The sequence below is a fragment of the Ictidomys tridecemlineatus genome, chromosome 3, assembly GCF_052094955.1.
Source record: "Ictidomys tridecemlineatus isolate mIctTri1 chromosome 3, mIctTri1.hap1, whole genome shotgun sequence".
Lineage (NCBI taxonomy): Eukaryota > Metazoa > Chordata > Mammalia > Rodentia > Sciuridae > Ictidomys > Ictidomys tridecemlineatus.
In genome coordinates this window covers 205,681,831-205,826,009 of record NC_135479.1, presented here as the reverse complement: position 1 = coordinate 205,826,009, position 144,179 = coordinate 205,681,831, and positions in this window count along the sequence as shown.

Genomic DNA, 144,179 nt, shown 5'->3' with positions numbered 1-144,179 from the left:
TGAGGTAATGAGTCTAAAAGCCAAGAACACCAAAGATTGATAGCAACAACCAGGAAGGAGTTTCCCCAAGGGCCTTCAGCGGGAGCCAGGCTCTAACAATACCTTGATTTCTGGTCCTAGAACCATGAAATTCAATTTCTTTTTGAAGCTACCCAGTTGGCCATTTGTTATGGCAGCCTTAGAAAAAATACAATGTGAGCAATATATCACACTCGTATATAATGGAAATTGTATTATGGGATAGTAAGATACAGTTGAGGGCACTGAATTAATCAAGGAGAAACTTTTTGAAAGATCTGAGGCCAAATCAAGGAACCAAGCCTGTACAGCAGAGAGGTTATAGGCTGTTTATCACGGTAAGCAGTTTAAATAAAATTTAGAAGCAACAGAGGAAAGTGCTGTGCTTAGAAAATGTCATAGGTTTAGCTACCTGGAACAGACTTAGAATGCACTTCTGGACATATTGAGTCATCAGAAACTGCTAAATATTTTAAATCTGAAAGTCTTTTTTAAGCTAATAGTCTTACAATGATTTGATGTATATACAAGCTTCACTTGCAGCATCAAAACTCTACACACTGAATGTATGGTTCTGATTTTATTCACAGAACTTTGTAAAAAAATAGTATAAATCATAAAGGAACTCTTCACTACAAACATGCAGAAAAAATGCTTTGAATATGTATGTCATCACATTTGCCTAAAATAAAAATCAAATAGTATAAAGGGTGTTTGATTAAAAGTTAGATTCCCAGGTACAACTGACATTCTTCCCCCACGTCTCCAGAGGCAACCACAGTTTTTTGTGTGTTCTGGAAATATGCTTTGCATGTATATTGTTTAAACATTTCTTTTTCTTTTCTTTTGCACATAAGTGGCAACATCCTCTATTCACTGTTCTGTACCTTACTTTTTTCACTCTTTCTGTACCTGCCTACACACACACACACACACACACACACACACACACACACACACCAGTATATCAGATATATTTATAGTATATCTATTTCTCATACATTCCCACCAGAGTGACCAGAAGTCCAGGAAAATCTGCTACCCAATCTAAATGAGAACATGTGCTCCTCCCACCCCTTACAAGAGCCACTTGGTTCTTTTTTTTTTTTTAAATATTTATTTTTAGGTATAGATGGACACAACACAATGTCTTTATGTGGTGCTGAGGATCGAACCCGGCTCCCGCCTGAGCTCTACCGCTGAGCCACCATCCCAGCCCATCACTTGGTTCTTGATGATACTTTTTCCTGCTTCCATTGGTCATAGGCCAATGGAAAAGGGGCACTCAGAGCCCCAGACATGGGAGATCAAGGAGCACTGAACAAGTTTCTCCATGGCATCCCCAGCACTTTCTGCTGCTGCCTGAAATTTGCAGATGAGTCATTGTTTTATTTTGTAATTGCAAAAAATGTTATTTCTTCTTTCCTAGTTGTAGGGCAGTCAGTCAGAGAGATTTAGACTTTAAAGAATGGATAGAAGATCACTAGATGAACTGAGCATGGCAGGTGTGGGGGCACATGTTTGTAATTTGAAAGGCTGGGGCAGGAGGATCTCAAGTTCCAGGTGAGCCTGGGCAACTTAGTGAGACCCTCTATCAAAATAAAAAGGGCTAATGTTGTAGCTCAGTGGTAAAGTGCCCCTGGGTTCAATCTGCAGTACAAAATAAACAAACAATGCACTAGATGAGGCCGACAGTTATTTTTATTTTATTTCTGCTTATTTTTGAATAGGTCCTATGTTCACATAGTTCAAAATTCAAAAGCACCTAATGAAAAGTTTGCTTCTCCCTCCTTCTCCCCGAACCAGAGTTCCTTTGACAAATACCATCTCTTATCTTCTCTTCCAGAGATATTCTATTCAAACACAAGCACACATATATAGATACACTCTGCTTTCTTTTTTTTATATGAACATTATAAATACTATTCTCATCATGCTTTTTTTTTTTCCCCAGTTAGTGTCTTAGCAATAGCTGCTTAGCAATCTTCCTTAAAGAAAATTCCATCCTTTGGTCACAATTTCTATAGCTAGTGCCCTGTCAAAAGACATCATTTAGATTTTTTCCTGCTTCTTACTATCACAAACAATGCTTCAGTGAAATACCTTGTAAATTATCATTTGCACATGTGTTGTCTATCATAATGATAAATCCCCAGGGCTGGTGTTACTGGGTTACATGATGATAAATCCCCAGGGCTAGTATTACTGGGTTACATTCTGCGCATTTGTAATTTTGGTAGATGTTTCCAAGTTGTCACTTTTGAGTTGTTGTCCCAATTTATGTTGCAATGTGTAAGACAGACTGCCTGACTGACAGCTAATCTAAAAGCTCGACTTTTATTTTCTTATTGGACGTTGGATCAGGTGATGGGACTGACCACCACGGTGTGACAGGATAGAATAATACAATGTCATTTCCCCCTTCAAACACTAGGCTACAGATTACAATAGATTCAACATCTGGTACTATTTCCAGTCTTTTCAAAGATTTACTAATGATTTTTCTGAGTAGTTAGAACATTCCAAGTGTGCGGAGTGTACTATATCTGCTGAGGACTATTTATGTTTTAAGCAAATATTTCAGCAGATACTTACTGAACTCTTTCCTGTGCTATGAACTGCCCCGGGTCCCAGGGTCCCATCCAGAATGACAGACAGCATCTCTGCTCTCAAATATTGTTACAAGTAATTACTGTCATAATTATTATGTTCTCTCAACAGCCCTGTAAGGTAGTTAGGGCAGGGTGTATGTGAGGAAGCTGCTGTCCCCCCATGTCATATAGCAGTGCAGCAAACATTGCTGACTGTTCCTCCAAATCTGCTCTGCTTTCTAGGTGGGAATGAAACTTGGTTAGGCACATGGCTTCTCAGACTAAGGACTACATTTCCCAGCATCCTTTGTGAGCAAATTCTGGCCAGTAGGATGTAGGTAGAAGTGGTTACGGGCAAGCAACCTGCAGAGGGAGCATGTCCTTTTCCTTGCATTCTCATCCTGTGCTGGCTGGAATCCCAACGTGGTGGTCAAGGAGAAGCTATCATGGGTGATAAGTGGGGCCACGTGTGAAAGAAAGTGAAGAGAAAAAGAGCCCGAGTTTCTGACACTACAGGATGCTCCACCTGCTAGAGACTGATTCTCTGGTCTCTTAGTTGAGAGAAAAAAGACCCTGCTGCTTTGTTAAAGCCACGGTTATGTTGGGTTTTCTAATGCAGCTAAATGAAATTTTCACCCAAGGGAAGGATCTTCTGAATGCTGAATCTAGCCGTTTGGGAGGTCTGGAGGCACATCTCGCTGCAGTGGTCTTTGTTATATCAACTAAGTCTGAATCCAGCCTCCTACAAGGGAAGAATCGTAACCAGACTTGAAAGTCACATGATAGGCGCTCAAGGAAATAGTGGAGAATGAATCCTAGGGGGAGCCATCACAATAGTGATGACCATTGTGCCGGGAATCATTATCTGAAATGCTAAGAACTGAAATTAGTCTACTGCCATTGATGCTTGACTCATTTAAAAGTAATACCTTTAGCTGCTGTGACCAATTCCAGAGCCTCTATGAATGCCTTGAAACACTGGCAGAAAGTTTCTGAGAAAGACCTGGGAGGTCATCTGCATCTCCTGTGCATAGGTGTATGAGAGGGTCTTGGGCACAGGGGTATTGGCAGCTGAGGCCAATACATTTCAGGGGGAGGATGGTGCTGGCAAAGCTTTGGGCAGAAATCTGACACAAAGTGGACAGCTTGGGTTTCCCCAGAACCAGCTCCCCTAACAAAGAAAAGGAGAGTACTCAGGGCACCTGAAGGATGCTGGAGGCCAGCCCCTGCAACTCAGGCTGGGAAGAGCTGTGACGCGTGCCTACAGTGAGCTCTGCCCAGGCAGCCGTGGTTAAGAAGGTACTGTGCCCAATAGGCCAAGGTAGTCCATAAAGCCACCCTTTGCCCCTTATTCCACTGGTCAGGCAGGACCTGCCACCTAAGCCCCCCTGGAGGTAATATGGTCTAGGGTATGGATTGAAGCAGGAACCAGGAGGTTCCCTGGTGGTGTAGGGCTTCATTCCAGAACTATTTCCCAAGAATTAAGAGGGCTATTCCTTGTCGTAGGTTGAGAATACTCAAAATAATACGTACAAACCCCAAATATGTGTACAGATTCTTGGAACTCATACAATTGCCCTCATTTAGGAAAAGGGTCTTTGAAGATGTATTCAGTTAAGGACCATCCTGGATTACCCAGGCCACCCTACAACCCATGACAGGTGTCTCCCTAAGGAAAAAGTCAGAGGGAGACTGGAGACGGACAGAAGAGGAGGAGATGCAGACGGGGGAGGCAAGGCCATGTGAGGACGGAAGCAGAGACTGTGGTGATGTAGCAACCAGCCAAGGAATGTCAGAGGCTCTCGGGGCCTGGAAGAAGCTAGGAGGGAACTCCCCTTGAGCTTCTGGAGGGAGTACAGCTCAGATGACACCTTGCTTTTGGACTCCTGGTCTCTAGAATTGTGAGAATAAATCTATTGTTTTAATCTACCAAGCTCACAGCAGTTTGTTACTGAAGGCCCAGATGTGCCTCTGAAGTAAAGACACAGCCACAGTTGCAGGCTCGGAGCTGGAGATCTCACTGTCTCTGGACTATCACTGGACTATCACGTTTCCTGGCCACAGGCTCTTTCCTGCTGTCTGCTCCCGGCTCCCTCCAGCTGGGCTCAGTCAAATCCCTGTGACTACCCTGGGGCTACCTACATCCTCGATAAGAGGTCACTGTCTCTTATTAGGCGGCCTGCTTTGCACGACTCTCTTTCCTTGGGGTTCTAGTAAGTTCTTTGGCCTTTTGATCCAAAGGGTAGGGACAGCTCTAGTGGCTTCTAGCTCCTGTCACCTGCTCTGCATTTTGTGGTTCCCCTATCCCTGGCCCCACTTTGGTAACGAGTCCCTCTGTAAGCTAACTCTCCACTGAGGAGCCTTGCTTAGGTATGCTGCTCCCTGTTAGGATCCTGACTGGGAACCCAGCAGGGACCTCTTCTCCCTGGTTTGGATGACAGTGGATGTCTTGGTTCATTTTCTGCTGCTACAAAAAAAAAAAATACCAAAGACCGTGGGAGTTATGAATGCTACAAGTTTATTTGGCTCCAGTTCTAGAGGCTGAGAAGTCCCACCACTGAGGTGTCACATCTGGGGAGGACCTCGCTGCTACAGCACCACATGGGGGAACAGTGAGTGGGGAGAGAAGGGAGGAGGGGGCCCCATTTATAACAGACACTCCCGCAATGACTTACCCACCCCCTGATGATGATTAATCAACTGAGGGCAGAGCACTCGTGGCCCAACGCACCTGTGAAAGGCCCCACCTGTCCCCATGGTTGGAGTAGCCATTAAATTTCAGCCTCAGTTTTGGACGTTCAAAGCACAGCAGTGGGAGTCAGTGTGGAGGTGTGGACCTTCAGAAGAGGGAGATTGACTTCCCTGAGGGCTTCAGGGGTGGACCTCTGCAAGGTCTTCTGAGCTGCATTCCACATCTGGAGGCTCTCTCTCCCCCACTCTCTGGAGGGCCATGATGCTGCCCCCGTGGGAGCCTGGAATGGTGCTTTCACCTCCCTTGATGCTCAGAGGCTCACCCCAGTGAAGTACCGTCTTCCAGGCAAAGCCTGGGGCGGGGGGCAAATGTGGATGGACCCCGAGAGGCTCTCATGCCCCCCTTACTCCCTTGGGATGGGAGGGTGGACAAAAATTGTTTATGATAAAAGTGCATGAAATCTGCTACATGCGTTGAAAAACAGAGGTTGATTTTTTTTCCATTTCAAAATGGATGCTATTGTTCCCTAACTCTACAAGCCGGGCCTCACAGTTCTCTGGTATCCCTGTTGTCTGTTCACCATGGAAGGTGAATCCCAGAGGGCGGGTCCAACCCAAGATCCAGCTGACTGTCCATCTAATTTTTAGCTCCGCCATATGTGCAGGTGACCGTATAGCTGGCGGTCAGACAATGGCTGCGTGGCTTTTAGCAAGACACGCTCTGAATTGTACCCCTCTGGCCTCCTTTCTTAAAAAAAAAATAAATAAACATAAAAGGAGAATCTTTGTCTGAATCCTTGCCCTGGAAATAGAGACATATGGGGCTATGATTTGGGTGTAACCTGAGGGTCCTCCAAATGTCCACATGCGAAGGCTTGTTCCCAGGTGGTGGAACTGGAAAGTCCTGTGAACCTTTAGGTTGAGTCCAGGGGAAGGCCCTTTAGGTCTTTGGGGGCATGCCCTTGGAGAGGATTGTCTCTCTGCTCCAGTTGGAGATGTGGCCACTAGCTCTGACATACACTTATTTTGACATCCGCTCTCGACATGTGCTTCCGTCGTTGCCAACAACCATCCTCACCAGAGACCAAAGCAATGAGACCTCTGGTCTTGGACTTGAACCTCCCAAATTGTGAGCTAGGTAGTTGTTTTCTCTTCATAAAGTTACTTGCCTCAGGTAATTTCATTGTAGTAACACAAAGTTGACAACATGCAATAGATAAGACGTTGACAGCAGAACAGAGTGTCCAAGGAGACTTCCCTGAGTCATCACATGGTAGTTATATTCAAAATAATATAGTAATTCTTTTTCCCCCCTAATATTAGCAATAATACATGGTCCTTGATAGGAGATTTGAAAAGTACTGGGTCTTAATGTTGTAGAAATCCTGAAAAATGCAGTGTGTCATGACAGTCAATGTGAGAGACGATAGGGACCCTATTATTGGCTGAATTGTATCCCTACCCCTCTATTTGTATGTTGAAGTCCTAATTAGCACCTCCAAATATGATTACATGTGAACATGGAGTCTTTATAGATGTAATTAAGTTGAAATGAGATTTTTAGGGTGGATCCTTGATCTGACTGTTGTCCTTATAAGAGGAAGAGATTAGGACACAGGCACACACACACAGGGATGATCATGTGAAGACCCTTGGAGAACGTGGCCATCTACAAGCCACGGAGAGAGGCCTCAGGAGACACTGACCCTGCCCACACCTTAACCTTTGACTTCCTGCCTCCAGAGTAGTGAGACCCTAAATGCCTGGTGTTGAAGCCACTAGCCCTGTGGTACTTTGTTATGATGGCTCTAGAAGGCGAATACAGACCCCAGCCTTGGACAGTGGCTGACATATGGAGAAAAGGGGACAGGTGGTAAACGTTTTTAGGAGCTGAAACCAGCACGGCTTGGTGATTGACTTCATGGGGACAAGCAGGGTTGGAGAGTAGCCTAGGATTCTGTTAGTTTTCTAAGCTCGCGGGGGCTTGGTGGACAGGGAGTTGCCACATCTCATGGGGTGAGGTGGAGAGCGCACGAGGAAGCACTGGTGCTTTGGATGTGTCAAGTTGGAGATGGGTGAGGGACCCCCGGTGGGACGTCCACTCTCCAATTGGTGTTCTCCATGCATTTGAGCTAGAGAAGGGAGGGCACACCAGCTCAAGAGGAAATCACTCCACCCGTAGATGAGGTTGCCCAGGTGCACGGGGCCAGCAGAGGACAGGAACCCCAGGGAGTCCGACATTTAGGCTCATCTGTGAGGAAGGGCCCATCAGTGATGGTGCTGATGGTGCGGAAGATCTGCATCACAGCTGTTCACACTTATTAGGTTGATTCCAAAATATTGCTGCCTTCCCTAATTTCTCTTTCAACCCATTGTTTAAAAATTCCCAAGATAGGAGCGGACGGACTACTCCCCAAATGCTAAATTGGTCACATTAGAAGGAAGGCTGTCTCTTTAACCTACCCCTGTGATTATTTGGTACATATGGCGCTTGGCATGCTGGCTGCTGGGTTCCGCCATATGTGCAGGTGACCGTAGAGCTGGCGGTCAGACAATGGCTGTGTGGCTTTTAGCAAGACACGCTCCGAATTGTATCCCTCTGGCCTCCTTTCTTAAAAAAAAAAAAAAAAATCTTTTAATTTAAAAAATGCATGTGGAGGTATGTTATAATTGAATGGAATGAAAATGATAGCCTCTTCTAAGAATAATGTTATTGTTGCTATTATTATTAGTGTTGTATTAATGGTCGTAGCTGGCATATATTTCTGGACTTCTGTGTATCAAGCATTAGACTATATTGTCTCCCTTAGGACATATAATTTTCCCTTGAGACATATGACTCTTAAACTCAGGAGAATGCAAAAAGTTTAGTTTTCTGTTTAAAAGTTTAGGATCTGGATTCAGGTTGCCTGGGTTAGAATTCTAATTTCTTCTTTTACTTAAACTAGTGCCATTCGGGGTAAGTAACTTGACCTCTCTGGGTTCCGTTTTCCTCATCTGTAACAGAACCTTGCTCACAGATTCATTGCAAAGGTCAAGTGTCATGATATGTGAAAAGTACTTAGAACATAGCAAAAGCTCAATGAAGTACACTACATATTCTCCTATATATGAATATTTCAGGATTTTTTTTATGTACCTCAAGTGTATTGTTGGGAATAAAAGCAAAAATATATTTATAAATAGGAGCCAATATGGTTACCTGTAGGCCTCAGTTGTAATAACCCCAAAACTTTAGTCTTTTCTCGGATACTCTTTGAGACAGTGGCACTGGTGAGCTACCCAATCTCTTTCCATGTTTGCTTTCTTAGACCATCACTCTGCACTCAGTCTAGACCAGCTACCTACCTGCCTGTTACTGTTTTGACAAATTATTTCTTTCTTTAAAACAAGAGCATGCCCATGCTGCTGTCTCTTTAGTACCTGTCTGGGATTCCAGCAAGTTTCTTTAAGTTATCCAAATAGAGCTGTCACCATTTCCTACTTTTATACTAAAAGCATTCAGTTTCTCTTTAAGAAAGTTCTTCAAATCTCTTACTCAGTGGAAGATGCTGGTCCTGGCATTTTATTAAGAATTAAAAATAATGAAGCCAGCAGAGATAGGAAGGGAGACTGATTTAGAAACCTGGCATGATTGCTTTTAATTTGTTGACAATGCGGTGCTGTGGGGGAGGGGGAGGGAGAAGCAGGGCACAGCATGGCCATACTCGCCGGGGCCTTGCATTAATGGAGTAACAGCTGAACTAAGTGTTCAGAGTGAACACATCAAAGACTGTCGTCTTTGAGATACCATTTCTTCTATTCCACGATGTCAAAGGTGGCTGCAAATATATCCAGAGCTTTCTGGGTGGCATTGTTTAGGATGCTGGCCCCAGCAGATGGCCCCCAAATGCACCTCAGCCTGATAGAGCGGGGACCACATGTGATGGCATAGTCTTCTCATTAGCAAACAGAAAAAGAAGAAGGAGGGGAAAAAAAGAGGCAAGGATGAGAAAGGAAAGAGATGAAAAGAATACACAAAGACATTTACATATTTACATTGTCTCCCTCGCATTTCAAATTCTCCCTTAGCTCAAGTGTCAGTGGGCTTGCTTTTCTCCTTCTGTTTGTATGTTTACTTGTGCTAAATAGATTATGGTAATCAGGCACATAAATGCATGCAACTGTTATTATGGCATTTTAATCACAGAGTTTTTCCCTGGAAGCCTTCATTAGAATTCTCATAATCTTACTTGTTAGTGTAACAAACAGTAATAAATGCCAAAGAGCTTGGATTAAGGCAGAGGCCTTCAGACTTTAAAAGAGGAATATGGAAATGTTGTCAAATCTCTGCATTACTTATTGAAATGTCACATAAACAGTTCGGGACTCTAAATATCTTACTCATTACAAGGATGGGAACCAGGCAACCCAAACATAGTAATTATGTCTTTCTACCGAGCACTGCAAACATATGCCTTCCATACATACCAACTAGGTCTTCCGAAATAACTGGATGGGCCAATGCACAGTCTTGCACTTAATCTATTGTTGTGATAAATTGGAGAAATGTATCATTATATCATTTCATTTATTTTATGCTTAATGCTAAATATGTGTGAGCACGAACGTGTATTAAAACTTCCAAATTCTCATTAGCTTTCAATTTTGCAAATTGCTAAGGAAAAACTGCTGTTATTTTCTTTTTTTTTTAATTGTAGTGAACAATATCATAACCATGTACTTGTGTGAATAAATCATTCTTTCTGAAAATAGTGTGGTCTTGCAAATAGGCAAATATACCTAAAGATGACCATCCTGATTTTGCCCTAGTCCAGAATTTAAAGATAATGAGATAAGTCCTGGGGGAAGAGCTCTACTTCAGTTATCTGTATGACAAACTATCCCAATGGCTTGAAACAATAATTATATTATTTAATTTATAAGTATATATATATATATTTATAAGTATATTATATCTCATGATTCTTCCCAAGCAGCCAGGTGGGGATGCCTCAACAGAGAATCTGAGGCTGAGCCAAAGAACCTGTTAAGCACCCATTCTGCACCCTGCAGCCATGGGGGCCTCTCAGGCAGCACTGATTAAACTGAGGAACTGCCTGGGAAGCCCACAGGTTAATTGCTCTTCTGGGGATTTGAGCTGTTCTTCATTTGGTATCTCTTGAAGGAATCCCTGCTTCACCCTTCAGCAGGGAACCTACCACTCCCTTCTGAAAGATTCTGCAGATCCTTAGGGGCTGGAGGAGGCTGGTCCCGACCTGGAGAGCTGATTGAGGCCATCTCTTCCTAACTTCACACTCTGTAGCACCATTTTGGAAATTCACAGTTGGCCTGGATGGGACCTTCTATGCCATGGAACTAAGCAAGACTTTATTCCCTTAGAGAGCCTATTGTTGAACACTTGTCAGCACACCACTGCCCTGACCCCTGAAACCTGCCTGGACAACCTCATGTCACCTTCATACAGAAACTTTCACACAGTGGTCCTCAGTCTATGATGCACTGGAACCTATCCAAGGAGCTTGCACACTTGGCACATGCTCACCCCCTCCCTCTCATCTTTTTTTTTTTTTTAGAATTTATTTTATTTTTATTTTTTTTTTTAGTTCTCGGCAGACATAACATCTTTGTTGGTATGTGGTGCTGAGGATCGAACCCGGGCCGCACGCATGCCAGGCGAGTGCGCTACCGCTTGAGCCACATCCCCAGCCCTCCCTCTCATCTTTTAATCATGATATCTGCAGTAGAGCAGGAACCTAAGTGAACCTTAAGTGAATGAGCAAATATGACTGTGAGTGGCTGTGAGGTGGGTAGTAGTGTCATCTCCATTTTACAGATGAGGTAACTGAGGGCAGGATTGTTAAGAAACTTGCCTCAAGTGGTACAGTCCATGGATAATGGAGCCAGGATCCAATGGCCGGTCTGTCTGATTCAGACTTGCAGACTCATCTGTGCATAATGGACTGAAGGATTGGGGGTTACTGACCCCATAGAGTTCCAGGGCCAGGCCCCCACCTCCTCAAGGCTGATTGTCATCACCAGTCACTTTGGCCCAGCTGCAATGATGACCTGGAGAGAGCTCCCTCCCTTTGGCCCAGGGCAGTGGACTCACACTGTGACCTTACACAACTGTGCTTTAACTCTGGCACATGAAACAAGGAGGCAGCATTGCTAAAGATTTTGGAGCATGTCTTTAGGGTCCAAATACCAAATACTTTGGGTTCAAGTACCACTGTGGGCATGTTGGCACCTCCAAGGGAAGAAAGTTCTGCCCATTGCTCATGCAAAAGACTGTCCTGTGGGGCAGCTCCTTTGATGACTTTGGGCATACTTGTGCAGCCAGCACTTACTCAGTGCCGTGTACTGAGCTAGCTGCCAAAAGCATCACTGTGAAACAGTCTCCATGGTTCCTGTCCTTGCGGAGTGGAAGGGATTCTGAAGAATACAAGATAATGCATGTAGAGCTCAGCCCTGGAAAGGCCTGCATTAACAGGGACTCCTTCTTTCATAAGCAACAGATGCTGGATGGAATCAGCTGAAGCAAAATGAGGAGTCTCTGAGCTGACACAGTAGCTCGTACTTCCTGGACCTGGAGGCCACTGGCTACCGTGGGATCTGACTCTGACTTCTTGCCTCTGCTTTCCTTGATGCTGACCTCCTCCAGCAGCTCCAGACTCCTGCTCCACCAGCCTGGCCACTGGAGCAGAATTTTCACTTCCCAAATTCTCAGAGTTGACTCCTCTTGGCTTCAACCAGGACGTGTGCTGGTTCTAGGACCTGCTTGGCCAGCCCAGGTCAAACTGGGACCCCTGAGATGGGTGAAATTTCAGTACCCCTAGACCCAGATGGATTGAGGGTGAGGAAGGAATGATTACCCTCGCCAGCAAGGAACTAGTACTGGATGAAGAGGAAAGGAGGGTGGGTGTAGTCATTATTAACATTGCATCCTGTTGTATGAACAGGTGCTTCTCTGCTGGGGATTCAGAGAATGACAGCACGTCCTCATGCTGGAGAGGTCTGCAGCAGCACGCTGGGGTGGCGTGTGCGGAAAGCAGAGGCCTGAGCTCCACCACCTCCACAGATGACCCCAGTTGTGGAATTACTACTAAGAGGACACGCACTGGTGGAGGGGTGAGGAGGATCTTGCCCTTCTACCACTGTTCCTGTCCTGGTAAATCCTAGTGGAGTCAATGTCATATGGAGATTTGGGCACTAGGTTACCCCTCTCTTTCAAGGAGAGGCAGCTCTGAGCCTGTGGAGACAGTTGACACCACACCGATGTCTCCTTCTCCTCCCAAGCATGGGGTTAGAGCCTGGCATTTAATTATGTAGGTGCAGAAACGAGAAAGCACAGCCACCTACTCCTGTGTGACCTGGGCATGGTTGGTCACCATCTATAAGCGGAAAACCAGAGGGCCTGTTTCCTGGAGTTGCGAGGATTGCAAGAGTCCAGAGATGTGGCCACCATGGACACTCAGCATGTCCTTGATAGGGAAGATGACAGTGAGAAGCATAGAGCTTACTCATCAAAGACCTTTAGCTCACAAGCCTGGTCCTGCTATAAAGGTGGCTTATCCAGCATGTACCACTAGTATCCAGGCCCTTTCAGGGACTCACCCAATTCCAAGTGACTCTCTTCATCTACCTAGTGATTCTTCCCAAAAAGCATTATAATTGGGATAATCTTGACATTTTGAAGTGCAGCTAACCTGCCCTTACCTGGTGGCAGCTTGGGCCACTCACCTGTATCCCTGTTTTGCCTGTGTGATGAAGCTGACCTCCAGCCTGGCACCTTTGCTCCCTGCTTGGCTCTCCTAAGCTGAGACCAGGTGACTGCACATTAGCAGCTTCACCAAAGGGCAGAAAGAAGGACAAAGCTCTGATGATCAACCCTGCCAAGTTGTCATCATCCCTAGGAAACTGATTAGCATCCTAGGAAGCAGTCAACATAGGAATAAGTGAAAGAGTTAGATGAAATAAGTCTTGGGAATAACCATGGGGGTTGGGTCCTTCCCCTGTGTCTGTCGGTAGATGAAACAGAAAATCACTTCACTAAGCTCCGGGGCAACTTTCCTATAAGAGCCACCTTAGGAGGGGCCAGTGACACACAGCTTTAGGTTTCTCCTCTAAGAACACAACCCTGATGTATTTTGCAGAATACCAACCTCACACGCTCAGGCTGCCAGAACAAAATAACCATAACCTGGGTAGCTTATAAACAACAAATATGTATTTCTGATGGTTCTGGTGGTTGACAAGTCCAAAGTCAAAATTCTGGCAGATTCAGTAATTGATGAGGGCCTATTACTCAAAAACAGCTCTTTCTTCTAAATTTTCACTTGGTGAAAGGGAAAAACAAGCTCTCTGGGGCTGCTTTCATGAAGGCAATAATCCCATTCATAAGGACTCTGCCCTGAGAATCGGATCATCTTCCAAACGCCCTGTCACCTTGATGGTTAGGATTTCAACATATGAATTTTGGGTGAGGGGGGACTCAGACATTTGGACCATGACAGTTCTTGTGAGATGCTATTGGTTGGTTATCCAAAATTTATTTCCTCTGTCTTCCCTGTTAATTGAGAGTTAGCTTTGTTTAGGTATCTATTCTTTAGGGAAGGTGACCTGACATTGTTCTCAGAGTTAAATTCTGAATCCAAGTTAGTCATTTTAAAAATTTCTCTCAGCAATGTTTTGTAGTTTTTGGTATACAGATCTTATACATCTTTTTCCAGATTTATTCATAGACACTAATTTTATGATATTAAAAAGTATTTTATTTCAATTTTCAATTATTTGTGGCTAGTATGTAGAACTACGTTAGTTTTTGTATATTGACCTTGTGTTCTGCAACTTTGCTAAATGCCCTTGTCAGTCCTTATGATCTTTTTGTAAATTTCTTAGGAATTTCTACATAGATGATCATGTCATCTTTAAGGAATAAGCCAGTTACAAAAGGACGGCTTTCTTTCTGCCTTTCCAACATGAATGCATGTCTTTGTTTCTTTTTCTTGCCTTATTGCTGTGGCTGGAATGACCAGTGCAATGTTAGCAGTGGTGAGAACAGACATTCCTGCTTGATTCCTGATCTTAAGGGAAAAGTAAACATTTCAGCATGAACCTTTAATAGATTATCTTTTTTTAAAGGGTAACCATTTTATCATACCTAATAGCATTAATTCTTTCATATTATTAAAGAGTGTCATGTTCCTAATGTCCTGATTGTCCTTTCTCCCCCGCCCCCCATTCTTTGAATCAGAATCCAAATAAGGTCCTTACTTTACAATTGGTTGAAATGACTTCTAAGTCTTTTTTATCTGTAGTTTTCCTTTCTCTCTCTTTTTGTTCTCCTAAAGGATTCTTGATGTTGAAGGAGCTGGGCCCATTGACCTGCAGATTTTCCCAGGGACCCACTAGCATTGCATCCCATGGTGTCATTTAACATGTTCCTCTGTCCCTTGACTTTCTACCAACTCATATGTCAATGTCTCTCCAGTATTTTTTCTTTCATTTTTAGTTATTTTCTAAATTCCGTCACCCCTTGTTTTTCAATTTTTTTCTCTAATCTCTCTTTTTTTAGTTTTCCCCCTAATTCTGAGGCATATTGTCTTTTATAGTTCCTATCTTTTCTTAATTTTATTTACTTATTTGAAATGTTTTGTGGACAATCCTTCCTGGCATGTTTTTGTTGTTTATAGAAACTTTATCCTACTCCTTTTAAAAAGTTTCCTCTTAAAATAGCTTTTTATGATTTGCTGCCCCACTTGTTTTCAGTTTTTTTTTTTTCTCAGTGAAATGAACTTGCCTGTATGTTTGGGAGCCAAGGGCATGATGGGACAGCCTTTACAGGCTCTAGAGCTCCCCTCCTGTTGTTTTCACAAAGAAATAAAGCAAAAGTCAGCAAATGGTGCCTTGTCTTCCCCCTCCCCCTTGTCTGCTCCCCCTCCCTCCCCTGGCTCCCACTCCACGTCTTTTGTTGCCTCTGTTGTTTTACCCAGACGCCCCTCCGGACAAGGCTTTGTGTTAGAAGGGACTTTGCTCACTTTGAGAACATGTGGGACCCAGATCACTCCACCACCACCAGGTTGTTGCATTCCTGTCCCCTTGGACTGACCCAGGCACTGGGCTTGCAGATCCCTCTCCTGGTTCTGGCTCTGATTGTCTTGCTGTGCCCTCCAGCAAACACCTACTGGGGATTTTGTGATTCCCTCACCTTCAGCGTCTTCAGAACCACAGTCTCCTTCCCTTCTTCTCCTTCAGCACTGACCCTGGGCCCATGCTGATCTCAGACTGTAGATGCCTTGTCCAGCCCTGTTAGTATTTGGTGTTCGTCGGGATTAAGGCGTCCCCAGTTCTGTGGCAAACGTTGTCCATAGCTCTGTGACTTTGCTATTCTAGTTCATGGGGAGTTGGGGAAAGATTCTAAAACTACCTGTCCACTTCTTATTCCCTTTTTACTTCCTCTTGGTACTCAGACTTGTGGAATGTTGGTGTCCCCTCCAAAATTTCTGCTGAAACTTAATCCATAATGCAAAAGTATGAGGATGTGGGCTCTTTAGGAAGCCATAAGAAGTGTCTGTCCACATGCTGGGATCAGTGCTCTTGTCAAAGGGTTCGAGGGAGTCCATGTGAACATGCAGCAGTCAGGCCCATCTCTGAAACAGGGAGGGAGCCTCCACTAGACACCAGCACCTTCATCTTGGACTTCCTAGCCTCCAGAAATAAACTTCTATTACTTGTAAATTACAGTATAAAATACTTTGTTATGATGGCCTGAACAGACTAAGACGTCCAGTGTGACATTCCAGGGGAGAAGATGAGTCACCAGTTTGGATTGGTTAGAAGTTTAACTCAACAGGATATTCCAACTCGAGGACAGGTTTTCCCAGAGGTCCTTGGAGTCATGACTTTTGCTTCATTTGGTGCTTTTAAAAAAAATAAGTCGGGCAAGAAAATGTAGACCAGGAATGCCAAGGGGCAGCCAGTGGGCATAGTTTTTATAACTTGCCTTCAGGCCAAAGTATGGAGCTTTGCCTCTGCCACCTCCCCTCCCATACTCTGTCAGGTTCTCAAGGGGAGAAAAAAAAATCAGCCAGGGAGTGCTATGTTTTGGGTATTATTTAATTGTTTGATTTGCGTGTCCCTCATAGTCTATTAATATTTAAGATGGGGTCTGCAGTGTGTTGCTATTTTGGAAGGGATAAAAACTGTATGGTGGTGGGGGGGAGCTTGTGGGAGTGATGGGAGCTTACTCTTGAAGAGGGCTGTGGGACCCCAGCTCATCCTCTCTCCCTGAGCTCTGATTCAAGGTGTGATCACTTGCTCCCAACACGGACTCCACGCATTGCCACCTCCACCATGAGGTGATGCAGTCAAAGGCAGCCCTTGCCAAACCTGTAACAGACCATTTAGACTTTGAACCTCCAAAGTTTATGACACAAATAAACCTCTTCTCATTATCAGTCAGTTGCCTCAGGTATTTCCTTGTAGAGAGGCAAGCCTGACCAATACCAGAAGTGAAAGGAAAACAGGACTGAAAAACAGAAATTCTAGCAAACTGCCCAGGAATTCCCCAGTATAAAACATTCCCAGATTTGCATCTGACTCCAGCTTTGTATTCTGGAGGGAGAACCACACAGCCTCTCTCCCGGCCCTCTCCCTCCACCAGCCACCCTCTGCTCTGCCTGCAGTCCATTTTCTTCTGCTTCCTGGGTGGTGCAGGGTTGTGATGTCTTGAACACCAAGGGCGAGGCTGAACATATGTGAGCCTTTCCTAATCCCACTAATCTTTCTTCAAAAACTTTTCTCACAGTGTAGGCAACATCCTGATTGTAAAAAGAGAGTGTGGGCAAGCCTGAGCATTTGAATGATAACTAATCCATGCCTGGGGGGAAGGGGACAGCTACCTCCACCAGGGACAGAGCTGATGTGCTACAGTCGGGAGGAATAACTGGGGCAGATGAGGTCTGCATGCAGGAAGAAATCCACTTTGCTTTTTAACTGGAGCCGGTGCATTCACGGTGGCTATTAGGTGGTAATTAGTTGTGACACGGAATTACTAGCCACACAATGGCAACAGGAGCCTTACAGGGTCTTTGAAGCTGATTAGAGAAACCAAACAATATTACTTGTGACCTACAAAATCTCTCTGGATGTAAACATGAATTGAGAGTTCTCTGTGTCCATTTCTTCTCTCCCTACAATAGTGGAGCCTCCAGAGAGTGGCTCTCTGCAGTTGGGAAGATGATTCCCTGGCGTTAGCAGGCCTCCAGGTGGGTCAGACCACCAGTTGTTTCTTGGAGTTTGCCAAACCCACAGAGGAAGCGGGGAGAAACTTCGTAGATTTGTTGGCAGAGAAATGATTTACCAGATAACAAACAACAACAATAAAAAAGTATTTGGAGACCCTCAGGGTTATACAAAATTACATACAAGAGGAAGTGAGGGGAAAGGGAAAAATAATACAAGGGAGAGAAATGAATTACAGTAGAGGGGGTAGAGAGAGAAGAGGGGAGGGGAGGGAAGGGGAGGGGGGATAGTAGAGGATAGGACAGACAGCAGAATACATCAGACACTAGTATGGCAATATGTAAATCAATGGAAGTGTAACTGATGTGATTCTGCAAGCTGTATACGGGGTAAAAATGGGAGTTCATAACCCACTTGAATCAAAGTGTGAAATATGATATGTCAAGAACTATGTAATGTTTTGAACAACCAACAATAAAAAAAAAGTATTTGGGGAGTTGTCGAGGGTGGGGGGACGGGGTTGAGGGCCAATTAAGGCAACCCATCACACATGGCTATGAGACTGAAAATCAGAGTCATGAAACATAGAACTCACCCTTCTCAAGAAGCAGGCATCCCGGCCTGAGTCATAGCACTAGTCCTGGGAGACGGGTCTGCCAGGTTCACAGCCTCTTTTAAAAATTTTTGTTCTTTTTAGATACACATGACAGTAGAGTGTATTTTGACATATTATACATACATGGAGTATAGCTTACTCTAATCAGAATCCCGTTCTTGTGGCTGTACATGATGTGGAGTTTCATTGGTGGTATATTCATAGATGAACATAGGAGAGTTATGTTAGACTCATTCTTCTGTCTTTTCTATTCCCATCTTCCCTTTTTTTCCCTTCATTCCCTTTGTCTAATCCACTGAACTTCAACCCCTACCCCCATTATGAGTTAGGATCTGCATATCAGAGAGAACTTTGTCCTTGGTTTTTTGGGATTGGCTTATTTCGCTTAACATGACAGTCTCCAGATCCATCCATTTACCTGCAAATGCCATGATTTTATTCTCTTTCAATGCTGAGTAATATTCCATTGTGTGTATATATGTCATACTTTTTTATTCATTCATCTGTTGAAGGACACATACGCTGGTTCCATAGCTTAGCTATTGTGAATTGAGTTGCTATCTAGCCTTTCTTGATTTAGTCTCCTCTGATCTCCAAATCCTGGGTCAGGGTGTCCCCAGAGGCCCAAGGTGTAGTTTCTGCTGTGTGGCCCACTGAGCATTCTCTAGTGAGAGCTGACAGCAAAGCACCTTCCCCTTTGGAGATCGGAAGGTTGAGGTGCTACAAGAGCTTCTCAAAAAATCTCACAACACACGGTTCATGTCTGTCTTACATCAGGATTGCCAGGAAATTACTAGGGATTTTGAGCTTACCACCTGTGTGCCTTTGTTAGAGAACCAGACAGGCAAACAAACTCAACAGTTAGCTTTGTAAGTTGTTCCATTTCTCCTAAAATAGAAAAGGCTGCTATTTTGAACAGCTGTGGATTTACTTCAGGTTTTGTGTATCTATGTCCATAGCTGCATTTGCCATACTTTTCTAGAATATATATATATATATAATATATATTATATAATATATATTATATAATATATAAATATTATATATAATATATATAATATAATATATAATATATAAATGTTATATATATAATATATATAATATATATTATATATATAATATTATATATATTATATAATATATAATATATATATAATATATATATATGTAGAGAGAGAGAGAAAGAGAGAGAGAGAGAGCAAGAGAGAGAGAGCACGTGAGAGAGAGACAAATAGATACAGAGATAGACAGAGATAGATATATAGTTGTCAGGCACAGTGGCCCTCACTTCCAGCTAATTGGAAGCTGAAATAGGAAGATCACAAGTTTGAGGCCAGCTTTGGTAAATTAGGGAGATCCTGTCTCAAATTTTAAAAAATGAAAAGGGCTGGGGATAGAGCTCAGTGGTAGAGTGTCCCTGCATTCAATTCTCAATACAAAAAAAAAAAAAAAGGAGAGTTTGAATGTACAGTTACAGGATATTGCCTTAACTAATTTAACATGTATCTATAAAATTGAAGCCCCTCCCCTGTTGTTTAAGCAAAGTGGTTCCCATTGACCTGTAATGGACTTCTTTTCACCCCATGTTTTCTCTTTTTTCACTTTTTTTTCTCCGCCATCTTCATTTTGCCACTGACTTGCCATGTAACCTTAGAAAGGGTCTCACATCTGGGAACTGCTTCCTTTTCTGAAAAGCAGACATGATTAACCCCTCCACCTGAATGCAAAAAGATACGTTAGCGCCTTAGAAATCCTGTTCACTGATAAGAGAAGCCAGTAAGTAGATTCTTGCATCTCTTTGAAGGTCCATAGCCTCACATTTTTCCAGGAGAAAAGAATTTAGTTTTGGTTTCTGCTTGAAATTGCATTTCTTCTGCCTTTTCTTGGCTTTAGGCCATTTCTGTGGCTTCTAATTTACTCCAAATTGAGATAGCAGCCAGAAGAGTGGCTGTCTCACTAAATTTCTTGGGTGATTCCAAGTTCAGCCCCACGTTACAATGTCCACTGTGAAGTCTATACATAATGAAAAAAAAAAATCCAGATTCCAGAGATTGGAGCCTGGCTTCCAAATCAGGGCTGAGAGGACATCAATGAAGGAGTGGAGCTTCATAGTGATGGGGAGGAAACTATTATCTCAGAAAGCAAGAAACCCCGAGTTCTAGTTCTGGCTGTTCTTTTCATTAACTCTGGGCCCTTGGCATTATTTATTCATGGCTGGGGGCCTCAATGGTCTCACCAGTAAAATGGAGATTATTTGGACCTTTATGAGAATCATATGAAATAATACATGTAATAATAATATTGAATAAGTTCCAAAGAAAAGCACAATCATGTAAGTTCAGGCACCGGGAGAGCTCATACACAGACTGTGATCATTTTGTACTAGAAGTGATTTCAAGCTGGTAAGTACGCTATGTGTGTATTAATGTGGACTTCCAGGTGGATTTGTAATTTCAGAAGATGAGGTATAAACATCTGAAGGGAAAGATATTGATCTTTTAATTTTTTGTTGTTCTAGAACCTAATGCAGCAATTGGATTTTTACTATGTTGCAGATGACATTTAATAATAGATATTTATAGAAAGGAAGAAAAAGGGACAGAGGAAGAGGGAAATGGAATGATTTTCATGCCCTTTCTCTTTAACCTTTAAATAAAGCAGTTCTTCTGGTTTTAATGAATGTAAAAAATTCCATAGGGGGAAAAAAAACCCTAAATGAGTATTGCACTGAATAATGTCATGGAAGATTTAATTTTTCACCAATGAACACTGTCTATTGACTGATTCTTGTTAGTTTCAGAGGTCTCAGCCCATTGGGTGGCTCTCTCCATTGCTCTGGGCTCTCTACAAGTCAACGAGAGAGGCCTGGTGTTCCCCTTAGGAGGAACCAATCCTGCTTGCTCCTTGATTTCAGGCTTTTGGCCTCCAGAACTGTGAGACAATAAATATAAGTTATTTTAAGCCCAACACGTGGGGTGCTGCTGAGAGCCATAGCCAAGTAGGAATGACGCATCGAAATTTCCTTGTCAGCCTACCCCATGTTGCTTAGAGGAAGGACTCTCCATTGTGGAAATGGGCTTGCCTTTGGACCCAGGTCATTTGCAGTGACATTGCATGTATGCTTGAGTAAGGTGACCTTGCTCAAGGACCAGGGCGGATCTGGGTTTAGGGCGGATCAGGTTTTAGGGAATATCCTGCTCCTTGGGTTTAGGGCGGTTCCAGGTTTAAGGTGTACCCTGCTGGGAATAGGGCGTATCCTGCTGCCTCAGGCACACCGGCTCCTTGACTTCCCCTTGAGTTCTCTTGGGATTCAGAGAGTATTTGGGATTCAGAACGTGGATTTCCCCAGAACATGTATAGAGTGCCGGTGTGAGTTCGGGAATAAAGAATTGCTGTTTGAATCTACAAGGTGTGTGGTGGCTCGTGATTTTATGCCCAGCCAGACTGCGGCAGGGTGCTTTGCTGTGATAGTTCTAGAAAAGTAATACAGCCATGCCAAGGTGTTTGTTTTACTTAAGGGCAATGAAGCAACCATTGGAAGAGGTTTGAGTAGGTAGTGACATAATTAATGTCACACAAGGAAGATCACTGTTAAGGTTTGGATGTGAGGTGTCCCCCAAAAGCTCCTGTCTGAGACAGTTCAAGAAGATTCAGAGGAGAAATGATTGGGGTCATGAAAACTTAACCCAATCACTGAATTAATCCCCTGATAGGAGTAAACTGAGTGGTAACTGACGGAGGGCAGGGTGTGGCTGGAAGGGGTAGGTCACTGGGGAGTGCCTTTGGGGTTTATATGTGGTGAGCTGAGCTTCATCTCTCTTTGCTGTCTGATCATCATATGAGTTGCTTCCCTCTGCCACACTCTTCCACCACGATGTTCAGCCTCACCTTGAACCCCAAGGAAAGGAGCCTGCTGTCTATGGATGGAGACCTCTGAAACTGTGAACCACCCAATCAACTTTTCGTCCTCTAAAATTGTTCTGGTCAGGTCTTTTAGTCACAGCAGCAAAAAAGCTGACTAAGACAGTCATACTAGCTACTGGGTGGAGAATAGAGTAGTGAAGGTCAGGGGAACCCCCCCCCACCATCACCACCCTGTGGGAGAGAAAAAAATGTAATACCTTTTCTCACCTATTGAAAAGGTCATGGCTGACATCCCCACCACAAAAGACAGATTAACCAGAGGAAACACACCAAAGTTACTCAGAGTTTTACGTGCTCCAGGTCTTCAGAAATGGACACCCAAAGACCTAGGGGAGAATTGTGTATTTTAATGCTTAGGTTTGATAAAGAATGCAGTTGTATAGAAGTATGATTGGACACAAAGGATACGATCTGATGGGTCTACACTGGGGGGAATGAGGAAGTGCCTGTTTGCTCAGATTGATCTTGGTCTTTCTGGGTGGCATTCCTGTTCTCCAGGTATAAGACATAACATGAGTCACATGAGGGACTTATAGCTGTGGGGGGAGCCCAAGAAAGAAGGTTTAAAGGAGAAATTATTGAGTTATGAGAGCTTTAACCCAGTCGGTGACTTAATCCCCTGATAGGCATGTGAGTGGTAACTGAAGGTGGGTAGGGTGTGGCTGGGGGCGTGGTCACTTTGGGGTACATAGTTCCTACCTGTTCAGCACAAGTTGGAGAACTACCCAATTTCATCTCACCGTAACTATGATGATTGGCAAATGGTGATTATTTCTTTCTGCAATTTCTTCTACAATTAAACAGCTTCATTGAGACATAATTCACATATACAATTTATTCACTTAAATGTACAATTCAATGACTTTTTAAATATTTACAGAGTTGTGTATCCATCACCACAATCAATTTTAGAACACCATACCTCTTCGGTGTTACCCCTAGTATTCCCAACCTCTTTTGTGCCCTGGGCACAAATCTATTTTCTGTCTATACAGATTTGTCTATTCTGGATATTTCATAAACAGAATTATACAATATGTGATCCTTTGTGACTGGCTTAGCATAACTTTTTTTTAATATTTATTTTTTAGTTTTTCGGTGGACACAACATCTTTATTTTACTTTTATGTGGTGCTGAGGATCGAACCCAGCACCCGGTGCATGCCAGGCGAGCTTGCTACCGCTTGAGCCACATCCCCAGCTCCGTTTTTTAAGGTTCAATATGACCTTGTGATAGCCTTAACAATCTTATTTTCAAATATAGTCACATTAGAAGTTCGACATATCTATTTCAATTGGGGATCAGGCACAATTGAACCTGCCATGGCTTGCATATGGGTAATGTTCCCCAGAAGTCCATGTATCAAGGCCTGGACCCCAGGGTGATGCTATGGGGAGATGCTGTGGTCCTTTGGAAGGCAAGGCCTTGTGGCAGGTCCTTAGGACATTGGGATTGCAGGACCACACCATCTTCCCTTCTCTCTCTCTGGTACCAGATGTGATTACTCGATTGCTCCTACATTCCTCTCACCACTATGTGCTGTTGTCTCCAGAATCCAAGCACATGAGGCTGTCCCATCCTGGACTTGAAGCTTCCAAACTGTGAGTTAAATAAACTTTTTTTAAAAAAAATAACATCAGCCACCTCAGGTATTTCACCATAGTAATGCAAATCTGACTAATACACAACTGAAACCAATGTATAACCAGATCCTTTGCTTTGTGTGTGTGGTGGGTACTGGAGATTGAACCCAGAGTCTCATGCATGCTAGGCAAGCACTCTACCAGTGAGCTATTACTTCAGCCATTTTTCTTTTAATTTGGAGACAGAGTCTTGCTAAATTGTTCAAGCTAATCTTGAGTTTGTGATCCTCTTGATTCAGTATCCCAAGTAGCCTGGTTTACAAGTATGTGTCAATGCATCTGGCTATCTTTCCTTATTTTTTAATTGGGTAATTTGTATTTTTTTTATTGACTTGCAGTAGTTTTTATATTCTAGCTCTAAGTTCTTATCAGATATATGGTTTATTCCTTCTATATTTGTTTAATAGGGATTCTACCATTATGGAAAATGTTTTCTTCCTCTCCATTTACTTATTCATTAAATTATATCATATGGATTTTTGGACTCCTGTTTTATTCAATGGATATAATCTGATATTCTCATTATTCATTTTGTTTCTCAAATTGCCTTGCTTTGACCAGTGGGAGCTTGTTCAAACTGGCTTCTGCATCTTTTTGAATGTATCCATCATCTTTGAACCTGGAACTTTGTGTTCCAGGTGCACTTTATACTTTTTCTGTCCCTGCCCCAAATCACTGATTTCTCTACAAAGCTTTTACTCTTTTTGGTGCAGGGGTATTTGGAAACAAGATCTGAGTGCTCAGTTGGTTTGCTATTAGGGAGGTATCACTGTCTCAGGGGACAGAGCTAGAAAACACATGTTCATATAAGTGTCTACGTACAGATACAGATGTCATGTGATTTCTATATCAACCTGTATGTATGTACAGGTGACATGCATACATATTATTATATATGCATATTACATATATATAAGTAAACTACACAGACATGTTTTTTTTTAATTACTTTTTTTTGGGGGGGGGCGGGCGGGTACCAGGGATTGAACTCAGTGTCACTCAACCACTGAGTCACATCCCCAGAACTATTTTATATTTTATTTAGAGACAAGGCTTACTGAGCTGTTTAGCGCCTTGCTTTTGCTGAGGCTAGCTTTGAACTCACAATCCTACTGCTTCAGCCTCCAGAGCTGCTGGGATTACAAGCGTGCACCACTGCACCTGGCTTAAAATTACTTTTTAATGGTAGTTCCGATTCCATTCTATTACCTCTTGCTTTCTTCTAGTCTTCTCCCTTAACATCGTTGTGAATCCATTCTCTGACAGGGAGGAACCAGGCTCCCTCTACCCTTAGTATGTTTCCTTATTTGTGTGATCATATAACTTATTTGTTTAATAACAGATTATTACCATACCCTCCTCTTGATGCCCCATGTCCTGAATACTGGACATGCCCCTGGGGTTGCCTCCATGCTGGAATAGAAAGGAAGAGAAGAGGATGGGAATGAAAGGGGACCCCTATTCTGCTTTTATAAGAACTCAGGTGATGAATTTCAGCTGCTTTAAAGGCCAGAAAGAAGCTGATAGTGTCAGTTTATTTTTTTAGGCTCTCGGGACCCAACCTGCCTTCCTGTTTGCTTCCCTCCACTCATGCTCTGTCCAGTGGACTTTCAATCATGCATCAGGACTCGATTTACCAATCTCTGCAGAAATGATGCTTTCTGCACGTTTCTCCCTTCACTCTGGCTTTTGTGTGGCACCAAGAACCAGAAACAAGGTTAATAGGTGAACTACAAACTTGCAAAAAATACTTACAGCACCTGGGGCAGACAAAGTGATAATCATTTTTAACAATTCCCTCAAAAGACTAATGGGCAGAGGATATGAACAAAACGTGAAAGGTGCCCCACCCCAATTTTAATCAGCTGAATGCATATCAGAATGGTACCTCAATTTGTTTATTTTTAGATTATTGAAGATGACAAAGAATGATGATTAATGTATCAGTGAGGATTTGGTGGGGATAGCCTTCCATCTAACCTTTCTGGAGTACAATGTAGTGGTATTATCTTTGATCCAGTGACTCTATTTCTTGGTTATTTGTTAAAAGGAAACAATAAGAAAGGTATTAAAATATGTGTGCATCAAGATGTTCATTGAATCATTGTTTATAATGTCAAAAGTTTAGAAAACATAAATGTTTGTCATTAGAAAATTCATTTGATAAATAATGATAGGGTGGACTCTAAAGGAGTCTTTGAGAAAACAAAGGTAGGTCCTTGTGTATTGATAAGCAAAGCTATTATGTGTTGATATACAAACTATATTTTGTTTATTCTTGACCCCAAGCCCCACTTACACTGATGTTCTTCATGTGTTGGATGCTGTTGTAAAGATATCATGGATCGTATTCACTCCTGAGCACACACCCCTGAGCTGGAGCACAGTATGATTCTCAGTCCATCTTTTAAACACTGCCCCTGCTGGTAATGGAGAAGCAAACAGAAAAAACAAATATGTTCAGGTATATAATCCTGTTCACAATGTGTATGTTTGTTTATTCTCATAAAAATGTACAAAACAAAATGCATGTCTCTCTCTGGAAGTAGTTTATATCAATCATGTTCTATGATTTGAATGTGTCTCCCAAAAATTCATGTGTTGGAAACTTAATCTCCAAATTCATATGTTGATGGTATTTGGATTGAGACCTTTGGGGGGGGTGGTGATTAGGATTAGCTGAGGTCATCATGGTGGACCCCTGTTTTAGTCTGCTTTTTTGCTGCTGTGACTAAAGGACCTGACCAGAACAATTGTAGAGGAGGAAAGGTTTATTTGAGGGCTCAGAATTTCAGAGATCTTAGTCCATAGAAGGCCGGCTCCATTCCTTGGGGCTCCAGGTGAGGCTGAACATCATGGAGGAAGATTGTGGCAGAGGGAAGCAGCTCATATGATGATCAGGAGGGGGAAGGGGAAGGAGAGAGGGGAGGGGAGAGAAATATATACCCCAAAGCCACTCCCCTAATTCCCACCTCCTCCAGCCACATTCCACCTGCCTCCAGTTACCACTCAGTTAATCCCTATCAGGGGATTAATTCACTGATTGGGTAAAGACACAACCCAATCACTTCTCCTCTGAACCTTCTTGCTTTGTCTCACATGTGAGCTTTTTCGGGACATCTCACAGCCAAACCATAACATTCCACCCCTGGCCCCCAAAGCTCACACTCATCTGACAATGCAAAATACCCTTAGTCCATTCCCCAAAGTCCCCATGGTCAACAGTTCTGAGATTGCTTGAAATTCAAGTCCAAAGTCTTCTCTGAGGTCCAAAGCAATCTCACATGTGAGCTCCTCCTGTAAAATTAAAAGCAATTTAGAAGTATCTAATATATAATGGCACAGAGTAAATATTTCCATTCACAAAATCAGGGGCTTTAGAAAGAAGGGATAGGACCAAAGCAAGATGGAAATCCAGCTGGGCAAACGGATCCTGTGGCTCCACATCTGGCATCTGGGGCTCATGGTATCATGATGTTCTCTCCAGAGGGCTTGTGGAACTCTGCCCTGGGGCCTTGTTTGCTGCAGCCCAAGTGGCCTTTCTGTTGGCTTGTCTCTGCTTGAGTTTGGTTGTGAGTTGTCCCCCAAAAGCTCCCTGGCAGGGATTAACTGAGTGGTAACTGGAGGCAGGTGGGTGTGGCTGGAGGTGGTGGGAATTAGGGGAGTGTCTTTGGGGTGTATATTTGTATCTGGCAAGTGGACACCTCTCTCTCTCTCTCTTAGCTTTCCTACGATGATGTCCCATGTTACTGGCATTTCTTAGTCTTGGGGGCATCTCCAAGACAGCTTTGGCTTCCACCTCACATCTCCACCCTTTGACTTCTCAGGAAGCACCCTTAGGGACTCAGACCCTGCTGCACTTTGCCAGGCCTCCCAGGTCTTCCTTTGCAATCTTGGTGGAAGCCTCCATGACCCGCTAACTCCAGCAGCCTGCCTTCTTGTAGAACCAGCACCACATGGTTGACAGAAGCAGTAAGTAGCCCAGCCTCCAGAGACACTTGCTGCAGCAAAGGTGAGTGTCTGGGTGGCCGCGTGTCGTAAAAACTTCCTAGACCCCCTGTGCAAGGAGGGTACCCCACTGGTCTCTTTTTAAGATAATTTTCACTTTTACTCCCAGGAGCCAGAGATGGATGTGGTCTGCCGCTCCTGAGATGCCCTCAGGCTATCTTTCTTATTGTCTCTAGGAGTAGTGGCCATAAGGTCTTTAACATCTGCAACTTCCTTAGCCCTAGTTTTACTCTGGCCTTTCAAACCCACATTTTTCAAATCTTTCTGCTCTGCTTTCTGCTCCTGATTATCACCATTAACCTAGCTCAAAGCCACCAGCAATACCCATGCCACTTCCTGAATGCTACGCCGCCTAGACATTTCTTCTGCCTGATGAAGAAGTCCATTGCTTTTAAAAATCAGCCTCACAGAAGGTCTCGGGACTTGGGCATCACGTAGACAATTTTTCAGCCAGAACATAACAAGAATGGCCCCATCTCCAAATTCCAATAGGGTCCTCCTCTGACCCTTCTTGAGCCTTTCTTCACTGTGTGTGGTACATTGAGGAAAGTGATTGCTATTTTGAACATGGGTTCAAAGAGTGTCAAAAACCCTACTGCACAGAAAATTAAGTGGATAGTAATGTGGCAAGTTACAAAGTGCCCGACGCTCATAAGGCAGGGTCACTCACGCCTGGTTGATGGTCAGAGCCATTTAGTACCACTGTGTGGTGGATAAAGCTCACTTCTGCAGACTTCAAATCAAGGACTAGAGACTCATTTTTAGTAAAATCACCCTTGCTCCTTCCTCATTCCTGACTGTGAATGAAGATGGTTTATTTTCTGCCTTCCTTTCTTTTCTCCCTCCCTCCCATCCTCTTTCTTTTCTCCCTCCCTCCTTCTTTTTCCCTCCCTTCTTTCCCCTCCTTCCCCCCTTCTTCATCCCTGCCTACCTTCCTCTTGACTTTCTTTCTTTCCCTTCCTCCTTCCTTTCCTCCCCCCCCCCCCCCCCCCGCCGTCCCCTCCCCTCCCCTCTCCTTTCTCTTCCCCTCCCTTCCTCTCCCCTCCCCTCTCCTCTCCTCTCTGGTCTTCTCTTTCTGGTAGTGTTGAAGACTAGAGGCTGGCAGATAAATGGCAGGAAGGGGTGCAAAGGACCCGTGGGCCATCAAGGTGTCCCTCCAGGTCCCCCCTTATCAAAAGCAAAGAGAGGCACCTCTCGGATGCCCAGGCAGTCCATGTGGCCGGCCAGCCCATCCTGACTCCCCAGCTGCCCCGTTCCCAGAGCCAGACGCCTCTTGGTGGGCGGCGGGCCTTGGGGGAGGAACTCCCCAGCACCCCGTCCGTCTCTCCTGGGCTCTCCTCCACCAGGCAGCCATGATTTATTGGTCGGGGTCCCAGGGCAGAGGAGGCACTGCCTGTTTTTGTTTTAATGATAATTGACAATGCGGGCTGCCCTCGTGGTCACCTTCCCCTCTGCTCAAGTAGGTGAACACAATGTCCCCATGTTGGTTGCCACAGAGAGGGTGCTGTCTCCGAGGGCGCCGTGAATGGGCCCTGACAGCCGGGGAGGGGGTGTGTGTGATCATCTGGGGCAGACGAGAGCCATTAACAAAATGGAGTGTGGCATCTTCACAGCACAAATATTTTCCCTGACCATAATACCCTCTTAAGGAGACCTCAAGTGGCCCAGCCTGTCCTCAGCACTCCCAGGCACACCACCGGTCGTTTTTCACGGCTGCTGGCATTTGCAGGGAGGAGAGGGCAAGAGAAAGGCAGGACCCGAGAGCATCCCGAGAGATCTTGGCCATTGTGGCCCTATTGTACTTTATCTCCAGGACAAAGAAACCCCCCGGCCTTTCTGCAGTGAGTTGCTTAAGCTTCATCAATAAATCAGAGTCCAGAGAAAGCCATTCAGAGGCAGCCCGGGACTCCGAAGCCTCTCTGCACAGACTCCCTGGCTGGGACGTGTAGGATAGGAGAGATTTTTGAGCTGGACACATTTTGTCTTCCTTCTCCCCGCCCCACGCTCTTTGTCCCTTTCGTCCTTTCTGTCCAGCTCTGTGCGGAATAGAAGATGCGTTTGTAGGCCTGAATCAGGGGGATTGTCTCCATCGTGGGCCCATTCACGCTCGCCCCTCCCCTGTTGTAAAACACAAGCCCGGCCAGGAACAGCGGCCCCATTGTGCGGTGCCCATACCACCCAGATTTCACCTCTGTCTTCGCAGAGCCCCCTTTTTTTGTTTCCAGTCAAAAGAAAGCATTTGCTCAGGGGAGGGGAGGGGTGTTCCTATTGCTTCCACTAACAGGGAGGTTAAAGAAAAGATTGATGGGAGAGGGTTTACCTAGAAAACCAGGATGCGTTTCTTGCCGGCCAAGGCCAGTTGTTTCATTGTCCCAGGGCCATGTTTTTTGTTAATTATCTCTCACTCTCTCCTTTTATCGAGGAGAAAAGTAGCAAAGCGGGGAGAAAGGAACAGGATACAGGGGTCAGGGGTCCCCTTGGGCCACCTAGGTATTCCATTGGACATGCTGGGGCAGGCAAGGCCGAGGGTGAGCCTTGCACACTTGGGTTGGAGAAGAAGGGTGACCATCAAAACCATAATGAATCTGATTCCATTATCTGTGGCGAAACTTCCCACCCTTTACCCCAGGCTCCGGCCCCTGCGCCCTTCCTCCGGCTCCCAGAGTCTTTATCTTTTTTTCCAGCTCCAATCCCTTGTCCATTACCTCCAACACACACACACACACACACACACACACTCACACACACACACACACACACACACACACACACACTTTTTTCCTTTTTTAATTTTAAGCCCCACAAAACTGTAAGAGTGATTTGGGGGGAAGGGTGGGGGTAGTGGGGGTGCCACAGGAGAAAGACTAAGAAAGTTGGTCTAAACAAGGACATGTTGTCAGGGAAATAAACCTTGGGGAGGGTAGGCATGAAACCACAGCTGCTGAATTTGGCCAGCCTCAGATGCTGGTGGTAATGACAATGATCCTTAATGGCAGTGCCCCAGCTCCCAACATAAATAGGGCTCAGCTTGAAAGGGGAGGAAATGGAACAAAACATTTCCTTGGGTACCACTGGCAGAGAAATAACATCAATTTCAGGGTGGGAGGGGGGAGCCAAAGAATCTCCCTGTTTCCCCACATTAGCAAAGGCAAATTCATAACTGGCCAACAAAGTACCTTTGAAATGCAGCTGCACTCCACGAACACACTGCCTTTTTCCATCCAGAGAGACAACCTTGTCTTGACCAGAAAGAAGGGGGAAAAGAAAAAAGGCACACACTATTGAAAACCCACAAGAGAGGGTAAAAGAAGGGGGAGGGAAGTTGCTGGGGGCCAAGGGGCAGGGAGGGAGGGGAAATGCATGGGTCTTGGCAGATGCAAATGATAAGCTTTACCTAGAATAATGCAACCTTCTTTGCCTTTCCAAGAGGAGGCCTGCGATGAATGGCCACACAGATTCTGGGGAGAGGGACTGCACACAGGCAGCTGTTGGCCAGTGGCAGCCATGTGGCCAGGAAGGAAGGCCCCTGGGCAGGCTCTGGCCTCCAGGTAGCCCTGGTGCCCTCACCACCCGCCCCCCACCCGGCTCCTCCGAGGATGGGGCAGCTGCTCTCCCCTGGGAAGAGCGACTCTGGAAATTTCTCCCACCAAGAGGCCAAAGCCAGCGTTCCAGCTGCCAGCGGTGTGTCTCCACGATGGCACTTTGGCGTATGTGATGACCATAAACTGGAGAATCCCAGCTTGTGCAGTTAAGAAGATCGTAAAAGTAGGAACACAAGGTTCCATGTGAACGCGAAGTCACTGCCAAGCATACCAACAAGCCCCACTAAGCTAACTCCTCCCAAATTCACATGCCCATCAACCACCTCCCCCAAATGCTCTCAGCCACTCCACCATCCCCAGACACAAGGGAAGTGGGAGAGGGGGTCAGAATACAAGGCTATGAGATCATAATCTTAATGGATTACCGTTGAAACTTCTAACAGATGCAAATTTTGCAAACAAATGAGCATGTGAACAAGTTGGTAGGGCCCTCCCAAGCCTCAGAAGGGACTGCAAACGAAGGTTCTTTCAACCTAAGGTTTGGCGGCTTCGCTGGGAAGCTGCCTGTTCCCGTGGGGCTTACCTGGTCACTGTCAACATCCGAGGCACTGGATCCTGATCACCTGGATAGGGCACCTCCTCCATGGAGCCTTCCCTGATAATCTCCAGGAGAGAGTCCCTAGGCCTTCTTAAAACTCTTTTAACCTTCTGCACTGCCCGGCTCCATAGGTTGCAAACTGCCACAGGACATGGACTGGCTGCCATTCGCACATGAGCACAGTCAGAGTCAACAGTACAACTGGGTCTCAATTTATATGTGCAGCAGAAATGAGAGGACAAGAGTGACCCCAGCTCACTGGCGTGCGGAGTTTGACACCCCTACAACCTGCTTCAAGGTGAGGCATGAAAGCGATTCCCTCTGAAGGGTTGGTTTTGGGGACAAATGGCCTGCTGCCACCAAAATGGTTTCAGTGATGCCTTCTGAGGTCCAGAAAAGAAATTCCTCACCCCTTAACCCCACGCTTACCCACATGCTCGATAACCATGGAGCACGGGGAGTTTTATTTAATAAGAACATATATTAGGTGTTGTGCTCAGGGCTAGAAATTGCCCAGTGGATAAACTTGGGTCCATCATTGTTCCAAAGCTTGTCACCCAGCTGGGAAGAGAAACAGAGAAACAAATTTACATGGGGAGGGGATGAGCATCCAACCAGGTATACTCAAGGTGCTCTTTAGACGAAGAAGCAGATGATGCCGCTGGAGAGGGAGATGGGAAAAGCTTGCACATGGGGTGGAGGCCAGGGGAAAGGGAATTTCCCTCCTTCGGTGGTTTACCCCTTTCCTATGGCCAGAGCTTTGGGGCTAGATGACCCCACTGTGCATGTCAGTGCAAAGAGAGATGACCACTGAGAAAGCCAGCCCTGTGCAGGCCCCTCCCGGGCAGACTTACTTCCTCTAAATGAAGGGTCCTCTCTGGCAGATCACATGCCTTCCTCCAGTTCACCTTCTGTTACTCCATCTTCCCACCGTCCCACTAACCCTGCCCTGAAGTGCCTAGGGATCAGCAGCCCGGAGCAGGGCTGAAGGTTGTCTTGTTATCCCAGCCTCTCCCCAGCTGGAGGTCACCGTCGATGGCATGGTCCAGGGGCCAGCAGGGCTGTGGCTGCCTACAGCCGCCAGGCAGTCAGCAGCACCCCGGCCCCATCCAGGGAGCTCCTGGTCATCCCTCTCCCATTGAATGCCTCTCCCACCCTTTTCTGGTGACACTAAGCTGTTCCTCAGTACTTTCTCGCCCTCTTTGTGATAGGTGATGGGGGTAGGGATGGATCTGAGCTCACATTTGCACATGGTGGTTTTTGCTTTTCCATTGCGAGCATGGGGCTTTAAAATATGCATTGACATGCTCTTGTTTCTCAGGCACTGGGAGTTACAAACACCAGGGGACACTCCCAGCTGATGCCAGGGGCTCAGGGGAGAAGGATGCCAGTTCGAAGGAAGTGGATTTGCTTCCTGAATAACTCGAATCCCTACACGTCCTTTAGACCTTTACTGTGTGCCCTAAGGCAGGTCCCATCAACTTGCCACATTCCACTCAATCTTCATTCCAAGGACTTTAATAGAACATCTACACTATGACAGGAATCCCAAGATACACTAAGAAGGCATTTAAGAAGCAACAAGGGCTGGGGATGTGGCTCAAGCGGTAGCGCGCTCGCCTGGCATGCGTGCGGCCCGAGTTCGATCCTCAGCACCACATACCAACAAAGATGTTGTGTCCGCCAAGAACTAAAAAATAAATATTAAAAATTCTCTCTCTCTCTCACTCTCTCTTAAAAAAAAAAAAGAAGCAACAATATTTGAACTGGGCTGGTCTTGAAGAATTCAGGGTTTTTGTTTGTTTGTTTTCAGTTAATCATGCTCTTTGTAAAACCCACTGACACACAACTTACCCATTTCTCTGTTTGCACAGTATTTCTAGAAAATAGGACCAGGTCAAAGGCAAAATTCATAGAAAGAAAGAGAGAGACTCTTGCCCTTCGTTATTTAACTTTCACTCTTTTATCTTCTCTCTCTCTATTCAAGATAGCTGGAGACATGGAGGAAAGACAGAAAAACAACTGTGAAATAATTGGATGTCTTTGCAGGAGGTCATCCAGAGTAAACTTTTTGCTGCTCAACATCATTAATTTAAGCATTGATAACATAAGTGAGCCTCCGTTATGAGTGAGCTTCCCTTAGCCATTATAAGTGAGCTTCCCCTAACCTTCATCTTTTAGCAAAGTTTAGAGCTTTGTGTGTGAATGTGTGCCTAAAATGAAAACTCAGTTATCTGACCCTGGTGTGCTGAAGTTTTTCTGGTCGTTTCAGAACCAATTTTGTTGTCCTCAGGATTGAAACCTCACTGTGCGTCTCAGACACTCAGTTTGCAAAGGCTTTGAGCACGGTTGGGAAAGTATTGATTCAGCTTGTTTTGTGTTGTTGTTTTGTTTTTCTTCCTGTTATGTCCTAAAGCACTCTTAAGTACTCAGGGGGTTATATAGCTACTTGTCATAATACTCCTGAAGGCATATTATTTAATCTCAAACAAATGAGATTGAAGAAATGAAAATACAGAGGGTCTCCTATAAATAACTCAGTGCTGATGGGACTATGGGGAAAGCAGGTATATCATTCTTTGAAAACTGGCACAATGCCTTTTGAGGGCATTTGGCAATCAATGTAGGTCAAAGGTCATTAAAATGTCTGTACTCTTTGACCCCGCAATCTCATTCTTTGGAATTTATTTCAAGGAAGTAATTTAAAAGAAGAAATGGTGTATGCACTGATATATTTATAGCAGTGTTATTTATGATAGTGGAAAGCTAAAAGTAACCTAAATGCTTTGCAACAAACAATGGATAAATAAATTATGGAACATTGACGTAATATAATGTTACCTATTTACAAAAAATGATAAAGATGATAAGTGATTAGGACCTGGAAAAAATACAACATCGTATCTACAGAATTGTCCAAACGATGTTAAAACATATGTCAATAAAAATCTGAAGAGCTGATTGCTCATGATGAAATGAAAACACGTGTTATATAGTGTTTATACGGTAGGAATATGGTCAAAACTTGTTCAAAGTGGAAGTGACCATATGCTATGTTTTACCTTTTGTATAAAGTCATTAAATCCCTTCATTCCTGTATCTCTCTTCTTGACCTTTTCTTAATCTTTATACCTTGTCACATCACCTGGGTGACTTGTTTTAAATAATTATTTTAACAAAGATTCTAGTTGGAATAAAATGGGATGGGAGTGGCCTACATGTACAAATGGCTCACTTTGGTCTGCAAGGGCTACAAACCCAGGGGGAGTGGATGGAAACTCCCCCACTATTCCTGTCTCTTCTACTCATAGCACTTCCCATGAGCCTGCCCTCCGACTCCTGGGACTGCCCTCTTCTTCCAGGAAAGTGGCTGTGGGTCCTGGCTTTTAATATTTCCAAACTTTCTTAGAGAGAAAGACCACCCAATTTTTTAAAAAATCAGCCTGGGATCCTTGATTCCTTCCTCTGCACATAGAATGGGCCTCTGTTCAGTGTCTGTGAGGGAACGACACCCACTGCTCTCAAATTTAATATGGAGTCGTTCACAGAAGACAGGAGCGGCCCTTGTACGCGGACTGGACAGCATTATGTCACAGACAATACCAGGGCTGTGCAGAGAAAGAAAAGGCGTGTCATGTTGGTGGGACCCTGCTTCTTGCCCCCAAACGGATTGCCCACCCTCATCCTTTTGGCTCTGTGCAAGGAACCATTTGGCTCGGGGCTGTTCTCCAAGGTTCCCCATCAATCGCGCATTCTGCTTGCTCCACGCTGGCTGCTGGGGTCCAGCCCACCAGCTGCTGTGGAGATGTGTGTGTGGAGCTCTCAGAGCCGGGGCACAGACAGGCGCAGGGCAGAGGGGGTCAAGATGCTGCGGGAAGCTTCCAAGAGCGTGCTCCCCAGCCAGGCCATCTGCAGATACAACTTAGAGAAAGTTTGCTTTAATAAGGGCAGCCCCTCCCACTCGGTCAGGGCGACTATTGGCACTGACTTTTCAGGAAACCACCAAATGATACCTTGCTCTCTGGCACAAGAAAGGAAAAGAGGTTCTGTGTTAAACGGATTTCTAAATCATATTTATTTCCTAGGGGACCAAAATTTGTTTTGAGACTAATACTTTTAGGTAAAAATTACTTTTTAAAGTTTGCACATGTCCCAGGCTTCTTCAACAGAGTTTCGTAAACACAGATTCAACTTCTCCTCATGACTTTTCATTTGAATTTTATTATTATCATTATGGTTACTATTGTTATTTTGTTTGTTTCTTTTTCCTTGGAATTTTAAGGCTATTTTTTTCCTAGGGGAATAGCCCCTGCTTTTGTCTTATGGAATACCTTCTCTTTTTCTTTCTTTTTTTTTAAATTCATATCTCCCTTCTTTCATTATCAAGCATCTCTTCGGTGGTGCTTGACCTATTTATATATTTTTTTTCAGAAGAAATAATATGCCTTTATTTATTCAAACTCATGTCATTTATTGAACCCATTCGACAAGGACTTATGTGAACTATGAGATAAGAACATGAGCAGAACACACAGAAGTTGAAGGCAAGTCATCCCTGGGGATTGGTTTGGAGACACCCACCCTCACTCCCTGAAAATATCCAAATTGGTGGATGCTCAAGCTTCTTAAATAAGATGACATCAAATTTGTATATAACCTACCCTCTCCTATGTACCTTACTCCTATGTACTTAAATCATCTCTAGGTTGCTTATAATGCTTAATACAATGAAAACATTATGTAAATAGTTGTCATGTTATATTGCTTAAGAAGTAATGGCCAAAAAGAATCTTTACATGTTCAGTACAGATGCAACTTTTTTTTCCAAATATTTTTAGTTTTAAAAATATTTGGAAAAAAAGGTTTCTTTTTTTTAAAAAAAAAATTAGTGGCTCTTTTTTATAGTTATACATGACAGTAGAATTCATTTTGATATAGTTACACAAGCATGGAATATATCTTATTGTAGTTAAGAACACTTCTTGTGGATGTACATGGTGGTGGGATTCACTGTGATGTTTTCATATATGTATATAGGAAAATTTTGTCAGACTCATTCCATTGTCCTTCCTTTTCCTATCCCTCCTCCCTTCCCTCTATACTCATTGCCTAATCTACTGAATTTCTATTCTTTCTCTTTCCCCCCTGCCTTATTGTAGGTTAGCTTCTACCTCTCAGAGAAAACACTGGATGTTTGGCTTTTTAGGACTGGCATTTTTACTTAGCATGATAGTTTCCAGATCAATCCATTTATGGGCAAATGTCATAAAGTCATCATTTATTATGGCTGAATAATACTCCATTATGTATATATACACCATATTTTCATTATCCATTCATCTATTGAAAGGCACTTGGGTTGGTTCCAAAGTTTAGCTATTGTGAATTGAGCTGCTATAAACACCGATGTGCTCTGTCACTATAATGTGCTGATTTTAAATCCTATGGATATATACTGAGGAGTGGGATAGATGGGTCAAATGGTGGTTCCATTCGTAGTTTTCTGAGTTGTCTCCATATTGCTTTCCATAGTGGTTGCATCAGTTTGCAGTCCCACCAGCAATGTATGAGTGTACCTTTCCCCCACATCCTCGCCAACATTTATTGTTTCTTATGTTCTTGATAATTGCCGTTCTGACTGGAGTGAGATGAAATCTCAGTGTCATCCTGTTTTGCATTTCTCTAATTGATCAGCGATTTCTTGAATTCACAAATGTAGAAACTTGAGTGCAAAGGACTGGCTGCATTTACCTTGACCCTCTGGATGGGTTGGCTGGGAGGTCCCGACTGGACCACACAGCTCAGATTCGTGAACGCTAGTTACGGCCTGAACTTCGATGACTAGTGCGGCCAGTTAGCAGCGCTTGCTCAATGCCGCCAGCCTGGTCCGCCTTCTGGTCCATGCATTTTATTTCTGAGTAAAGAAATGGATACATGACATGAGGTGTGGGTGGCCTGGAGCAAATGAAAAGGAGCTATCAGAGAGTAAGAGCTTGAAAGAGGTTTAAGCACCACGATGAGGAGATGATTCACATGTCACCACCTTCCCTATGAGTATCTGTGATTGTTTCCAGATTGGATTTCCCTTTTCCTCTGCTTCTTTCACTTGTCATCAGATCTCAGCTGGATACACCTGGAAAATAAGGAAATGTTCATGTAAGCATGAAGGGATGATTTCTGAGGCTAAGCCAAAGACACTAATACTTTCATTTTGCAGAATGCTGAGAAGGATAATTTTATTACCACAAAATAGAAATAAAACTGGAGAAGGCAGCGGGCAGAGAAAGCCTTCCTTCCTACTCTCTTTATTTGGATCTCAGACCACCAAGAATTTCCCAGGACTGGCCACGAGTTGGATATCTATTTGGGGACTGGGTTCCCATTTCTCCCATTTGGTTTAATTGTCCTCATCCTTCATCTCCAATTCTAATCGATTGAAAATACACTTTTTTTAAAAAAAGAAGAAATTTTAATTTGTGGGTGAAAATTCTCAACCGCCTTTTTTTTTTTTTTCCAGAATTGAAAATCTATTTGATGACAGAGTTTTCAGAAACAGGCCCAGGGTCCTATGTAGACAGTTTCCACGACTACGTAATGACGGGACCCCAAATCTTCTGAACCAAGGGTCTCTCCTTGATCACACTCCTTCTTCTCACCTCTCTTCCCAACTGGGTCCTGGTCTTTGGGGACCATTTTCGCTTTGTCCAATTTTAGCAAGCATCCTGTCAAGTCTAGTCATAGCCCCCAACTTCATATATCTGACCCCTCAACATCCGGGTTGCCTGGCTCATCCCCCACCATCCTGCAGGGGTGACTCGATAGGTGACAGACGTGAGCAGTGGGAACGTGAGGCTAAGGAGGTTGTTCTGTAAACTGGGCCTACTGTGCTGACCTCCACATGCTTTTTTTTTGAGAAAGCAATGTGCCTGCAGCCCTGTCCTGGCTTAAGTCGAAGGGGTCTTGCTACATTCCTCAACAGACAACCTGTCATCTGCCTGAGAAATGGAAGCCCAAAGGTTCCTCCCTGTCAATAAGAACACAAGTTACCCTCAAAACAACCATCGCAATCTGTAAGAACAAGACCCGATTAGAACCAGTCAGCAAGGGCCGCGGTGACGGAGTCACCTTGCATCTTCAGCGTGTCTCCCATCCATGGGGTCAGACCATGTGCAGGGGACTTGAAAGGCTGATGCAGTCCTGCTGTCAGTCAGAAGTCAAGAGGTGGACCTGGATGGGACTCTGGAAATTTCCTTGAATTCCCAGTAAAAAGAAAGGCAGGAGGGGCAGGCCACCCTTCTCCCAAGAGGACCCACCCTTTCCCTCTTTCCTTTTCCCTTTTCCTATTCCTTCAATAGACTCATTACTGCTCCTCTGAGCCACAGGTTTGAAATCTCCCTGCCGTGATTGCAAGGGTGGGGGTGAAGAAGGGGCCTCTGGTTGCCTTGGCTCAGCATCAGCCCTTGCCCTGTAACAGTAGGATCAAATTGGATCCCTTACCTGGCTCTGGACCTCGGAGCATCCACTGTCGGGTAGCTGGTGGAGGATGTCAGGAGGTCTGAGGACACATTACCCCAGTCTAACCGCGAGATCACATCAGACAAAGCCAAACGGTGGGACATAACGATAGTCCCTGCTCTTTAGAAGTGCAGAGTCCGTGAAATCAAGGAAAGGTGGAGAAGCTGTTGCAGACTGAAGGCGGCTAAGGATCTAACACAGCTCAATGCAATGTGGGATCCTGGACGGGCTCCTGGGACAGAAACAGGACATTAGTGGCAAAAATCAGTGACATGAATAAGTTCTGAACTCTACTTAATAGCATCATGCAAAGTTAATTCTTACCTTTTATAAATGCCCTATGGTGTGTCTGTAAGATCTTAACCAGGGGAGCTGGGTGAGGGGTCCACAGGAACTTCCTGCTGGATCGCTTTTGCTATTTTTCTGTAAGTGGAAAAAAAAATTTTTTTTTTTTTTTAAGTACAACTGTGATTCACAGTGACCAAGTGCAACTGAAAACGTCTATCAGCATTTTGGGGAGTAAATAAAGAAAACTATACTACACCCTAAGGAAGACAATAGCCTCTTTCGGGGGAAGGGGCTGCCAAGAATTCTTACTGAATATTTGGCAGGCTCGGGGCTCTCAATGTGGGAGAGAGACCAATAAATTATCCAAAATGCTAAGGAGATTATCAGTGTTTTCTACTCCTGGATCCTGTTTCCATCTCCCTGCTCATTAGAAGTAATAAAGATGTGCAGGTTGAAACCAGAGTTAGTCTTAATTTAACTATTCCCATTTTGTTTATTACTCTGTAAAACTTCCAAAAGCTTGGCTTTACCTTTAATTCAATGGCCAGAACCAAATTGAAGTAATCAAATCAAGCTACTGTTATTATGTAAAGCTATTTTCCTGGACCCCTGCTTTGAGTAAATGATTCCTATTAACATGCAGATTTGCTGGGGATTAACAGAAAGTCTCTCAAAATAATCATCAGAAGATGTCTTTCTAAAGAATACTTTTCTCTCTGACTTGGACCAGGATTCAGTCCATAAATCTCTCCTACTTAGGGACAATTCAGGACCACTCCGTGAGCAGGATGGGAAAACGGGGACTCCTTATTCACTGAGCTGAACCCAGCTGAAAATACAAACTCCCACTTCCTCCCCTGCATGCTGCCAATTTTAAAGTTGTATACAACCAGTCAGTCGTCAGGAAAAAGTTGAGGGGGTTGTAAGACGTAGCAGGGTGTGTGTGAGTGTGTGTGTGTGTGCCCCCGCCCCGCCCCCCGCGGTAGGAATAAAGCTTTTTTATTTTTTATTTAATTGCACTAAAACTATACTTTGGCATAATGGATAGAGTGGGAGGGAACTTAGAGCCCTGGGGAAGGACAAAGAGCTCAGGAGGCAGCTGCCTGGGCTTGAGTCAGTGCTCCACTGCTGGTTAACCTTGGGCAAATTCCTTAAGCTCTCTGATAGTCTTCCTTCCCACTTTCACGGATAGAAAATAAGGATAATAGTTACACTGAGCATTAGGGCTGTTGTCTAGACGAAATGAACAGCAAATCCATACAACAGCTCACTAACTCATTAAAGGATAACTATTGAAAGCTAAGAATTTTTAAGTTTTATTTATAAAGTATATAATCCCTCAGTATCTGGGGGCAGGAATCCGTTCCAGGACTGCTAGGGACATCAAGTGGAAACTGAAGTCCCTTATGTGTAGTATTTGCATAGAACCTACAGACATTCATAGACTTAATCATCTCTAGCTTACTTTTAACACCTAATACAATGTTAATAGTTGTGTCACAAGAACTCTAAAGGCTGCTTTTGATAAAAACACTGGCTCTTCACTGAAGCCTGCAAATGTGAAAAAACCTGACATCTCTGCCTCCATTTTGCCTCTGTCTCCTTTGCTGTCAATCACTTCCGACTCCAAGAGCAACAGGTTTGATCAATACACTACTTTTTTTTTCTCCTTATTATCACAGATTGAACCCAGAGCTGCTTAACCACTGAACCACATCACCAGCCCTTTTTAAAAAATATTTTATTTACATACAGGGTCTCGCTGAGTTACTAAGTGCCTCAGTAATCTGCTGAGGCTAGCTTTGAATTTTCAATCCTCCCGCTTCAGCCTCCTGAGATGCTGGAATTACAGGCAATAATCTTCTGATGATGCATCGAAGCCACTCACTGGAGCAGCGACTTTCTTATCACTGCCAGCGAGACAGCCCTAACCCATCTTGAGCTAATGATCCAACATGCCTCGGTTTGACCAAGATGCCTGAGTGTCCCCTGGTTTGTGCAGTCTGGGAGACCATGTCAGGGCTGGAAATGAAGTCCTCTCCCCTTCCTGGTATGGCCACACTGACAAAGTTCCTTGACTGATACTTTTCCTCTTGACCTTTGGAGCGAGTTTAAGAGAAAAGTACATCACAAGCTTTCAAGCATACTATAACTGTAAAAACATAAATGCGTGTAGGCAAATAACTGAAAAAGAATACAGAAACATTAAACGATTTATATTTAGGTTGTACTATACAGGTTGATACCTCCATTTTCTAATTTGTTTTGTTTTTTGTCCTGGGGATTGAACTGAAGTGGGCTCTACATCCCCAGCCCTTGTTATTTTTTTTATTTTAAGACAAGGTCTTGCTAAGTGGCCCACCCTGGCCTAGAATTTTCGATCCTCTTATATCAAACCCACCTCCTCCCAGTAACTGGGATTATAGGTATGTGCCATCAGGCCTGGCTTCATTTTCCAGCTTTTGAATAACTGTTTTTTTAGCACCCCACCGCAAAGTGAAAAAGTTTTAAGAAAACAGTAACAGCAGCAAGAGGACTCTGTAGCTTTTTACATGGGAATATCCTTCTTGTACTCTCTGCCTTTCTTGGATCCTGACCTCACCTAAAATTGATCCAGGAGCTTCATTTGAAAGATCCCCCTGGGTTCATGCCCCAGTACACCCCCTCTTCCGGGCACCCAGCCCAGGGAGTAGGAAACTCTTAGTGCATGCCTGTGGCTCAGATGAAACCTGACCCTCTGAGGGACAGTGGGGTGGCCTCTGCGTTCTGCTCCCAGGCCACAGACTGACTCCCCCGTTTGTTATTCTGTCCCTCTCACCACCAATATGTCCCACACCTTTTAAAGATTTGGTTTCTGTAATTACGGCACTGACACAAATATTTGGATTGATTTTATTTACAAACTGACTTTATGAAAGGCAAATTCTGGCACTGATCTATTTCAAACAGTAATTTGTGGAACTAAACGCAAAACCAGTAGGCAAGGCGCGACCTCACACATTTCATTTCTGTGGTTACTAATTACAACCGAGGCCTAGCGGTTCTCCCTGGCTGCAGGTTGTGACTCTGCCTTCCTTGATAAACGTGTATGTTCTGGATACAAGGTCGGGTGTGGACGGAAATTAAAGTGGGCTGCATCTTTAAGGTGTGTGTATGACCACACAATCAGGCAACTCAGAGAATCTACGTTTGGGTTAAGTTTTAGAGTCACTTGGCAATTCTATCTTGGAAAAATAGCCTTAAAAAAAAAAAAAAGAAGAAAGAAAGGGTACTTAGAGAATATGAAGATTCTTTCAGATCTGCCAAAGTTCTAATCAAATACATGAGAAAGTCGTGTGTCTTCCCTCTCACCCCACCACACACACACCTATCAACAGCTACAAGATTTGTCTAAGGAAAATCCCAACTTCCCAGACCTGTGATTGAAAGACTGTCTTAATCCGGAGCTGGCTCTGTTATTTATAGTCTTCCTCACACAGCCAGAGACCCAGGGGCATTCCCTCGCCCCTGGGGAAGAAGCTGTTGACTTGTTATTTTCCTCTAGCTCCACCCGTCCTTGCCTTCTCCAAGAGGGTGGTCAGCCAGTTCAGTTCAAAGCTGTGTCCCGCCCATGCTGCCCCCCAATTTAACCATCATTTTGTTGGCCTCCGGGAGATAATTTGCACTTTCTGCATTTAAAAAGAAAAAAAGTAGTTTCAGGAGGTAGTGACCAAGGGGGAAAAAAAAAAACAGATTGAACAGGCAACCCACTGAATTCTAATGTCTTTTGGAGGAGACCCAGGTTCTCTCCACCTCTGCACCTGCACAACCTAGCACAGTGCCTGGTTAAAAGTCACGGTAACAAAATAACGAATATTTGAGACCTGTACCGGCATCAAGCATTTAATCATTAAAAAATAAATAAGTAAAGACCTTCTAAATAGACATGGGTTATTTTTCATATAGAGTTAAAGGAACTGGGGTTCAGAGAATTAAGTAGTTACATAGATTCAGAGAATTAAGTAGACACATAGCCAGGCCTAGAATTCAGATCCCTGTGCCCAACCCTATCCCATGAATGAATGCTAAATTGCATCAGAGCCCAGTGCAGGTGCTCAGCAGAGGTGGACTGCCTGGATAAAAGAAAGACTTCCTAAGAGACTCCCTGGCCATGTCCTGTTGTTAAGGCATGCTCTTAGCCTGTACTGCCAGAGAAGCCCAGACTTGGATTGATCCCATTCTGCACCTACACCTCCTTCTTTGCCAGAACTGATGGTTCAAAGCCAGAGCCAAATTCTCCTATGGGGAGGTTTACCTTGAAGACTGGACGCACATGCTCCTGTGCTAGCAGTACGATCAATGGACTCTTAGAGCATGTCAGGTACCTATGGCCTCCTTCCCTGGGTCTCTTAGTGGGTTTTGTGCTGCTATGACCATGTATTTCAGGCTGGGTATTTATACATTACTCTCCATTATTGAGAGCAAACTTGGTATTCCAGGGAATAAATAGGAAGGAAAATCTCATTCTGTGCTAAAGAACAGATGTTTCATCTGCAAGTTTTGACATAGGATTGCCCTTGGAAGCAGAATCTGTGGGCAGATGAAGTTCTAGAAGGCTGGGAATAATTCTTTCAGATTGAGAGCTCTTCCTGTATTATAGCCATGGTGCTAGAGGTCAGTGGGGGAGCCCTTAGGAGGCGGGGCTTAGTGGGAGGAAGTGAGGTCATTGGGGGGTGTGCCCTGCAGGAGGTGTTGGGCCTCAGCCCCTTCCTGTCTCTGTCTTTGCTTCCCAGCTCCCAGGAGGTAGACAGGCCTTCTCCTCCTTCATGTGATCCGACATTATGTATGTGCCACCATAGGTGCAAAGCAACAGGGACAAGTGACTCTGGACTGAAACCTCTGAGACTATGAGCCAAAATAAATCTTTTATCCTTTTAATTTGTCACAGTGATGGAGAGCTGACTGACACAGTATATTTTCTCAAATTCCCAAGTTCCAGTCAAGAAAATGAGATGCAGAATGATACAATTACACATTGACATAAACTCCATGCAATAACCAGATAATACTCATGTTGCTGTTGAATGCACGTGAGAGTGTTAAAACTGGAGATGATCCATCCACAAACATATGACAGCCCAGGGAACTGTGGGGAGAGGAGTGGATCCAGGGCATGAGAAAATGGTCTTTCTTAAAAAAACAAAAAAATCTACTGAAAACAGATTATGATAGCATGTAACAGTCATAGATTCTGGATATTGTGTTTTTCCTGCATGCTTTTCGTGGTTTTTAAATTTTCCAAATAAGAAACAACAATATGATGGATGAATTGATTTACATAATTTTTTTGAGTTGGGAAAAAAAAAAAAGACAGGACAAATTTCTAGCAGCCTTTTAGACTTCCTGAGAGGTAGTGAACCTGCATCCCCAGCCCTGGAAGCAGAGACTACAGCTGTCTGTATGGCAGTTACATACATTCTCCAGACAGGGAAGTTCTAGATTTGGAGGGAGGTTGGCTCAAGGACAGTGCTTTTCAAACTTTTTGTCCAGAGTAAGAAATTTTACTTTATGAACCTAAGTGCATGTGTGCATGCACACACAAGACACACACACACACACAAAACACACACACACAAAATTTCATCAAGCTCACCCTAGCTCTCTATGATGCAGTCTGATGTTTCTCTATTTAAAAAAATGCTCGTTGAGACCCACTAATTAATGTTGTAACCTACAAATAGTTAGTGCCCCACTGTTGGAAAAGTACCTGTCACTTGTCATGCCGGTGAATTCTTCCCTGTCACCTCTTGCCGTGTAGACATTGCTCCACAGCAATTGTGGGCACAGCAAGCTGTTCCTTCCGCAGGGTTAATGGCCCATGGTGGTGTGCTGAAGGTGGCAGTTTGTAATGTAAAGAGGCTGAATTGTTTGTTTAACAGTCAAGTGACAAATTATTTAATTAGCACATATGCCATTTGTCTCCACAGCTGTGATCATCGGTACTAATTGCAAAGCAGTCTTAATTTATTATAGATATATTGCTCCATGATGCTAATGTGATCATTACAAATGGCCATTATGCCCCTGCACCATGTTTGAAAATGAAAGCAATTCCGCCACACGGGCAAAGCCACTTCCAGCCCCAGCCAATGCACACAGCCACGGCGGTCTTCCAGGAAAGGGAACATTCAAAACAGAAGTGTTCTTTGAAATCTTCCCTTAATAGCTTGGGCCAGGTTGATGCTGAGCGCCACCCGCTTTTAATCCTGAACCTGATGCCACCCTGCCACCTGGAAGACAAAGCACATTGTGGATCTCACACTGGCTACCATGAGATTTGGCCTCTTTGTCCACCTGCCACTTGACAAAAAGAAATTTTTTCTTTCTCTCTCCCCTTAATGAGATCTAATGGGGGAAATCACAGAAATGTGCCCACTTCTGGACAAATCCTGGAAACCAACTGGGCTTCAGCAGCTTATTAACAAACACCAATAATCAAAAGTAGCAATCCATTATCCCTGGGTACAGGAACCAAGGCCACAGGACAGTTGCCTAGGCTGGGGACGGTGCTGCTCAGGGACTTGGGGCTGGGGGCGGGGCAGGTGACAGGATCCCAGATAGGTGCAGAGTATGCACATGCCAGGTTGCAGAGGGTTGGGGGGAAGTAGCATTATCTCCAAATCTTCTATTAATCATTACATTTGCTGCCAGAAGAGCCATGGGTACTGGACCAGAAAGTTAGTCTTGTTTAAAAATATGGTCCAAATAAAATTGTACAAAACCCATTGGACAAGGGGTTCGGGAACGGAAGGTGAAGACATTGAACTCTGTCTGGTATCATTGGTAACGTCTCCTGGTTTGACCTGGAAGTTCCGAGAAGGACCCTTGAGCACAGCTGGGGCATGGGAACCACACGTTAACCAGCAAAGCCAATTAGCCACCTTTCCGGAAAGCCGCTACCCATCTATATTCTCATTATCCTCTTAACACCCTGAGAAGCAGGCAGAGGAGGCTGTGGATCCTGACAGGTGAGGGGAGGGGGGTGGCCAGCCAGGAGTCACGATGAGGTGGGAGAAGGGTTGCCAAACAAAATGCAGGACTTCCTGTAAATTTCGGATTTGTAACCTGCACATCACTTTTTCATATTGTTTTTCTGAAATTCAGATTTAACTATGGGGGCATCCTATATGTTCATTTGCTGAATCTAGCATTCCTGGGGGGAGGAGAACATGGTAAAGGGGATAAAGGGTAGCACAGCTCTTTCTAGAATCTCGGTCTAAACCTAATACCTCCATCCAACTCCAGCCGGGGACCACAGGGGAAACTTGCACACTCTTCCCCTGAGAGGTGCCTGTGGCCACCTGGTGGCTGGGCTTCTCTCTGGCCCCCACTGGTTCCAGCTCCAGGAAATGCCTGCTCCTGAGACCTGGGCTTCCCCCCCTCCCCGGGCTGTCAGGACCCTGCCTTCCCCAGCCACTACCTTGAATAATAGACTTTATTAAATCAGGCAAACGTCAGCCCCACGGCTCAGCTGTAAGTGAACCAGACTACAAGGGAGGACGGATAAAAGTCCCCCTTTGGTAGCATCAGCATAAAAGGGGGCCCAGGGAATAGAAGGGACAGCGGCCAGGCCCTGGCCTTAATTTTCAGGTGGCCACTGGTCAGAACTGTCAGCTGTGCCTTCCTCCAGACAGCAAATTGAAAACAGCAAATGTAGCCCTATTCTTTCTTATTTCCCTCCCCCTCCCTCTCTCCCCTTTTTTCTTTCTTTTTTTTTCTTGTTCTCTCTCTCTCTCTCTTTTTCCCCTCAATGCAGAATACAAGGCCACTGCCAAAAACATATCCCACACAATCAAACATCAGATGGTGACTCCTTTCCCACAGCTTGTGTGAGTGAAAACAGTGAAATTATACCCATGTTTTTGCGGCGAATCTCCTGGTGTTCTAGCAGAGGCCAGGCCGGCGCTGGCTCTTGTTCGCCCGCTTTTTGTTCCTGTGTTCGCAGTGTTTTTAGCGCTGGACACCATTCAGCCCGTATTCAGCATTGTATGTCACTTCACATATGGTTCATCCGCTCCAAATGTGTGCATGTACCCAGAAAATGCAGCTTTTCATTATGTATTCTCTATGTAACAGAAAAGATTAAGATATAAGCCCAGTGAATGCAGGAGGAATTAGTTGGACAGATGAATAAGGGAAAAATGAATCTAGAATGATGTGGATTTGGTCTAATGATTGTGGGAGGGCGTTAAGAACTTGCTGGTAGGTTTCAGCCCTTTTAATCCCAGGCTGTGTGTGTATTTTGGCAGGAGAAAAACTCTTTCCCAAGTCCATCTTGAAGGGTACAGTCAAGACACAGTCCCCCCCACCCCCGGTGTGTGTGTGTGTGTGTGTGTGTGTGTCTCTCTCTCTCTCTCTCTCTCTCTCTCTCTTCCTCTTTCTCTTCCTCTCCCCCCTCCCTTACTTCCTCCCCCACGCACTTGCACAAACCTGGAGTCTCTGGCCTAAAGATCTTCCAAGAGGACCTGATAACTCAAAGTTCAGCTTTAAAATCAAATGAAACGGGTTGGAGCTCAGTGGTAGAGCATTCGCCTGGCAAGTGTGAGGCACTGGATTCAATCTTAGCACCACATAAAAACAAATAAAGGCATTGAGCCCGACCCCCCGCCCCCCAAAAAAAACCCTCAAAAATGTGATTAAAAAATCAATCAAATGAAACACAAGTGGAAAGCCTTATTCATCTGGACTTACCCAAAGGATCCAGGCTGAGAAGGAAGAACTCCGACAACGGATGGACGTCATTTTGAATGGCCAGCAAAAGCTAAAAAGCTCTTATATACTCTGTATTCTGACACCCAAATTTTGGGAGAAAAGCTGTGGTAATTTATAATGCATACACTTTAGTGCCTTTTGGGACTAAAACTGAGGTTAATTAAAAGTGCTAGTAAACATAGCTGCATTTTCCATCAGCATTGGTAAACAGTGTCTGTGTTTAAAAGCATTAATTTATGGCTTCATAGCAACTCAGAAACAAGAAAATTTGGATTTAAGTTTACTTGCATCCTGCAACAGTTTCCAGAGAAAGATTTTTTTCCCTAGCTAATTTTGATTGAAAATCAAGATTTGCATCACAATAGATATTTCAAAAGTGTAAATACAAAAGGCTGTAACTTAAGAGACCTCTCGGTCCCATGCAGATGCGTTGGTTTCCAGCCCATCATCAAGCTCTGGGAAGGGATGCTGCCAGATTCAGGCCAGAGAGGGCTCTGTTTGCTGCTTATTGCAAAAATTCACAGGGCAGGCTCCTTCTGGCAATGCATATGTGACTATTTGTTAGCAACGCTTCTGCTTTGGAGGAAACTGTTACGTCATTTAATTCACAGATATTTTCGGAGGGCAGAAGGGAGCATATTAGATATCCAATTCATTTGCATCAAAAAATAAAACTTTCAGAGATGAACAAAATCTGACAAAAGCTAAATTGCTTTGTTGCATATTCTACGTATTTTGCAGAAACGAGGTCCAAAACTTTGACCAATTTCTTTATTTGAGTAAAAGGTTTACATGTTATGAAGTGCCCACCCCCAGACCAAGGAGCAGTAGTGTCAATATTTTTTCCCTTTTTTGATTGAAACGAACTTGTTTTAATTTTTGTCCATCATGTGATTAATATTTTAATGATTCAGCTGTCATTTTATATTATTTTTGTAAAAAAAAATGTTAAGTTTAAAAGTTTCTTTTTTTTTTTCCTTTTGGGCTGGGGGTTGAACCTAGGGCCTCTCAAATGCTAAGCATATGATCTACCTCGCCCAGTCTGAAATGGCCCCTAAGAGTTTCTTTTCTATAACTCAATATGCAAGATTATTCTCATTTCCCCCTGCTTCCACAATCTTCTTACCAAATGTAACAACTGTTATTACAGATCAAATTGAGACCTGTGAAATGTCACTGTATTCACTAAGACCATTTAAGGCTCCCCATTCTAGCTTTCTGAGCCTATTCCAAGATTTGGACATCGGAAAGACTAAAACACATGGCATCAATTAACACACTGTTCAACTTGCCTGCCGGGTTTTTTTTGTATTTCCTTTAACAAGATGATATCTTTTGATAACCCCTTAGGATAAACAATACTGTCCTGGGTCCTCTATTCTTACTTTATGGAAAAAGGTGATAAATCAGAGCCACTGCCCTCCTTGGTGCTCTGTAATCCCTGGAGAACTCAGGAGTGTTGGTGAATCACTGCCCGGGGTGGCCACCATTCCAGGACCAGTTGGACCAAACCCAGTGGAGACTGCCTGCCCTCCCTGGACTCTGGCTTAGTCACTTGCTGTCAGAGAGTTCCTGGTGTCTTTTACTTCTTGGATCCCTTGCAAGGGGCACAGGAGGCACAAAATCCTTCCCTTAGCCTGGATAATCTTGTATAATTTTTCTCAGTGTTCTTTTTTTTCTTTTTCTTTTTTTTCCACAATGGGAGTTGTGTTTCCATTTGAAGCAGTTTACATCTTCATAAAAATCTCTCTCCCTCTTTTTCCTCTCTTTTTTCCTAACCCAGAAAATTTAATTGCATCCCAGAATGTCAGTAAACAGACTGGTGTCGCAATAAACAATCTGGAAAAGAAAAAAAGAAAAAAGAAAAAAAGTGGTGTTGGCAGAAAACTTTGATCATAATTTGCCTGACGGAACAAAACAGACATGGCCTCTGCTTTGTCCTTGTGTGGATTGGGGTTATCACCAGTGTCGCGCTTCTGAAGTGCCTTTCTGTGCTAAATACAGGGCTGGACCGTGGAAAATCAAAAAACAAACTGGTATTTGGAAAGCAATCACTTTCCCCAGAGAAGAGAGGAGAGTACCGAGCGCCTATTATTTCAGACTTACTTCTGCTTCTCCAAGGCTTCCAAGGTAACAGATGAAGAGAGGTCACCCACCTTTAGTCTCGCAGCAGCAAGAAAGCAACAGAAGCCTTCTCGCCAGGAATCAGAAAGGGAAACCTGTTTGCTTTTAGAGTTTCTCGTCCTCCCAGAGAGATGAAAGGGGAATGAAAGGGAGTCACCCCTGTGGAATCGCCAAAGTGAAAACGGGCCACTTTATCCGGGCTCTTCAGAGCTCTTTAAGGCTGGAAGGGTCTGGATTGAAATCCGTATAATACGTTCATTCACTAAGTCAAGATTAATAGCGTGGGTGTTGTGTCCTGGGGGAGCGCCTCCAGAAGGCAGTTGGAAATAAACTTTGTCTTGCTTTGAAACACTTGGTCTGTAGCACGTATCAGGATTTTTTAAAAAAATTTTATTCCCTAATAAAAATTCTGTTAGCATCAGATTTAAATTCCCTAAATCTTTTCCTCCCTATAGACGCGGTTCCCTGGATCTCCTCTTTTCCATTTCGACTGGGCGGGGTCTTGCTGTTTCTCCCCTCCCCAGCTTGTCGCTGCCGGTGGGTGGCATTTTCATCCCTTCTTAGCCACCCTGTATTTAATGTCACCTTATTCTTCCATGCTGCCCCGTGGGTTCCCTAACAATACTTGAAATCTCCGTATTTAGGACCAGAAATAATCTAAGCTTACTTTTCTTCTCAAACATATTTCAAAATAAATTTGGAAGGAAATCACTTTGAATTACAGTGCATTTGATACAAAGCTGTGAACACCAACGTGGTGATTTTATTTGTTTTCTGCTTTGCCCTAGAGAACGGAATAAAATAAAACATTAAATAGGACCCAAACCACGATTGCAAGAGTGTGGCTCTCTGCAGGTAGTGAGGCAAAGAAGTTTTCACTGGAAAGTTTAGTTCTCAGACCTACACGCTGCAAGGCTGTGGCACCCACTGCATTTCCCAGGGACTCCTTCTAGGGGTACCTCCCCGCAAAATGCTCAGAAATTGTGTTTTCCTTTCTCTCTGTCTCTGCATTCAAACCTGCTCATGTTTGGTGGTTACTTTTTGCATGTTGGGAAGATTTTGCTTTTGAAAGACCCCCATTTGAAAACATGAGTTCATCTTGAACCACCAGGGCCATCATACTGGTCTCGGTTTGGTAGTGCACTGGGTGACAAATTCTGGAGACCGGGAAGCAACTTGATACTCTACAAAACTCACTGCAAATTCTGTCTCTGGCATTGCGTTTTCTACCTGGTTGGGTGATTACCATATTGATTCTAAAAATGGGCAGCTTCCTGGCTTGCAAGTGGCTCCCTTTAAGAAGTGGAGAGACCCAGACATAGGGAAGCAGGTATTGCATCTTAGTGCAAAGAACAGAAAGAGATAAGACCCTCAGACAAATGTTGCATGGTGTGTGTGCTTATTGTGAGCTGGTTTAGTGTTTCTGTCAGCTGTTTTAACCAGTCTGATTAATCCTGCTGGTCACCAGGGGTAAGCCAGGGCTTCATCTGACCTAGGAACAAAACTTTTCCTCTCTTGGACAGAAGGTGGTCTGTCCAGGTCAGGGTATGGGTCACTGGAAGGGCAGCCTCAGGAAGCCTGCATGTTCATAGCAACCACTTGTTACAATTAGTTAAAAAAAAAAAAAAAAAAAAAGCCAACATGCGTTGAATTGACACTTTTGTGGGTCCCTTAGTTTGGACAGTGCAATTGTTCTGGAAAACAATGTCCACATCTTCCTTTGAAAGTGGAAAGGGTACAACCGTATTTCAAGCAGCAAAATGCCCACACTCTGAGCCCCTTGGGGATTTTGTTTCCTTCAGTGTCTGGAACTCCGTTCTCTGTCCGTGTACTAAATCCAAGTATGTTCAGCCAAAATGCAGAAAGAAGGAAGGTTCGGCTGACCGAGACAGCGTCTGCGTGCACTGTCCTAGCCGGCTGCCTACTACACTAACAAATCATTCACAGAATTGAAACCCGAGGCCAATCCTGGGTGACTGACGGCCCTCATGTGGAATCTCACAGGTTGATCTCAGAGGGTAGGTGGTTAACAGGGAGGGGGATGGGGAGATTGCAGCTAGAGGGTACAGGAACATGGTCAGATAGGAAATTTAAGCTCAAGAGACCTACTGCACAGCATGGAGACTATAGTTAATGATGACAAAATGTATTCTTGAAATGTGCAGGAAAGAAATACCCACACACACGTACACACTATGTGATGTAATGCATTTACTAATTAGCTAGGTTTAACCATCCCACAATGTCTGCTTGCTTCAAAACATCATGCTGTATACAATAAACATGGAATTTTATCTATTATAAGTAAACAAATTTTTAAAAAGATATAAAAAGAAAGGAAAATTAATTGGAAGCAGGTCCCTTGACTCTTGGGACAGAATGCCCTCAGGTTCTGGCAAAGGTCTATATCCACTGCCACCCCCTCAGTTCCAGTCTTGCTTACTGTGCAATGGAGACCCCGATTTATAGCTGGGCACAGGCCCACCTGGAATAACATTGCTGCATTTCCCAGGCTTGCTCACAGTCAAGTGTGGTCTTGAGACTGGGTACTAGGCAGAGGCTAAAGGCAAAAGTGTAGTATCACTTCCAGAAAGTGTGTTTAAAGGGAAGGGTCATTCCTTTCTTTGCTCTTCTTCCTTCCTATTGACTGGAATGCAGAAGTAATGGCTGGAAACCTGGCATGATAAACAGTTGTGTTAAAGAAGCAACATACCTCCTCCACCTTCCCATGATCCGAAAGAGCAGGGCCATCCTGCCAGGCCTGGGCACTTGAGAAACAAACTCAGGTCTTGTTCAAGCCACTTTTTTTGGTGAGTCCTTGGTTTCAGATATATAAACCTAATTTTAACAAAGCAAGTGCTAAGGGGATTCTTTTTAGTCCTCTCAAGTCCAGGGGAACGTGGTAAATGTCCATTTCAGTTTGAGTCCATGGACTCCATTCAATAGGGAAAGAGAAAGGAGAGGCCTAGGGAGTGAAGTCCTAGGTGACAATCTGGCCTGGCAATGCCCCAGAAGAGGGTGGCAACAAGGACCAGAAGGCTACTTCACAGGAAGCCAAACCACCCAGCAGCGCTGTCCCTCAGGCTGACGGTCGTTTGAGGTAAAGCCATTTGAACAGGTCTGGGGACGGTCACTGTGCAGACCAGGAAACCGATTTGCTTTTCATTTTCAGCATCTTTGTATAGCTTTATGTAGATTCTTCCTCTGCTAAACAGGCCCCAGAGACCCAGGAAGAGGGAGACTTCAGATGCATTTTGAAATAATAACAAAGACTGGAAGTCTCCAAAACGAAACACCACTGGGTGAATTAGGTGAGCTGGACTGATTTTCTTTTGCCAGATGGTAATGATGTCAATTTAAGTTTTAGTGTTTTCTAATACAATTAAAGCAAATCCTGGACTAGTGTAAAGAAGATGTGTAAAATACTGACTGAGAGCTCTGGGTCTGTAAGCACCCAGTGGTTAATGTCCAGTTCAGCAGAGGTAGTAAGGAGCACCACACTCACCATGTTAGCTCATCCAGACAGCTGCACAGCGCGGGACAGTGCCCACAAGCAAAAGAAGGAAATAGGACCACCACCACACCATGTGCAAAATTTAATTCAAACCATATTAGAAAGCTAAATAGGAGAGCTACAACTATAAAACTTGTAGAAGTAAAAAAACAAAAACAAAAACAAAAAAACCACATAGGCATGACTCTTTATGGCCTTGAATAAGGCAATAATCTCTTAGACATGAGAGCCAAAGTACAACCAACTGAAGGAAAAAGTAGATAAATTGAACTACACCAAATCTGAAGTTTTGGTATTTACAATGATGTCGTTAAGAAAGCGAAAACACAATTCACAGAAGAGGAGAAAATGTTTGCAGGGTATATCAGTTAAAAAATGGGTTTACAGCACATATAAAAAAACTCTTAGAGCTCACTAATAAAAAGAAAAAATAACCCAATTAAAAATGGACAAAGGATTCGAATAGACATTTCTCTAAAGAATATTGATAAAGGGTCAATAAGCACATGAAAAGATGTCCAACATTCTTCGCCACTGGAGAAAGCCAGCCAAGACTACAAAGAGGTAACCCCTCAGCCCCACTAGGATGGACTAAAGTGAGGAAGATATACAATTACAAGTGCTGGCAACAATTTGGAAAAATGAGGACACTTCTACACTGTTGGTGGGATGGTAAAATGGTGTACCTACTTTGGAAAAAGCTTACAAATAAAGATTCCATATAACCCAGTAATTCCATTCATATATATATATATATATATATATATAGAATAAAAACAGATGTCCAAACAAAAACTGATATGAATGTTCATAGCAGCATTATTCATAAAAATAGATAGAAAGAACCCAAGGGTCCACCAATTGATTAGTGGATAAATAAAAGTGGTACAGTGGTATGCTCTCATCCATAAAATGTATGTTCCAAGACCCCTGGTGGTTGCCTAAAACCTCAGATAGTACCAACCTTCTACCTCTTTTTAATGCATGTTTATGATAAAACAATTCATAAAGTCAACATGAGACAGACAATAAGTAATAATAAAATAGAACAATTTTAATATTCTTTCATAAAAGTTATGTGAATGTGGTGTATCTCTCTCAAAATATCCTTTTGAATCATACTCACCCTTCTTGTGCTTTGAGACACAATGCCTACATGCTGTGATCAAGCGAGGTAATGGTGCAGGCATTCTGACACAGAATTTGGCTGTCGCCTAAGGCCTACTTGAAGCACTATGATTCTTTGACTACTATCATTCTAATAACCAAGATGGCTTTTAAATGACTAAGGGGTGGGTAGTATATATAGCGTGGATACAATGGGAAAAGGAATGATTAACGGAATCCTAGAGTGGGACAGTGCAAGATTTCATCCCACTACTCAAAGCGGCACACAATTTAAAACTTATGAATTGTTTATTTCTGGATATTTCCATTTCGTATTTTCAGATTTCAGTTAACCTTGTGTAATTGGAACCCATGCAAAGCAGTGTTGCTGATAAAGGGCACCCGTCATCAATAGTTGGAACATTTTTTGGCAATAAAAAGGGATTCGTGCTGGTACATGCTGTACATGGATAAACCTCGAAAGCATGATAAGTGTAAGACAACAGTTGCAAAAGGCCAAACTTTGTATGATTCAGTTTACTTGAGATGTCCAGATACTTCTAGAAAATCTATAGAAAGAGAAAATAGACGAGTGGTTGCTGGGCACTGGCAGGAAAAGGGAATGAAGAGCAACTGCTAATGAGTGAGAGGCTTCTTTTTGAGGTGATGAAAATATTATGAACATAAATTGTGATGATTATTGCACAACTCTGTCAATATACTGAAACCACTGAATTGTATACTTTAAACAAGTGAAATTTATGGCATGTAAATTATGTCTAAATAATGATGTGTTTTTTTAAAGGAAATAGAATTGACCTAGTAGTCAAAAAAAAAAAGATGGGTACACACAAAACTGGGGCCACAACAGAGCCCTCCAGCCCTGATCTGGGTTTTTCTGTGAGGCTCTCCTGGCCTCTTGCTGCTGACTGCTTCGTCTGCAGAGTCATGTCCCCGCCTGCCTCCATCTGCAGTGATGCTGAGCCTTTCTGCCTCAGCTGGGCTCCCCTGGGCTCTGCCCCTTCCCATCCAGACCTACACACACCATCAGCCCCGTTCTGATCCCACGATTCCCTGGGCAACCCCCATGTCCCTGCATATGTCACTCTGCATCCACATGGTCATAGTGACGGTGATCATTACAGTCGATGGAGGGGGAAGATTGGCATCTAACTGCAGGGAGGACCCTCGGCCACAGACCACGTTGCCTCTGCGGCTGCTTGTTGACAGTAGGTCGGTGGTGGCCGTGACCGTGACCCTCCATCTGCTTGTCTTTGGGAGCAGAGTCACACTCAGGTGGAAAGACTGGACTTTCTAGCCCTTTCTTCTTCATCAGATTGCTTTTTATCATTTTTCCCTCTCTTTTATTTGAAGTTTGTTTTACTTCTAGAAATAGCCAACACCTGCGGCCTCCCTTGGGCTGCAAGAGCACCTCTCAGCTCAAAGACTAAAGCAGGGAGTGCCTGTCAATTTGTATTCCCCCAAGGAGGTTCTCGTCCTCTAACCAATGGGAAAGGTCCAGCTTCCCTAACTCTATATGACACACTCCAGTCCCCTGCAGGATCCGTGGAAAGTCCCTCTGAGTGATTGCCTAAGAGCACACCTTCCCTTGGTTCCCACCCTTCTCTCACTTCTTCACTCCCTTACCCATTTCTCCTGGGAGCTTATCTTCCACTTGCACATGAACTTTTGTCCCTGGGTCTCCTGGGAAATCCAAGCTAGGAGAGGATATCACAGCCCAGAGCACATAGTATGTGTTCATTAAATGGGCCCCACTATTGGCTTTGTTCTAATGAGCATGGCTTAGGAAGCATGCCCTTCCTTCCTCCTACATGCTCTCAGCTTTAGCACCAATATGGGAAAGAGGTGGGAGAAGAAGGAAAGTAGAGATCAGGAGTCCCCATGGGGCCCACCCCTGTTTGCCGCTCTTTATTTGGGCTCTCATCATTAAAAAAAAATTTTTAAGAATTGATGCTCTTGAAGGTACTGCCTGATAGTTTAACATCTTAAAAAAGATTTGAGATGGAAAATTGGGGGATTTAGGCATCTAAGCAGCTAGCTTCTAATGCTTTCTCAGCCCTAACCTTTAACAATAAAAATCAAATATTTGATGAGAGTTTAATGTGCACGTATAAAAAAATCTCCTGTGATAACACACCAGACACTGTATGCTCCTATGGCAAAGTCTTTTCTAAGTGCCTTAAATGTATCAATTAATTGAATCTTCTCAACATCCCTGTGAGCGAGTGCTGTCACTTTCATCACGCCCATTTTTAGTTCTACGGCGGTCCTGCAGGAGTGCTGGGGGGTCACAGAGAGGCACGCAGGAGAGATGCCCGGGGCTTCCTTCTCCCTGCCCTCTCCCATTTCAGCCAGAGACACTCTGCCTCTATGGTTTTCACAACTTGAATAAGTTCGTCACTCAAACAATAGTTGGAAATCGTTTTTCCAGGAGAGGCTGGTGGTCTATGCTCTCCATGTTCCCAACTGCTCAGCCTGCAGTGGTGTGCTGATTAGTAGGTGACATTCATACCCCCACCCCCCAGCACCCTTCAGACCCTAACCCCACTCGCCAGTGGTGCAGTTCTCCTGAACAGAAGTGAAATCAGCTCACCATCCTCCAGGGGTGGCAGCTGTCTTGTTTTTAGGCCATGAAGTGGCCTGCCACTGGGTCCTTGGCCTGCACACCTGCACAAAAGCCTTGCTCCCAGGGGAAAGAGGGTGCACTTGCTCTGGTCAGTTTTAGAGCTGGCTTGACAACTGAGACCTCCAGTGGGAGGTGCTTGGGACCTACTTAACCATATATTCTTGGAGTCCAGAGGGTCTCCGAGTGCTGTCCCCAGCCAGCAGCAGCCGCGTCACCTGAAAACTTGTCAGAACAGCAACTTCTTGGGCCCCACCCAGACCTACTGAATCAGGCCCTGTGGAGGCACTGCAGCCTCTTTGAACTAGCCCCCCAGGTCCCTCTGAGGCTCACTGGAGTCGGAGAACCTCTGCTGAAGACCGACCGCTGCAATTGTCTGTTGGGCCCTCTCTGTATTCCACTGAGTCAGGAATCAGGGCTTAACCAAGCAGCTGGAAGGGCTCCTGCAGAGCCCATGGGGGACCCAGTGGTACCCTAGATTTAATGTACTTGCTCAGACCTTACGATGGTGTATGAAAACCAGAAAGAACCATGCTTCTCCCTCCTGAAAAATATTCTCAGTGCCTTCTGATATTGAGATCTTTCAAGAAAGAAAACATCAGACAGGACTCCTCTTAGTTCTGGGGAGAAAAAGTCAAGGATCTTGGGAATATTGAAAAACCATGTTCTGGTGTCCAAAACCACCCAGAGGACAGGATCAGGGTTAGAGGCCCTTGGGGCTGTCCCATTTTCCAGGGAGGAATTGAGAGTTCTAGTCATGTGCTACATAGGAAAGCTTTGTTTTTCCCTTTTAAAATAAGTCACTTGTTTTCACTGGTAGTTAGAGATGATACTGGAATATTCTGTTAAGCTTTTTGGGTACTGTGAACTCCAGAAACGCTAAGTAGGGGATAATTATTGGGGACGGCTGTTCTACAGTGTCCTTCCCAGAACATTGATGTGCCTTGTGCTTTGTTAAGCCCCGAGAGTCCCAGTTTCTGTGAGGGGCTTGGTTCTAATAACACTCTGTGCTTTTAATTCCCTGTAGCTGCTTTTCCATACACACAGTCAGACCTGAGTGATGCTGGTCTGGGGTATCATTTTTCTTCTTCAGTGTCTACTTGCGAACTCCTTTGACTTTTTCCTTGTGATGTGCACTCTTCCCAGAAGCACGCAGTAACAATCCCACCTTCCCCCCCCCTGCATGCCATTTCTGTGAAAACATACTAATATGTGTGCGCGAGATGGAGACAAATCATTCCAGGAAGGCATCGGACTCCAAGCTTTGAATCACATTATTTTTATATGCCAACAAAGAACAAATGCATTTCTCAGTTATGAAACCCATCTGTGAGGTGCCTTTCAAAGCATGCAGTTGTGCAGCCAGACACTGGATCGGATTCTTAAATCATCTTGAAACAGTAGTTGCCCCCCGCTCTGCTGCAAGTTTGCTTGTGCAATACGATAGCATTGTATGCTTGGCTTTTTAAGTTAAACACGTTTTCCATTTATTCCAACTGGGAGCACCAAATGATTCCAAAACACTGAGGGTGGCAGGAAGCAGTGGTAACAGCCCTTTGGAAAGCATCATCACCAATCAGCTTGAACCTTCCAGTCCCCAAAGCTGGAATCGGTTTTCTCTGGCTGAACAACCATCCCTTCCTCCTGGGAGGTGTTTGCTGGATGCACCGCGAGGTAGACTTGTCCTCAGGATCCCGTAGCTGTAATGTCAAGAAGCCAGAGATATGTTAGAAGTCATTTAATGAGGGTTGAATTGCATTCCCTTCAAAATAGAAAAGTCCTAAGTCCCAGTACCTGTGTATGTGACTTATTTGGGTAAAGGGTCTTTGGGAATATAGTGTTGAGATGAAGTCGTCCTGGTGGACACTAATCCAATATGACTGGTGTGCTTATAAAAAGGGGAGATTTAAACACAGAGATGTGCACACAGGGAGAACGCCCTGTGAAGATGCAGGCAGAGATTGGGGGTGATGCATCTGCAAGCCAAGAAGCGCCATTTTGCCAGCAACCACCAGAAGCCAGGAGGGAGGCTTGGAGCAGATGAAACCAACCCTGCCAATATCTGTCTCAGATTTCCAGCCTCCAGAACAGTGAGACAATGATTTTCTGTTGTTTAAGCCAGCCGGTTTGTGGTGCCTTGTTGCCACAGCCCTAGGAAATTAAAATGTGCTTCCATCACCTACATCTGAAGATGAGCCTCTGACTGACATCTAATTAGGCCGTTACAATAAAACTGAGCCTTTTGGAAACTGCCTCGTAGTCCAACCATCTTTCCATAACCACACCATTAACCTCACTGCCCAAGGCAACCATCCTAGGCCTTGCCTGGAGAGACCACAGCAGCCTCACTCCTTCAGCATCTCCCTCTCCAGCCCCAACCCGGCTGAGAAATGAAAGCATCCAAGATTCAGCCAGCCAGTCTCCCTGTGGCAAAGCTTTATTTAGCTACAGTGTTGGGGAGCTTTACTGAGCCACTGCGAGCAGAAGAATGGGAGGAACCAGTGTTGGTTAATGAGGGGGCTGAGATGCAAGGGTAATTGGCTGAGTATCTTCTTCCCTGTGGTCCAGAGACACACGCAGGAATACCTAGGTGGCCACAGGGTCGCCTCTTCCTTTCTTGAGCGCCCTCTGGTGTCCTCAAGGCATGACAGCAGTAGCTCCCTTTCCACAGTTGGAAAGCCCCCCGAGAGAACTTGCAGTTTCTTAATTTAGAAAGCTGGAGCAATTCTTTAAAGTAACTCTTTTGCTGAGTTTTGTGTCTTCCAGATTTCCAGGGACAACAGAGGTAACAACAATTCTGGGCCCAAATTTTAGTTTTGGGGTTTTTTTTCTCTTCTCAGTTCCTAGCACTCTCTCTGACCTCAAATTTCACTGCGGTCTTTGGAGTCTGTTTGGAGTTCAAGGATGTCTGTACAACCTCACTGTCAACCGGTTCTGAAAAAAGGGAAGAGGATCTGATCCTACTCCTCTGGGCACATCCAGGAGCCAGAGTCTCTAGAGCAGCGTCTCTGACGTGGCACTGTGGACATTTGGGGCTGACCATCTTTGCTAGGGGGGCTGTGCTGCATTACAGCTGGGAGCACACTCTCTCAACTTTTGACAACTAACGATGTTTCCAGATATTGACAAGCAGACCCTAGTGTACCCTGGGATGGGGGTGGGGTGGGGGTGAGATCACCCCATCTGTTAATGTAACACTCCTTATATTAAAAAATAATGATAAAGTAAAGCACCATTGGCTGCCTGCATGAAAAAGAAAAGCAACCATTCATACCATTCTCTTTGATTTTTGGATGTCATATGTCATCTATTTGTTTATTTTCAGTTAACCCAAAATTATGATACCACTGGTCCAATTAGCAGAGAACATTATTCCAATCTATGGTTGGAATAGAAACCTGAAGACATAAGTCAAACACGTATGCATATATTTACCGCTACACTTTGGATTGTGAATGAATAATTTATAAGAAAGATTTGCAGAACCTTTACTATATTCTAGAATATTCTTTCACATATTTTCTAAGTTCTCAAAATAGCTAGGTATTATAATCCTTGTTCTTTCCCCCTCCATATTTCAATTTTTTTTTTTTTTTGGTTCTGGGGATTGAACTCAGGGATATTCAACTATTGAGCCACATCCCCAGCCCGATTTCATATTTTATTTAGAGACAGGGTCTCACTGAATTGCCCAGTGCCTTGCAGTTGCTAAGGCTGGCTTTGAACTCGAGATTCTCCTGTCTCAGCCTCCTAAGCCTCTGGGATCACAGGGGTTGCACCACCATGCCCAGCCATACTTTAATTTTAAAGGGAGTAAAAGATGTGATCAGAGTCACATGAGGGGAGAGACTAACTCGTGAAAGAGTCTGTTTCCATGATTTAAAGCTGTACTTGTGACCCTTCATCTGCTGCCCCCGAGTTTGGTTCCCTAATGAATAAACACAATTCCCTTGAAGAGCCTTAGCTTCCACACGTGCTCCACTTCCTCAAGATATCATGTTATTGTTTTTATCTACGTAGACTTTGAAATGTTTCTCTTAAGCAGTTATAATGCATTATTGGTGTGAACATCCAGATTAGGAGTTACAATAATTTTATTTCCCAGAATGATAAACACCATTTCAGTGTAATAACGGTAGTAATTGGTAGTAATCACAGGAGCAGCAGAAAATAGAAGAATGGATATTGATAGTCAGGAAAGTCTTCGTCACTTCATTGAACGTCCTTGGAATGGAAATATGTCCTTTAATCATGATGATAATGTGTTAGTTTTCCAGAGCTGCCATAATAAAGTACTGTAAGTTAGTAGATTTAAAGCAACACAAATGTATTGACTCACAGCTCTGGAAGTAAGGGATCTGGAATCAAGGTCAGCAGAGGCATGATCTCCTTGGAGTCTCTGTAGAAGGATCCTTTCTTGCCTCTCACATCTTGATGACCTCAGGCATTCCTTGGCTTGTGACCTCATCACTCAATCTCTGCTCCATCTTCATGTGGCCACCAGTCACACTGGAATAGGGGGGCATATCCTACATCGGTACGACCTCATCTTAACTAATTACATTCACAATGAACACTTCCAAATAAGGTCATTTTTTTTCTGAGGTCCTGGGGATTAAGACTTCAACACTTCTGTGTTGGGGGAGCAGATTTTAATCCCCACTGGAAGTATTAGAGTCCACTCTTCGATCTACTAGAGGCTGATGGGGTGTATGCAGTACTTGGTATTGTTTCAGGGCAATTTCTGTAAATTGGGACACATGTGAGACATTCAAGAAGCAAACAAGTAGAAATGAACAGGAAAAGCTCTTTGCTCCAGGTTCCCCTGGAGTGAGGTGAAACAGGGTTAGCTGGTGAGAAAGCTGGCATTGATGTTACCAGAAAATGCACAAAAGATATTTCCTTGTACCCTCATGCCTGGGAAATTTGGTCTGCTTGGGGCTAGGCTCCTTTTTAGGGATTTTTTTTTTTGGTAACTAGATGCAAGGTAGATACTCTGTGTGTCCTCTGCAATGTTTGGTTGCTTCTGTCAAAGACCCAAAGTGACAGCTGGTCTCCTAAATTCTAAGACTTCTGAAGGAAGGCACGTAGAACTCAGCCACAAATGGTTATTCAAATGGAGGAGGTACATCACAGCTGGGCAAGGACCCTTCTCCACACAGCACAGCCTCTGGTCTTCATATGCAGCCTTCCCCACCATTAGCCCTTTAATGTTTATCTTGCTGAATGGCCAACACTTTCACCTACCTTGTCATCTCCGTCTAATTGTAGCCAGCCTCCAAGATGGCCCTAGTAATCTCTCACTTCCTGGTATTCACTCACTGTTATTCATCTTCCTATTGCCATGACAAAATATGGGAGGAAAACAAAGAAGGGAAGATAAGATATACCCCTTCGAGGACTCATCCCCAGAGATCTGCTTTCTCCAACTAGACTCTGCCTCCTAAGGTTTCCATCACCTCCCAATAGCCCATTAAGCTACGAATTCATCGATGGACTCATCCATTGCTGAGGTTAGAACCTTAGAATCCAGTCATCTCGGGAAGCCCCACCTGGGAACACGACTGCATCAAGACTTTGACATATGAGCTGTGGGGGGACATTCCATATCCAAACCATAACATCTGTCATGGCTGCAACTGGCAACTGACGGGACCCTTTCCCATCAAAGGACCTTGAGAGACCAGAATCCTCTTAACCACAGGTTTATTTTGTCAATGCCCCAACCACAAGTCAGTGTTCGGAATTCTAGGTGTATAATGGACCAATCTGAGATCTGGACTACAGAAGCTGGGGGCTGTGGCCTACCAGCTAACGATGGTGTTTATGAGGCTCGTAGCCAGAGAAACCTCTCCCTCCACTGAGGCTCTTCACGTGAAAACTGCATTAGACTGCAGCTGGAGACCCTCCCTCAAAGACTTGCTTGCTGCTTGGAAGGTGGGAAGCGTGGGTCATGGTACTGGCGTTGGGTTGGTGGATCTATGAAAGGGGTGCCCCCCAAGCTGGCAGGAAGCTCTAAGTAAAGGCCAGGTGGAGTTGACTTGAGGTCCTTCCACGTGCTGCCAGCCACGTGGAGGACAGAAATACTAGGAAGCTGGGCTGTGGACTTGTCTTTTAAATAAATGGTCTTTCATATGTGAAAATCATCTTCCCTCAGGAGGCCATTTCCTGTCAGTGCTAGGGCTCCTGATTGGTTCCTAAACGGAACTATGTATTAGAATCACCCAAAGAATCTGTCAAAACTACAGATGTCAGAAGCCTATCCCAAGTTGCTCCTAGCTAGGCCCAGAAAGGTAGCTCTTGTTTCTCTAAGCGACTCCCATGACTGAAATTTGCACAGAGGTTTAGGAAGCACTGATTCGTGAATTTCTTTGAGAAATCCATTTCGAGGCCCGAAGACCAACATGGAAGCAGTGGAAGTCCCTAGACTGGATGGACAGACTTGGCAACAGTCGGGATGGGTCCATACCCCTCCACATTATTAACAACATCTTAAAATGGAGTGTTGGCTCTTACCTAAATGGTGTTAGGATTCTGTTTCCCTGGCTACCTTCCTGCGAAGTTAAGGAAGGGGTTAAAGTTAAGGAAGGGCTTGGAAATCAGACAAATCTAACCCGGGCCCCTAGAGGCCCCTTGAGAGCTATGTGCCATTGGGAAGGTTACCTAAGCTAGCTGGGTCCTGGTTCACTCCTTACCGTACAGACCAGGTGGCGGAAACAACAGATCTTATCTCCCAACAGTTCTGGAGGTTGAAAATCCAAAACTAAAGCACCAGCAGGGTGGTTTTCCCCTGAGCTCTCTCTCCTTCTCCCTGTGTCCTCTGTGGCCTTCCCCCTCCCTATACAGGTCTGACCCAGTCTCCTCTCCTTATAGGAACACTCGTCACACTGGATCAGGGTTTACCCGTATGACTTCATCTTACCCTAATCACCTCTTTTAAAGACTGCATCTCCAAGAACGCTTCCATTCTGAGGGCCTGAGGATAAAGGTTTCAACCTATGGGTTTGGGGGAAGATTTCATCCCTCCCGTGATGGAGGTGATATCGTCATGGTGAGGACTGGATGAAAGGAAGCCCCTAAAGTCTAGGGTGCTGAACACTACCAGAGGATGGGAGATCCTGGACCTGTTCCCACCGATTTTGGTGGCACTGTGGGGGAAAAAAAAAGAAAAAAAATTGCCTTTCAGAAGTGGGTGGCACACAGGAACACTGGCTTTTCTTCTGGGAGATAATCCCCTAAAAACATCTGGTCTGCCCCCCGCCCCGCCCCCACCCCAGCCTGTGCGATGGAGCTGCCAGGAGGAGGTGGCGCTGGGATTTGGGGCTTTCTGGGCAGCTGCAGCCTAGAGGCCACTTTCCTGAGGAGGCCTGTGGAATCTGAGCTTAGCACTTAAAACGGGGTTTCTTTTCAAAGGAGCTGAAGGCTCAAGCACTTGGTAGCACCTAATCCTTTTTCAGAAGAAGGGGAAAGGCATTTTAATGCCGCCTCGAAATCCTCACTTGGGTGGACAAAGGGCTCTGGTGGATTTTCACACTCGGCCTCCCCTCCCCACAGGGCTGGGTCCCAGAAATGAGGCCAGCAAACCCACACAGGGTACGGTCTGAACGGGGGACCAAAGGCCCCTTAGAGTCTGCAGGGTACCCCATGCAGGCTGCGTCCCTCTTCTCAGGTGCAGCCTGCTATGTGAGAGGCCACTGCAAGGCCATGTCCCTGTGCAAGGGAGCTCAGTGCCCCTGGCACGCACCACGGCACAGGTTGGGGCAAAGGGTGAGTCCCTTGACTTCCATGTTACTCCTTAGGATTTTAAAGCGAAAGGAAGTAGGGTTTTGGAGCTCCCAAAGTAGGCAAAAGTGAAGAGCTCCAACCAGAAACACTGGAGCTGTCCAGGGTGGCCCACGACCTCAGGACGATGGCACAGCATCCTCTTTGGGACAGCCACACTTTGGGATCTATAGACTCCTTTAACAGGTGGCATCTTCCAAGCCATGAGGGTAGACAAGGCAGAACGTGGGTATGAGTTAGAGACTTGGGTCTCTGGTTTTCCATGTGGTTTGATCCACTCCTCATTCCAGCTCTGGTGCTTTATGATTCCATAATTCTGCCCATACCTAGACTGCCCAGACTTGACCTTTCTGGCTCCGTCTAGTTAGAAATCCAGCACTGGGTCTGAGAACATAATCACTTTTGAAAGGAGAGAGACAGACAGAGAGACTGAGAGAGAAGAAAGCAACGTGGTATCTCAGGACACCAAGCACAAAGACCCGTAATTCAGTCTGGAATTATCAACATTGATAACATTCCCAGATTGCTATGGGGGATAGCTGGGACAGACTTTGGGACCTTTCCTGCTGTTTTTGATTCAACAGGTCTGGGGTAAAATCCTGGAGCATCTCTAATTGGCATACCTCAAGGAATTGAAAAGCTCACCAAAACACAAAGTTCACTGTATTACACCATTCACTTCTTGCCTAACCTCCGTCCTGCCTCGCCCTGTACTTTCAATGTCCAAATGTAAATAACAAAATCACCACATTGACAGAGTGTCCCGTACTGTTCTTCATCTATATTCTGCCATTAATAGGATCCTCACAAAGATATAAAAATATTAAGATGTTGGCCAATGGAGCTACAGAATTTACATACTCAAAAGTTTATTCTAAATCCCAGCAGAATGGGCCTCATTTTTTGCTATGAACTAATTTTGGCCTCTAACAGTGCAGAGGTGGGTCTTTGCCTCTTAAGATATAAAAGATACAAATGAGCGGACTCAGGCATGAAGCCAAGGATCGGTCTTCAGCCCCATGACAGACAGAACCAGGCAATGGACGCCTCCTCTGCCTGGGAGTATTGGGCCTGGAGTCTGCACTCAACCACTCCCAAGTTTCCTTCTGCAGTTAAATTCCTGACCCAGTGAACCATTTATAACCATTTCTGGGTGAAATTGGTTTTTCCATGACAGTTTCTAAAATAGCATTTTAGACCAACATCCTCTAGGAAAGGGACACTGACTAAACATATGCAAATATTTCTTTCTGCTTTATTTTTCTAAAGTTCTGGAGAGAATGATCCTGTTGCTTACAGGGTCCCTACACTGTGGGCTGCCCGCTGATGAGCCCAAGAGCACCAGGATGACACAGCTGGTGTGCTGGAGCCACCTGGAAACCACTTGGAATGATCCCAAGACAGAGGCCAACCCAGGCACACGTGGTGAGGCCAACTCAGTGGTGTCACTGAGCTTCGGACACTCCTGACCTGATCTGGGTCCTCTTGAGGGTTCACCCTCAGAACCGAGGCGTCTGGGGAAGCAGGGGTTGCCAGCTCAATACAGGAGCTTAGCTGAATTTGAAATTTTGGACAATCAATGAGAAATTTTTTTAGCCGAGTATGTCCCCCAAATCCCTTAGGAGCTTAGTTTTATCATCTTCGTTGTCTCTGTTTTCTGAATGAGGAAACCAAGGCCCAGAAAGGTTAAGTGGCATGTGCCTGAGGTTACGCAGGTGGGGTGTGGCAGAGCTGGCATTTAAACCCCAACAGGGCAGCGCTAGGGCAGCTCATCCAGGGTCGAACCAGAAGCCTCCCAGAACTCAGGTGGGCATCCTTCCTTCCCAGCGCCAGCCAGTCGGCCCAGACACAGGATCTCTAGAAAAATTCTGTGTGTCCCCCCAAGGCCACCTCCATCACTGACTGCTCCAAAGGAAGGACCACATTTGTCTGAGTCCATTGCATTCCAGCCCCAAGACAGTCTGACTCGTCATAGGCATTTGATGGCTGTTCTTTGTCAAAAACACAGTCTGCATTTTTGGTCAAAAAAATCAGGAAGAGATCAAACAAAAGAGTATCAACAGAATAAAACCCACTGTTATACCAACACCTAGAGATAACTAAACACTGTCGATATTTTCCGGCCCCAAACATGTAAAGTAGATAAATCTGATTGTCAGTGCCCTTGTCCTTTACAAGTCCTGTGCCTCCTTCAGCCTTGGCCCCTTCTGCTTTGGCGTTCCTATAACAGGTACTTCTCCTCTCCTTCGGGTGTCTCACAGTCCACTACGCGTGGAATATTTGGATCCGAGGAGGTCTAGGCCCAGCTTAGTCACTGATCAGCCATGCCGTGACCTTGGCCAAGTCCTTTCATCCCTAGGACTTCACTGTAAAGGAGATTGAGTCAGAACATGATAAACCAACACTCGTTTTTCCATAATGGAACTCATATGCACATGTATTTTTCATTTAGAATTTTATTTTTAAAATTTCAAACTAAAGGAAGAGGAAAGAGCACAAGGTCATCTCTATTTATCCAACACTGGGCCATGAATAGCCTCAATCCCTGGCCCCTGGCCTCACTTACCCTGCCTCCTATTCAAGTACCAGGTGATTTTGAAGCAAATCCCAAACATCAGACAGTTTCATATGTAAATATGTAGTATATAACTTTAAAAAATAAGGAGTCTTTATTTAAATAGATGATGGTCGGTGCTTGGAAAAAATGAAATAATTTCAATTTCATCAGATAATCAGTGGAATTGAGTGTGTTCATGTATGTGTATAGGTGAGTTCAGGGTTTTGTCTTTTTTTCTTTCTTCTTCTGTATTCAGGGCTAAATCTACAAGAGTTTTTCCTCTGCTCTCAGGAAGGACAATGGGATCATGTGAGAACAAAGGGAAAAAAATATTATGCATTTGACTTCCCAAACCAGTTTCTGTGAGAAGCAAAGATGTGGCTCAGTGTGAGGTCGCACGAATCTCTCCTCTGCGTCCTTTAGAACTTGTACTGAAATCTACAGATGCCTTGACTCACACTTCCCGTGTATCAGGTTGGTGGTGGGACATGGAGCATGAGAAGGAGACAGATAGTTAGAGTCACTGAGCAGCAAGCACTCAAGTTTTGTTGAGTAAATACTAGTAGGGGGTGGTGACATGAAGCTGTGCATCATGGGACAATCAGAATAGTTTTGAAGTTAATGAAGCAGCTTGTAATTTCATGAGGCAGATTGCCATGGCCTGAGGAGAGACCAGGGGCAGAGGCAGATCTAGCATTTAGGATGGCCTGACCTTGGGACTGGCCCTTTGTGGAGTTTCAGCCTCCTGGTCCCTGGGTGAGGTTTGCAATCAGTGCTCAGTCTCCTACACCACTTGGTAAATTTTGACTATTTATCTCTCCCTTTCATTTTAAATCAAAGTTACAAATCCACAGAGTTTCGAGTCAGATGGTTTTGAAAGCTGATAATAGACAGCAATCCCTAAACTGCCATTTCCTCATCCTGAGGCATTGAGTCTTCTCATATTTACATCCATGTGTCTGTAATAACATGATTTTGCTGTTATTTCTTAATTTCTTTAGTCCTGGTCATTAACTGTCGACTTCCTCTATGGAAGAAGAGGATTTGCCTCTTTCATATAACACTGAATATGTACACTCACAAGCATGCACACATACATGCACACCCCCCCACACACACACACACTCCTTCTACAGTTTCACTGAAATTTTGAAGACTACTATTCAGTGTTGATATATTATAGTTCTGTCATTGCTGGCAGTAGCTGGGCCATGTTATTCTTCCATTCCCCATCGAGGCGTTTTCTGAAGTTAACTGTTGCCTTATTTTATCACACCCTCGCTTCACATTTGAGTAATGGTCTTGATGGGTATAGAACTGTACCCTAGGAAACACTTTTTGTTCCAATTTTGAAACATTCTTCATTGTCTTTCAGCACGTGGATCTGAGAGGCCCAGGGCATTCTGATTCCCTGTTCCTTTTACAGGGCACATTTTCCCTTTTCTTCTCTGAAAACATTTAACATCTTCTCTTTATCCTCAGATGGATAAAATTTCACAATGATCTGTCTCAATGAATCTATTTGAATCCATTGTGCTGGGTGCCGTTGGGAACTTCAGATCTCTGATACCTGGGAAATGTTCATGAATTGTTTCTTTGGAGATTGCCTCCCTCTGTCTCTGGATCTGCCTTCCATATTTAGAGACTAGGCACTGTGTTCTGTCCCTATCAGTTCTTTACTTGTTCTCATCTGTTTTTCATCTTAGTGTCTTTCTCCACACTCTGAAAGATTTCCTTACCTTACCTTTTCATGTTTTCCGGTTTCAAAGTACTTTTGTTTGTTCTATGATTTTTTTTTCAAATTAATAATCTTATACTGGCAATGAGGGCAAAAATGAACAAATGGGATTGCATTAAATAAAAAGCTTTTGCCCAGCAAAAGAAGCCACACGGCTGAGAGACAGTCCATAGACAGGGAGAAGATAGTTGCAAATCCTGTATTAAATCAGAGGCTAATATCCAAAGTATACAAAGAACTCAAAACTATTCAATTACAAGTATGCAACCCTGTTAAAAGGTTACCAAAGTCTCAAATAGATATTTCTCAAAACAAGACATACAAATGGCCAAAAGATATATGAAAAAAAAAATGTTTAACTTCTCTAATTATCAGAAAAATGCAAATTAAAACTAACTTACACCGATTAGATTTGCTATTATAAAAAAGTGTGAAATATACATATGTTGGTGAAGATATGAAGAAAAGGAATTCATACACTTCTGGTGGGAATATGAATTAGTATAGCCATTTTGGAAAACAGTATGAAGGTTCTTCCAAAAACTAAACATAGAACTTCCATATGATCCAGCAGTCCTTCTCTGGGTATCTTTTCAGAGGAACTGAAAGCAGTATGTCAAAAAGACACCTGCACTCTCTTGTTCCTTTCAACATTCTTCACAATAGTAAAGATGTTAAAGTAACCAAAGTGTCATTGACAGATATGTGGACACACTGGAATATTACTCAGCCTTTAAAAGTAGGGACTTCTGTCACATGGATGAACCTGGAGGACTTGTGTTAAGTGAAATATGCCAGGCACAGAGAGACAAATACCCCCATGATCTCATTTATATCTAGAATCTAAAAAAGTTGAACTCACAGAAGTAGAGAATAGAATAGTGGTTACCATAGGCTGAGGGTGTGGAGAGGGAGAAGGGGGGAGTGGACAGAGATGTTGGCCAAAGGGCACAAGTTTCAGTTAGATTGGAGGAAGTAGATCTAGCAATCTAAACAATACGGTTAATAATAATGTATTACATCTGAAAAATGACTTAAAGAGAGGAGGAGTTTAAATATTCTCACCACCAAGAAATGGTAAGTACTTGAGGTGATGGATATTTTACTCTGATTTGATCATCCCACAATGTATACATGTATTGAAACATCATATTTTACCCATTGCCACAGTCTGGCTGGGCACAAATAACTGGGAGGTCACGAGCCACTTGTAGGTTCAAACAGGAACTACTTTATTGCCCGAACCCCACGGGAACTCAACCAGAACTCAACGGAAATTTCGAGAGAACCTACGGGAACTCAACGGGAACTCAACGGGAACTCCGCGAGAACTCAAAAGTAGCGGGCACCCGAGGTAGCAGGAGCCGCCTTATTGCCGGACAGCAGAGGTTTATATACACAACTGAATACACAGCTTGTTTCAATTTAGCATCATCCAGTTACAGCAATCAGTCATTATCTTAATAATTACACACAGCTTAACTTAATTTCATCATCTTAATGGCTCGCTGGCATTACTTCTCAACCACTCCTTCTGATAAAATGCCAGGCGCCATCTTGACTTGGTTGTGGCTCTCAACAACCCATAAAAATATAGACAATTAACTTAAATAAAAATAATATAAAATTTTTAAAAATAAAATAAAATTAGTATCTTCTTATCATTTCATGGACACAATATCTTCTCCTAACTCTCTGAAAACATTAATGATAATTAAAGGGTCTTCTTTTCCCCCAACTTCTATGACTTATGTTGCCTCCAACTTACTTCCTCCCCCTTCTCTGGTTCCACCTTTTCTGCTAGAGGCTGTTCTCCAATGTCAAATGGTCCTTCCCTGTCCCTTCATATTGAGGAAAGGGACAGTAAAAGCTGATGGAAAGCTCTGTACACGCACAGGGGTCTTGTCCACAGTGGGCTTAGGTACCCTGACCGCCTGTGGCCATCTCTCTGGGGAAGCGTGGAGGTGAGCGTCTTTGAGTCTCTCCTGTTGCCCTACTGGAAGAGCTGCAGGGAAGAGTCTCACAGTCCTCACATGGACTCCCGTTTGCCATCATTCCAGAAACAGATTTTGAAAATGCCCAGGAAGATCTCAGCATTCAGAATGTAGACATTTGGCCTAGCTTCTCGGCATTGAAGAGGAAGACTGGGGATCTAACTACTTAAAAAGGACATTTAATCAGTCATTCCACGTGGTTATCCACCTTGTTTCCTACTTCCATGGGTCCCTCCTGTCACAACTCCTGGGGAGATGTAGTACTTCTGGCTTTCCCCCCAGGCAGCCTATGATTCAACTTTTTCAATTCTGCCATATTAATTACCAAAAACACATTTACTGACCAGCTTCCAAATTTGACACTGTTATCCTCACTTCTGTTCTTTTCATCTGTGAAAAATACCTCCTCTGGTTTTTTAGTGGTGTTTCAGGAGACATGTAGGCTAACTTGAAATGAGGTTCCTTCTCATCAATTCTCAGTGGCCTTGGCTTTGGAACTTCCTATCCTTATCATAAAAGCAATTGAATAAACAAACACAAATGGAACTAAAGTTCTTTTCCAGAGTCCGCTGGCCATTTCATTGACTTTAACATATGAAGAGAGATCTCCTTCCCTGCTTCTCCTTTTTTTCTAGGACATCTAAAGCAAACAATAAGAAGAAAGGGCGATGTGTGCTGGGGTGGGTTCTGAAATAGGACTTGAGTGTATCTCCTCATTCCTTGAAAACAACCATAGCCTAGCAGATGGGAGAAAGCTTGGCTGCTGTGTGGGACATCCCAGGGCATGTGCACCGTCCCCTGGTGGACAGGCTGGTACTGTTCTTGTCCTCTCCAAAATGGTGAAAAGAAGATCAGACACCATTGCCAGAAGAGGTGGGATTTGAACTCAGAACAGAAGAGGGGAACAGATGTTATCATTTAAACTTCTTCTTCTTTTTTTTTTTTTTTTTCATTTCTTACCAGTATCTTACAGTCCCTGCCAGCATCCATCAACACTCACTGTGTGAGGTCTGGAACAATGATTGGGGATATAGCATTATTGAAGGAAGGGCTATTTTCTGAACTTGTAGAATGACACTACCTTGGACAGAAGGAAAAAACATGAGTTTAAAGAAAGAGGCCATGTCATTCCTCCAGAACTCACCACCAGCCATTTAATCCCCACCATCTTCCATGGCTGTGCAGTCCAATATGGTAGCCACATAGAATTGGTTAAATTTCAGTTAACTAAAATTCATTAAAATTAAAAATTCAGTTTCTTATTGTTAGTCTCATGTCAAATCCTCAAAGGCCACACGTGTTTACCACATTGGACAGTACAGATAGAGAACGTTTCTGTCACTCCAGAAAGTTCTATGGAGCAGCATTGCTCTAGAGCTCTTCAGGGTGCCAGAAAGTCTCTGTGATTCTCGCGGACAGAATTAAACACAACCTCAGCTGTGTTCCTACAGATCTTTATCCCCACCTCTGCCAAACATTCATCACAGTTTGACTTGACATGGAGTTAGTGAAATAATAGGCCTGTATCTTCCACTGGACCCTAAGCGCATGAGGGCTGGGACCAAGCCTGTGTCATTTGTCATTATTCCCTGCACCTAGAGAAGTGCTGAATAAATATGAATGGATGAATGACTCCATTGTAAATTCCCTGAGGCTAGGGACAAGAAAGAGGGAACTCATCACCAGCCATTTAATCCCCACCAGCTTTCATGGCTGTGCAGTCCAATATGGTAGCCACATAGAATTAGTTAAATTTCAGATAAAATTCATTAAAATTAAAAATTCAGTCTCTTATTTTAGTCTCATTTCAAATACCCAAATTTGAAATGGGACTAAATGGAAATGGAACTTGCTTCCCACTTCCTTGAGCAAAGAGGGAACCTCAACAAACATCTGTTGAATGCTTGCATGTGCTCACATCTCCAGCCTCAGATGGCCCTTAGTACAGCTAGGACAAGAGGCCAAACTGCTGTGCTCCTCAGACATGCCCACCTCCCTCTCGCCTCTGCCCTCGCACAGGCTGTCTCCCCTGGCTTTGCCACGCCCCACTGATCTCCCACTGCTTTGCATGAGGCAGGTGGGGTCACAGGTCATCCTCAGCCCCTTCCACCCACACCCATGGGCCTTGCATGTCACACTTGTCCTACCTGCATTGCTTGGACATCCTCTCTCTTCCTTCCTCACCCCTGAAGAGTAATCTCCAAATTAGGGTGTGTGTGTGTGTGTGTGTGTGTGTGTGTGTGTGTCTGCAGAACACTTGCCTGGTATGATCTTCTGGTATGTAGGAAAGAATGTTTGCACGTCTATTTTTTAAAAAGTCTTCATTGTTTAAAATTATCTTGTTCTGCTGGGTGTTTTAATATGTTGAAACTGTTTTAGGACAGTAAAAAAAAAAAAAAAAAAAAAGTTAAAGTGCACACTAACTTTTTCCACTGATTGATGTGTGTGGTTGAACCAGGCAGCTGCCCTGGGATCCCTCCCCTCCTCCACCCTACTCAGGTTCCCAGAGCCAGCAGAAGCTCCATCCGCATCCCACCATCCGCATCCCGCCATCCGCTCTGGCCAGCTGATTTTCAGGGAATTGACCTAGATCCCTCACAGACCTCTAATGTCTCTCATTTCTGCTTTTATTTATTTATTTACTTGCTTACTTGCTTATTTACCTACATTTATGGTGCTGGGGATTGAAGCCAGGGCCTTGTGCACACTAAGCATGTGCTCTACCACTCAGCCCCTCCATCCCTGTTTTCAATTCTTCTTGGACTTTTAGATAACACAGTGCACTTTGTTCTTGAATTCTTCCAAGTGTTTTTAGCTACCAGTTTCATCTTTCCAACCAGATGGCAAATTCCATGAGCATCTTACACTTATTTTGTATCAAAGACCCATTTAAAATGGAAAGGGTTGAGAGAATACAGAAGGGCCAGTTCCATCACATTATAAATAAGGAAACAGAAACAGGGAACAGAGTGACCTGCTCAGGCTCACACAGGTGACAGCCCCACGGGCCCCCATTACATACATTTGGACAGAGAAAGCTCAACAGATATGGGAATAACCGAGCCTCCAAGAGGCTGCCTGAGCTCCTTCTCAGCAAACCCCAACCTTCACTCTCATTTCAGAGGGGGGCAGCCGGCCGAGATATGAAGAAAGCCTCTGCACAGGCGGTGTCAGCTGTGACCTTGACAAAAGATAAGAGCCAAGGTCACAACCTCCTAATGGCCAGCCAGCCTATTAGTTTAGCAATGTGTACCTGCAGAGTCAGAGCCAGGCCTGGCAGAGGATGGATTCTTTATTATCCAGGAAGCCCCTTACTCGAAAACGAGAGAAAATCCTAGCAGCTGCTGGAAGTCCCTTTGCTTAAAATAATAACAAGTAATCTTCACCTGAGAAACTTGATATGCGCTCTTTTACATTCCACTGTGCCCTCACTGACTGAGCAGCAAATGATTCAAACCTGTGGGCTTAAAAAAAAAAAATGCCAATCAAATGTAAATGATGATCCCATTAAATAATGATTTTCATTCAAACCCAACAATACAAATTTCTTGGACTTTTTGATTAGCTCTGTGTCAAATAAACTTTGCTTTAATTTTTTTTTTTAGCAGTTAAATTGTGATATTTTGCCATAATTTTAGATTTTGGTATTTTTTTTTTTTTAAGTAGTGACCAAAAAAATCTTGCTGCATTCAGTCTCCTGAGAATGTTGGGTCGAGTTTTTTGATCCCTGTGACTCATTGATTTGCGGGCTGATGTAGTGCGAGGGGTCCTTATTAGTGGCGTCTGTCCCGGCTGTAATGTTTTTGTTATTTTTCCTCATTTGTTCACTCTGACATCATGTCATTACAGAATGGTGCTGTTCAGGCCCTGCCTTGGCTGTTCGTTAGCGTGTGTTTAATGAGCAGCTTAATTGAGCTGTCTAGTAGGCCACCTGTCGCCCTCCGGACTTATTAACATACTAATGGCCTGACATTGTATTCTCTGACAGGCAACAGGGCTTACTGATTTGATGTCTGGACATGGAGATTTTATGCAGGAATGAGAGCAGGCATTGGGAAGGAGGTTTAAAAAAACGCAAATTAACTCTTTGGTACCTATGTGTTTATGACTCTGTTGCAGGAGGAAAAAAAAAAAAAGTTCAACCCCTCACAGGCCAGGGAAGCACACATTCTAGAGAGGAAGCCTTGCTCTGTCCTTGCAAACCCAGTCGGGGTTCTGCAGGAGAAAATACGCTCTGTGAAAGCCGAGCAGGCTTTGTTTCCATTACAGTATTATTGTTGGAAACTGCTTCAAAGGCGAAATCAGCTGCCCAGGGGCAAGTTCTGCAAGAAGACTTGCCTCAACTGTAGCTAAACAAATGAAAAGCAGCCTCCGCCAGGGATTTGAGTGCAGCCAGAGTCCCGCCCTTTAGATCCAGCTGAAGACGTGGTTCTCAGGCCGAACTGGAAGGGCTTGGAGAGATGGCTGGGGCTAGCAATGTGTGTGGGAGCAGCTCGCTGGTTTTCTTTGTGTTTTTCTTCTGGGCATGTGTGAGTGGGTCCTGTGCCCTGGGCTCCTGTGCAGAGGCAGGCAGGAAAACGTCTGTCGGGGACATGTCATCAGTTACAGGCCAGAGGAAGACTCAATTTTAGAGAGATGCAGAGAGATGGCTCATGTAGGAGAGCTGGTGGTTTCTTTTCTGTCTCCTCTTATTCCCAGCTGTCTTCTCCTCCAGTGCCCGAGCTCAGAAGGGGCATATACATAATCCTAAGAAAAGGCTTCATAAATCTTGGAGTTATGTCTGAGGAGAGGCCATGGCCAAGGGCTGGTCCATCAGGACCTCCAGAGGTGGGATGGGAGCTCTGTCAGGAGCTGGCTGCAGCTTCCTGGGCCTGAGGCTCCTGCAGAGGCAGCCAAGGAGCTACAGGAGGCTGGGTCCCCGAGAGAGCCAGAGAATATTCCAGATGCCTCTGCCTGGAAGCTGCATTCCAGAACTTGGCCTGTTGGACCTGCATGTGGCTGACCCTTTATGTGAGGCCAAACATGACAGAGCTGCCACAGGGGAAGTCCCATGTCCTCTCTATGGGGGGGTGGGGCGGGGAGTATTGGGAAGAAGAGAACAGAAATCTGTCCACTGTCTATCTATAGACTGATTTCATGTGATGTTGATGATGATGATGGTGATGATGATGATAGCCTTTATTTTTATCTCCTAAACCAAGCTACTGGCCAAGAGCCTATAAATGTGATTTCATTTGGGTTTTCTACCCCATCGTTTCTCAAATTCAGCATAATTGACACATTGCATGATTCTTTGCTTTAGAGGACTGTCCCGTGCAATGTCAGATGTTTAGCTGCATCCCTGGCCTCCCTGCACTAGATGCCCAGCTGTGACAACCAAAACCATCTCCAGATACTGCCCCTTGTCACCAGGGGTGGGAGATAAGTTCCTCTGGTTCAGAAACTGCTCTAAGGTAGATCTATCGCCCTTATTTGTACCTGAGAAGCAAACACCATGTACATGTAAAGGAGGACCCCAAACTCTCATAGCCAGGATGTAGCGGGCAGGGCAAGATTTAGACCCAAGCCTACCAGGTCTCAGGCCCTGGCTCTTTTCCTTTGCTTCCCTGGTTGTGATGATGGTGGTCTATTTGTCACAGTGGTGGGTCAAAAGTCCTAACCCCAGTGCTGGCCATCAGAGAACTCTTGTAGGCTGGGTATTTTGCCAAGGACTGTGTATATCATCTTTTAAAATCCTTCCACTAGCCCTTTGAGATTGCTGATTATTCTCTCTTAAGAGATGAAAAAAACCAAAATGCAGTGGAATTAAGCAACATGTCCAGGGTCACATAGCTAGTACGAGGTCTCTCTGGCTTCCATGTACAGCACCCAGAATCCAGCCATCTGCACCTGGAGACCCCATCTTTATGATCCACTCTCCTCCCTTGTCAATAGCAAAGGGCACTTCCTCCCTTACCTGGCTAACCAGGGTGCTGTGTTGTAAAATTTCCCAAGGCCTGGTGAGATGGTTAATTTTATGTGTCCACTGGAATAGGCCACAAGGTGCCAGATATTTGGTCAAATGTTATTCTAGATATTTCTGTGAGGGTGTGTTTGGATGAGATGAACATTACAATTGGTAGACCAAGTGAACCGTATTGGCCTCCCAAGCCTAGGTGGCAATCGGTTGACAGCCTGAACAGAACAAAAAGGCTGACCAGCCCTCCTTGAAGTAAGAGGGAATTCCTCCTATGGCACAGGAGTGTCCTTCTACACATCAATTTTTCCTTCCTTCAGACATAAACTGAAACATGAGCTTTTTCTGGGTCTCCAGCCTGCCACTCACTGAAGCTGCATTTCCAGCTTGCAGATTCACACTGCAGATCTTGGGACTTGTTGGCCTCCATAACTGCATGAGTCAATCCTTTTTAACACAGCTGTTTCTCTCTATATATGTATATGACATCTTAATTCTGTTTTTCTGGAGAAACTTTACTTAATCCAGAATTTTAGTTAGCTCTTAACATGAGAACTTATTATATCCGCTATTTTTGACAGTTATGTTTCATTTTGCTTCAGGATTGACTTGTAACCAATGTCTAACTGTTATTTTAAAATATAGTCTGAGACTAATGATATCAAATACCTTCTTGTGTTGTTGGCTATTTGGATAATTTAACATTCTGTGGAACTCTGGATGAATTCCTCCATGATGATCTTCCACTTCATCAGTTCACTCTTTAGCCACATTTAATCTAGAGTTTATCTAGAGTTTATCCCATCTGTGGAGCTTCCTAAATTTCAGTGATTAGCTTCTTTATTCTTTTTATCCAAGATTTATAAATGTTTCCTTTTCATATTCATATGTTGGTTCAAGTACTGAATTGCTTGTCTTTAAAAACAATTTCATTGCTTTACCCAACCCAGAGACTTTTAAAGTTATTTTCAGATTGTACCATTCAACACAGAGACTTTTTAACTTATTTGCAGATTGCACCACTATTTTCATTTTCTCTCAAGTGATATCATCTCCTGATTGTTGATTTTTTAAAAATTAGGTATGAGCTCCACAAGAATCAGTTTTTTTTGTTTGTTTTGTTTTGTTTCCTTTTGTTGCAAGTACTCTATACTCACCATTCCTTTTCCAGGGGTTTGTTTTCTCAGTCTGCTCTCTTAGAAGAACAACATTGTTGTTCTTAGTGAAGAACAACATTGTGGAGTGGGTTTTCAGAGTGCTCCTGCAAAGGAGATAACTGTGGATATTGCACTAGATCCTGGCTGCAAGACTGTATTTGCTTTCCCTCCTCTTACTGGGTATTGGATCTTAAGTGTAACCAGAAGTTGACAGAAGCACTTTTGATCCTTTCTATAAGGTGTGAGCTGATCCCCAGCTTTGCATGAAACATTTGTGGTCCTGATCACTGTGGGAAACCAGCTCCCTGCCTCCTCTAGCTGCTTTCAGACCCTTAGTCCTCAAGGTTTGCTTCAGCACATCCTTCAGTTTTATATTTATGACCCATGGAGTTGTTATTTTTTAAAGCACAGTAATTTTTTTTAAAATGATCACTTCTCAGCATTGATGGGAGACTCAAAAGCATGACTGCTGATGGAGTTTAATATTCCCTGCTGTCTCCACTTCTCACCACCATTTTGCAATCTCCTTACAAGGAATAGTTGCCTGACTGTCATTTTTGGTTTTATAAAATGCCATGATTAGGAAATCAGAATGCTAGTAGTCAAAAGTGGAGGCTGAATCAGGCTGCCTGGGTTCCAATCCCAGACCTATTACTTAACTAGTCATGAAAACTTGGGCCAAGTTATTTAATGCTTTAAACCTTATTTCCTTCCTCTGCCAAATATATCAATATTAGAACTTTTAAAAGGCTGTTCTGAAGATTAAAGAAAATAATCCATGTAAAAGTACCTCCTGTAGATTCTGGCACATAGTCAGCCCTCAATAAATTGTCTGCCATTGTTATGGTAGTTATTACTGCTTGGTTAGAATCAAATACCCAACTCTAGAGAATTATTGTATTTTGGAAGTCTCCGGTGGTCTGAATGTCAGAAGAGAGAAATGCCAAGAAATGATTTAATCACAGTTTTCCAGGGCATTTTCAGATCTTGCATGCTTAGTTTCACAACAAATGTGTGCTTCATTTTGCATTGATAGTGAAAAAATAGAACCCAGAATTATTGCCCACTTTTGGCCCCAGGTATGTGAGGAATCCCACTCAGCTGACATTCTCTGGGACAACAAAACTGCTCCCATTTCTTAGACAGAGATGCAGAAGCAGCCCTAAGAAAACCCTAGTTGCTTCATGGGAACCCCCATTCTCCATTTCCCAGGTGCTGTGGAATTGTCAACATGGCTGGGCTGTTGGCCCCAAACGGCCATAATTTTATGCTCTCCAAAGCACATCGAATGACATTATAGATGCTCCTCAACTTACAGTGGGGTCACATGTCTACAAACCCATTGCAAATTGAAAACATCATACGTTAAAAATGTGTTTAATACACCTAACCTACTGAACAGCATAGCTTAGCCCAGCCTACCTTAAATGTGCTCAGAAACTTACCTTAGCATGTGGTCGGGCAAATCATCCAACACAAAACTGGTTTTTTTAAATAAAGTGTTGAATATCTCATTTGATTTATTGACTACTGTCCTTAAGGTGAAAAGCAGAACAGATATATGGGTACACTTTCACACCATCAGAATATCACATAAGTTCAGCCTCTCTTTCTCAGGGATAATGATTTTAAAACACATATGATTTTAATTTGTGCAATCTTAAATTGGGTTATAAATAAGTTGCCAATTTAGTAAGGAAATCGAGACAGTGCTATTGCCCTTTTCTTGTCTGTCCATCTCTCCTTCCTTCCTTCCTTCCTTCCTTCCTTCCTTCCTTCCTTCCTTCCTTCCTTCCTTCCTTCCTTCCTTCCTTTTTCAGTTTTAAACCAGCTTTATATTTTTTTAAAGAAAGTGCCATTTTTTGGAGTGCAGTTAAGTCTTATTTTCCTCATCTGCAATATCCTGTTTTCTGTCACCACTGCCACATAACATCTGAGATGCAGACATTTCATTCTTTTTATGTCCTTTGTGTCCCAAGGTCATTGGAGAATTTTGGAGAAAGCATATCAACTCTGCTTGCTGTGATCTTTCCTCTAGTATCCTCCTTGATGTATTTGCAAATAAAGAAAGGGCATTCTCTTGTCCTAACCTTTGAAAATAGGACTTTGTAACAGGTTGGCATCTTAGTGTCTTCCCAATGGCAGGCTGTAGCAACAGTCATCTGGTAGGTACACCTCGGGGGAGGGTTGCTTCTTTCTTTTCTATAGACTCAAAAGTTTCATCAGGTTCTGAAAGTCGACCAAAAACTTTCATTATGAAATATCCCAGATGAGCAAATCACACCCCCTACATACAGGACAATTAGCAAGTAAGTGCTTTCACTTTCTTTGGTAAGCAGTCTATAAACTAAAAAGAATTTGCCAAAATTTACATTTGCACCACCAGCCAAAAGTACAAGTCAATTAACAGAATCTAGTTTTTATTTGGACAAGATATCAGCAATCTTTTGGTTGAAGTTTTCTGCAGTTTCATTAAACTTTTCATAGAAATCGAGAGGATCCAAAGCTCCTTTTTTCAAATCAAAGTACTAAGAGCTAAAGAGAACATGTTTTTTGTTGTGGTAGTGGTTGTTGATATAAAGCATAATTGTTGGTCCAGAGCTGAAAAAAAATCAGTTATACCATATAAGTATCAAAATCTGACACAAAAATTGACAGTTACATATAACATATCAAAAAAAAATTTCCCCTTTAGTCTACCTGCAAGACATTTTAGCTGCAACCTCTGAATCAGGAACTGTAACTTAACACAATCTGTAAAATAATCACAGGAGAATGATCTCATTTATATGGTATGTCTGAGTTGGCAGCATTTGCTATTTTGTTGCTCCACATTTTTTGGTAGATAAAACTTTCCTATTGACTTACAAATACTTAGTTGTCTCATCCTAGAATGGGGAGATTTTGTTTCTACATATCTCCACCATGCCCATTTTGAAATTCTTTCTGCATCTGTGCAGGATGCTCTGTTTGGGTTATTTACCTCTCTAATCAAGTTGATACGTCCTTCCATCTGCTACTAAAACAACATTGTCAGTTAACCTCCTTTTTCAGTGATGATTAGGGTCATGCTGGCATTGATACTATAATCAGTCTATTTTTTTTTAATTATCTGAACTCTTCAAAAACATGGCACAACATTCAGTCTATTAAAAATTAAACCTGTACTGTTTGCGGTATCTGGTAAACAAACACCACACTTAATTCACAGGCAAACTCAAAGACACAGACAGTTATGCCCATGGTTACAAGGTACACTTAGAGGCATCACTGCCTTGATGTAACAATAGATTATGCATTATTGTGAACTGGAAGTTATGGTTGGCAAGCTCAGCAGTCAGAAGGAAAACAGAAGGCAGCTATGGAGGATGGATAATCTAACTTTATTTACATTAAAATTGTATTGCATTGGTACCTGTTTTTTGGACCACCGGAGGCTTTGTGCTTTCCCCCTAATCTTCCATACCAATCACCAAATCAGTTTTCCATAATTGAGGACTTTAAGTGCTAAAATAAAGATAATCTCAGGCAATCTGAGGTGGGGGTGGCCCTACCAACAAGAAGCAACCATAGCTTGGGAGGGCTCCAGGAAAATGAAATCACAGCTCTCCCTTTGAGGAACTGGTTTAAGCTGGCTTCCTCCCTTGATAGAAGTACCCAGGTCCTGAAGGTGGCCTCTGTCTTCCCCCAGGTTCCAGTGACCACTCCCTCCCTTCCCCAGACTCAGGGTCTGTTAGTATCACTATCCTTTGTGGTTTTGCTATTTTCAACCCATTATTTATTTGTTATTTGTAAATAGTTATTACAGTTTCCTTGCATTACTCCCTTTGGTATGAACCATCTATTTCTTGCTAGGTCCCTAACTAATGCCATAATCTCAGGAGTACCCCGGGAAGGAGCCCTGAAAACAGATTTGGATGGTTTGGTACTCTGGGTGTTGGGCTACAGCTGGCTGTTACTGGCTCCTAAGAACCCATTATGTACATCTCTTTCCCACTGCTCAGTGAAATTATGTTGGTAGCTTGAAATCGGCCATGGCGGGGATAATTTAAAGTTCTATAAATCAGGGCTTTTTTCTTCCTGTCCTTTTTGTGTCTTTTCCCCCCTTCCTTTTTCCCTCACTCCATCCTCCTTCTTCCCTTCCTTCCCAGCATGTCACTAGTTGCTCCTCTACTGGAATTGCCCGAGGTTCCCTTTCTTGTGGAGGGGTCATGGCACAGGTCATGTGCCGCATGCTGTGCTGACCAATGGCATAGCCCAAGAGAAAGTGCAAGTTGAGGCCAGGTGTAGACAGACTGTGCCGTGGGGATTCTAAACCCCCGGGAGTCGGCTGACTTAGGATGTCCTAGGGTAGCATGCTTGAGGGCATGAGCAGAGTACGGTAGTGTGAAGACACGCTTCACCTGGTGTAGTGACAGTGCAGTGGGGCCTAAGAGCCAAGCCACGTCACCGTGGCAGAGCTGCACATCTTGTGCTACGGTCAGGGCACTGGTGGGAAAGGAGTAGAATTCTGAGAAATGAGGGAGAGACGTTAGGGTGACAACTTTAGAACCCCCAGTTCCACGGAATCTGAGACTCCTAAAGCTCTCTCTTGCTCCATACCATTTGCAGGACACCTCTCCCTTCTTCAGAACTTTTTGATGACTTCAGTTGAGGCAAGTTCTGAGGCCACTTCACACCATTAACACATATGCACCGCTGACCCTTCATTGCCTCCATAGTGAAAATAAGAATTGAATCCCAACAAAGCACCATTGGGGAGAACAAGACCTGCTTCTGGAAAAGATTATTCAATGAAAGATTAATAGGACGTCATTCACCTTAACCAGCAGGAATCTGAGAAACAGGGACAGAACTTGATGCTAAGGTGTTATACCAAGGATTAAAAATACAAGCCTCAGGCCAGGCACAGTGGCACATGCTTGTAATCCCAGTGGCTCAGGAGGCAGAGACAGGAGGATGGCGAGTTCAAAGCCAGCCTCAGCAATTTAGCGAGACGTTAAACAACTCAGTGAGACTCTGTCTCTAATAAAATACAAAATAGGGTTAAGAATGTGGCCCAGTGGTCAAGTGCCCCTGAGTTCAATCCCTGGTACCTCCCCCGGCCCCCCTCAATAAATAAATAAATAATTAAAATATAAGCCTCAATTGACCAAAGTTATTGGCATAGGTGTTTTCATCCAGATTCAGGTTTTCTTTTTTTTTTCCTTCTTTTTAGTTGGTTCTTTTTAGTTACACATGACAGCAGAATTCATTTTGATATCATTACATAAACATGGAATATATCTTATTCTAATTAGGATGCCAATCTTGTGTATGGACACAATGATGGGATTCACTATGGCGTATTCATGGAAAAATTATTTTGGATTTTCACTTCACCATATTTCCTTTTCCTATCCCCCTCCCTTCCCTTCATTCCCCTTTGTCTAATCTCCTGAATATCTATTCTTCCCCTCTCCCCCATATCATGAGTTAGCTTCCATATATTAGAGAAAACATTTGACCTTTGGCTTTTGGGGCATGGCTTTTTTCACTTAGCATGATAGTCTCCAGATCTATCCATTTACTGGCAAATGTCACAAATGTCATGTTCTTCAAGAACTTTCAGTCCCTCTCCCCTCCATAGAAGTGGCAGGGTGGGGCAGAAAGTCCCAGCCCTCTATTCCTGCCTTGGTCTTTCTAGTGTCCAGCCCCTGTCCTGAAACAATCTAGGGGCTGTCAGCCATTAGCCACCTCATTAAGACCCCGAAAGACACTTATAACTTGAGAGAGTCCAAGAATGTTAGGAGTTGCAGGCCAGGAATGAAGATCAAATAGGCATTTCACAAGGTCACAGACCCATAAGAAGGTAATTAAAGTTAAATGAGGTCCTAAGAGTGGAGACCTAATCTGAAAGAACTGGTGGCCTTTTAAGAAGAGAGGGACATACCAGAGAGCTCTCTGCAAATGCACAGGAAAAAAAAAAAAAGATTATGTGAGGAGGACACAGTGAGAAGGCAGGTGGCCCTTTGCAAGTCTCACCAGGACAAAACAATACCCTCTGCAGGTACCTGGCTCTCCAAGTTCCAGCCTCCAAACTGGGAGAAAATAAATGTCTGTTAAGCCACCCAGTCAGTGGTATCTTGTTACAGTGGCCTGGGGACACGGATGCAGCTGGCTAAGTTGACACATCCTGGGGGGCTGATTAACCTCTTTGCTTGTTCAATGGGCTCAAATACAAAGCAGCCATCATGCCACATGGGGGTCACACATGGCTTCATCTCTGTGGATGGCCTCTCCTCGGGGCAGATTTAGCTACAGCTCCGGATGCATTTCCAACTTGTCAGCAGCAGAGGTTCTTTGGGATCCTTAAGATGTCACCATCACCCAGGGGAACAGCAAGTTGGTTCCAGTGGACCCTGCATGAATCAGGTTCTCCAGGAAAGCATAAGCCAAAGGAGGGAAAGAAAGATTTATTTTAAGGAACTGGAAGTTGTGGAAACGGTCAAGTCCAAAATGTGGAGGGCAGGCCAGCAGGCTGGAGACCCAAGGAAGACAGAGTGGGCGTTGTAGTTTTGAGTACAAATTCCAAAGGGCGGTTGGCTGCAGACTCCAGCCAGGGTCCCGTGTTTCGGTCTGGAGATAGAATTCTCTCCTCCTCAAGAAAATCCACTCTTGGCTCTTAAGCCTGCGACTGATCAGATGAGACCCGCACACATTATGGAGGCCAATCTGCTCTACCCAGAGCCTGCTCATTTCAATCAACATCAGTCACATCTAACATTTAAGAGTAGGGCCTTAATCTGAGAGAGACATACCAGAGAGCTTCCCAGCGACATGTAGATGGGTGTTTGACAGAACAACTTGGTGTCATGGCCACACCAAGTTGACACATGAAGTTAACCCTCACAGACCCCTTCTATCATGAAGGAGCAGCATTTTTGTCTTCCTAAAGATATTTGTCTTCCCTGTTCATGATGCTGTTCCCAGCACCACTGTTCACACACTTGCAGAATACCTTATCTGCTATCCTGCATTATCACCTCTGACCAGAGACGTGCATTAGGGCAAAGGACATGTGATAATGGGCTCATGTCCAAACGCCATGTCACTCAGCAGCTTCCGGCTTCATGGAAGAATGGGATGGCCTGCTGAAAGCTCAGGTACAGTGCAGGGGAGATGACGTGCTGGGAAGGCAGACCGTGGTCTACATCTGTCCTGCATGCCTTCCCAGAGAGCCAGTATGGGATCAGTCACCACCATTTGAAAGCAGCCATTCAAATTCAGACCATTCAAAGAGAGCTCCACCTTCTCCTTATCCAGAATCCAAGCGTCTTCCACTGCAGGACTCTTTGGAGCAGGTTTGCCAACCATCCTCCATCATCTTGGACTTGGAGGGTTTAGGTCTCAGTGCCAGGAATGGTCAATTGGACGGGTCAACTCCACTAGGCTACATTCCAGCTAATGTGGGTGTTCTGTAGATGTGATTAACAACTGTAGTCATTTGCTTTAAAGAAAGAAGATTATCCTTGATGATCTGGAAAGGCCTCGTCCAATCTGTGTGAGGCTGAGGAACAGACTTGAGGCCTCCCTAAGGAAGAAGAAGTTCCTCCCGTGGCTCACAACATCAGTTTCTGCCCCGGGTCCAGCCTGCGCTCCCTGATGGCTTCCCCTCAGACTTGCCCATTGGCTCACAATCCTATAAGCCGATCCCTTACAAGAAATCTTTAAATGTGTACATCCTACTTGTGGAACCCTAATACGTTGTGCAGAAGGAGAATACTTTCTGAATCGTGACTCTTGGGGGATCCTCATGTCACTTAAGCAGCAGGCAGAGAAGGGGATCACTGGGTTGTCTGGGGTGACTGATCTCAATAACCAAGAGGCAAACTACCATGGATCCCAAGAGATTCACTGGAATATTTCTTAGTACTTCCTTGTCCAATGGGCTTAGACCATGGAACAAAAGGTCTCCAAGGTCTTAAATCCTTCTGAAATGGGGCTCGGGTCATCCCTCTAGATACAGAACTCAGTCTAACTTAGGCTGATGTAAGATCAGCTGGAGGGGGTCCCCAAAAGGAGGAAGAAGGCATCGGTGATTGCCAACTCAATAAAGGACAAGAGTGACACCTGGGGGCAAAAAGGTGGCCTGTGCTGAATGTCTTCCCTTTGCCCCTCCAGCTCTGCTCCCAGGGGTCTGAATCTGAATGACTGCATCAAAGGGCTCCTGTGCTCTGTGACTTCCATTTGTCTTCTGTCCTTGGAACATCACTGACTGGAGATGAGAGGGGGATGGACATGTGAGGTCAGGCCTGGTGTTCTCCTGGTCCCTCTCTGAGGTTGCTTACAGGCTGACGGAATCCCTCCAACCCCTGTCTTCTCCACTCAGCCCTCTGTGTCCCGGGTCCTTGTGCTCTTAGGCTGGAGATATCCACTACTCCAAGCCCAGCCATGCCACATTATTTCTTGTTGCTATGGCTTGAGTGTGTTCTGCAGAAGTTCAGGTGTTGGAAGAAAACTCCAAAGTCATAGGTTGCTGGTATTTGAAGTTTTGGCCTTTGGGAGGTAATAGGATGAGATGAGGTCATGAGGGTGGAACCCCCAGATGGCATTAGTGGCTTTTTAAGAAGAGGAAGAGAGGCCCAAGCTGGCACACTTTCTCTGTCTTACCACGCGATGTCTTCTGTCACGTTTGATGCAGTAAAAAGGCCTTCACCAGATGCCAAGCAGTTGCTGGCACCATGATCTTGGTCTTTATGGCCTACAAAAGCCTGAGCCAAATAAATTTCTATTTTAAATAAGTTTCTAAATAAATCATTCTGTGGTATTTAGCCTGTCACATTCAGTTACAGCAGCAGAAAATGGACCCAGACACTTGTGGTTGCCCTACATCCTGCTTACACTTTTTGTAAGGGGCCCCTTTTTAAAAATTTTTCTTTAATGATTCAATTTGAGCAAACTGCTGCTTGCTTGAACCCTGAAGGATATAGGCTATTTGGGCTTATTTAAGTCCCTGAGCATTTTCCCCAAATTGTCAAAGGCTCTTGGGCTGGGAAGGACTGTGCATGTGATGGAGACCACATTCCTTTCTCATGGGAGATAGCTGAGGTCCAGAGCAAGAGTGGCAAAAGACTAAGTCCAAGGTCATCCAAGTTCACACAGACAACAGGGTAGAGCAGGGCCCATCCCAGGTCACCTGGCCAGGAGCTCTGCCAGCTCCCTTGCTCTCCTTTGTCCGTCTGTCTCTGTGGATGACTCTCAGGCTGTTCTAAGCATAGGAATTCCTCTGCAGTGAGGAGGTAATAGCAAAGGTGGACCCCAATAACAATATGGTGGGAACAAGGTTGCTTCTTGAAGACCTTCCAACCACTCGGAGACTAATGCTCATGGTATCACCACTGGAGTCCACGGAGGAGGAGCTCCAGGTCAAGCCCAGCCCTAATGCAAGGGGGAAGCTTGTCTCGTCCCCTGGGTCCTCTCCTGTCAGCCTCTTGGCCCCTGCTGCCTCTGCCTCCACCAGCTGCTCTCAAAGCTTCGTTCTTAGGCAACACTGTTAAGATGTCACCTGATAATGGAGAAGTTAACCCAGTTTTCTAGGACGTTGTCCAAGCTGTTTGCAATGGATGAGAGAACTCTCGCAAATGTGGGTTTCTGGAAGTTATTACGTGGTGGGAGTATAAAGGAACAGTGGTGCCCTTTTGCTAAAACATTCTGCCTGTCTTGCACATTTACTCCTGTCCTTCTCTACCCTCTTTTTGCTGCATTTTCTGTCCTTCTTAAAAAGCCACTAATGCCATCTTGCCAACTTGGGGGTCCCACTCTCATGACCTCATCTCATCCTAATTACCTCCCAAAGGCCCAACTTCAAATACCAGCAACCTATGACTTTGGAGTTCTCTTCCAACACATGAACTTCTGCAGAATACATTCAAGCCATAGCAACAGGAATAATGTGGCATGGCTGGGCTTGGAGTAGTGGATACCTCAATTTTGGGGAAGTCGGGACTGAGGACTGGGCAGGACATATCAAAAGGCCATCCACCATATGGCAACAACACAATTGCCCATCAACAGGCAAATGGATACACAAAAAAAGGTGGTTAGTCAAATTTCTCATCCATACCATGGACTACTACTCAGTCATAAAAGAAATGAAGTTCTTTATATGGCACAATGTGGGTGAACCTTGAAATCATAATTCAAATGAAATAAGCCAGATAAAATGAAAGGGCAGCTCTTGCATGATTACATAATCCCATTAATATGAAGCATCTAGAATAGTCAAGATCCTACATGCCAATTAATGAATGAACATTACTTCAATGAGTTGATAGATGAAGGAACAGCAGACTTGTCTATACTTAAAAAGACACCTGTTTATATGCATTGATATTACTGCTATATGTTTTCACAACAATTTGGGCTATAATATATATTAAGATATGCAAAATCTACCTATAGGCTGACTGTTTAAATGTGAAATTTAAGTCATAATAAAGATTTTACAAGTGTTGTCATAATTAGGCAAAATGTTTTAAATTACTCAATTTTTAAAAAAATAATACATTTTATCATGACCACCATAACCAACTGAAAAACTTTAAAAATCCAAGATCAAGTCCCTGTGGCCAAGTCCACCCTCTGACCAGCAGCTTTGCTCTCATTAGCACTCACTGCCTGGCTGATTTTTGCTCTCATTTGCATTGTGCAAAAGGCCTCTGACAGCTTCCTTTCCTCTCTGTTCAAACAAACAATAGTCCTTGGAAATTTGTAGCAGGTGAAAGTTGAGTTTTAATGATGCAGAGGCCAAATTGTTTTTAAACTTGAAATATATAAAAGACTCCAACTCTCTTTTAATTTCTCATTTCTCACAATCACCATTATACTTTATCAAATCCTTTGCGCTGAATCACAGAATCTTTGAAGGAAACCACTAAATACTATACATTGTACTAAAATCAGCAGATGCACAAGTGCCTCATGGCATGGTATTTGCACATGTCCTACACAATCCTCCTGCACACGTTAAATCATTGCTAGTTTACTTGCTTACACCCAATACAATGTAAATGCCCTGTAAATTGTTGGGATAGTGTATTGTTTAGAAAATAATGCAAGAAGTACAGGTCTGTATACAAGCAGTAATTTTTTTCCAAGTTGTGAATAGATTTTTTTAGGAACAGGGAAAAATCACCTTTCTGTCTGTGAATTTTTTTTTTCCTCTTCTAGAACATGAAATAGAGACATAAACTTATAGGACTTAGAAGCAATGACCAGTGACATTTTCACATTTTATTGAGGGAAGAAAATATATCCTAAAGAAAGTTAAGAAAAAAAAAAACATAAGCCTGGTCATTTGTGTCCATATGTAGAAGTGGAGCTATTAGGCCCTGGCAAGCTCAGCAGATCAGGACTCCCCAAACTCTTCTGGTTCTCTTTATGCCCTGAAATCATTAAAGCAGGCTATTTAATTGGTGCATAAAACACACTTCATGGTCACCTTTCCCTGGAATCTTCAAGACAAAAGATTGGTGAAAACTTTTCTAAATAAGCACAATCTTTCCAATGTTCAGTCATATAGGAAGAAATGTCAGCTTCTACATATGGGGTCATTACCTGTCTTGAGAACTTCCCACTGAAATCCATAGGCGGCATTAAGGATGGAAAGACCAGATATAACCTGGCAGGGATGCTATCAGAGTTCATTAGTCAGGGCAAGTTATACTAGCTGCAGTAACAAATGTCCTCCAAATATCAGTGACTTAACACAATACAAGCTTATATCTGCTCGTGCCACAATCCATTTTAGATTGGAAAGTCTTCCAGGCAGTAATGCAGGAACCCAGACTCCCTCCATCTTGTTTTTCTGCCATTTTAAACCAATGGCCTTCACGGTTGCTGTGGAACATAAAGAAAGAGTATGTGGAAAACACAGAGACTCAGTCAGGGTGCACATCTCTCCTGCCAAATGTCATTTGCTAGACCTAGTTCTTTGCCCCCGACCTAAACACAAGGTTCTGAAAAATTAGTGAAAACTGTACATAAGAATGGGTCAATAAGTCTAGTAGAAGAACACAGTTTGGAGGCTCCAATGAGGTTCTGCACAATGGCAGTGCCAGGGGCGTGGGTCTCTGTTGTTCCCAGGGTGGTGGCAGACAGCTTCGGGGTAGGCTTGCACTTCACTCTCATGCATGACACTCACACATACCCGATGCCTATAAACACGTACAGCCTCCCGAGAACCGAGCCCTCGTGATTCATTCCCTCCTGATCCTGCACAGACTTTTTCAATGTGTCAGGCCTGTTACACGCTTTCCCTTGCAATGTCAAAAGCAGCTCCCTCCCTCCGACCTGCCAGATGATGTGCCCTGAGCAGCGACCTGATCCTCTGAACAGGTGAAAAGATCATCTCAGAAAATCCATAGAGATGCCAACTGCTGTGGGCCCCCAAATTTTGGCTGTTCTCCATGTTAACATATGTATTCTTAACTCAGCCCTCGTTCTGCAAGGGGAACTGTGTTTTGACAGGTAACTTGATGCCCTCTTCACCCAAAGGTCAAGGGTCACACCTGGCAGCATGGTGAACTCTGTCTGAGGTCATGACTTTACCCTGCAGGAAGGCGTCTGTGAATGGGCATTATATGGACCCTTGGGAGGAAAACTTCCCCCCAGGATGCTGACCTCAGATCCCACAGGGACCTGATTCCACCTTCAGAGTGACCACTCTCCAGAGCAGATGCTGGGACAGGCAGGGCAGATGGGCAGATGTTGCCCTCTTCTCTGTTGGCATCCTGTCACAGAAGGACCCAAGAAGATCAGAGAAGTCCAGAGCTCCCCTCTGCCTTTACTCTTTTACTGTGTCTTTCATGAGTTGAGAGATGATTAAGGATCAAAAAGATGAATGGATGGATGGGTGGATGGATATGATGCTCTTTCCCCTTCCCAATTCTTCAAAAATCTATGAAACTAATGGATAGAACATCAGAAAATGGTGATTATTACTTGTATGGTCACCATCGCTTTTCCAATGCATGCTTGCCATTATTCTTCTTTCTCCCACCTTTGAGCACATTAATGTGCAAAGGTCCCTGCTCAGCCTGACTTCAATCCAACCTTCCAGATTTGCTTCAGGTGACCATCATTCCTCAAGGACCCCAGGGATCCTCTCACTGAATTATAAACTTACATGCTTTCTCATCTAGTTGTACTCCCTCTGCCTAGGGCAACCTTTCATTAAAAAAAAAAAAAAAACTGGAAAAGCTTTTCAATCCCCCAGAACCTCTAGCAAATATCACCTCCTCTCTGAAGCCCACTCTGATTGGCTTCCCTTCTTCTAGTACTTACAGTATCCTGATATCTTAACTATTGGCTCATTGAGTGATTAATCCCTTTGATCTGATCTCCCCTTTGATCATCTTATTCTTTAGTCTTTGTCCTCCTTTGGTACTGGTGATTAAACTCTGGGGCACTTTACCACGGAGCTACATCCCCAGGACTTTTTAGTCTTTAGTTTGAGACAGAGTCTCACTAAATTGCTGAGAATCTTACTAAGTTGCTGAGCCTGGCTTTGAACTTGCCGTTCTCCTGCCTCAGCCTCCTTTGAGTTGCTAGAATTACAGGTGTGCGCCACCACACCCGTCAATCATATTATTCTTTCTGCCCACCCGGGTTCCCTAAAGTCATTGGCACGTATCAGGCCCTCATGTAGGGTTTGCTGGACGAATGAGGATGCTGAGATTGGGAAGAGATATCACAGGACAGGAGGAAGGAAACCCAGAAGATAAATGTTACCCCCTTCACAAATTGGGCTGCACTTGTGTTGGCATCAAGTAGCCACAGGGCAAGGTGCCTCCTCTTCACAGAACTCACATCCTCTGGCACCTTACAGCTTTGGAATGAATCGTTCTGGCTAATAGTTTAGTTTTCCCCCTTTTATTAAAATGCCTACTCCTGAGAGGCTGCTGCTGATTTTTGTGAAGAGGCACCATATTGGATGAGCTCCGTGAGCACCTGATATTCTTATTTCTTGCATTCCTTTCAGCCAAAAAAAATTAAAGCATCATCCCACTGTTAAAGACCAAGAGGAGAACTGCAGGGTTAGAAAGTGATTAGCACAAACTGCCTCACAGATGCCCCGCAGCAGGTTCTCTGCAGAGGGCTTGGAGCACAGGGGATTCTTCTTCTGATGAAGCTGTGCAATCCTGCGCTTTCCAGGGACTAACAGACAGGCTCTGCCACTGGTCAGCTGCCTCCAACTCATGTTCCCTGTGTTGACGTCCCCGAGGGGAGAGCGAAGAGCAACACCCTTGGGTGTGTGCTGACCTCGGCGGGGCTCTGATCCTGCTGAGAAGTCATTAAACCTTTGCTGAAAGAGGCGTTACCTCCCCCAAGGAGAAATGAGAGTGATGGGAAGCCAGAGGGTGATGGGAAGAGTTTCTATAAAAGATGCTCATTGACTTCTCAGTCAAATGAGGAGGAATGGTAAAATTCACAGATGAAAAATATTCAGCATTGCCATATATTCCCAGCATGCCTCCAATACTGTTTTACAGGTAGTGCTGTTAACCAGCCCTACAGGTCCTGAAAAGGTAAGGTATTTAAGTATGGAGATAGCTCCTATTCTGAAGATCCCATGAGAAGACATCCTGGCAACTGATAATAATGCATAGATGTTTCATTTCACCTCTCTCTCTCTCTCTCTCTCTCTCTCTCTCTCTCTCTCTCTCTCTCTTCCCTCTCTCTCTCTCTCTCTCTCATACATACACACACACACACACACAGAGAGAGAGAGAGAGAGAGAGAGAGAGAGAGAGAGAGAGAGAGAGAGATGCACACACATTCATGAACCACTGAGAGAAATAGCTATTGATTGGCACACCCCAATTCCCATCTGTCTGGGAACTACCTATCCCACCGTACCCTTAGAATTCCCACTGGATCTGCATGTTCCCACCTCCCCTACACACCAGCTTCAGATGATTGGTTGTTCCTGGGGTTGGTTCCTGACTCCAGGATACCAGTTCTTCCCACCCCAAGAATTACAGACCTGGGGTCTAGGGAATATCCCATAAGTCTCCATGGCCATAGCTGTGAGATGTGACCACAGCCATTCTGTTTCCTGCATGAGGTAAACCACAGCTTGCAGGTCTACCTGTGAAGAAGGAAGAAGCGGAGACAAGAGGCAGAGGAGTTCTCTAATTCTGGGTTCCTGGATGTAGCTGGGTCCAAGGCATGTTCTGTCCTTGCCTCCTGTATTAGTCAGGGTTCTCTAGAGGAACAGAATAAACAGGAAGTAAGATTATAAAAGGGGATTTATTAGATTTGGCTGACACAACCAGAAGTTGGGTTGTCCGCAGTGGCCGTCTGCAGGCTGGAGAGCTGGAGGAACCATAGCTGCACAGTCCAAGAGGTGGAAGCCCCAGAACAAAGGGATCCACAGTTCCACCCCAGCCCAAGACTGAAGGCTTCTGAAAACTCCCTGGAGAATGACTTGCAGAGTCACTTTGGAAGAGTGAAGGAGCTGGAGTCTGATGTCCTCAGGTGATCACACTAGCAACCAAGAGCCTGTCCAAGGAGAATTGAGCTTGCACATGATGCTGCTGCTTTCTTGTTCTTCCAACTTTTTTTAAAAAAGTTTTTTAGTTGTAGATGGACATAATACCTTTGTTTTATTTATTTATTTTGATGTGGTGCTGAGAATTGAACTCAGTGCCTCACACATGCCAGATGAACTCTCTACCACTGAGCCACAACCCCAGCCCTCTTCCAACATTCTATTCCATCCAAGCCCCATCCTATTGGACAGTGCTGCCCATGCTTAGGGAGGATCTCCACTTCAATTGGCTATCCCACATGCCAATCATTCCTAGACTCATCCTCACTAACATACCCAGAAGCCTCTTAATTTTTTGCGTCTCTTAATTCAATCAAATTGACAATTCAAATTAACCATGACAGCTGTATCTAGACTAGGCAATGATTTTCTAGATTTTATGAGCTCTCCTAATGTTTGCTGCCTAGTTTTTGGATGATCCACTGGCTAAGAGCTTACATTTTTTAGTGGTTGAAAAAAAAAATGAAACATTCTGTGACATGCAAAAATTATATGGGATTCAAATAAAGTTGTATTGGAACAGCCACACTCATTTGATGACACATTGCTGTGGCTGCACTCAAACCACCCCAGCAGAATTGAGTAGCTGCAGCAGAGACCCTCAGATATCCCAAAATGTGTGAAATATTCTGGCTCTTTACAGGTGTCAAAACATCTGGCTCTTTGTAGAAGCAAGAGGCCTATAAACTCAGAAACAAGGGTGGATCTTTTAAGAAGCCGTGAAATTCAATCAGCCTTTTGAAATGTGACTCTTGGCTACAGAAACTCTAGCACATGCTAGAGTTTTGGGGAAGAATTTGGGGAAGAGTATGGGGGAGAGTTTTTAACTGAAACTATCATCCTGGGGGGAAAAAAAAAAGGGACACAGGAAGGAAGGCCCCTCAGCCTTTCCACACGCAGACGTTCCTCAGTCATTGGTAAGTGTAACCAGGAGGAGTACATGCATTCCCTAGAAGGGGACCCCCATGGATTAAGGAAAGGAGTGCATGGCTAGTAACCCGTCTCCCGCCCTGCCACTTGAAGAGCAGGGTCCATGCAGCTGCCTGCCTAATGGTAGGTCCAACAGACCTCAGGCCTCACTCAGTCTGTCCTGTCAGGGGCACTCCATCTGATCCTCGCACACTTCCACCTCTTTCTGGGGTGGGCTCAAGAAGGTCCTGAATTTGCAGCCTTCTACTGTCTCCTGAGATTGAATTCTAACCCAAATAGAAACTTTAGGGGTTTTACTTATTTATTTATTTATTTATTTAGGTGCTGAGGATTGACCCCAGAGCCTTTGCATGTTGAGTGTGTGCTGTACTACTGAGCCACACCAGCAGCCCCAAACAGAGTCTTTAGAATCTAGGGATTGTTTATATTTGGCCAAGTGATCCTGGAAAATTATCAGAAAAAAGAAATAACAGCATCAACATTTTACATCAGACTCAAGAAAAAGAGAAACAATCCAAAATAGATGGGGTGGGAGTGGGTTGAATTGCATCCCCTCCCCCCCACAAATTCATGTCTACCCAGAACTTGAGAAGGTGATCTATGTTTGGAAATAGCAGCTTTTCAGATATAACTCACCAAGGATCTCAAAGTGGCATCATCTTGGATCCTAAAACCGATGACTGCTGTGCATATAAGAATAGAAGATGACCACTGAGGCAGAGATTGGAATGTTACAGACACCTGCCCAGAAGTGCCAGGGACTGTCAGGAGCTGGGAGAGGTGAGGGAGGACCCTCCCCAGAGGTTTGGGAGGGAGCACAGCCCTCTGACAACTGATTCCACACCTCTGTTCTCCAGGACGGTGGGGGACAAATTTCTGTGGTTTTACGTCACTGTTTTATAGCACTTTGCTATGGCAGCCCCAAGACATTCAATCAGGGGGATTGAGTTCCCATTGCATATGGCGGTGGACTTAGGTAAGAGGCAGGGAGAGAGGCCATTATCCATGCAAGAGACTAGGAAACGCATGAGCCATGGAGACCTCCCATCTCATGCCTGGCTCCCTCCTGTTCGGTCTATTTAAAAAAAAAAATCACAAATTAAACACTTCCAGGACAGGAAACTCACTTTTAAAGCATCTGATTCCATGTTTGGACAGCTCCTTATGATAAACCCCAAATCTCTTTCCTGGTGATTCTATTTGCTCCTCATCAAATCTGTCTCCCGCAGACAGTCTTTCACGTATGTATTAAAGATACTCTCATGTATTCTGACATATTTTATTCTCTCCATTTTTCATCCCACCTGTGTCTCTCACAGGTTTCTTCCCCTGAGCATCTCAACTCCTCTCCTCTGAACATGACCCAATTCTTTTGTGTCCCCTGTCATATGAGTCTTTGAAGCTGGACACAACGCTTTAGTCGCTGTCTGACCTGCCCAGAGGGAGTGAGATGGTTGCTACTCTTCTTCTAAGTATTGTCAGTTGACTTCCACTGTCTCTTTGGAGTCATGGGATATTTAACGTCAGCCATCACGTTGGCCTGCGTTGTCTGTCGGAAGAGAATGTTCAGAACCCAGACTGTTCCAAGAAGTGGACTGCAGTGTGTATGAATCTGCCATCTAGAGAGAATTCCTCTGGATCTGGCAGGAGAACAAAAGTCCAGGGCTCCACCCCAACTTCCGGGGGGGAGGGGAGGTGGGTAGGTGAGAACCTTATTTTATATCAGCTGAAGGAGGAAAGGTGATACCCCTAATTCCCATGGGAGGGCAAATAGCCGGCCAATAAAATTCGTAATGACAATCTTTGGGAAAAACAAAAACAAAAACGAATGAAGTGAAAATTATTACATTTGCTTTAATACCATCTTAAAGAATATTTGTTCTTACTGGAAGTAATTAGTGATAATCACCATCAATTTTGTGCCAGGTGCAGAACAAAGTGCTTCCCATCCATCATCACAGGATATCCTACCACTCTGCAAGTTGCATGCAACTCGCTCCCTTTTACAGTTGAAGAAGTTGAAGTTTAAAGAAGTTAAGTGGTTTGTCCATGGCCACACGCGTGCCAGAGAGTGGAACGCAATTAGAACCCAGTTTATCTGAAGCCGACATCAAGTTTTTGACGGCCATGCTCTAGTGCAGCCAAACTGTCAGCCAAAATGAAGATCTGGGAGGCTGAGTTATCACAGCTGTTTCAAAACACACATCACGCCACACTCCTGAGCTTCTGCTTCCCTCTCCATGGTGGCTCCCAGCCTGCGTTTCCACTCTCCTTTACCCCATCATGGACCCTCCTACTCTTCGCAGAGGAGACAAACCAACAAACCAAGGTGTGATCTCTGAGTTGCCCTAGGCTGGACCAAACTCTCTCCCTACTTGTAGAGCGCTCTCTTCCTAACCCTGTCCCCTAATTTGTGTTTCCTGTCTCCCGCTCTTTTCCTATTTGTGGAATGCTAGCTTCCCTATCACCACTGTCCTTTGAAAAATTCCGTGCTGTGGACACCAGCTCCACCCCAGGCAAACACCCACCGTCTCCTAGAGGCTCCATGGTGCCCACGGACCATGACAACACCCCAGCCCTCACCAGCTTGGGGAACAAGAACAGTGCAAGAGTGATCTAAGTTCTTATTTTGTAGCCAGTGCATCAAGAATAACTGAAAGAGAACTCTTAGAACATTTTTGGGCTGGTGTCGTAGCTCCGTGGTAGAGTGCTTGCCTAGCATGTGTGAAGCACAGGGTTCGACTCTTGGTACCGCCTGTAGATAAATAAAGATCAAAATGGCACAACCTTTAAAAAAATTCTTATATCTTTTCATTTCCAAAGTGTGCATATGCCTTACCCCTTACTAATGGCATACTTCAAAAGTAATTCTTTCTCCACATCCCTGTTCAATTGCTCCAAGTTCACTTTAAGGGAAAAAAAAAAAAGTCATAGATCATTTCTACTTCTTTTCTCCCTCAAAGAGAATTTTTTGGTGGGGAAGAAAAATGATATTGATGTTAGCCTAGTATACTCATCAAGACAGCTGCCCCTCATCCTGTGAGAACATGCCTGTGGTGGAAATCAGACATTTTTATCCCTTAACCGTGCCCATGTCCTTAAAGCAGATAAAAAACAAATATTCACCCTTGGTTGCAAATAGGTAATCAGGCTACATCAATGGCACATTTCTAAGAGTGCATCTTCTGTGAACTCACTGTGTGCCCTTTAGAGATGCCCATAACCCCTCGGGTGTTTTGTTTTGTTCTGCTTTGTTTTGTTTAACTAAGGCTGGATTAGATGATCTCTAAGATCATTTTTGGCCCCAGGACTCCACTATGATTGCTCCTCTTTCCCTATTTTTCTATGAGCTTGCAGTTGGCAGAGCCTTACTGACAAGTTCCATGGGTGGAACATAAATGCAGATAAATGGGGGGCTATTCAATGACCTATGCTGGATTCTGTTCCAGCCCATTTCAGTAAAGCTGGGGCCCAGGGTTCACCCCCCTCCACCGCAGCATTGATGTACATGGCAAAAATCTAGCTCTGAGAATCAATGCTGAATCCCCCAGATGCTTGTCCCCAGGACTCATGGGAGGAGGGACAAAGGAAGAGCCACACGGCCCTCATTAATCCACGTGGAAATAAAAAAGATTAGCAGCACAGACACTATGACCACTGGGAAAATGACAGAAATAAAGATCATTACGTGCATCTGCTTTTCCAGGGGTAAGAAACGGAGATAAAGCCTTAAGTCTTTAATAAGGCTAGAAATTAAAACTGGGATTAACGACACCACGAAGCATCTCTAAGAAGATGCACAGGACACTCCTGATTAGGGTGTGCTGGTCTGGTTTCTGGAACATTTTCTATGTTGTTGAATTTTATTTAGTTTTTTTCCTCTGGTTGAAAAAAAATAGTCATTGCCCTAGGCCCACAGGCTGCTCCCTAGACAAACCCAACCTGCTTCAAGAAGATGCTTGAAAAGCCATCATTCAGCACCATTTCCACGAGGTTTCTGCAGAGGTGGAGGAATCGCTAGGTTTCACGGGAGTTTGGGTCTGGCCTTGTCCCATGAGATGCAGAAATGGCAGCTTCCCATGCAGGGTGAGAAAGGGCCGCACATCTTGAGCCTGGAGGGATGATGGGGAAGGTGGATTCTCCTCATCAGATGCCTCTGATTCTTTCAATGGTCCCAGTGACTGTGTGTGCATGTCTTTGAGGCTCTGTTAAAAAGCAGATGTGCTGGGCTGGGGTTGTGGCTCAGTGGTAGAGTACTTGCCTAGCATATGTGAGGCCCTGGGTTCGATCCTCAGCACCACATATAAACAAATGAACAAAATAAAAGTCCATCAACATCTTTAAAAAAATTTTTTTAAAAAATTGCAGCTGTGCCACTTGGTTGAATTGTCCTCTCCAGAGCTGTGTGAGAGTCCTAAGCCCTGGTTCCTCTGACTTTGCCCTTATTTGAACAGAGGACCTTTACAGAGGCAATCGAGTTAAAATGAGGTGACTAGGGTGAGGCCTAATCCAATACGACGGGTGTCCTTACAGAAAGGGGAGATTTGGACAGAGGATGCGAAGTGAAAAGATACATAGGAGGGTGCCCTGTGAAGGAGGAGGATGCAGCAATGAATGCATCTGCAGCCTGAGAACACCCAAGGTTGATGGCAGACCACCAGAGGCTGCGGGCTCCCGGGACAGTTCCCTCCTCAGAGTCCTCAGAAGGAGCCCTCTCTGTTGACACCGTAATCTTGGACTTCTGGCCTCCAGAGCTGTGAGATCATAAATGGCCATTGTTTACGTCATCCCACTTCCAGGACTTCCTGATATCAGCTCCAGGAAACAAAAACACCAACACTTCAACCCACCGGAAATTATTAGTGCCTGAGCTCTGATCACCTCGCAAACGCAGAATTTTAAAGGAACGAAAAAATATGACCCAGCAGGGAGGATAGAAAGATGGAGAGGAAGGAAGGGTGGGTGCTGGCCAAGGCCCAGGAGGGGGGTGTTGCCACAGGGCTAGGGGGTGTTCAAGACTAGCCCACGGGGACTGAGGCCTCAGGGAATTGAGGACAGGGACACAATTGAAGGCCAGGAAGGAGTTAGATATAAATTGTCCTTCTCTCAGTCCACTGAGGTATAGGACACTAATTTTTATCCGTATTTGAACTTGTAATTGATCATAGATTTTCAAAATTGATTATACCTAGTAGCAAAAGCTACGAGGCGGACTTAGCTCTCTTCACCTGAGATGCTGACCATCAACAAGAGCCATGGCCGCTGTACTGGCCCCAGTGCCTGTGAGCAGGGCTCAAGTCATCAGCACGCTGATCCCCTTGGGTGGAGATAGGAGCAGAGCTGTGGGGTGGCTGAGGACAGGGCTGCAGACAGCACAGTTGGTGAAGCCTGGACGGGGGTCGCCAGGCCAACCCTGAGCAAGCTGTCAACAAAGGTGAAGCCTGAGGCCAACCTGCTTCTGGCTCCTAGCCCCTCCCCACCAGCGCTTTTCTTCTTCCCTCCCCCTTTTTCCTGATCTCCTTTGCCCTTGCTGAGTTCAGCTGCTTCAAGAATATAGCTGCAACCCAATGTGGCACAGTAGGTCTCAGTAAATAGAACATTCTAGAGCACAGAAGTCAGACATTGTAATAATTAAAGTTAAATTCAGTTGTAAGTCACAGAAACAAACCTCAAACAAAGGGGATTAAATGAGATGGGGCGCTGAAGGGGTTCAAAGGTGAACAGTTTAGAGCAGGAGGTGCCACACAGTGTCAGGGACTCCTCTTCCTCATTGCTCCACTTTGGAGGTCCCTGAAGTCATCCCATTGTCCCAAGATGGCTGCCAGAACTCCAGCCAACAGGATCACATTTCAGCCATGAGGAGAGGGAAAAGGTCAGGAGAAGGGCATGCTTCCTCCCTTTTGGGACAGCTCCAGAAAGTCAAGTTACCACGTTAGCTGACCTGACAGTCACAAGGTCACACCAGATTACAAAGCAGGCTGGGAAATGCATTCTTTGGAATTGGCAGCACTATGACCTAAAATCAAGAATTTCATTACTTTAAAATGGATTTGTTCAACCTCAGCACGATTGACATTCTGAGGCTGATGAGAGGCTGCTCTGTGAACTGTAGGATGTTTAGTGGAATCCCAGACCTCTACCCATTAGATACCAGTAGTAGCCTTCTTATGGTGACAAACAAAAAGGACTTCATCCTTTGCCAGATGTTCCTCTGAGGGACAAAAATCATATCTGCCCCCTGTGGAGGAGAATGCCCATCTCTTCCACTTGTGCCTTACCTGCTTATCACTTGACCAATTCCTATAGCCGCCTCTGCCACCAAAGGTGATCTTTTTCCTATTGTGACTTTATGTTGTTCCTTCATTCATGCTGGAGCTTGGATCTCAAATATCTCCCAAAAGCCCACATGTTATTGGGAGGTGGTGGAAACTTTAATAGGTGGGGCTTAATGGGAGGTCTTTAGGTCATTGGGGATGTGTCCTCCAAGAGTATCACAGGACCCCAGCTGCCTCTCGCTCACTGGCTCTCTGGCCATGAGGTGAGCAGTTATGCAGTGCCACATATTCCTGCCATGAAGTGCTGCTTTTCCATAGGCCCCAAACAATTGTGCCAATGGACTAAAACTTCCAACACTATGGAGCAAGATGAACCTTTTATCTTTTTAAGTTGCTTAATCTCAGGTATTTGTTACATGATGTGAAGCTGACTGACACATTTCAGATGCACTAAATTGTAACTTCCAAATCTGTTTCACAGACAATCTTTTTTAACACCTCAAATTAACTCTGTCCTAGAACCTTTCAGTTTTGTGGGTAGGAACCATGCAGTCATGCCAGGACATGGCCTCAGAATTAAAGGAAAACATCATGGAGAAACAAGCTCATGTGAATATATTTTGGAATACCGAACTTCCTGAAGAAAATGCATTCGTAAAAAATGTTTTTGTGTTGTACAAACATGCACACCAGACATTGGTGTTTGGGGACTGAATTTTTATAACTATTAAAGCACAATTTGTTCCTAGTTGCTGAGTAACCCTCCACCTAAGGGCTGAGGATTCATTGGGAAGAGGATTGGCACTGCCCAGGAGAGACAAGCCATCAATTAACTGAATGCTTCAAACCAAACTTTTTAAGGTGAGTAGTTTGGGGAAAGAGAAGACAAAAATCTTGAAAGTCATGTTTCCACAAGACAAAGAAAATGGATTTCTTGAATTCCCAAAGTTGCATTTTATGCATGAGGAACTCAATCTGGAGGACTGACCATAGAGTAGCTCAAAGAAGGTGGGATGAGACGTGAAGGAAGGCCCCAGCCTACAGGAAGAAGGAAGTCCTTCCAGGGCCCCGGAGAGGAACTTGGAAAGAATTCCAGGGCTGTGAGAGAAGCACCCACGAGGAGGCGCTGACACCCGTATCCTGCTGAGTCCTGGAGCCACGGGACAGGCAAGAGGTCAGGAAGAAGTAGGCAGCCGCACTGGAGCCAAGGGGCGCTTGGGCACTAACTCTGTTGTACCAGGGCCCCACCCCCACGACCTCATGAACCTCAGTTACTTTTTTACTTCAAATAGTCACCCTGGGTGTGTGGTTGGGGGTCAAAGCTACTCCACAGTGAATTTTGAGGGAAACATAAGCATCATAATTGACCATTTAAGTATTGCCTTCCAACACGTTAGAACAGGAGCTCCAGAGCAAGTTTATTTACATTAGAGAAAAGTAGATTGAATGTCTCTAACTACATTTGAGTGCCTAGCCTATAAAAAACTTAGGTCCTACAAAAATGCAAATATCATAAGTCCATGTGTTATTGATTCTTTTCACATGTTTCCATATTTAACCTTTCTTTAATTGAAAAAGCACATAAAATACTAACAAATAAAAAGTCACTGTACTCCATCTACCATAACTGGGCAAAAAAATAACAAACATGATACTCTCTAATCTGGAAAGATTCAGGGAAGTGAGAACTTCTCTGCTGGTCAAAATAGGAACTGTTTCCATCTTTCTGCAGGGACATTTGTTAATATATATCACAAGCTTTTTTTTTTAATGTGCATGTGTTTTGATTAAGTAATTCTACTTTTAGGAATTTGTTCTTCAGAGGTACATTCTGGGGAAAGGGTAAGAAACATGCACAAACATTTATATGAACAAACTCACACAGTTTATTTGAATCATCAAAACCCTGAAAATGCCTGACCATCTAATTTTATGGAATTAATTGCAGGAATTGGACAGTCCATACCATGGAATTCCACACTATGCAGCTTTTAAAAGTCAAGTTGCAGAAGCACGTTGATATTTGCCACATCTTGCTAACTGAAATACTAAGCCACAAAACTGTAGTTTTAATATGATTTGATCAGTCACAATAGTACGGCAAAACAAAGCACTTCCCCAAGCTTGGTGGCTTACCAGCTGCCACTCCCATGCCTGGGGTATGTTTTGGGTTGTCTGCCATGGGGCTGATCTAGGCTGGGCTCAGCTGAGTGGACTTCCACAGGGAGAGGCAGCTGGGCTGGGCTCTGAGCTGCAGGATGGTTTGAGGTCTCTTCCTGGGGCCTCTCATCACTCCAGGACCTGCAGCTCCAAGGAGCACATTCTCAGGGTGACGGAAGCCCCACTCCATGACCACCCCGAGAGCCCCTGCTTAACTACATCCAGCAGCTTTTCCACTGCACAGCACGAGCCACGCGGCCAAGCCTCTCACATCAATGAGCTGCAAAGATACTGTGCTGCTCCAAACAGTGCCTGGCAGAAGGCCTGGGCACAGGAGCATTGAAGAATTAGAAATAGGATAGCTGTCTTCCATCTTTAATGCTTGTTTTGAAATAAATAATGCAGGATATCTACCTGTCAATCTATTTCTGAAAGAAGCCTTTTTAATAAGGAATGCACTTGGCAATAAGAGGCCAAAGTCTTGACTACGGCTCCAGCAAGTGGAAGGCTGAGTCTTCTTCTGGAACCCCAAGATCCGAGGGTGACAAACTGACTGTGTCACTAGGAGACAGGCAGGTTTCTTCTTCATCCTGACCCAGCACCTGCAGCACGTGGTCTTCGTCCTGAAGTCACAGGAGCCGGATGCCCTGCAGGTCCACGTGTGTGCTCCCTGGTCTGCTCCCAACCCTAGGATTTTTCAGAGCATTGATTTTTGTTCACCTGAATGAACACAGACTTTGCGTCTACCCTGGGGACACCAAGGGCTGCTGGGAACTGCCACCTCCTTTACCCCTTCACCTTGAAGACAGTTACTAATTCCAGGCTCCCAGGATTAGTGTTGATCAACGTGTTGATCAACACGTAGTCTAGAATCATCCAACATTTTTACCCCAAAATGATGCCAAATTGTCTAAGACCTTTCCTGGGCTCTTTGCTTCTTCTTGTGGCATTTTGACTGCTTTAGATCTTTGCACGTCCATTTCAGAATCAGCATTTCCATTTTTACAAAAGTCCCTTCTGGGATTTGGGTTGGGATTGTGTTAAATCTCTATATATTTATATTTTAGGAAAGCTGGTATGTTAACATTCTCAATCTTCTAATACACAAACATGGTACATCTGCCTATTTTTATTCTTCCTCATAAAAACAAAAGTAGAACTGAATAGAATTTACTATGCCCCAAAATGTGTAGAGAGTAGACATTTTCTGTGTAACAGTGATCATTTGAAAACCCGCAGCAAAAACAAATTCTATTTAAATCATAAAAGCCAGACCTGCACCAAATCCTACAGTCACTACCCAAGTGAATGCTAGGGAACCCGAATGTCCACTCCTGGTAGCAATACGTGTCTTTATCTACTTTCCATTGACACAAGGATCCTAAAATGGGAACTTTTTTATCCTGGCACTAAGAGTTATCATTTCATAATCCAGGAACCAATATGGTCTATGAAATGTGTCACCTGAAATTGAGGAAAAGAGGATGAATCCCCAGAATCCCTCAGGAACCCTCTTTTCTGCCACCTGCCTCTTCCTTACACCACTAAAGTTTATTTTGGATACTTGCAACTCTGACTAGGGGAGGGAAGCCAACGCATATAAAGGTGGGAAAAGTGTAAGTTCTGCTGGTGCCCTGCCCAGAACGGGGCATGTTGAAGCCACACAGGACACACCAAGTTAAATGTGGGAGAGCAAAATCAGGAGCCCTGACCAGGTGACCCACCAACTGTGCAAGAATAGAGAACACAGATGTTCCTTCAGAGTGGGAGCTGGCGGAGGGTACACAGTTTCAACTCCCACGGTGTGACTGGGGAGTGCCAGTCCCTGGGACAGCCAGGCACCTGCCCTGGTGACTGCATGAAGAGGTCTGTTGTTCTGGAGGAGTTTTGAGCAACGGCATCCAAATAGCAATTGTTCTGGTCAGCTTCTTCACTGCTGTGACCAAAAGACCTGACAAGAACAACTTTAGAAGAGGAAAAGTTTATGGGGTGCACGGTTTCAGAGGCCTCAGTACATACACAGCTGGCTCACAATCCTCAGAGGCTCAAGGTGAGGCTGAACATCATGGTGGAAGGGTGTGGCGGAGGGAAACAGCTCCAGGTATCAACCAAGAAGCAGAGAGAGCTAAGTTCATCTTATAAAACATACACCCAACACTCTGCTTACAGTGACCACCAAGTTAATGGCATTGATACACTGATTAGCTCCGACCTTTTATAACCCAGTCATTTCATCTCTAAACTTTTCTTGCATTGTCTCTCACGTGAGCTTTTGGGGGACACCTCATATCAAAACCATAACAGCAATGTCCCAGGCACAGTCTTCCCAAATACAGAGTAAAGAGAAACCTGCTGCTCACTAAGACTTCTCCAGCCTCAGGTGTACCGAAATGCCAGCAGTGAACACTGACTGCAATTTTTACTTCCGATTACTCGTATAGCCACCCTGAATCATTTTCTTCCTTCCGCATCCTTGTCCACGTTGCCTCAGTTTCCACTCCTCGTTCTGCCTGCTTGCCCGCCCGGTCTCAGTGTTACCAGGAGAGGACAAATCCTGCAGGTAGCTGTCACTCACCCACCATGGCAGTGGTTGGGAGAGCCAGGCTCCTGCTGTGAAGGGCCAAGCGCCCTGGGAGGGAATGACCAAGGTCAATGTTGGGGACACAGCATCTGCAGCAAAGCTTTGCCCCATTCTCCTCCCACAGTCATTGTTACTTTCCACTGACCAGCTGCCTGCAGGCTCCCAGCAAAGACAAAATGGGTAACACAGCCACCATTCAGTGCAGATTAATGGCTGAAATGAGCCACACCTCTGAACAATTGCTTCCCATAAGAGGTACAGCGCTGAATGGCCAGGGAGCCCATTGATGACTGTTATAAAAGAGGTGAAGGCTTGCATGGAGGGAAAGAAAAGTTTCCTACCACCCCGCAAACCTAGCTCCAATTCTCCCTTCTCTTCCTTTCTGATTGCCCATTTCGCCCACATTGCGCTAATCCAGGATCGTTCTTTTATGTACAGGGACTTGGGCAGCAAGCTGAAAATTCACAGATTTGCTACTGTAAGTCATATCCCCGCGTGCGGATCACGTTGGTACCATTATCTGTGCAACTTTCCTACTTGACAATTAGTTACTATCATTCACACTGTGCAATCAGCTGTTAAATCCTCCTTTATGCTAATTTGAATATGAATGTGCTGTTCAATAACATGTTAGATTGCCATGTTTACAAATATACTCCAGGTATTTAGAAATTTAGATGATGCAAAACATACTGTTGGACTTGTGCTGGGTGCCAGTTTCAGTAACTTAAGCCTATTTATCAGTCACTTAGCAATTCCTTTCACATACTTGTGTTTTCCTCTGTTGACCCTTCGCAACCAAAACTAAAATATGCTCTTTTTGTTTGTTTGTTTTGTTGCTGTATTAAACTAATCATCTTCAAGATGGGACCTAATTAACAGTTACTTCAACTTGGGTCTTCTTTTCTAATTCCTGCCTCTTTTAGAAGAGATGAAAGAGCAAATGGGGTCAAGAAAGGAAAACAATGCTCTTTGCAGCCTCAATGTTAAATATCAACTCCTAATTGAGTCTCTGAAAACAAATGATTCTTATGTAGCACAAAGGGGAAAGAAAATGAAATTTTTGAATGAAGGTAGAGCCTAAGGCAGCAAGTTAGGCCCGGGAGTGGCCTCCTGGAAGGAGAGCATGTGCACTTCCAGGCACGGCTTCCCAGGCTTTGCAAATCTTCCTGTGCATTTGGATCACCTAGTGACTCCCTAAGACCTGCAGCCACTGATCCTGTCAGTAGGCAGGGACAGAGGGGCTGGGGCGCCAGTGTCTCACCAGCCTCCAGATCTGCTAATACAACTGCTGCTCTGGGGTCCACACGGAGCAGCAAAGCTCCAAACATGTACCATAGAACCTCTACCTTCAATTCTTGCTTATCCAGGAGGAGATTTAAAAATGAAGCCTGATACTTCCTCTTTGGGGCAAATAGCCCCCGAAAAACTGGAGTGCAGAGTCTTGAAGAGATATTTACACATCACGTTCCCTGCAGCAGTATCCCAATAGTCAGAAGGAGAAAGCTACCCAGTTATTAACACAGATGGAGGAGTGGATAAACAAAATACAGCACACGGTCATTTCCCAGGGTTGCAGGGGGAGAGCCTACCAAAATCCAAGGACTCTCAAGTGTCTTATATAAAATGACGAGTGCTTGAATATAACCTATATACACCTCCCCATAGGCCTTAAATCCTCAGTCGCCCGTCATACCTCATACAGTGCTGAAGCTATGTAAATGGCTGTCATACTGTATTGTTTAAAGAATGATGACAAGAAAGAATTCTGTACATCTTCGGTGCAGATGCAATTTGTTTCTGAATATTTTTGATCTGTGGTTGGTTGAATCTGTGGATGCGGACCAACTGTGCACAGACATTGGATCACTATTCAGCTGAAGCAGAGAATGAAATTCCTTTTTTATTGGTTCTTTTTAGTTATATATAACGTTAGGATTCATTTAGAAAAACTTATAAAAACACGAAACACAATGTACTCTGATTCAGTCCCCAGTATCTTCCCTCCTTTCACCTCTTTCCTCCCCCTGTTCCCTTCCCTCTGCTCTAGTGCTCTCTCTGCTAGTTAGTATAGTTTTTAAAAATTGTGGGTATACATGATGGTGAGGTTCACTGTGGTGTATTCATAGATATACCTAGGAAAGTCATGCCAGATTCATTCCAATGTTCTCTCCTCATCCCATCCCTCCTTCCTCCCCTTCAATCCCCTATGTTTACTCCACTGATCTTTCTTCTCTTTTCTTTTTATATTCCCCCTCCCCTTATTTTGGATTAGCTTTCACATATCAAACATTTGACCTTTGACTTATGGGACTGGCTTATTTCACTTAGCATGATGTTTTCTAGTTCCATCCGTTACCATGTTTATGGCCAAGTAATACTCAATTGTGTATACATATCACATTTTCTTTACTCATTTATCTGTTGAAGGGCACCTAGTTTGGTTGCATAGCTTAGCCATTGTGAATTGAGCTGTATAAACATTGATGTGGCTACATCATTGTAGTACACTGATTTAAAATCTTATACCAAGGAGTAGGATATCTGGGTCATATGGTGGTTCCGTCCCTAGTTTTTGCCACTTTCCAGAGTGGCTGCACCAATTTACAGTCCTACCAACAACATATGAGTGTACTTTCCCCCAGCATCCTCACCAGCACATGTTATTTGAATTCTTGGTAATTGCCATTCTGACTGAAGTGAAATGAAATGTCAGTGTAGTTTTAATTTCATTTTCCTTATTGCTAAAGATATCGAACATTTTTTCATATATTTGTTGACCATTTGTATGTCTTCTTTTGAGAAGTGTCTGTGTAGTTCTTTTGCCCATTTATTAATTGGTTTTTTTTTTTGGTGGGGGGGGGCTAAGTTTTTTAGTTCTTTATGTATCTATCTGAGGTGCAGGTGGCAAAGATTTTTCTTCCATTCTATGGGCTCACTCTTCACACTCTTAACTGTTTCCTTTGCTTTGCAGAAGCTTTATAATTTGATGCCATCCCACTTAATGATTTTTCATTTTATTCCTTGTGCTTCAGGAGCCTTGTTAAGGAATGGGTCACTGTGCCGACATATTGGAGTGTTGGACCCACATCTTCTTCTAGCAGTTGTAGGGTTGCTGGTTGAATTCCTAGATCTTCCATTGAGCTAACTTTTGCACAGGGTTATAGATAGGGGTTGAAATTCATTTTACTATGTAAGAACTTCCAGTTTCCCCAGCACCATGTGTTTAAAAGGCTAAATTTTTTCTAATATATGTTTTGGGCACCTTTGTCTAGTATCAGATAACTGTGTTTATGTGGGTTTGTCTCTGTGTCTTCTTTTCTATTCTTTTGGTCTTCATGCCTGTTTTGATGCCAGTACCATGCTGTTTTTGTTACTATAGCTCTGTGGAATAATTTAAAGTCTGCTATTGTGATGCCTCCTGCTTTTATTTACTCACTAAGAATTGTTTTGGCTATTCTAGTTCTCTTCGTTTTTCAAATGAATTTCATAACGTCCTTTTCTAGTTCTGGGAAGAATGTCATTGGAATTTTGATGGGAATCTCAGTGAATCTGTACAGCACTTTTGGTAGCATGGCCATTTTGACAATATTAATTCTGCCTACCCAAGAACATGAAAATCTTTCTATCTCCTAAGGTCTTCTTCAACTGAAGAATGAAATTCTGACCCATGCTATAACATGAATGAAACTGAAGAACATTCGCTGAGTGAAATAAACCAGTCATGGAAGGGAAAAAGTAAACACTGCATGATTCTGACTATACGAGTGATATACCGAGAGCAGTCAAATCCATACAGACAGAACGTAGAATGCTTTTTGCCAGGGTCTTGAGAGAGGAGAAAATATGAAGTGTCTAATGGATATAGGGTTTCAGTTTTGCATGATCAAAAAGTTCAAAGATAGATTATGCAACCATGTGAATACATTGACCATTACTGAACTGTACATTTAAAAATGTTTAAGATGGTGAGCTTTGAGTGATGTGTGCTTTACTAGTTTTAAAAATAAATTTACAAAATGGGAACAAAATCAAGTTTGGTTTCAGGAACATACTTAAAATGTATACATACACATATATATTACAAAGAAAGTTATATTTCAGCTAATTCTTACTAAAATTTTCAAGGAGCTGGTCAGATGTCACCAGCTCTGATATGAGCTAGGAAAAAAAAAATTCAATCCTTTTCTTCACATTCCCATATCCTTCCATCAAAACTCTACTGTAGCAACGATCACATTCTGGTTGATGTTCAAGTTCTCTGTGAGTGTCCCTCCTGAAGTGTGAGGCTTTGAGGCCATGGCTGGATTCCCCATAGCAGATCCCCTTGCTGCCCTACCTTCTCAAGTCCCCTTGGAGCTTCCAAGGAGGAGCCTCAATATGACTGGTTCCAGCAGTCAACTAAAGGGCCCATACGTAACAGGTGGATTTTATAGCCAATAAGACATATACAGAGTCTTCAGGGAACATCCTCTTTGTTTTTCAGAAGAGACACAAGGAAGAGGTGTTCCTCTGCTTCTGAGGGGTGCTGCCTCTGGATGAGACACAGGGGGAGAAAGCGGCCACCTTGACAGCCTCAGAGGTACACATCACCAGGCAGGACACAGCCAGGGGGACTCCAGAGAGGTGAATCCAGAGCCCAGACTGTCCTGCCTTGGAATCTCCTACCATGCAAAATAATAGAGAGCCTCATGGCTTCAACTGGTTGAGCAGGAGTTTCCTGTTTCTTGCAGCCAAAACCACCTAAGCTGACACCAGTACTTTGCAGGCAGGAGATATTGTGAGGTTTGCTGGGTTGAATTCAAGTAGGCAGAAAAAAACTGTTTTGCTGTGCTGAGATGACTCTTTAAGAGACACGACGAGGGTCCCCTGCCCCAAGCCACCTTGTACATGAGAAGTTGTTTTCCAACTAGAAAGGTAACAGGGTGTTTTGTTTGTTTGCTTTATTAAAAAAATATCCCCAGGGCATTTTTTTTTCCTAGAAAACATCTAAAATTCCATTCCATTTACACAGTTTTATTTAATTTTACCCTCTGCAAACTTGTCTTCCAAGAGCAATGTTCAGGAAAATATAATAATGATGGCTGATGTTGGCTGAGCACCTAGAGGACAGGCAAGCTCGGCTAATCCTCACAAGGGCCCCCAGAGGGATGCTCTGACCATGCTCCTCCCACAAAGGAAGAAGTGAAGCCACAGAAAGGCCTATTGACTTTCCCAAGACCACACAGCTTGTAACACGTAGGCCCAGATTCAAACCTGGATGGTCAACTCCTACCGCTGGGCTCTGAGGCCAGCTGTGGCCACGGGCATCGTGACTTTCCTCAGCTCAGGGAAACGCAACCCACTCATTCTCTATAGAGTGGTCAGAAAGTCTTCTTAAACTATTAAAATCTCATGGAGACCCAGCTCATGTTAACCTGGGACTCTGTGCACGTCAGAGGACTCCGGTGGATGTTCTAGATGATGACACAGATGGGGACACAGATGGTGACCCAGACCATGGGGCTCTGCTTGGAAGGCCCCCCCCCCAGCCCTGCTTCTCTCTTACTGGACACTCCAGCTGCTCTGGCCTTTCAGCTTCTCTAACATATCAAATGGTTTTCATCTCAGAGCCTTCAATAGGCTGCTCATTCTGCCCGGACTCAACGCCTTCTCTGCCCCTCAGACAGACAGGCACACACACACACACACACACACACACACACACAGACAGGCACATACACACACACACACACACACACAGAGACAGGCACACACACACAGACAGGCACACACACAGACAGGCACACACACACACACACACAGAGACAGACACACACACACACAGACACACACACACACACACACCTTGCTCCTGGATAACTTCTACTCATGCTTCGATTCTCAATGTAGGTATTTTATTTCCTGAGAGAAGTCTGTCTGTGCTTACCAAAGTCTGACGTGTTACTCCCTCAGATCCTCCCTCTCACCTCTGATTTGGCATCCTCAGAGTGTGCCATTTCGTGGGTCCACGTGGTTATTTGCCTTGTCTTCATCCACCCCAAACAGAGGACTGATGTGTTGTGTGTGTGTGTGTGTGTGTGTGTGTGTGTTCATGGCTGTGTTGAAACCACTGTATGCAGAATGACTGGCACATCCTAGGCAATAGTGGGGACAGGGTTGTGGAAAGAAAGGAGTAAGGAAATTAAAAGGGGGTAAAAGTAGAAAGGAAAGGAGGGAGGGAGGAATTGGGCAGGATAAATGGGGAGAACGAGGAATGGGGGGGACTGAGGCTCCCGCCAGTGGCGGTGCCTTAGAAGACTCTCCATCACAGCACCTTCCTCTGCGCCACCGTGCGCCAGAGGTGCCTCCAACCACTGGCACGCGTCCTTGCTGGCCTTTTCTTTCATTTTCTGTATTGTTCATCCTATTTCTTGATTCTTTTTTAATCGCCATTAAACAAAGTAAAGGAAACTGTTTAAAAATTAAAGTATCCCTGAATTATAAAGTAAAACACACACGTACTTACTGACTCAGCCAGACATATTTGCCCTTGTTTGATGAGGAGCCACGGGCCTGCACCTCTGCACACCCCTCCTCTTCTCAGAGATGCATCCATGTGTATGACGTGGATAGGTCTCTGCAGCCCCCTCTACGTCTCCCTGCAAGCACACCAACCAGGCTAGCACCCTGAGCTAGGCATATAACCTTTAGACAATCAATTACACAAATAGACAGGCATGCGTGCGCGGGCACACACACACACACACACACACACACACACACACACACACACACACACCCCTTGCTGTAAAGAAATCTTATCATGGGGTCAAGAGATGCATTGCTTTGCACATTTTTTCTTTAAGTGAATAAAGGAAGAAGTTAGTGAGCTGGGTGCAGGAGTGCACCTGTAATTCCACAACTCAGAAGGCTGAGGAAAGTTCAAGGCCAGCCTGGAGGATACAGCAAGACCCCATCTCAAACAAACAAACAAAACAAAACAACCCCCCCCCCAGAAAAAGAAGAAGAAGAAAAAGAAGAGAGAAAGAAAAGGACTCACTGAGAAAAATGACTTGAAATATCCAAGCACCCCCCCTAAACCATTAAAGATGAGAATCATTAAAAAAACAGAATAATCTGGGCAAGCAAAGAATCATTTAAAATAGACAAAATAAATTAATTCCTGAACATGTCCAGCTACTTAGAAAAGGTGATTAAATTCAGTAAATTGTTTTAAAATGTATTCATTTTTCCAGTATATATTTTTTAAAATTAATTTATTCTTGCATTACAATCCTTAATACACCATTATACCATAATTTATCACATCTCTGATTATATATAAGGTATATTGACACCAAATTCACATCTTCATACAATGTATTTTGTATAATGATGAGGGTCTCCTTTTAGAGCATTGCTTTAGTAATTACAACTGACTTGATATTGACTAACAAAATTCTAGCTCACCCCTGAAACTGTGTGCTCAAGTATCCCCCATTAAAAGACACAAGGAAAGTATCAGACTTTTTTTTTGCTCTATCTTTAAAAATATTTTCACATTTTTATTGGTTTATTATAGTTGTGCATAATGGTGGAATTTGTTGTTAAATATCTGTGCGTACACATAATATAACAAAATAATTTGGCCAATATCATTCCCTGGTGTTTCTCCTTCCCTCCTCCATCTCCCGGTCCCTTTCCTCCACTCTACTGATCTCCCTTTCATTTTCATGAGATCCCCCTCTTTCATTTCCTTTTTCCTTTCTCGCTTCCACATGTGAGAGAAAACATATGACTTTTGACCTTCTGAGTTTGGCTTATTTCACTCAACTCAAGTTCCACCCATTTTTCTGGAAATGACATAATTTCATTTTTCTCTCTGAACAAAATTCTGTGTGTGTGTGTGTGTGTGTGTGTGTGTCCCACATTTTCTTTATACAGTCATTCAGAAAGTATTGTACTTTAAGTGTGGAAAAAAACACAAATACCTAATTTCTTTGTTTCAAATCCATTTTATTCACAGGACCCATCAATTATTCACCTGATGTAGCTAGAAATGTGACCGGTTTTAAAAAAAAAAAAAAAGATAGGAAGGAGAGGAAAGAGGGAGGGGAACATGTGCATCTAAACTTATCACATTACCTGGAGGTTATTATACATTTATTCTTCAATACCTCCAAACTTCAAATAGCGTCTGGAAGTTTCCACTTGCAACAGTTTTTCTCCAGTGGTTCTGCCTGGCAGCAGGTGCATGGGTTAGGCCGTTCCTTAGATGTACATCACACAGCCAGACATACATCTAATGCAAAGCTAGATAGGACTTCAGAGGTTATCAAGTGTTTGTTTTATGCATAAGGAAACCGACATTTGGATAATTTAAAGCACTGGTCAAACACAATGAGCTTTAAAGTGTCCACCCACATTAGCAATGAAAAAGCAAGAAAGGGGATTTATATCACTTCTACCTTGGACTGGTTGAAGTATATCTTTCTTTTTTATTGGGTTCCCTCATTCATTCATTCCACCACAAGTATTTAGTAGGAAGTGCCAGACATTGCCGGCGGAGACCCCAGTGAACAAAATTAACATCACCACCCTCATGGAGCACATGTTCCAGGTATTTGGTATAATATAAATTCCTGATTCTATTTTCCGCTCAAGGTTGCTGTTTGAACACTTCTCTGAAACTATTTAATTAAAACTGAGGGGGCTCAGCAAATGTCCTGCTGACATGATAATTTGATGAGTGCAGGCATTTCAATAAGAGCCCACCTGATTGATTACAAAGAGAACTGGAAGCTGTGTACAATCGATTTTTTTAAAAAAGAGAAATAAACCCCATGGAGAAACAATGTTTCAATATAACATTCAGATTCCACAGACACATGTCCTGAAAAGGACGGGACTGTTAGAAGAAAGACAAAAGACAACTAAAAGCATTTTTAAAGGCTTTACATACGGAATAAGAAAACATTGAACTTTTGGCAAGCATCCTAGCAGCTTGCAGAGCCAAACCCCTCAGTGCCTGTGAGTGTTTAGCCCACAGCTGTTGGAAATGAAGAATGTCAAAATACGAGGATGCAAGAATCAACGCACATACATCAAAAAAGCCACGCTCCAGGGGAGCCCGGGGTGGAGCTGGACAGAGGGCTGATTTGCTGATGGCTGGGGAAGTCCTAGAAAAGGAAACCCTGCACCTTGCAGAAGATCAAGACATCTTAATGTCACAGCCACAACTCCGAACTGTGCCTTGTGCCTCTGTACCATCAATGAAAAAGCAAATTATCTCTGACATTCGGAAACCTACTTTAGTAGGACACGAAGCCTATGGTAGTTGCTTCGTTCTGCACACATGACTTACAGACTCAATAATGAAACTCGGCAAAGTTAGGCAGGGCTCTTTTGGCTTTGGCATTTTCTTTTTCCTTAGCCAAATCTTATGTGTATTGCACCAGTAGAAGGTTATTTTTTAAAATAAAAAAAAATCACATTTAATGAAGAAAAACATCATATATTTTGATAAGCCAATATTTTAAAAATTCATAAAATCTCATGTTTCTTTGGAGGTTCATAAATCCCTGTATGTCTCTGGTTTGAGTAAAATGACCACATTCTAGCCACAAGGGGTGACCCACTCACCATGGGGCAGACACTTGTGGCCTTGTTGGTGATGGTTATGAAGTGGCATTGTAACTGGGAGAAATTGTGAAGTTTTCTTTTTGTAATGTTTAATCTTTAAAGGAGTTGGCCATATTTGTTTCATAATTTTAATAAAAATTTACTAAAATACAGAGAGTGAGCCTCTTCCGTGACTAGAGATGAGAAGCATATGAGAGGGTGTGGTCCTTTCACATAAAATGACAAAGAACAGTGTGACAATGCCAGAGAAAGCAGCAGAGAGATGATCTGGTGGCAAGTTAAGTCACAGGACACACAGAATATAAGGATTTACATTTTCCTCTGGCCACTCCTCAAGAATACAAATAGTGATAACTGCTGGTAAGGATGTAGGGGGACTTGTACAAGGTACACTTGGACATCGTTGGTGGGCTGGCAAATTAGTACAGGCACTTTGGAAAGCAGTAGGAAGACTCCTCAAAACACTAGGAATGGAACCACCATATGACCCAGCTATCCCACTCCTTGGTACTTATCCAAAAGGACTAGAATCAACATACTATACTGATATGGGCACATCAATGTTTACAGCAGCATAATTCATAATAACTAAGTTATGGAACCAGCCCAGATGCCTATCAACAGATGAATGGATAAAGAAATTATGGCACATATACACAAGGCAGCTTCTCTCAGTCATATATAAGAATTAAATCAGGGTGTTTTCTCATAAATGGATAGAACTGGAGAACATCATGCTAAGTGAAATAAGCCAGACTCAGAAAGTCAAGGGTCGAATGTTTTCTGTCATGTGCAGAAGCTAGAGCAAAATAAGAAAGAAAGTGTGGTTGGGAGGATGGTTGATGGAAATAGGCGGGAGATCAGGGGAGCAGAGGAAGGGGATTGAGGGGGAGGATGGGAAGAGGGAGGAACTAAGGAATGAAACTGACCAAATTATGCTATGTGTGTACAAATATACCACAGTGAATCCCACCTTTATGTGTATCTATAAAATTTTTTTAAAAAAACAATAAATAAACAACCAGGTAAAAAACAATAAATAACAGGAAGATTAGTACAGTAGAGGAATGGGAACACAGGAAGGAAGAAAGGGAGGGAGGGAAAGAAGTAGTGCTAGGGACTAAAATGGACCAAATTACATGCCATGCATGTATGATTATGTCAAAACAAACCCCACTATTATGCATAATTATAATGCACTAATAAAAACTTTTTAAAAAGAATTAAAACTTTTCTCTTGCAGAGCCAATTTACTCAAATAATTCAAGACTTTTGTAAGTGTTACAAAAATGGCCTCTAAAATGTCATCTGCTACTTGGGTTAAAAAATAAATAAAAAGAAGAAGCAAGAGTTGCCGCAGTCTGGCTGGGCACAAATCACCAGCCACTCAAGCAGGAACAAACTTTATTTCTGAACTCCACCAGCACACTCCACACACGCTCCCCAGGAACTCTCCCGAACGACACGCGGCTCCTCCAGGAACCACCAACCGGAAAATCCCTCCTCTGGCACTTCCCCAACCAATTCGAACTCTCCAGGAATCCTCGTGAGAGCTCAAGCGGAACTCAACGGGAACTCCGTGAGAACTCAAAAGTCATCATCTTAATGGCTCGCTGGTGTCACCTCTCAACCACTACTTCTGGCAAAAATGCCATGCGTCATCCCGACTCGGCTGTGGCCCTCAACAAAGAATGAGAGGGCAGCAGAGATATGTTGTAAATAGCTCTCTTGGGAATCTGAATTCAGGACAGAGAGTTCCAAGGCATGAGAACTACAGCTTGCAGGAGCTTGAATTCATACTAGTGAATATGGCTGCCGGCTCCACTCTGTGCCCTTTCCCCAAAAAGACAGTTGGTGGGATTCACATTAAATAATAACTTTCTAGAGGACAGCTTGACTAAGAATGGGAAAACTTGTATCTTTTGATCCAATCATCCCTGTTTTAAGTCTTCATCTTAGAAAAACTAATCAGAGGAACACAAAAATGTGTATGGATGAGATGCTCATGACAGCACTCTTCCTAGTATGAAAAGGATGGACACTACCAAGTGAAAAAAGGGACTAATCAGGTAATTAAACAACATCTGTTGGGTTGGTTCTGTTGCTGCTTTTAAAAAGGAACGAGCATATATGTAGGCAGTGACATTGGAAAAGCTACCAGGGCTTGTTCTTGGGCAAAAACAAGCAATTTATACAATAGCAAGAATGTCACAGCACTTTTTGCCAAGCGTGGTGGCACTCAACCTTTAATCCCAGCAGCTCAGGAGACTGAGGCAGGAGGATCACAAGTTCAAAGCCAGCCTCAGCAACTTGGTGAGACCCTAAGTAAGTTAGCAAGACCCTATCTCAAAATAAAAAAGGGCTGGGGTTGTGGCTCAGTGGTAAAGTACCCCCTGAGTTCAATCCCTAGTACTAAATAAATAAAAATATTTTTTTTAAAAAAATAATGTTACAGCACATTTTTTACTCCCCAAGATGTATAAATACACAGAGACACATCTGGAAAGGAGGTCTCCAGTCTAATAGCAGTAGGTATCTCTGGGTGGAGATTTCTGGGAGACTTTCACTTTGTTCCTCACTCTGTGTGGCTTGGGCATTCTACAACAGGAGGGGTGGGCTTCTTCATCAGGTACTCAAAGGAGCCTCCAGGACAGAGCTGACAGGAACCCTTGAGGAGTCCTGGGCCCCTGGGATGCAGAAGGGCTTAAATGATGTGGAAGCAAAGAAGGAGCCAAATCAGTTTTATAGCAAGAGAAAGAACTATGACCAAGCAGAATTTCTGGGTGATTAGGTGGAGTTCTCCGCCAGACTCCTGGGGATTGCCTGTCACCATCCTTATTAACAGAATTCCTGGCATCATGGAACTCAGTGGGCCATTCCAACAGTGTAGCTAGCCAGTATTTTTGTTTTTGTTTTTGTTTTTGGGTTAGCTTGGGGCCTCTGCTGGGAAAGCAAGTACCAAATTAACTTTCTCAAGAAATGCCATCAGCTTTGGAGGTGGATGAGAAACTGTTCCTCGGAGCAGAGTAAATCATCAAGGCTCACGAGTAGGCTGTACACTATTTGGATGGGTAGTTGTCTTCAGCACTAAGAGATAGAGTACATTTTTGTTTCCTTCCTAAAAAAGGAGGAAAAGAGGTATGAGAGGATGCACCTCTAACTTTAACAGGGATTCAACAATAAAATGTGGCTGTAGCATATTCCTGTGATTATTATGTAAACTGTGAAATCCTCATAAACCAAAAATGGGAATGATTCTTTACCAGAAAGTATAAATATAAACATTAAAAATAGCATTAATGCTACAAAATTTCCAGGAGTGGAAGAGGCAAATGAGAAGCATTATGGGGCCTAATTAAGGTTTTTTTCTGGTTAAATATTCTTTATAGAGTTGATAGAGCTAGCCACAGAAATCAAAGGTATTCGATTTTTAAAGAATTGTCACAGTATTGACTCAACACAGAAGCATCGTTCAATACAGCAAACATATAGTTTCCACTATATGTTTTTAAAAAATATTACAAAAGTTTAGCCAAAATACTTATTAAAAGATAAATATCTTCAAACTCGTTACTCAGAAGAGTTTCAATAAAAGGACATCCCAATCCTCTGAGGGTTTTCTTGTTTGATAATTTTAACAGTGGTCCTTTGAAAGCTCAACCTAAGATTTGCAAACCCTGCCAAATTAAACATAAAACAGCCCAAAGAAATAAAAAAGTAAAAACATAACACAAAACCAAGCTGCAACAAAGAATCCTCGAACATTTGAGGCTGTTTAAATGTTATTTTCGAACATCTCAAAATGAAAACAAGCATCTCTGCTCAAACCTAGTTAGAAAATGTTTGATGTCACAACACAGATTTTCTATCATGCACTTTGAGTTAACACAGAGATACAACTTAATACAATAAGCATGGCTTTCCTGTTTGAGATTTTTAAATAGGAAGAAATAGAGCACGCAGGGTATTTACTTGGTTTGAATTAATAGCAGTGGATATATAGGATATTATTCAAAGATCAAGTTATTCTGTGACCATTTGCTGCTTAAAATTTTCCCATTTAACAGAATCCATACATTGGTCATGTTTAAAATGAGAGTATTCTGTAACGACGACAAAAAAGTATTCGAGTGTATAATCTTCAAAGTGTTTAATTTGTATTAAAGCTAAATCCAGAGGCTCTGAAACCTCGGGGGCTCTCGATGTGGATTTTTGTACTGGTTCACACACCTTGAGACAAAGGCTTATAGTCAAGATGTGGAGGAAAAAAGGCGTTTTTTGTGTGTGCAAGATGCGGGGCAAATTTATTCCCGAGGCAGCCTGGAATGGGCTTCAGAAAATGGATAGAGTGTCTTCCCTAAGAAAGGGCCTCTAAGTAAACTCGACTGCCATTCAAAAGATTTGCTCTGACACTTAACAAGTGGTGCAGGAAGAAAGGAAAATCTGTTGTCAGGTTTGGGGTGTTTATCAGCTCTTCTCCAGACACTTGACCTAATGCTGCGCCCCCCCCTAATCCGCTGATCTGCATGCGGTGGCCTCGCAAGACTCAGCCCAGGACTGCTGGCAAAATTGCCTGCAACACTTATCCCCACACATTGATCCTTCAGTATATTGTGAGCCACTCACCTACTCCCCCTCCTCCCCGCCCACCCCCCTCTCGCGACGCCCCCGAAATTTAATTCTGCTCACAAATTGTGAAATAAGTTGTTTGGGCTGGATTTGTCGAGTGAATTGTCCCACTAATGAAACAGTCTGTTCATTATACAGTTGTAGGACGGAAGATTTAGCGCTCCCATACCCCGGGACCCAGGCAGGTTAACGTTTCTAGACTGACAGTTGACAAAAGAATGAATAGCTCTCTCCTGTCAAATCAGGCTTACACACAGATTGGCACACAAACAGTTACTGCTTGTGTGCATGCGGATTTAGGGTCCCCGTCTGCTAATGCCCCAGATTTGTAAGTACAAATTGGTTAGTCTTCAAACTGTTTGCAAAAGGAATAAAATGACCAAAAATTAGTTTGTTTTAGCCTTTTCCCTTCCCCTCCCCTCTCCCAGCAAGTGAAACATTAAAAAGAAAAAGAAAAGAAAAAAGGATAAAATAGCGTGTAATGGTCTCATGGAATATTGTTGGGTTTTTGCTTAAAGCATAAAATTAAGCAGGACCATTGTTTAGCAGGAAACATTTGGTTGTGCTCTGGCACCCTGCTTCCCAGAAAGCAGCTGAAAATCTAATGGAATTAATGGAAGATGTGTGATTTTAAAAGATAGAGAGCAGGGAGGGAGGGAGATCAAAAACTCCCATTTTTATTCACTTTAGTACCTGTTGCTTAAAACTGGTTACAATTCTTCCCTCCTTTTATCTGCATTGGCCATTTAAAATGGATCACTCAGATTTCCAAAACTTTTTCATAGGCGATTATGTGTAAATTAGACAAAACCCATTTTGCTTTTTTAATGTCCGTTTGAATTCTGTTGTGAACAAATTAAACTAATGCAAAATCGTCGAGGGAGAATGCTGTATGGAAAATGAGGTGACAATTCTTTTATGTGATTTTTCAGCATGTGATCATTTCTGTTCTGGATTAGATTAAATAACTCTTGAGTAATATATATTTTTACTACTTTATAGAGAGATGAAGGTAACAGACTAAGAATTTTTTAAAGGCAAGCTTGATCTGAAGTCTTTGTATTAAAATTTATTTTCTTTTTCTTTTTTATCAGATACAACACCATAATGGCCAAATTCCTTATAATACTAACAGTTACTCTTTTATATTTCAATAAGTTCATTGTCACATCTTTCCATGTACTCTAGAGATAATTTTTTAAAATTGGACCTTTAAGGAACTTTGCAAGGAGTCGTTATGAATTAATTTGAAACTTCCTTCAAACCTTTTCCCTTATCCACGTCCAAACCTTGTACTAGTATTTTGCAGCATTGAGAGTTCCAGACGACAAATATAATCTTAACCCAAAAAATGTATGAAGTCAGTGGCAATCAGCTATTGGAAATCTGAATAAAGCAAGAGGGTTAAACTGCTGGAGAGAAGTGAGACAACCTGCCTCTCAGATATGGTTGAACCGTGGTTTATCGAGTCATGCAAGCCTATGGAATATGCCACACCTGTGAACCCTCGTACAAATACCAGCCACTTAAATCGGAAGACAGCAGTAGGTGAGAATTGTAAGCAACTCAACAGCAAACTCAGCACTGCAGCTCCACTAGAACAGACCCAAGTGGTCTCTCTCCATTTTCCGTCTCTATCCTCTGCTACCAGAACTTGGCCAACATTTTCTTATAAATTCCTTTTGCATCCAACCTCAGATATATCTTTTTTTCTACTTCATCAAAACATTTCAGGTATTTCCAGACAGGGGTCATGACTTGGATGAACTGTGGGCTAAGAAAAGGCATATGTCTAGTGGAACATTTTTAGAGAAATATGCTTAGATAAATGCCATTTCTGGGCAGATTTTATCCTGCAATGACTCCTTTACCATGGAAAGCCATCAGAGAGTCAGGGGGTCAGGGATCAAGTCACCTGTTTGGGGCAGACTTCTCCTCCTGACCCACTCAGATGACCAGCAGCACAAGGTGAGGAAAGCTAAAGCTGACCCAAATTCTGTACAAAGGTTGGAGAGAAATGGATAAACACTTGGGGCTGCTTATTGTCTTATTCCCATGAGAAACAAAAGCTGCTGGTGAAGCATTGTTCCGCTGTAGGCTGAAACACAAAGCCTAGCTGGCTAAGAAGGAGCTGAGGGGGGAGAAAGAGAGCCACCTCTGTAGCAGGAAGAGTGGCAGGTCTCTGCTGCGGGAGGGAATGCTGTCCACCTACATGTACTGTCTTCTGAGGTGACAAAGCCTCTGGGTCTCAACTTGAGAGCTTCCCCACCATCTGAAAAATGGGGAGAATAGTATCTCTTACTGTTGTGATGAATAATTAATTTATATATGTGTCACAGTGTCTGGTCTACTCTAGCAATCAAATATAAATATATTCTTTTCTTAAAAAAAAGAATATATTTATGTGTGTCTATATAGACACATATATATACATACATATATAATATATATACACACATATAAATATATACAAATACATATACACATATATAAATACATATGAGTGTGTGTGAATATATATTACCCTCTGTATCTGGGGTTCTGCATGCACAGATTTAACCAATTTTGGATTGAAAATATTTTTTTTAAAAAAATGTTATCTGTAACAGACATGTACAGATTTTTTTCTTTGTCATTATGCCCTACAAAACATAATAACTATTCACAATAGCACCGACATTGGTATTAGTTACTATAAGTAATGTAGAGATGATCCAAAGTATACAAGAAGATGTGCATAGGTTATATGGAAATATCACTACATTTTATATAAGGGACTTGAGCATCTGTGGATTTTTGTATCTGCATGCGAATACTGAGGGATGCCTATATAAATCTCATGAGGTTTCTGAGCAGGCTCACTTGGGTGAAGCAGAAAAATACTAGCATCTTATTAGACATTCAGGGACACTGAAAAGCAGAGGGTGATGGTTTTAGCTTAGTAAATAGCCTCACTCCATTGCCACATCTCTAAGAAAGACTTAGCCCATCCAGTATCAGTTTGGGAGGTCTAACTTCTTCATCTTACAGATTTACCATTTACCAAGGTTAAATGTCACATCGAAACCACATCTTTCACATATAAGTGTATTGACTTGAGAAAACTCTACCAAAATCATGGCCTGAGGATGAAGTAAATGGGGAGCAGGAATGTCAATTAAAAATGGATTGTAGGAGAAATGTACCTGCTTTACTATCACAGGTTTTTCAGCATGTCCTAAGCACCCCCACCCACCCCAGCAACCTCTGACATTCATTTTCCTCTCAGCCCTTTCCTTTCTGTGATGGCTGTCAGAACAATCTTCTTCCAAGTACCATTCAACACAAAGAGCTAAGACACAACCATGCAGGGCTCAGGTTAGAACGGTAGCAGCGCATTGCCTGAGCTACCTATTACTTTGATTCAAGTGACTCTAAATTTCAAGTGTTATCAGCATCCCAGTTTAGCAGAGGGCACAGAAAGAGAAGCCCAAAGCTCCTGCATTGCATAATTTTGCCCGGTGCAAACCCACAGAGGACCGACATGACAGCTACCGTTCTTTAAGTACAGATGGGTCCAGGACATTAGTCCTAGGTGAGAAGCAACTTGGTATAGGGGTTGAAAACAGCAACCAAACAACTAGGCTGAGCAGAGGACTCAGCTTTGAATTTTATTGCAACTACTTATAAGTTGTCTGGCTTTGGTCGTTATTTAATTACCTTGTGCCCTGGTATCTCGGTCTAGGAGATGAAGGTAATACTATTCATACCGCTTTCATGAGGCAAAATTGATAAACACATATGACACGTACATACAGAAGTGATGTCCCAGTCGTGTGGTTGGTAAATATTGGCTGCTTGTTACTGCATGTTCTGGGGATGTTCTACCTCCTGGCTAGAGCAGTGTGGCCCTTGGATCAGTGGCATCAATATCACCTGGTTAGCAAGGCAGTGTCTCAGCCCCCCTCCCAACGGCTGAACCAGAATCTGCATTTTAGTAAAGACCTCCGATGAGTCCTGTGCCAGGTGAAGTTAGAGGGGAGCTGGCTTCCAGTGCACTCCCTTCTGCACTCTGGATTTGTCCCCTGAGGACTTGGCTGGGAGATGCTTAAGTGAATGCTGGAGTCTTCAGCTAGGATTCCCCATATGCCAGCACACGGCCTGGCAGTGGGGGCTGCCAAGCTGGTTATTTAATGAGTTTTATGATACATTAAATCTTCCAGACCTCATGGCAATTTGACCAATAAAGAAATAACTTTTTTGAAGGTAGCCCAAAACAAGCCAACTCAAGCGGATGATAGGATTAGCATGGCGATATTGAAATCAGAGTTGGACCACGTGAGTCGACCTCCATCCATCAGGGCTTCTGTCCTCACGGCTGATTATGGCACATTGTTTCATCAAATTAAACACCAAAGGGATGTTGTAAAGGCAGCATATGGTCCTCTTTCAGACGCAGTTAGCCTGGCATTGCACGAGCCGCCTCATCGGGGCTCTCCTGAAACCTTCTAAATCAACACATTGAGGTTATTTGCTTTTGCAAAACAATGTCTCATAAAAGTGGTTGCTTTTCATCACAGGCTTGCTGCTGTCGGAAGCAAGGCCAGGATGTGAGATGTGGAGGAAAGTAGATGAAATCATGACGGGAGGGAGGAAATTGACCATCCCTCTTTTCCTGTTCACTCATGGAACAGAAACTATGGTGGAGAGAGAGAGATGCTTGTTTCTTCCCACCTGGATGGATGCTGAAGGCTGAGAAATTGACTTTTTCTCCCATTAGGCAGAAACAGACTGGGAGTAAGTTTTAGCACCAAGACAGGAATAATTACATGTGGTTAAGAGACCTGCTGAAAGGCAGGGAGTGTTTTCTCAGCAATCAGGAGAGAAAGAATGAAAAACCTTGCAGAGATGCCAGATTAGTACAGCTTTTTCAGTTTCTGGTGGTTCCAGAAGAACTCTCGGAGTTGATGATGCACAGTGGATAAGCCCTAGAAGGTGACACCAGCCCGAAACTGAATTTCAAGAGAAAAGTCATTAGGCAACATTAGAAGCAGTGTTTGGTTGCTATTTGCATTGATGTGGCTGGCCTTTCCTCCAAGGAACATGAGGCTCACCAGTGTGTCATTAGCAAATAGCAATCCTCAAAGCACCCCTATGAGCCCTAGCATAGAATGGTGTCAAAGGCAGCAAGTGACTTTAGCCATCTTCTCGTCTTCCGACTGCAACTCTTTCTCTCATCCCCTTCTCAGAGCATCCCACAAATAAGAAGTTTGGGTCAACCTTGCTGCTGGAGTGGGGCTGGCCACCAGGCGGCTCCCACTTTCTGTTGCTTCTAACCCAACAGTTGTCACCAGCCCTAGGAGACAGCCCTATGTCCACAGTCCCCTTCTATTTCTGCTAAGAGGTAAATACAAGCAAGAAAGTAGGGCATCTTTGAATGCCAGCCTAAAAAAAAAATTGTTATTTTATGATCATTGTTATTATTAAAAGCAAGACATGATAATTTTTTTATATTTTCTTAGTTGTCAATGGTCTTTATTTATATGTGGTATTGAGAATTGAACCCAGTGCCTCACACATGCTAGGCAAGTGCTCTACCACTGAGCCACAGCCACAGCCCACATGATTTTTTTTTTTAAATTCAAAATAGACCAGCGTAGATATAAAGGAAGAATCAAAGTCTTGCCATTTGACCCCCGTGCTTCTTTACCTTCCCCTTCTGTCCAAGAGCACCACCGTTGCTGGTGTGTTGCATACCCCAAAAAGGGGTCTTGGTGCTGCTGAATCAACTTCACAGCCACCCTGGAGTCTCCTCCACAATGCTGAGGATGAGCCAACAAGACTGCAGCCTCGTCCTGGCCAGAATGTCCAGGACGTCCTCGCAAATGTGATGGACTTTCCCTCAGAGAGTGGGAAATACTGGTTTTTAATCCTGGCTAATTTAAGTCTGGTAGAATTATATGGTATTTTATGGGGGTATTTTACCCTTGATAAAAGGTGCATCTGGGAGCTCACCACCTTTCCACCAAGAGACAAAAAACAATAGATAGCCAGGTAGCTAAAATAATAAAATCCATGATACTAGCAGTTTATGTAACCTCAAAACTCCAAATTATTGTAAAACTTCAAATAACAGAAGTAAACAATTGTGAAGGTCTGTCGAAGAAACCATTATTAAACCAATAGGGTGATTTTATTTTAACCACTTACAAGCTGTCTGGCAAGAAATATAGCAGAATTCATCTCTGGTCCAGAAATGACACCATGAAAAGACTTCATTCTAAAAGAGAAACACTGAGTTCCTGCTTGAATCACAGGGCATTTCATTTTATTTATTTATTTTTTAAAAAAATTTAAGTTGGACACAATATCTTTATTTTTTTATTTTTATGTGGTGCCGAGAATCTAACTCAGGGCCTCACATGCTAGGTGAGCGCTCTACCGCTGAGCCACAACCCCAGCCCACATGGGGGCATTTTAAAGGAGGAAGAGTGCCTTGGAGTGGGCTCATCCAATACAAGGTAAGAGCACAATACGGAACTGCACAACCAGTGAACCTGCACAACCAGGTTGCTTCTGGCCCAGGACTGATGGGCACTGGCACGTGTGTCTAGTCTTTATGGCTCAGCTAAAGTAGTGGCTGTGCTTAACCAATTTAAATGACCTTAATAAACTCTGTAACCCTGGCGTTGGGCCACTTTGGGATCTGCTGCAGCTGAAGCGTAGCAAACAACCAACCTGCTGGGGGAAGGTACTACTCAAAACACACCTGCGGGGAGCTATTTTTTGGTATCAATTTAAGACCCAAACACTGATGCAATTTGGCCCTCTTTAGAGCCAGGCCTCATCAGCCGCCCTCCTCGTTAATTAGCGTGAGCTGTAAGATGTTGCTAATAGCTACACATCTTGTAAACATGTTGCACGGGGCCTGCCCCTGAAGAGCCCGCATTGGTAAGTGATATCTCAACTGGGGCTGGCAGAGCTGAGCTCCTCACCAGGGAGCAACAGCAATGTGTACGGCCTCAGTTCCCAATCAAAACATCCTCCTTTTGTCATTGTCCCTATCTTGGGGACTGCCTTTGGTAGTAATGATAATAATAATGAGAAGGAGAATAAAAACAAAGAGGAGGAGGAACAGAAGAAAATTGCATTTACATTCCCTAGAGAATATTCATCCCCAGCAAGGCTGAGTGGTGAGATTATGGAAGTACCGTTCACTGAGGTGAACAGAGACATTGAGAGAGAAAAACGTCTGACTGTGCCTTAGTCACTGAGATGGCTGGTCAGGAGTTGTCCAGCCAGGATGAGGGAAGAGGTGGGGAGACCACGTGGCTGTGCTTTATTTACTTGCTAACTTTATGCTTGAATTCTTCCTTTGCAGGACTAGGTTCAATTTTTGCATTTGGTGGTACACCAGGGGAGATGGTAGCAGAAACACAGAGGAAGCCTCAATACAGGGTGGACAGTCAGCCCAACTGCAAGGACTCTCCCAGTTTCAGCATCAATAGGCTCCTCTGCAGGGAAAGCCTCCATCCCAGGCAAACCAGGGCCTGGCACTGCAGAAGAACAGGGTTGAAAGAGTTCTGGGCTCCTGCCGCACTCCCTGTTCTGACATCAGAGGGAAACTGAGGCCCAGGGGGCCAAGGAGGAAGTATAGTGGTTACTGTCTTCTTAATGGATGATGAAGGTATCTAGTCTTATGTGGGTAGAGTCACCAGAGATTACTAACTGCAAACATGGTACAAGACAAAGGGCTGGCTCCCGAGTGTGGGGCCTGCATTCTCATTCTGCCTCTTCCACCAGATGGGAACTCTGGGTAAAGTAACTCCCACCTGCCAAGTGCTATGTGCCAATTATTTTAAACTGGTGACTTAGTGATACTCATTTAAGGGCTATTTTTTGATCGAAAAATGGGTTTGGAGAAACCAAGTAAGTGTCCCGATCTCATAATAAGTAGTGAGTTTTAAAGGCAGGTTCCTCTGACCCCAGCAAATGCTCTTCTCAGAGTGACCCTTACACTGGTACAGAGCTGTCAGCAAATCCACCGGCCTGATGCTCACACCCAGTGACTCATGAGACGAACTGCGACTGGGAAGGATTTCTCTTTCCACTGGTGCCACACAATCAGGGAGATGACACAACTGTCACAGAACACCTTACTTTTACAAAAGATTTAGATTAGCAAAATATGTGCGCTCTCTCCTCTCTTCCTTTCTTTTTATAACCAACTGAACATCTTATGGACTTGAAAAAAAAATTTAAGTCACCAGTTTCTTATTCCACCATAATCAGAACATAAACTCCATGAGGACAGGAATATTGGCCACTACTCTAAGCCCAGGGTACAGACGCCTGACACAGTGGGTGTTTGAAACATATTTGTTAGATGGGAAAAAACAAAGGAACTTACAATTCAACAGAGGAATAATTTTATTATATGTTTTATTTCATAAATTATTTATTTTTCCTACTCAGTCATTTTGTTGTTGCTGTTGTTGTTGTTTCTTCTAGTTACACATAACATTAGGATTCATTTGGACATAATTACAAAAGCATGGAACATATTTTGCTCTTATTCAGTCCCCAGTAATTACCCTTCCCCCCCTCCTCTCTCCCCCTGTTCCCTTCTCTCTACTGATCTTTCTGCTACTTATTTATAGTTTCTTTCTAATTAGTGTCTTGTGGATGTACGTGATGGTAAGATTCACTTGGGATATTCATATGTGTGCAAAGGAAGGTGAGGTCAAATTCATTCCTCTGTTCGTCCTTTATCCTGTCCCTCCTCCCCTCCCCTTCATCCCTTCCACTGATCTTTTCTCTATTTTGATCTCTCACCCTGCACAAAAATCAACTCAAATTGGACCAAAGACCTAGGAATTAGATCAGAAACCCCCTGGTCTAATTCAATAGCTAGAAGACGTAGACCCGACACTCTAACATGTTGGCATAGGAATCAACTTCCTTAACAAGACTCCTACAGCCCAGATATAATACCAAAAATCAATAAGTGGAATGGCATAAAAAGCTTCTGCACAGTAAACAATTAAAAACATGAAGACAGAGCCTGCAGAATGGGAAGAAATCTTTGCCACTTGCTCCTCAGATAGGGCATTGATATCCAAAACTTATAAATATATATATATATTTAAAAGTTGATCCAAAGCCAAGAGAGGAAGAGATAGAAATAAGAGAAGTAGAGACATATCCACAAAAAAATTTAACCAAAAAGATTATTGAGTGAGCTCTTAAATTGATATGCATATTTATTTTTTAGAGAGAGATTTTTAATATTTATTTTTTAGTTTTCAGTGGACACAACATCTTTATTTTATTTTTATGTGGTGCTGAGGATCGAATCCAGCACCCCACGCATGCCAGGCTAGCGTGCTACCACTTGAGTCACATCACCAGCCCAAATCTATATATTTTTAATTTTTATAAATTAAATCCTCTTAGTTATACTAAAAAAAATTACTAAAGAAATAATTTTTGCATCCCTTGTAACAAAGAATTTTTTAAAAGGTAATAATAATCATAAATTTATTTTTCTAAAAAGTTTGATGAATTTACCAATTTTGTGGTAAAATTGAATCTCTCTTCTAGAATATTATTAATGTAGTGTATATGTTGGGAGAACAAAACTGAACGGTTTTCTATTTTTTAGTTATTTTGCATTTTATGTAATTATCAGGTATCTAGTATGAAAGCAATAAAAAGAACTTGGACATTTTGAAACTGATTTTTTAAAAATCTTAAATCTTTTTTAAATGGCACTTTGTTAAACTAAAAGTTTCTACAAACATAAGCATATAACTATATTGTGTCACCATATATATCATAAACATGGTTTCAAAAATGTTGTTAAATATAGTTTCAGCACATTTTAGAGGGAAAAACAAACTATTATACAGCGCTAATCTCAATAAACCAATCCATCGGTTTTAATAGCACAAGATCAGAAAGTAAAGCTTAGAAGCAACATGCGGAGGTTACATATAAATTTAATGGACTGAGAAATAACTGATTGAATTATCCTGCCACTCTGTTATTAAGACAATGCTCAAATAAATTATTTCTTCACAGACACAAGAGGTCTGCTATTACAAAGAATTGATTACATCTCTGACTATTTCAAGGCAAACAGTGCATAAAATACCCCTGCTACAACAAGGAAATGTGTCTATATCAGGCTAACATGCATGAAGCCATATGAACTCTGCTTCTTTGGGCTAATCTGTATACATCCCTAGGACTATGACTAATCCTCTTTATTTGAACAACTTCAAAGACTCTGATTTGACACTCACAGCACACATATAATAGACACACTCTTAGCTCCTGCCAGTAGGTAATCAGAAGCAACAAAAAGGTATATCTTAATAAAAAATTGCTTTGCATCCAAGTCACCACATCAACTGATGCAACAGAAATTCATCCTGTTACAGGCCATGGCTCAGAGCAGAAGGGGTCTGGTTTGCAGAAGGAAAAAAACATTCATTCAGCGTATCAGACTAGGAAATGATCACTTCCATAATTAGGTATAGAAACCTGTTGACTTTTTTTATAACTATCTATGTAACCAGGCACTTTATTTAGTTATCTTGTTTCTAACAGCTTTTGGTTTGTTTTTATGCATTTCAAAGATACATAATGATATAATCTGCAAATAATTCACTCCCCACATTTACAGTTTCTTTTCTCTTATCTGATTACAATTCATAGTGGTCAATATCACTTTATATTTGAAATGGGAAAATGCTTCTAGCATTTTACCACAAAGAATCATGATGGTTTTTCAATCAATATATATCTGTTTACATGTAAATTTATTGTGCCTAGGATCAATTCCTATTTATAACTTTTTAAATAAAATGAAAGTCTACTGAATTCTGATTAAAAAAACTTTTTGAATCCAGAAAATTAATCATGGAGGTTTTATTTGTCACCTTTAATATAGTGAATTATGGTAACAAATTTCATAAATATCAAACCATCCTTGCATTTCTATGACTTTTGCTTTTTAATACACTCTGAAATCTATATGCTAAAATTTTCTTAAAGATATATAATACATAGAAATAATCAAAATTATACCTCTCTGTTCTGGCATTTCTGTTCTCTTTGGCACTAGGGAAGGGAATGCTGTTAATATATCTCTAGTATTTATTTCTATACGCAATTTTTAATAATAATTTTGCTCACACTTACATAACATGTATCCTATGACAGATGTCAATTTAATAGCTTTGCGTATATTAAGGCTTTTATTTATTTATTTATTTTTAAGAGAGAGAGAGACAGAGACAGAGAGAATTTTTTAATATTTATTTTTCAGTTTTCGGCAGACACAACATCTTTTTTTTAAATTATTATTTGTATGTGGTGCTGAGGATCAAACCCAGTGCCGAGTGCATGCCAGGCCACATCCCCAGCCCCTATATATTAAGGCTTTTAATACTCAGAACAACTCTGTGAGGCAAGTACTATTATTATCTTCATCATCATCTCCATGTTTTATATGAGGAATCTGAGCTTAATAATTTTTCAAGGTCACAAAAGTTGTAAGTAACAATATCCAGGCAATCTGGCATGAAAGATTATACTCAGATTCCCTAAGTCACTCATTTATTCAACTGCAACATATATCTACTGACTGCCTCCTATTTTCAAAGCACTATATGATAGTTTCCTTTTAAAAGAAATGAGTACTTTAAAGAACATCTAGGTCTAAGCAATAAGTCTAAAAAGTTGTATACCTTTATTCCAGACACTATTTCCATATGGCTTTCTCCCAACCTTCCAACACTTCTGTCCAACATTCTGTGTTCCGGTATGTCACACCAAGGGAATATTAAATTAACCTCAATCAATATACTAACTTAATCTGATGGCATTCAGGCAGATTCTTTGTGGATGCTCCTGGAAAGGCATGTTCTTAGTAAAAAAGGAGAACTGTCTTTTTGGTAAAGAGGTTGCAAATGATGCTACCAGACACAAGATGTGTCATCTGGAAAAGGTAGAAAACTAGCTAGCGTTAAAGAAGTACTGTAAGAGATAGAGTGCTTGGTCAACAGAAGGCATAAGAAAATAACCGAGTGCCAGCCATAGGCAGAGTGTGAGTGGAACAGTGGCCAGCAGGATTCCATACTGCAGAACTTTTCCTCTGCCCCAGGGGTCCTGTGGCATTTTTGAAGTGTTGGTCCTTGATTTCTTCTATTACCTGGTTTTCATCCATCTCCTGAAGCCCTCTTGTGTGGGTTGCTGCATCAACTATGAGAGCAATGAATAGGAAGCACTCTCATCAAGGTTTCTCAGAAGGAGCTTGTGAATGGGCCTGATGAGCAGGAGTTGAGGGGCCAGGAGGGTAGAAGGAATGTTTCCTTTGCAATACAGTATGTAATCACCAGAGCTGAGCACAATATTGGCTCCTCCAACCCTGACTCATTTGGCAAGCTCTGCCCTCTTCTGTGAGCCTCACAAATAGGTCCAACCTCCCAGGGCTCCACACAAGGTTGGCTTCCCAAGTGTCATTGAGATGAAACAGCCAGAACATGGCCTGAGGACTGTGGATCCAGCCTCTGCCACCAGCACTACCCCTTCCTCCACAGGCCTATGTTACTCTATGGATCTATAATTCCAGGAAAAAACTTTATTTTCATGGCTAGGCACTTTAATATTTAGTATTCTCAAGGTGAGTACAACCCAGTAGAACCATTTCCCATATGTATTATTTTCCCTAAGAAATTATGATTCTACTAAAGTTATGATTCAGATGGTTCAGATGGGTCAAAGCGATATGAAATTGTAAACATAGTTGTACTAAAGTTACAGCAAACTTCTCAATGGTTTTGATTTTTTTCCTTTTCTAGTCCTTAACTATCATACTTATCTAATTTTTATAATAATAACAGCCAAGATGTGTTTTTTCGTGCTTTTCTGACAAGCATTTTAAAAAATATTGCTATGTTCCTTTTTAAATGATTGTTTTAATGGCTAGATATTCATCTCACACCAAGTTCATGTAGTCAACTTCACCCTGCTGCTGAACACGGGTAGAAAAGGACATCATGCACGGGTAGGACAGCCCACCCTTTGGAATCAGAAAGCCTCAGTTCTGTTCTGTTTGTAACAGTGCCATCTGAGTACCTTACCCAGTCTGAACATGCCTTTCATCTAGAAGTGAGGGCGGCTACAGCACCTGCCTCCCAGGGTCACCATAGAATAAAGGAGCTGGTATGTGTGTTCCTGAATTGCAGAGCCCATGCAGGTTGGATTTATTTTTAGCTTATTCCAAATTTTCTGTACTAAAAATAAATATTATAGTGGATATTTTCAAACACTTAGGATTCAACTTTTACATTCTTTGCCTAGGATAGATTCTAAGAAATAGGATTATTATATCAAAAAATATGAATTATTTTTATGGTTCTTTGATCCAAATTGCTCCCTGGTTTTAAAATGGATTGAACCAAGTTCCATTGCAACTGAGTATATATGGATAAAGCATTTGCCAAAACCTCACTGGCAAAGCAAAATTTTATTTAAAAACATATCAGCTAATTACATAAGTTGTTGCTGCTTGCATTATTTGGTCACTAGTGAAGTCTGAAGATTTTTCATGTGTCATCTTGTGAAAAACAGGTGAGCTTTTATACAATATTAAGGCCATTTAAAAAAAATAAGTTTCCAAGGTGTCGGGGGGAGAGAGACCATACCATATAGAAAAACCAAGATGAACTTTAAAATAATACTTATGTGAAAAGTTTGCAGGATTCTGCAGTCAATGAGCTCTCATAAACCAAGACTTCAAGTTTCAACTTTTCGCTGAGATATATCCATCCATGATGGTTTATTCAGACCTAGTGCCCAGTCCTTCACCCTTGGTCCTTTTTTTATCATGTAGGTATTACATTGTGAAGAAAGTAAGTGACAGGTTTAGGGGCTGAGACTTTTCCTATTATAAACTGAGGCTTGTTGAGGGAGGGCTAGATGTCAATTAATACACTAATGGATGAGTATATATTAGGTATTACTAAGTACTTCTTAGAAAATGATTCCCACTCCCAAAGAAACTATAAGCTTAAAGACTTGACAACAATAAACTATCATTGAACATTGAACATACTTCACTGAAAACTAATGATATTATCTCTAAGCACCCCCAATAGATCAGGAAATGGGGGGAACTATGTAGCCTAACTGGGAAGAGCAGAAAAATAAGAGAAGAGGCAAAACTTATCCTGTGTTGGATCAATGGCAGCAGAATGCAGACAGAGGGAGTCTGTCCACATAAAGCAGTTGGGACCAGGTCACTGTGCACGGTGGTCCCATGAGGAGGGTTGAGGCAGTTGCATCCTGGTCCAGAGAATCTTAGGTCCAGAAGGCAGAAGTATAATTTGGAAATAAATGGCAAATCCCAAAGAGATAAGGTAGTATTTTAAGAACTATATATAAGCATTTGTATAGTGGTATAATATTTGAGGATGGTGTTTTAATTACAATATTTGAGTATTAGCATTTTAGTATAATATTTGAGTATGGTATAATAATATGTGAAGATTAATATACTATGGTATCTTATGAGTATTAGCATTAATACTATACCATTTGAGTATTAACATTTAAGTATTATATTTGAGTTAGTCAGCTTTCTGTTGCTATGACAAAATACCTAGGAAAAACTTCAAGGAGGAAAGATTTATTTGGGCTCATGGTTTCAGAAGTCCTGGGTCAGCTGGTTCCGTTGCTATGGGCCCATGGTGAGGCAGAGCATTGTGACGGAGAGGGCATGCAGAGGAAAGCTACACACCCCATGGCAGCCGGAAAGTAGAGGAGAGAAGGAGGAGGACAAGGACAAATATAACCTTCAAAGGCACAGTGCCAGTGACCAACTTCCCCCAACTGGGCCCCATCTGCACAATTTCCACCACCTCCCAAAAAAACGTCATCAGCTATGAACCCATCAGTGGAGGGAGGAATCCATCCATGAGGTCGGAGCCCTACGGATCCAATCACTTCCCAGAAGCCTCACCTCTGAACATTGCAGCACTGGGGGACAAGTCTTCAACACACGAGACTTTGGGAGACATGACAGACCCTAACTCTAACAATGTTGGAAGATAGCATTATGGTTTTATTTGGTTGACATGCTACCTGTATGATTTTACTTTATCCTACATGAGCCTTGTTTTTTTTTTCATTTGTAAGAGAAATTTTTTAAAAAGTGTGTGTGGGGGGGTGTACCAAAGACATATTTGCACAATTTATTTAATGCCTTACCATTTACAAACAAACTCACCATTTTTATCTTGATGGAACTTTATGACCTCATTTTACAGGTAGAAACCCAGAGGTTCAGGGAAATCATGACTTATTCAAGGTCGTGGGAGCCAGCTTAAAGTCTACAAAAATCTAATTTTTTACTTTGCATCTACTAAGGATAGCTACGCATTGTGCCAACCATTTTACTTGTTATCTCATGGTACTCTCTAGCCTCCTACATGTGAAGTCAGTGCTACTTCGCCCTGGTTTATACAATGACATTGAGGTTCAGGGAGAGGTAATCACCCAGGCACATGGAAGAGCAGGATGAGCTCAGCCCTGTCTGATCCCAAAGCCTGCACTCATTCCACTACACAATCAGCTTCTTGGGAGATGACGGGTCAGCATTTTGGATGGGAAGCCTACGTGCAAGTCCTGCAAGACACAGGCTGCTGGGTCCTCTTGAGGGAGCAGTGTCTCTCAGCATGGTTGGGGAACAGGGGATTCCAGCTCAATTTCAATCCCAGCAACAATCTAGTTCCAAAAGAGATGTTCTCAGTTACACTCTGTATTAATTAAAATAAGTCCAAATCCTGCTATTTCCCAGTTTACCTGGGTCAGGCAATGATGAAATATGACCCAAACATTTTTTTGCTAGTCAATGAACATAGCTTGTTTGTTGAAAGGAATGAATGTGTTTCTTCTTCCAAAGCTGAAAAGACATACATTAACACAGAATGCACTAACATTTATTAACTTGTTGACAAAAAAGTTCAAAGCAAGTTTGTATTTCTTTGTTTTTTTTCCCATCTGATTGTGGCAACCTTTGTAAAACTCTAAAAAAGTAAAGCAATAATGAACCCAGAAAAAAATTTTAAGCAAAAATGAAAAGGTTGTTCTCTCTTTATTTAGAGAAACTTTATTCCTCAGGTTTAGGTTCTTGGGATTTTTGTATTCTCACATAATACCATATTAATTTTTATTCCTTCCTTTCTCAAAATTTGTAGTGCTGATTCTATTATTATAAATCCTCTGAATTCAATATAATCTGCTTTGTTATTGATTTTGTTTCATTCCTTGGCATCCAGTACAATGTTACAAAGATTGTGTTTCAGTTATAGTAACTGCAAGTGATTCTAAGCAGCCAACTAATAGCTCAAGAAGTCAGAACCCTTTTGTAAGGCTTCATTTATTAAAAAATAACCATTAAATTCTTTGTCATTATGTATTCAAAGAGATGCTCTTAAAATGTAATTTTCAGGTATGATAGGAACTAGGAAATAGAAGTTACAAGACATTAATTTGAAATATATTTATATTACTAGAATTTATTTTATTTATCATTTGGTGATTTTTAACATCTTTGCCTGTTTGCTGTGCCTGTTATTACCCAATCTTGTGCCAAAAACGTGTTATCAGAGGTGATATTTGAGATATATCTAGACAATGGTTTATATCATTAATTGTTTCATTAATAGAGCAAACTACAAAACACATTTTAATTTTGATCTGGTGTTCATTAGCACATGGTAAACTGGTAGGGAACAATTTAAAACAGCAAATTTGTCCTAGGAAGTGGATGTGACGACACACTTTAAAGCAGATTCCCTGCATTTTCAACTGTAAGCAAGAGAGGACATGTGGGGACATGAGAGGACAGACCTGTGGCCCCTGTGGCCGCAAACTGTGGCCTTTGCAAGTTTGATTCAACACTTCAGCAGACCCATTAAGCAACTCGGAAATACGTTAGATCATGGAAACAGCTGCTTTCTTGCGTTTCAGGCATCTTTCCCCATACATTAACATTCATTAAATTACACAGAAAACAAGACCAATATTCCACAAAGAAGCACAGGCATGTATGGGAATCTCTTGAAAACGAACAGTAGGTTTTACATGATTTGGACCAAACATGGGAGTTTGTGGCTGATTACTGAGATTCTTCAGGAAAGAATGAGAGTGAGGAACTGAGATTGCAACCGTACTGATAGCACGAGAGCATTGCTGGTGAGGAAAAGAAAATACAGGAGAGACACACAGCCCACTGAGGAGAATCAGAGCCTGGGCAAGGGCAGTGTCTCTTGCCAGCACTTAGCTCTGCCAGGTTCGTGCAGATACCTTGGCTTGGCGCCCTCTCCCTCCATCTGCCAAGAGGGGACTTGGCTTTGCCCACCTTTCCCAGTTCCACTTTGGAGTGGAGATAGGCCTGAAAGATAATAAGCAACAGGCATAGAGGCCATAGGCTCTGGTGGGAAACTGGCCTGCATGCCCCTGGTCTCCCCTTCTTCACCTTTCCAACCCCACCTCAGTCCCAGCTCTTGACTAAAGATCTGGTATCTATGTTTACACCTTCATTTTAAGTAGTTGTGTTCAGGTCAGCTTTTTCACCACTGTGACCAAAAGACCTGTCAAGAACAATTTTAGAGGAGGAAAAGTTTATTTGGGGGCTCATCGTTGCAACAGTCTCAATGCATAGATGGCTGACTCTGGGCCCGAGATAAAGCAGGACATCATGGCGCAAGTGTGTGCAGGAGGAAAGCAGCTTAGGACATGACAATCAAGAAGCAGAGAGTGAGCGCTGTTCACCAGTGACAAAATATACACCCAAAGGCATACCCCAGCCACTCACCTCCTCCAGCCACTCACCTCCTCCAGCCACTCTCTGCCTGCCCACAGTTACCACACCATTAATCCCTATCAGGGGATTAATGCCCTGATTGGGTTAAGGCTTTCAAACTCAATCATTTCACCTTTGAACTTATTTGCATTGTCTCACACATGAGCTTTTGGGGGGACACCTCATGTCTAAATGATAACAAGTTGGGTCACCCTTCTATTTACATTTTAAACGTTATCTCTTAAATCAGGGTTAGGTGGTCAGAGGTACTGTTCACCCACAGAAGTGTGGAGACACGGGTGGGGAAGGTGGAGAGACACCACACTCTTACCAAGCCTGCTGGCAACCCAGGACTCAGGTTCCAGGGGCCTTGAGGGGTCATTTGGTTTGGCCTTGGGACCTCAGGTTTCAGCCTCGAGGCAGATGCTCAGGACTAAGGACCACACAAGTTTGCCTGGTCAGTGCGCACTGGGGCCAGGTCACAGGCCCCATCCCTGGGCAAAGTGGATCCCACCTGCAGTGAGGTAAAAGCAGTCTCCCTAGGGTTTTGTAACATTCAGAACTGCTGCGTAAAGAGGAAAGAGGAAAGTAAATCCAAATAAACAGTAATGAAGCAGGCCTGGTCCCACGTGCATAAACTGAGAGAACTTGGTGGAGCAACTTTTCTGTCCTTCTCAACTCTCCAATTCTGTGGTTCTAACAAACAAGATAGCAAATGTTAGGATAAAGACCACTTTAAAGTGGAGGATGGGCCCTTGGAACCACCTACATTTTAATTTCTCAGCTAGAAAATTGCTTTTCCCTCCCAACCCTCCTGCCCTTAGTCACCAAGTCTTCTAGTTTCCTCCTTTGACTTGTTTTTCAAATCTTAGCTTCCCTTGCCAGGTCTGTTCCTTTCACACCCACCCCTCTCCAATTCCCCTCTCTTACATATATTAACGTAGGACCAGCTTAACCTGCCTAAAATGTCATTTCCATTTAAATACCCTGTGAGAGGGAAGCAGCTATTTACCACATACAATAAAATATTCTGCAGTCAGTAAAACCAGGGTGGGTTTTTGTGTGAGAGTTCATGATAAATCAAAAAGCAAACAAGCCAGGCTCTACATTGCACACCTTTAATCCCAGTGGCCGGGAAGGCTGAGGCAGGAGGATGGCGAGTTCAAAGCCAGCCTCAGCAACTTAGTGAGGCCCTAAGTAACTTAGTGAGATGCTGTCTCACTAATAAAATACAAAAAGGGCTGGGGAATATAGCTCAGTGGTTAAGTATCCTGGGTTCAATCCCTGATAACCATGCCCCCCCTCCAAAGAAAACAAAACAAAACCATGTAGTCCCATTTGAATGAACAAGAAAAACATTACAAATACATTGAATCATCTTGGGGCAGTGGGATTACATGAGATTTTTATGTTCTTATTCTACTGCCTGTGTTCCAATCTTTTTGAAATAATTTTGTAATAGGGAAAAAGTTCATGTGATATAACAGCAATAACAACACAAAAGCTAATATTTCCTGGGCATTTCTTACATGCCTAGCACTATGGCAAACACATTGCACACATTATCTCATTTTCAAATGAGACTAGGAGACAGGGATCCCCGTCCCTTCTGCTGTGTAGATAAGAGAACTGAGCTCAGCATTAGTTCCAGAAATCTAATCAGGCAGTCTCGCTCCAGGGTTCATCTATTTGAAGAATTTTTATTGACAAAGGAAGTGCTCCTGATCATTCAAATATACATGACATGTTTTTGTCATGTGCGGAGAAAAATATTGGCACCAGAATGTTAACAGTGTTTGTATCTGGAAATGGAATTTGGAGAGATCACAATGTTTTTCTTTATATATTCCCTAACAACCCAAATGATAAAGAGAAAGTGATAAATAGGAAGTGATATTATGGGTTAACTAAGAAAATGAATCACCACATAAACCATTTTAATTATAGAATGTGTTTGGAGTTCCAGAAATTTAAAAATACAACTACTTCGCAGGCAGGGGGCTAGCAAAGTCATTTTTGATGAGTTATATGACTATACAACAGTGTAACAGTACTTCCTCTGTAACTGCCAAGAACTCCTTGCAGACCCAGGAGCTAGCACAACTTTTTCTTTTTTTGGGGGGGGGTGGAATTAGCCCCATAAATATCTATTGATGAAAACTGGCAATATTAAAAGTAATGTTCCAAAGAGCTTTGCCCTGTCCTGTTTCACAAGGGCCTCGGAAGTAAGCATCCTGACTCCTATTTGGGGGACAGCAACTCTAAAGCAGCATTTCCCACTGCAATTCAGATTCTTTTCAAGACAGCAGAAAGAAGGGAAGAAAACGCCATTCTCAAATCCAAAAGTTGGATCCAGAGATCCTCAGGCCCCCGAAGTGACCGCTGGGCACCCTCCCTTCTCCCTCACTCTCCTCCCTTCCCTAGATCTCTTCCCCTTACCCTCCGGACCGTGGGCTGGGCGCTGCACCTTCCCCCAGGTAAACAGAAGCCTGCAACTTCTCCTTGGGCAACTTGAGTGGAAGCAGCTGCTAAGCCCTGAGCCCTCCTAGGGGAGGCTGGCGCGGCCCGCGAGCCTGCGCGTCGGGCTTGGTTTGCGGAGAAGCACTGCCATCTAGCGGTGGGGAACAGCAACGCCGCCACGACTGCTCCCGAGAGACCGCAGGATGTAACGCAGGTCAGGTCGGAAGTTCACACAATCATCTCTCTTTGAAGCCAAATTACATTTAAGCCTTCCTAGGAAAAGCTTTTATTCTCGTCTTTCTATCTCAAAAGGTGCTTCAGTGAATTGAAGGAAGCATAACTGGGTGCTTCTTTCCCATGGGAAAGGAAATGACAGAGGAACAAAGCCACCTTGGGTTTGCCATCAATTTGTCATTTCCCTGGGTTCTCTCCTCTCCTTCTGGAACACATCTCTCCTTTTATCTTTTATCTCTCCTTCTTGATGCCTGACTCCTTTGTCACCTAATCCAACCCTCTGGACTCAGGTTACATAGGTGACGACCAGAGCTCATGCTAGCAAACCCTCCTGGTGTGCATTCTGGTTGGTGATCATCTGGGGGGAAACATGCTTCTAAGAAATCTCTGTAGGGGCTGGGGTCCCAGCTCAGTGGTAGAGCACTTGCCTAGCATGTGTGAGGCACTGAGTTCGATTCTTGACACCACATTTAAATAAATAAGGGTCCATCAACAACTAAAAAAAAATTAAAAAGAGAAAAGAAATCTCTATAAAAGTACAGATGAGATGATGACCCCAAATTCAAATTAAAGTCGTAAGATTTCTGACAGTCAACTTGGGAATGATGAACACTATCAAGTTTGCCCTACAGCATGGGCGAGCAACCCCAGAAAGTTTAGAATAAAAATAAATAGGGTGATTGGGATTTTAAAAATTTACCTTGGAGTCAGATGATGAAAGAAAATCTGAATATATCAATAATAATATTAATGAACCAAATTATTACATTAAAAACAGACTGGATTAAACATTCAGTTAGATTTCATTTATAAAAGAAAAACCCAAAACATACAGGCAAGGGAATAGTCAAAGTGAGGTGAGGAATAACGTTCTACCAGTCAAAGTGAGCCAAAAAAAAATCTGAGGTAGTCATCATAATTCTAGACAAAATAGCAATGAAGAGGGTAGCTAACTTTCTAATTTAAAATTCAACTCTCCAAGAAAGCAACAATGCTAAACTCAAGGTCATCACATAAAATAGCATCAAAATATATAAACAATAATTAGAAAACAGGAGATACTATAATTAAATGGAAACATAAAGGGCTAAGGGTTGCTAGGGCAATCCTGAAGAACAAACTGGGGCCTATTTATAAAAGTTCTATTATAAAGCCCTAGGAACCAAGGCAGTATGGTATTGGCTTAAGAACAGACGAACCAACCGAACAGAATGGTGAAATGAGTGAGAAATAGGCCCACATAGATATAGTCAGCCAATTTATAAGAAGCTCACCATGGGTAAATTAAATTAAAAAATAAAACTTGACCCTCACTTTACACCAAATGTGAAAGTCAATTGCAGATGGTAGTAGGTTAAAAGTGTTACATTGAACATATGAAACTGCCATTTTTGTAAGCCAAATATTGGTAGCATCATGAAGTTCAACCTAATAAAACAATAAAGGCTTTGATACAGAGCACAGGAAAATATTGTCATGATATTCAAGTAGGCAAAGATTTATTTTACTGGCACACAAATTGTAATAATAACAGGAAAAACTTAAGTAAATTAGAATTTTTGTTTATCAAAAGACATAATAGAATAAAAAGTTAAGCCACCTATCTAGGAGAATATATTTGAAATATATGTAGCCAACAAAGAACTTATACCCAAATTACATAAAGAACTCCCACAAAGTGATTTTTTAAAAGTCAACCAACGTAATAGAAGACAGGCAGAATTATGGACAATTATGTCACTTCACAGAGAAGATATCCATTAGACTACTTCACAAAACTTAGGCAAGACCTGCTGACGCTGACCCAGCAAATCCACCCCTAGGTGCTCGCTCAGCGGAAATGTATGCACGCGTTCACCAAAAAACATTTATAAGAATGTTTGTGGCCTCTGTATTTGTAAAAGTCTAAACTGGATGCAACCCAAGTGGCCATTAATAGTAGGATGTAAATAAATTGTGTTATAGTTGCCTATTGGAATAGCACTCAATAGCCAGTGCGGATGAATCATCTGTAGCTGTCTTAGTCTACTTGAGCTGCTGTAACAACATATCACAAACTGGATGGCATTAGAAATTCTCATTCACAGCTCTGGAAGCTGGGAATTCCAAGAACACAGTGCCAACAGTTAGGGGATCTGCTGAGGACCCACTTTCTGGTTCATAGATGGTTCATTGCTGTGTCTTCACATTGAAGAAGTGAAAGAATTTGGGCCTCTTCAGCTCCTATAAATGTCACCAAACCCATTCATGAGGGCTCTGCCCTCATGATCTAAACCCCTCCCAAATGTCCTAATGATATTATATTGGGGATAAGGATTTCAAGAGAAGAACTGGGGGGGGGACTAATATATTTACCATAGCAAAAATATAAAGAGCTCAGAAAAAATCTCATACATATATAGAAAAGTTAATACTTAGATATCAATAAGTGAAAATTAGTTATTCATAGAAATGAATACCTAAATCATAACATACTCAGGTAATTAAAAATATGTTGAAAACTAAATGTAAAAAGAAACTTTAAAACTTTGGGAAGAAAATATAAAAACTATCCTTATAATTTCAGAGTAGGGAAGGATCCGAGGCCAATCAACTGGCCCCAATCCCAACTCCATGACTCACTGTGTGAGTTTCAGTTCTTAGTTCCCATAACTGAAAAATAAGGATAATAATAGTACAGGTGATGGGGAGACTGAAATAAAAATATGCATAATTGTTTAAACACTTCCTGACATGCAAATGCTTTTTGTTTGTTTTGCTAATGGTAGTATCTGCTGTTGTCATCAATGTTCTTATAGAAGTAGAACTAGTTACAAGGGGCAGGTGCTC